General features: G+C 36.8%; 11 protein-coding genes across 14 annotated transcripts; 7 read left to right on the forward strand and 4 right to left on the reverse strand.

The window, feature by feature from the left end:
* The first annotated feature begins 1,471 nt into the window (after positions 1-1,471).
* has3 (hyaluronan synthase 3) lies at positions 1,472-10,080 on the forward strand. Its single transcript, XM_084408853.1, has 5 exons — positions 1,472-2,564; positions 3,901-4,361; positions 5,548-6,177; positions 6,691-6,792; positions 6,924-10,080. The coding sequence occupies exons 2-5, from the start codon at positions 4,353-4,355 to the stop codon at positions 7,851-7,853; spliced, it is 1,671 nt and encodes a 556-aa protein (XP_084264979.1). The 5' UTR covers positions 1,472-2,564; positions 3,901-4,352; the 3' UTR covers positions 7,854-10,080.
* Positions 10,081-10,228: 148 nt separating this feature from the next.
* chtf8 (CTF8, chromosome transmission fidelity factor 8 homolog) lies at positions 10,229-11,380 on the reverse strand. Its single transcript, XM_084408854.1, has 3 exons — positions 11,135-11,380; positions 10,936-11,053; positions 10,229-10,632 (listed from the first exon to the last, which is right to left on the reverse strand). Exons 1-3 carry the CDS (start codon positions 11,155-11,157, stop codon positions 10,399-10,401), a joined length of 375 nt encoding a protein of 124 aa, XP_084264980.1. The 5' UTR covers positions 11,158-11,380; the 3' UTR covers positions 10,229-10,398.
* Positions 11,381-12,087: 707 nt separating this feature from the next.
* Positions 12,088-25,224, forward strand: tbc1d15 (TBC1 domain family, member 15). Its single transcript, XM_084408838.1, has 17 exons — positions 12,088-12,160; positions 13,138-13,233; positions 13,884-13,955; positions 16,420-16,561; positions 16,769-16,973; positions 18,855-18,957; positions 19,084-19,281; positions 19,417-19,545; positions 20,434-20,537; positions 20,631-20,725; positions 20,850-20,966; positions 21,212-21,312; positions 23,552-23,651; positions 23,752-23,849; positions 23,990-24,106; positions 24,439-24,525; positions 24,653-25,224. Exons 1-17 carry the CDS (start codon positions 12,137-12,139, stop codon positions 24,857-24,859), a joined length of 1,995 nt encoding a protein of 664 aa, XP_084264964.1. The 5' UTR covers positions 12,088-12,136; the 3' UTR covers positions 24,860-25,224.
* Positions 25,225-26,317: 1,093 nt separating this feature from the next.
* tph2 (tryptophan hydroxylase 2 (tryptophan 5-monooxygenase)) lies at positions 26,318-31,701 on the forward strand. Its single transcript, XM_084409201.1, has 12 exons — positions 26,318-26,682; positions 27,102-27,245; positions 27,394-27,577; positions 27,662-27,801; positions 28,301-28,368; positions 29,059-29,255; positions 29,345-29,480; positions 29,562-29,688; positions 30,037-30,132; positions 30,228-30,361; positions 30,498-31,255; positions 31,423-31,701. The coding sequence occupies exons 1-11, from the start codon at positions 26,446-26,448 to the stop codon at positions 30,670-30,672; spliced, it is 1,638 nt and encodes a 545-aa protein (XP_084265327.1). The 5' UTR covers positions 26,318-26,445; the 3' UTR covers positions 30,673-31,255; positions 31,423-31,701.
* Positions 31,573-33,403, reverse strand: LOC311290609 (apoptosis facilitator Bcl-2-like protein 14). Its single transcript, XM_084409202.1, has 6 exons — positions 33,310-33,403; positions 32,857-33,011; positions 32,667-32,756; positions 32,471-32,538; positions 32,110-32,373; positions 31,573-31,942 (listed from the first exon to the last, which is right to left on the reverse strand). The coding sequence occupies exons 2-6, from the start codon at positions 32,987-32,989 to the stop codon at positions 31,907-31,909; spliced, it is 591 nt and encodes a 196-aa protein (XP_084265328.1). The 5' UTR covers positions 32,990-33,011; positions 33,310-33,403; the 3' UTR covers positions 31,573-31,906.
* A 5,401-nt stretch (positions 33,404-38,804) lies between these two features.
* Positions 38,805-45,103, reverse strand: LOC311290783 (uncharacterized protein). The gene is made up of 7 exons (XM_084409485.1): positions 44,507-45,103; positions 44,202-44,312; positions 43,461-43,568; positions 41,626-41,817; positions 41,235-41,391; positions 39,686-39,874; positions 38,805-39,442 (listed from the first exon to the last, which is right to left on the reverse strand). The coding sequence occupies exons 1-7, from the start codon at positions 44,685-44,687 to the stop codon at positions 39,241-39,243; spliced, it is 1,140 nt and encodes a 379-aa protein (XP_084265611.1). The 5' UTR covers positions 44,688-45,103; the 3' UTR covers positions 38,805-39,240.
* A 3,599-nt stretch (positions 45,104-48,702) lies between these two features.
* Positions 48,703-50,191, forward strand: akip1 (A kinase (PRKA) interacting protein 1). The gene is made up of 5 exons (XM_084410045.1): positions 48,703-48,857; positions 49,126-49,296; positions 49,375-49,455; positions 49,538-49,666; positions 49,819-50,191. The coding sequence occupies exons 2-5, from the start codon at positions 49,144-49,146 to the stop codon at positions 49,960-49,962; spliced, it is 507 nt and encodes a 168-aa protein (XP_084266171.1). The 5' UTR covers positions 48,703-48,857; positions 49,126-49,143; the 3' UTR covers positions 49,963-50,191.
* Positions 50,192-50,346: 155 nt separating this feature from the next.
* Positions 50,347-54,653, reverse strand: cUnh11orf16 (chromosome Un C11orf16 homolog; the record flags this gene model as incomplete). Its single annotated transcript, XM_084410037.1, has 8 exons — positions 54,535-54,653; positions 54,162-54,379; positions 52,988-53,344; positions 52,759-52,889; positions 52,534-52,675; positions 51,910-52,120; positions 51,196-51,774; positions 50,347-50,579 (listed from the first exon to the last, which is right to left on the reverse strand). The coding sequence occupies exons 2-8, from the start codon at positions 54,369-54,371 to the stop codon at positions 50,347-50,349; spliced, it is 1,863 nt and encodes a 620-aa protein (XP_084266163.1). The 5' UTR covers positions 54,372-54,379; positions 54,535-54,653.
* Positions 54,654-56,634: 1,981 nt separating this feature from the next.
* znf143b (zinc finger protein 143b) lies at positions 56,635-65,209 on the forward strand. 4 transcript variants are annotated; one of them, XM_084410035.1, is made up of 16 exons: positions 56,635-56,876; positions 58,424-58,539; positions 58,631-58,720; positions 58,904-58,999; positions 59,142-59,222; positions 59,500-59,684; positions 59,911-59,979; positions 60,073-60,189; positions 60,280-60,355; positions 60,440-60,565; positions 60,675-60,854; positions 61,008-61,235; positions 61,842-61,975; positions 62,359-62,514; positions 62,615-62,758; positions 64,564-65,209. In XM_084410035.1, exons 2-16 carry the CDS (start codon positions 58,431-58,433, stop codon positions 64,645-64,647), a joined length of 1,875 nt encoding a protein of 624 aa, XP_084266161.1. In that variant the 5' UTR covers positions 56,635-56,876; positions 58,424-58,430; the 3' UTR covers positions 64,648-65,209. The 4 variants fall into 4 exon arrangements, with proteins under 4 accessions (XP_084266161.1, XP_084266162.1, XP_084266160.1 ...); XM_084410036.1 differs by having other exon boundaries at positions 56,796-56,876; positions 58,916-58,999; XM_084410034.1 differs by lacking the exon at positions 56,635-56,876 and adding an exon at positions 57,171-57,345 and having other exon boundaries at positions 58,916-58,999.
* Positions 65,210-65,466: 257 nt separating this feature from the next.
* Positions 65,467-71,044, forward strand: wee1 (WEE1 G2 checkpoint kinase). Its single transcript, XM_084410038.1, has 10 exons — positions 65,467-66,556; positions 66,955-67,160; positions 67,478-67,544; positions 68,245-68,417; positions 68,518-68,786; positions 68,888-68,980; positions 69,073-69,158; positions 69,248-69,418; positions 69,549-69,694; positions 69,840-71,044. Exons 1-10 carry the CDS (start codon positions 66,086-66,088, stop codon positions 69,994-69,996), a joined length of 1,839 nt encoding a protein of 612 aa, XP_084266164.1. The 5' UTR covers positions 65,467-66,085; the 3' UTR covers positions 69,997-71,044.
* A 373-nt stretch (positions 71,045-71,417) lies between these two features.
* On the forward strand, positions 71,418-89,274 carry swap70b (switching B cell complex subunit SWAP70b). The gene is made up of 12 exons (XM_084408543.1): positions 71,418-71,571; positions 72,231-72,371; positions 77,856-78,029; positions 78,795-79,022; positions 81,096-81,242; positions 81,381-81,489; positions 82,480-82,661; positions 84,782-84,889; positions 85,433-85,599; positions 87,432-87,630; positions 87,803-87,899; positions 88,390-89,274. Exons 1-12 carry the CDS (start codon positions 71,476-71,478, stop codon positions 88,506-88,508), a joined length of 1,767 nt encoding a protein of 588 aa, XP_084264669.1. The 5' UTR covers positions 71,418-71,475; the 3' UTR covers positions 88,509-89,274.
* The last annotated feature ends 36,273 nt before the right edge of the window (positions 89,275-125,547 follow it).

Raw genomic sequence — 125,547 nt, forward strand, 5'->3', positions numbered from 1 at the left:
AGACCTAATCTCTAAGTCTCTAAGCCCTGTCTGTGAAACCGGGCCTTTGATTTAAAATTACAAAGGTTTTACTTTGGAATAACATACACAGATGAAACATTCACAATAAGACCAGTAATGTTCATTTAGAAAATAAGTAAATCTGAACTATTTAAATTTCATATTGACCACATTTACACGTCAACAATACATTTACTGTGTTCAGAAAAAAAGAGAAACCAGGATAAATATAATTTTGAAACATTTGAAAAACAAAAAAGACAAAAAAAATCAGAAATAGTTTGTTTTTTAACTGTTTAGCACCAACAACTTTTTTACATTTTAGTGTGGATTATTTTGTGATCCTTGCATCAAAACCTCAATGGTGATTCACACTTAAAAATCAGTTCTTTCACTGTTTTTATTGATCACAAAAGTGAAAAAGACAAGCATTTAACCTCTCAGTCCTTCTCCAGTGTGTTTTAGTAAACTACTGTGTTTAATTCCATTATTTTGTGATAATGTCTAAGACTTTGCAAAGAGATTATTATTTATGGATGGAACAGTTACTCTATATATTAGTAAGATTACATTTTTTACAAATTGCGGCCACGTGGAAAGTGTAGCAAAGCAGTGACTATATATACACTGCCAGGCCAAAAAAGAAAAAGTCACTGCTTGGATTTAAATAGGCAAATGCTATGATTATGATAGACTAAATAAGTCTATGATTGGATCATTATTGCAGTTATTATTATATTTCTAGCATGTTTGGCAACAGTTTTTCTAACCCTAATTGATGAAGTGTGTAGCTATTCATTTCTTAAACAATGAAACACATCATGGCCATAATCCGGGATAACAATATCAAGATCCATCAGGCTTAAAATGTAATGTAATTTTAAATTCATTGAAAGTCTTTTGGATGTGCTGGAGGAGACTTTACAGAGTGCTTGACTCTTGCATTGTCAATATAAGATCTTGACCAAAAATGTATGCACCTCTTGATGAAGAAACATCACAACATTTCCATTAAGAGGTGCATACATTTTTGGTCAAGATCTTTGTCTGGACCAATTCATGTGTGAAAATGATTCCTCATGCTCCTCCTAACCATTCTTTCACATTTTGAGCCTGATGAATCTTGACATTGTCATCCTGGAATATGGCCATGATGTGTCTTGTTGCCAAACATATAACGTGCTAGAAACGTAATGACTGCAATATTGATCCAATCATAGACTCTTAAGCATTTGCCTATTTAAATCCAAACAGCAACTTTTTGTTTGTATTTTTGTGCCGGGCAGTGTATGACGCTTATATAGTCTTAAAGGCACAATAGCAAAAATAAACAGCCTGTTTAATTCTAAGAGTCAGAGAGAGAGTGAATGGATTTTGATATCCATGTTTTGACAAGTCATAATGTTCATTTCACATGTATTTAAACCCATATTCAGGTGTTGGCTAAAACAACTGCTGTGTAGTGGCCTGCTGCCCAGTTGGAAGTCATAAACTTTGTCTCTGTGTTTCTGCAAAGGAACCTCACAAGTCTCTTGTGGTGTCTCTGATAATTGCTTCTCTGGTTAAGATCCAAGGACGTTCCCACAGCAAGGGGTAAATCAGTGACGCCACGATGGAGTTATCTAGTGGAGATTCACACTTTCACCTTCCTTCCCCGCAAACCCTATAATAACCTTCTCACGACTGCTATTCAGCCATGAAAGAGCCATTACGCTAATTACTCTTCCTGCCATGCAGCAGTCTCGGAAAGAGAAAGGGCATGAGCGTGTTTTACCTGGCTGGGTCGTTCCGAAAACAGAGCAAGTTTTCATTGGGTGGCCGGAAGAAGACACAACTGCGATAGGAATGTTTGGAGACTCCGTGGATATTGATTATGTCCGAGCCTGCTGCGGTCTATCTTTCTCTTCCTTCTCTCGCAGATCTCTTCATCAGCCGGTGTTGGACCTGAAGGATGCCAGCAGGAGGGGTGCAGGGAGGGGTGATAGATAAATAAATAACCCAATAAAGGATGCATTGAGAGGGTGTGTGTGTAACCAAGAGAAGAGTGTGCCTGCTCAAACAGTCCAGAGTCTTGTTGGAGGCTGGCTGCACTGCAGAGCAGGAGGGGGAAAGCACAGAGAAAGGGACCTTGAAGGATTTTCGGCTGCACTGCAGAACGATGCCACTGCAGTGAAGCACTGAAACAGAGGCATGAGGTCCACCGGCGGACCCCCGTCCTCCTCGCGCCAGGTGAGAACTTAGTTCAGAGCTGATATCAGAGGTCTTCATGCCTCGGGACTCTCCGGGAGGAGAGTGAGGGAGAGAGACAAAAAGAAAGGGAGGGAAGCAGAGGAGGAGGAGGGTGATGGTGCTGTATTTTTGGATAAGGGATCTCCTGAATTAAGTGTGGCTGGAATAAAGATGTAGTGTGAGCAGGAGGCTGAACAAGGACGGTGCTGTGCTCCACTGTGGTGGAGAGGAGCGGAGCAGACGCCTGGCAGACACACACTCGCACACACACCGACTCCACCAGAGGAGAGAGAGAGAGAGAGAGAGACCACCGTCACAGCTGCGGGGCTGGGAAGGTAAGAGACATTTCATTCAACTTGAGTTTTGTTTTGTGTCTGTGTTTATTGTGGGAGTGGATGAAATATGAAAGCATGCTGCACAAGAGCTCTGTCAAATGTTCATTGTGTGGTTGTGTGTGTGTGTATAATACAAAATTGAGAGAGTCAAAGCATGGAATTTTAGGTTAGGTAGGTGTGTTTTTTGCACAAATAGGCTACTGTAAGCTTGTGTTTGTGCAAGGCACTAAATAATACTGCACTAAGCAACTTTAAATAAATGGTTATGTGTAGAGCTTGAGAGAATCTGTGAAATTATGAGATTTTTTTTTAAGATCCTCATGTGTGTTTTTAGTAATTACAATATTAGTCCTAGTGGACTAAGATTGGCCCTTGGTTTCTTGGCACCCTCGCTAGTGCCCTGAGGCTGAGTAACTAAGTCGGCAGCAGGACGGAATAAAACAGGAAAGCTTCAGAATGGCTCGATTAAGGAAAATGACGTCTGTTTAGCTTTCCATTTCATCATACTTTGACAACACAAGGGTCTAGTGAGAGTTTCAAAAGTGTTTGAACTATTTGCTAGAGACCAAAATAGGATTCACCCCAACGCAGGCTCTAGCCTGCTGGAAGAACTTGACAAAAGATTTGTTCAATATTACATGGAAGTTCAATGTGTGTGTGTGTTTTTTTTTTCTGCAAATCTAATGCTCTTTTTTTTTTTTAAGCTTCTTTAACAGGATTAAGATTTAAGGTTACTATTTTGAATATAATCCTAGTGACTTTACTATTGTTAAATCAGTTCTATATAATTGAATGTGAGCATTTAATAAAAAAATAAAAAATATTTTGGTACTTTTGGATATTGGATGTGAAAGGATGAAGTCTCAGTAGGTGCCCCCTTGTGTTTTTTTTATTTACAAGTTCACAAAAAACAGATAACATTTTAAACATCAATTTTATATCAAATATTTTTACATTTTAATAATATTTTAAAATAAAATCATAAATAAGACTTTTAAAAAGATTTAAGATTTTTAGATTAGATTCCCCCAAGGAACCCCCCCCCTACTTTGACATTTTTTACTTTCAAAAAGAATTACATTTTTAATGTATTTATAAAAAACTTAAGAGATCCAGACAAATTTGCCCATTAATAATGCAAATAAATTGAGTCTATAACAAACCAGGACTTTGGAGTGGAGACTGTGGAGAATGCAGTTTATAAAGTTTAAAAGTGGTTTATATCTGAATCCCGATTGATCATTACTTCAGTTGATCATTATAATTATAATGCATATTAGTATAGTGCACTGGTACAATCTTAATTTACCCAAACACATCATGCTCTGCCTTCCAGCCATTCATCTCACATCCTCTCACCTGCTGCCCTCCCTCATCGGTCCTGGTGATTCCCAGCCCCCCTTCATTCCTCTCCCACCTCCTCCCTTTGTCAGTGTCCTGTCTTGCATCCAAAGTCCTCATTCTATCTGGTTCACACCTGAGAAAACACGGGGCAAGAGGCTTTAGCTGGTCTCCCCCCACCAACCCGCAATGCACCTGTGACTTCATACAGATCTTTTGGATCCTGTCCACTTCTGTTTCATCTGAGACCACCTGCTTCTGTCTAGGCTGAGAATGCATGATTACCCATGATCATCCTTACCATCACTCACAAGAGAAACAACATCCTGCATCTTCTCTGTTAATCACTGGGATGAGTATGGAATAGAATTATTAAAAGCAAACTAAGGATCTGAGATTATCGAGCTCTCATGGATTGATCTCCACCCGGGCTGTGAATATCTCATCATGACAACAGTGAGTAACCATTGACCTCTGACCTCTTTATTTGGTGGAAAGTTGAAATATTACTCAACTTCCGTCATTGGGTTAGATACTGACATCCAGGGGTTTACGTAGAATGCAATGCAGCATGCAGATATTAACATTGTGATGTTTTATTGTCCTAAATGGTTAATTTAAAGGTTAAATGTGTTATAGATCACCTTGTGTGATGACTCAATCTCCACTATTCTTGGATGTGCATCTTGAGTTGACTTAATCCTACCAAGAGATCAAAGGCCATGTGAACACCTTTACACCTTTCATCACACATATGGTAGTGGGTTTGTTTGCTGTGTTTGGGGACTGAGTGATGGTTGGTGTCTTGTTGAGTATGACATGGGGCCCTTCTTCATACCCGTCCCTTTGAGCTAACAAGCCTCCGGAGGAAGATTCCCTCTAATTAGGGTCAAACATAACACTCAGTATCTGCCTGCTGTCTCTATCTCACCCTCAGGGTCTATGTCGTCTTTGTTCACATCACAAGAAGGTGTGTAGGATAACGCAAGAAAGGGAGAAACCCATTATATAGTTCATAAACAATATTTAGGTTTTATGGCAGTTCTCACTTCAGATACATTGCTAATCTCATGTAACGTTAAACCAAAATTGCTAATATGAAAGGAACAGTTATGTATTTCTTGGAATTATATGATGTAAAGCGGTTAAGTACTGGTCTGGCGCAGCTAAATAACTGTGGGAACAGTCAGTTACTGTGATAGAAAAATCAACAACCACTTCAGTGGAAGTCAGCGTTATTTCTGCCACTCTTCTCCATTGCGTTGGCCGTTATGATATAAGGGCACTGAGTGAAGCAGCTCTTTCTTTCATGAGAGGGGGAGCAGGAGGCAAGTGAATGAATGAAAGGGGGGGATTGTTCCTTAGTCTGGGTGCCTCTGATTACCTGCCAGACTCGGCCTAGCCTTTAATTAAAGTCATTAACCTGAGAGAATGAGAAAAAAAGTGAGAAAGACAAAGAGAGAGTTTCACATGAGGTTGATAGTGTTCTAAAATTGTCACAATGTCAGTTGTTGCCATGTGTTTGGAATAAATCCAAAATGGTTGACCCTTCTGTTCATGTGGTAATCTCACAAATTCTAATTGTACCTCATATCAAGAAAATGAAGCCCAAGTTATAATATCCCTTTTTCTCCCTCTTCAGATGCCCTCTCGATTTGGCACTGCGGTGCGGATCTTCATCACCACCCTATTCGCAGCAGTGGTGCTTTTTGCTATCCTACTAGCCTATGTGACAGGCTACCAGTTCATCCACACCGAGCAGCACCACCTGTCTTTTGGCCTGTACGGTGCCTTTCTGTCCCTCCACCTCCTCCTGCAGAGCCTCTTCGCCTATCTGGAGCACCGACAGATGCGTGGCCCCTCCAGACCTCAGCACCTCCGTCACACCGTGGCCCTCTGCATCGCGGCCTATCAGGAAGATCCGGACTACCTTCGCAAGTGTCTGCGGAGCATTCGCCGCATTTCTTTTCCCGGGCTTAAAGTGGTGCTGGTGGTGGATGGGAATCGGCAGGAGGATTCCTACATGATGGACATCTTCCAGGAGGTGATGGGGGGAGTGGAGCAGACGGGCTGTGTGGTGTGGAAGGGGAATTACCACAGCGACGGGGATGGGGGAGGAGGGAAAGGCTCATTGCATGCCGAGGAAGCTGCACATGTGGCCAGGGTGGTGCGGAGCTGCCATTACTCCTGCATCATGCAGGAGTGGGGTGGCAAGAGAGAGGTGATGTATACAGCCTTCAAAGCACTGGGAGAGACTGTGGATTACATACAAGTAAGTCTAGACACCATTTACAACCTAAAAATTCAATAAAACGGAAAAAGTACTGGCTTTTATAGGAGTAAACAGCATTCATTCCAGACTTGCTTACTTGTTGCTCTTGGATGGCCTAATTACTATTTTGAAAAACATTGGATTTCATATTATTGAGCCTACAATATACTGTCACTCTTCATAGTCTGCCATCACCCCAGAGTTCCCTCAATGTCACTGTAATATAAATCCATGCAGCATTGAGGTCAAAGGTCAGACTTATTACTTACCTTCCCCTGTAGTCCCGAGCACACCTGTGCGCTGTCATCAACATTTCATTGTTTCGGCATGTGATTGATATCTTCAGAAACCAAGATGACCTTGAAACATCTGTGAGCCAATGTCTATGGTTGCAACAGTCCTTGCATTGTTCACACAGTCATTGTCAACATCAGCCTCAATAACGGAAAAGAGTTGCATGAGTTAAAGTTGCAGAGGAGCGTTCTAAATCATATACATCTCTTGGTTTTGCAGGTATGTGATTCTGACACTGTACTTGATCCAGCATGCACCATTGAGATGCTGAAGGTTCTAGAGGAGGATCCAGAAGTGGGTGGGGTGGGAGGAGATGTTCAGGTGAGAAATGTGCCTATTTTAGTTTTAAATATGCAGAGAGACATTTTTATGTTTCTTTCAACAAACAAGTTTTCCAGTACCTTTCTTCTTTAAAGATTACCCACGGAGAGTTCTTTCATTGTCTCTTTCAGATTCTGAACAAGTATGACTCCTGGATCTCCTTTCTGAGCAGTGTCCGGTATTGGATGGCGTTCAACATAGAGCGGGCCTGCCAGTCTTACTTTGGATGTGTGCAGTGCATCAGTGGACCTCTGGGAATGTACCGCAACTCTCTCCTCCAACAGTTCCTGGAGCCCTGGTACCACCAGACCTTCCTAGGAAGCAAGTGCAGCTTCGGTGATGACCGGCACCTCACCAACCGCGTCCTCAGCTTCGGCTACAAAACCAAGTTCACGGCACGCTCACAATGCCAGACCGAGACCCCCACGCAATACCTGCGCTGGCTCAACCAGCAGACCCGCTGGAGCAAGTCTTACTTTCGAGAGTGGCTCTACAATGCGCTTTGGTTCCACAAGCACAGCCTCTGGATGACCTACGAATCTGTGGTCACTGGGTTCTTCCCCTTCTTTCTGGTGGCTACAGTCATCCATCTGTTCTACCGAGGTCGGTTGTGGAACATCTTGCTTTTCTTGCTGACGGTCCAGCTGGTGGGCATGGTGAAGGCCACCTATGCCTGCTTCCTGCGGGGCAGCCTTGTCATGATCTTCATGTCACTGTATTCACTACTCTACATGTCAAGTTTGCTACCTGCCAAGATCTTTGCCCTGTTGACTATTAACAAAGCAGGTTGGGGCACATCAGGCAGGAAAAAGATAGTGGTAAACCTTATTGGAGCTGTGCCTGTGACCATGTGGGCGGCCATACTGCTCGGTGGCGTGGTTTATACCATTTACTGCGAGGTGCAAGAACCCTTCAGTGAGACTGAGAAGGCTCTTCTCATTGCGGGCACCATCCTCTATGCCTGTTACTGGCTCATACTTCTGGTGCTCTACCTGGCCATAGTGGCCAAGCGCTGTAACAAAAGAGAGGAACAGTACCACCTATCCTATGCCGAAGCATAGTCTTTCTAAAAGATCAATACATGCTGTCAGGGCTCATTTTAAATGGACCCTTCTTTACCTGGTGCTGCAATCCTGGTTATAGTTATGGATCATGTGCAGGTCCAAGACTGTTGGTTGTTAGTTATTTTAACTATGTTAGCTATGGCTACATTAGAGCTTTTGGACATAATCAAGAGCTTTTGAGAAAGCTATGATTTACATGAGTTAAAATCAGAAATTGTGCTTCTCGTGATTATAAAGCACGCATTGAGGAGGCGCCAGCCAAGGCGGGCACAAAAAGTAGAGCCAAAGGTTAGTGTAAGAGTTAATGTAGTTAAGCTGAAAGGGTTATATTGGTGCTTGAACTTATAATTATATAGAATGTGTGCTGTCAAGGTTAGAGATGTGTGTGCCAAAACTTAAAGAAACCTGCATAAGACACTAACCTGGTTTTACTTGCCAAATCCAGTCAGTATTTTAATTGTCTTTAATCTGACAATCCAGCATAATTCTATATTTCATCATTAGAAATTGTGGTGCTTCTGATACTTTTGTGGTGTAACATGATAGAACATTGAAGAAAGAGCAAACAGCATTTAAATGAGAGATTTATGATAACTCCACAATGATTTATACACTGTAGGCTACATGTTTACAGTTCGAGATTTTTAAAGTTACATCCAGCACCAGTGAATAAATAGTGTCAGGCAGCCAAAAAGGATTTTCTCTAGCATCTAGAATGTTCTGTTGCTGCATATTTGGGTAGAAAAATGAGCAAAGTTTTACCTGGATTCATATTCTTACCCTATTCTCCTTTTTACCTAAGAAAAACTTTGGTAGAAGTATATAATAAAAAATGTCATGTTTTATTTTTTATTATAGATGGAACAAGAGTCATATTGACATATGTCAATATTTTTTATACCCCGATTATTTATGAAAAATACATAAGTATCGGAATCCGGTCACCCTGACAAGAACCTTTTCTGTAACTTATAAACTTATGGTTTCTATTGGTTTAAATAAAATGATCGGTTAGCAAAATAAATAAGAATCACATGAACTGAAGTAGCTTATTTATGGTATGCAAATTTAGATGTTTAAAGATTACCTTATATGGAGCAAAGGTATACAGTGGATTTTCATTCCATCTTTTTTTTCCCCCAGCCTCAGCCATCCTAAGGCAACAATAAGCAAATTTAGCAGTTCTCCATGAATGCTAACGCTAACTTTTTCTGCTCCCTGCCTGCCCCCCAAAACACACATTAAACTCTGGCAGAGATATAAACACTGTGGCTAGTGTGCAAATGTGTGCATGGACAAGTTTAGAGAGGAGCTTTAAGTTTATGAAATATTTACCCACTTGACTTGTGCACTACATGTGCAATAACTGTCTTTACAGTGAACTGCTGTGGACTGCAGCATCCTATAAGGCTGCAACATTACGATGATGAGACTGACAACACAATGCAATTATGAAACTTATCATTTGTTTACAATCAAACTTGCAATCTCATTGCTCACATTTGTGTGTTTTAAGATTTTATGCTATTCATTTGTAGACTGGGTGCCAAACTTTTGATCTTTGATATGCTCCGTCTTCAGGAACAGAAATCCCTATGATTGCGGGGCTTAAAAATGTATGTATAAAAAAAAAAAAAAGAAATTTCAAATTGGGTTTAAGCAAAATACAGTGAAAAAAGTTCTTGCTCTGCTGTCTGCCAGACACAGTACCAGTACATTTTTAGATGGTGAAGCTTAACCAGTGAAAACTAGGATTATATCAGTCATTTCAAGTATATTGTAAAGTAATATATATTTTTGTAAAGTAAAATTCAAAGATATTTTAAACATGCAAGAATTCTCATTCTCTGATACTCACACACATCAGTGTATCTGCATTTTCCTAGGAAACTTTATTTTATGGAAAATGTTATTTTAATAACACTGTACAGATTAGGGATTTATAAATTACAGTATTCATAATCCATAATGGTAGAGGTTACATGTTTTTAACCAACATGCAGTTGTTTTACAGATTGCCACTGGCAGCTTTTGTCTTCTACTCAGAATTAAAATCATGTGTTGATGAAACAGCACCATTTAGTCTGAGTGTCACAGCTAACCTGTACTTCTACAGTGAAATGTAAAAACCTTCTACCAGGTCACCTGGTCTTTTAACCTCACATGAATTTTACATATTTGTTTTATGTATTATGTACATTGTCCTGTATGTAAAAAGGGATTCTTTAAATTTTGACATTTCCCTCATAATTATTTTTGCAAACACTTGTAACTGATGTTTTGATACAATAAACTTCAATTCAAAAGTGAGCATTTTTCTTCTTTTTTTTTCTTTTTTAAATTCACTTGAGACCTATTACTTGCATTTCATACTTACAATATTTATATTTGTTTATCATTATGGTCAATAAACACACAAAAATACAACAATGTATGTAAACAATAAATGCACTAAGATACTAAAACACCATTCCAAACAACATACGGTTTCAAATCTAGAATATTGTGCTGATCAGTTAAGTCTCTGATATCTGGACATAAGTTATACTTTCTTCGGCACATTAGTGATGATAGGTTTGGGTCGAGTTTTAAAGATGAGCTTCTTTTTGATGAGGGCGGAGACGGTGTAAGATGTTGGTGTCTCTTGGTTGGTTTCCATAGTTTCCTCTGTATTCTGAGGAAGTCCAGAGTGTTTCATCAGAACAGCAAAGGGCTTCTCCAGTTTGACCTGTTTTCCATAGAGGATGTGATGTCCGACTATAAGGACTGGTAATCCCTTGAAGAGTGGACAAATCAAGAATTGACCATAGGTAAAAAGTAGTTTTATCATTTTGTATGTATAATATATATATATATATATATATATATATATATATATATATATATATATATATATATATATATATATATAAAATTGGGCACATTTCAGACCAAAATCAAAAGAAAAAAATAATATAGATACATATATTATACATATGTAAGTATATAAGTGTATGTATATATATATATATATATATATATATTGTTATTTTCTTTTGATTTGGTCTGAAATGTGCCCAATTATTAGAGAAAGACAAACCTCTTTAGTGTAGTGCAGGTCCCCCATCAGATTTCCTGCTAGTCCAGTATTTTGTCTGGACATAATTTCTCCCTGCAGCTCCACCAGCATCCACTCGGCTGGACCTTCAGCAGCATTACTGCAGAACACATCGAAAAGCCTTTTCAACGAGCACTTTCAGATCATTCATGGTCTGTAAAAACTTGTATTTCACACCAACCTTGAAATGACTATTTGAACCATTCTTTATCTGATTCCTCGGTGTAAGAATTCACACAATCACACAATTCTTCCTGTTTTATAGACTTTCTCGTCTGAAAACGTTGTCAAATATTACATCCACAAATTACTGTCATGAATGTACAAATATATACTACACATGTAAGTACGCTCACTTGCCAGGTCTGTAGTTGTGCATAATCTACTAACACAGAAGTTTCCCGCCAGTTGGAAGACATTTCATTTCAAAATAAAAGTCCCATTGTAGTGTGAACCGCTAGAGGGCAATCGAGCTCGAGCCTCTCTTGGCTAAGGTCTGACTTTCTTCAGTTGAATTTTTTCTTCAGTTGTATTTTTTAAATACATTTTATTCATTTATTCGAACTCACATTTAATTGTACCAACAAGTATACAACAACAACAACAACAACAACAACAATAAATATGAATAATAATAATAATGATGATGATGATGACAATAATAATAATAATATAAAAAAAAGTCAGAATAAAAACCGTAAATCTTTGAGAGTATTTTTGACAATCAAATACTTTTTGTTAATTTTTTCATAGATTGTTCATGAATCGTTACAATATTTGTTTTTAAAGAACATTAAAAATGATTACTCTATTTGGAAAACATCACCTACATACAGTAAAATATGTCAAGCGCACCAAATATTGGATTGTTTTCCACCGACTTCAGAATTTTTTTAATTCCTTATTTTCTTTAAAGATGAACAAAAAAAAGAAAAGCTGTTGTTGAAAAAGATAATTGATGTAAAAGTTATATGACTGTTTTTTTTTTTTGTAAGATGTAAGCGATATATCTATTCGAATAGTATGCATACATGGATTTATACGTTTTATAACTTGAAAATGTAATTAAAAATATGTCAGTGCGCATGCGTGGCGTTGGCCATGCGGAAAATGACTCGTCAGTGTTGTTGTGGATCGCTGACAGGCACGTGAGCGATGCTACGTCGTCGATTTAGCAGTCGACATGGCGGCCACAACTCCTCCCAAGGTACTGAGCATGCTGCTTTATAAGTCAATACACGGTCAAAACGACAAATAGCTCCATTTTACCGATCTTTTTCCGTGGGTTGTGGTGTAGATATTCTGTTTGACCTGCTTTTTGAACTGTCGGTGCTGGGAAATAGATGATACACTGGTCTGGGAAACTGCTGTGTTTAGCAACAGTTAGCTTGGCTGCTAGCTGCCAAACCCACTGACATACAGCTGATCAAACTGCAAAAAACACGGACGTTAGAAGTAGCTTTTCCGTTGCCAATAGCAGCACAACTGCAATATCGAACGTATTCGGGGCGTCTGGACTCTAAAACAAATAATCAGAGTTGTGTTTGTACTTTATAGTGTTGACTGAGTCATGAGCTGTCTGGCAGATTTATGTAGATGTTTTGAGCTTGATGACTGATTGTTTATCAGCTGATTCCGGTAAATTCAAGCCATAAGGAAACTAGCTTTACATATGAATGTTTTTTTCTATTTATTAACTATTTATTGGCACTACATAATCTCATTTTCGTGTGTGTCGTTTTCTCGTGTCTGTTACACATGCATTAGTAAGTACCTTGGCCACCATTATGTTTTGGTGGTTGAGTGGCAATATATATACACTTACAGGTACCTACCACTACCACACAAATTCAGTATGAGAATATAGGAAACATTGAACATTGCACATAGTTCCAGGTTATTCCATGGTTGTTTTCCCAGTGTAATTTCTATTTTTACATTGACCAATGCCATTTATTGTTGGGGAGTCTTCAAGAACATTGTTTATGTCAGTATGACAGGAGCGGTCCTTCCTTCAGTTCAGGCCTCAGGCTAAGACATTTAAAGACACAGGGAGCGGAGTACTGAAACAGGATCTTAAAATGTTTATTTTGAACAGCCTTTTTTTTAGAGAGAATAATGTGTTTGGCTTATAATAATGAAACTGTAATGTTTTATCAATACATGTTCTTTTTGTGTTTGTAGGTGGTGTTTGAACATGAGGGAGTCTTCATTCACTCATCTCCAGATGAATCTGAGGATCAGGATTTAATATCAGGGTTCCTCAGGATTGTTGATAAGGTATGGTGATTGTCATTGATAATATTATTTATATTAAACGAGTGTGTTTTTCAGGATTGCTATGATTCCTCTAAGTTTTACCTGAACTGGGTCCACGTGACATACGTAAGATGTTATACCACATTCTTGTGTCACTGTTAGTACAGTTCAAAAAAGCTTGGGGATAATTTGTTTTTAATATATGTGTATTTTTGAAAGATACTTATGCTTACCAAGGCTGCATTTATTTGATCAAAAATACAGTAAAACAGTAATATTGTGAAATATAATTTAAAAAAAATTGTCTTCAGGGTCACATGATCCTTCAGAAATCATTCTAATATGCTGATTTGGTGCTCAGGAAACATTTCTTCTTATCATCAATGTTGAAAACAGTTTTGAAAAACAAAAACGTGATACAGGATTTTTTTGATATCCGAAGTTCAAAAGAACCGCATTTGTTTAAAAATAGAAATATTTTATAACATTATACATATCTTTACTGTCACTTTTGTTTAATTTAGTGAATCCTTGCAAGAATAAAAATATTAATTTCTTTCGAACAACATATATATCTGAGAAGTCTGAACTACCTGCTTTTGAAATGTCTGTGAAAATCACAGCCATCTAACGATCTCTCCCAATATCTATTTTTTCTTCTTTAACTGTAGGATGGTGAAACCCTTGTGGAATATAAACCCCTGGAGGATACAGATCCCTCAAACATACTGTGTGCCTGCAAGGTTTGTTACCCGTTTCATCTGTGAGAGTTTGCATATATATGTTAAAGGGGTCATATAATGGTACATGCACTTTTACAAGTTGATTGTACTGAAATGTGTGTTGGCAGTGCCTGTATACAACCATCATGAAATGATAAAAATCCATCCAGTGTTTTGTTTTTTTATCTTCTTATATGTTTTTCCCCGTCTCAAATCAAGCCGTTCAACCGTGTGACGCCACACGGTCGGACGCCCCTCCCACGATTGTTGATTGACAGCAGCGTTTCAACACAGACCCGCCCTCGCTCGTGAGCGAGCTGTCAATCATAGTCCGCGTGGACCGGCGCGGTCATTGTTGATACGCTGGAGCACTGTCTATGAGCAGAATGACGTCTAAGCGATTGTGGTGTTCTGTTCTTGGGTGTAATAAGGAACACAGCAGTCATTTTGATGTTCCTAAATCCGAACCGCTGAAGACGCAGTGGCTGAGTTTGTTTTCGAAGGGAATATTCCCCACGATCAACGTCAATGCTTTCATGTTTGCGAGAATCATTTCACACACCAGACTAGGGCTGCACGATATTGGAAAAAAATTACATTGCGATATTTTTTTTCCCAACGATATATATCGCGATATTGCGAGCCATCAATCCAGGCTAAAGTCAATAATTACCATTCCATGTTATTAATAATTTCTCTAATAAGCAAGCTTCATTACAAGTAAGAAAAAGGCCACTTAATATTTTATTCCAGAAACATATTTCTCTCCGAATTCGGTGAACGTTCTTCACAGGACCTAACGTTCTTCAGGTTCTAGGACCCGAAAAATTATGTTTTCTGTGCTGATTCAGTGACGCGTTCATGTAAACGGCACCTATAACCAGCAAAAGTAATGATTAATAATATGTAAAATATTGCGATGTGACATTTTAATTGTTTATTAATAAACAAGTGTTTTCTGTAAAGATTAAGTTGACAATACTGACTCGCGATCTTCGCAGCAGTGATCGGGAGAAATGCACTTTTCATACAGATTAGGCTATTATTATTATTTTTTTAATGGTTCTGTTTAAAAGTAGAGATTTCTGTAGATAATAGTAATATTTCTATTTTATTATTATTATTATTATTATTATTATTATTAGGTGTGTGAGGCGAGTAGGCTACCTTTTATGCTGAGTTGCGGTTCATGGATGATAGCTTATAATCTCCAGTTCAGGCGCTGGCTGCTATAGGCTATTTAATATTTATTTATTAAATCCAGGAAATTGGATAATGAAATACTGATTAAAATTAAGATACAATTAATACGAAACGAAATTCGTTTTAAAGAAAGGCTTTGTGCTTTCTGTTTGAGGTATCTGTGAAAGTTTTAAAGCAGTCTTTTACTGCCGCTTTCATAACGGTCGCGTCCTTAATAACATTGTTTTTTCCTCATAAATGCGAACACGAAAAATAAGCGACTTTAAAAAAAAAAAACATCCACAACTTTATAACACTCCAGCAAAGTAGCCTACCTCTTTTTGGTCAACATCCTCCTTTTTGTAGACGAAATAGGCTAGTCCCAAATAGCTGATTTTTACTTTTTTGCGGCGGATCCTCTTCGTAGCGCATTTTTAGCTATAGGATTGCCAGTGAATGTTGGCTGTGAGCGGTGAGCTGCGGCACAGCGAACCAATCACTGTGCAGGCACGCGGAACGCGTATGTACCCAGCAAAAAGCCATACAACAATCTCGTGTTTACTGTGTGCTACTAACGTTACCCTTCACATCGCATGTTCCGGCGATGTGACTATCGCTCATTCGCACATCGCGATATCGATGTTAAAACAGAATATCGTTCAGCCCTACACCAGACTGCTTTACAAACGAGGTCAGTATAAAGCTGGTTTTGCTAAGAAGGTGCTCCTGAAAAAAGGATCGGTACCAACTATTCGTGTTCCTGCTGCACCTCCAGAAGAAGAAGTGAGTGTAAGGTTTTATTAACCTTTATATTAATCTTTGCAAATCGCTTGCTGCACGCTTCACGATGAATGCGGCTAAGGTTTACACTCAGGGTACATTATGGCATGTTTTCTATATACGACGTTCTCAATATAATTCATAATCCCACGTTTATAATGAACAACGCGTTATGGCTATTGTGTTATTGTGTTACGGTGTACGCACAGAACAGAGGGGCGGGGTGAGCAAAGCTCATTATCATTTAAAGACACGTGCACTTAAACGGCGTGCTGAAAACAAGAGCTGTTTTTGACCAGGTAAAATGAGTGTTTTCTTACAATACTAATGAGAATTTTTAATTAATATATATTACAAACTTTTAATTTAGACCCTAAAGAATCATATTAGCTTGTACAAAAATGGCATTATATGACCCCTTTAAAATGCCTCAGACAATTCTTATGTGCTCTATTAGTATATTCAGGATTCTGAATAGTTTTCTGAATTAGGAAGGATAACTTGATTGTGTGATTGTGTGAAGGACTCCAGCTCAGTGGTGGAATGGACTCAGAGTTCAGAAGACAACCCTCATCGTCCTGTCGACCATCAGCTGAGCTATGAAACCGAGTGGGATATGATCAATGCTGTCTCATTCCGGAGAAAAGCCCACACACATGGAGATGGTAAAACAATTAAGTCAAATGTGGCTGAAAAACCTCTTTTGTATCAAATTGCTTTCACCATTCATTTTACCCAGTACCTAACAGAAAATGTCAGCAAGATAACTTATGCATCAGCCAGTGAATTTTGCCTATGGCCCTTTCTTTCCATAACCAGATTGAAATCTGTAACGGTAACCAAGCGTATTATTTATTGTCACATTGTCACAGGTGGATCAAACCACGCAAATGACCGGAACAAGTGGGCCTTCTTTTTTAATGTGTGTGACCTCAGGTCTATCACAGTCAAATGTGAGGGCTGGTCATACATCATTTTCCGGTTGAAGGATGGCACAGCACTGCCAGCTATTCATTTCCACCAGGGAGGGAGCACAGCGTTCCTGGATAGCCTGAGGCAATCAGTTCAGATCAACGAGTGAGTGCAGTATGGGTTGATTTTATTTCAATGGATCAAGCCTGATCTTTGGCTCAGGTGTAAGCAAATGTTGTGCAATATCTTATTGCAATATCATTGTGTTTGCGCAAGATCTAAATGATTTTGCATGCTTTTTTAATTACAGCATTAGACCAGTAGAGTGTAGTCATGAGTTACAGATTTTTTTTATAAATAGTTTGGAATACATTATATAAGCAGTGCTTATATAATGTATAAGAACCTGCACTCTTATTTAATAATTTCTCTGCATGTAGTTTCTTGTGGGGTAAGATCCATGGAATGATTTTAACTATGGTAAAATCCGATAAACAGATAATACTACGCTATTATTATAGCTGAAAATGTGATCAAATATATTAGATATGTTATATTTTAATAAATATAATATAAATTTGATTAATTAAAAATATTTTATGTATAATATATAATTATATTATATATATTTATTATATATTAATTATATATTTTTAATAAATTGAAATCAGTTCAAACTAGTGCTGTCAAATCGATTAATTGCATCTAACATAAAAGTTGGGTTACATAATATATATGTATATTTATGTATATTAAATTAATATATATTGCATGTGTGTGTGTATACTGTAGGTCGATGCTAGGTATATACCCATATATTTGTACACAAAAAAAATGTGTGTGTGTGTACATATACACGCACACAGACATATATATGATAAATAAAAATAATTATAATATGTATACACACATTTATTAATCGCGATTAATCGATTTGACAGCACTAGTTAAAACGTGCATGTGTTTTTGAACTTTGCTAATTTAACATGATCAAAACACTAATCCTTTTTAATGACTAAATTTCAGATTAGAGAGCAAGTGACAAATATCGGTATCGGAATCGGCCAATAGCTGTTTGTTAAAATAGGTATTGGCGCATCCCTAATTTATACAAAAAATGGCATAGAATAGTGCACAATTACGCAAATTGGGCTGCAGCTTATGTCTTCCTTTGTTTCTGAGAGCATAAATTAGCATGTCGGCTTTTACATAACTGTGTAGCGTCAGATGTCTTCCTCTGAATGAATATGGCTTAATATTTTCATTCTTCTTTTTCTTATCTTAAAAGTGACCCCTGACCTTTTAATTCACTAAATACCACGGCCATTTCACAATCGGAATGATTCGTCCAAACACTTCCTCCTTTAAAACTGAAGTCATCAAAATGTAACCCAATCTGCATGCAAACGAGATGGAATATCTCCGCACCTTTGAGGAAGTCTTGCATGTGTTCTGTGGCAAGAGGCCGTGAGCGTGATTCATGTAAGGTCGAACAGCAGCTGTTCGTTTAGAGTTAAGGCTTTATGAAAGGGACAGGAAGACACTCCTCTCCCCTGCGTTAAATATCACACCAGATTAAATCCGCCCGTAAGCATGCTGAATTCAGCCCTGCTGAGGAAAAGATAGCTGTTATTAAAGTTCTTATCTTAGACTCCATAATGAAACATAGGCTGGGCTTTGTTGGCTCAGCTTCTGTCGTCATTCAAACCACAGAGCGATATGGCCAGTGATGTCATATGTTTACAAGTCGAATACCTATGTGTACTTTTAAAATTATTATTTGTTTGTACTATTATGTCTGTTATACATTTCTAGATGTTCCTTCGTTTATATGTTTCCACACACACACACACATACAGGAGTTAGCAGAATAGACTGTTAATAAATAGGCTGTCTTGTATGTTTATTTGCTTTGATTATTTTGTATTTGTCATGTCAATAGTGTCACAATCTTTGTTTGCACAATAAAAAAAAGAAATTATATATGGTATTACTTTATTAAGACTATACAATGAATCGTATTGTCGTTGTCTCTGTCTTTCAAAGGTGTCCCGATGATGAAAGTATCTTGATTGTCAGCTCTTATAACAAAGCCTTCTCGCAGTCCTTTGAGAATCTTCTGGATGATACAAACTATAACTTTGTTCAGGTATGTGGTTTATACTGTGAGTCGTACTAGTAGTCGTCCATGAATTGATCTTTGATTAAAAAAAATATTCATGTATGTGATAGATTAATTAAAAGTTGTCTTCACAATATTTTCACTATCAAACAGAAATTCAAGAAAGATCCTTATACAACAACGCTGGGTGGCTTCTCCAAAGTCACTAACTACCTCTTTGACGCATTTCGGGCACCTGAATTAGAGTGTCAGCAGCGGCCTGCTGAGGAGGTGGCGGATCTGTTGGGAGAACTCATTCCCGGACTAGAGATTAACCAGCAGGAAGAGCCTGGATTTGAAGTCATCACCAGAGTGAGTGCAGATCTAATTCCAGCCTTAACTTTGACTTAGTTGAGTCTGGACACAGACAGCCGACGTGAGGCATCCTGCGCAAAAGTATTGTTATGAAAAATGTATTTGATGTGAGTGTGTGTGTGTTCGTTTCAGCTTGATCTGGGGCCGAGGCCAGAGGTGCAAAGGAAGGGGCCGGTAACAATGGAAGAATGGGAAAAGTATCAGGACTCAGAGGGAAGAATGACCAATGTACCTCACATAAAGGATGTCATATTTAAAGGGGTAAGATATTGCTTTGAATATCTGACTGTAACTCATTAATGTACCTACATTTCTGATCCACAGGATATCCTATGTCTGTCGATTATGTCTTCGGTCGTTTCTTTGCTTGTGGTTTTATCACCATGGCCTCTCTGTTACCTTTGTGGTGGATTGCAAACATTTAGGTCATGAGTTACCGAAGTTTTACCCATTTGGTTTTGTTCTGCATCATAAAGGAAGTCACGTACACTTCTGTTTAAAAGTTTTGGGTCTGTTTGATTTTTAAAATGTTTTCTGCATTTATTTGATAGAAAATACAGTAAAAACAGTAATTTTGTGAAACTTTGTTACAATTTAAAATAAATGGGGTTTTTTTCCCGTGATGGCGAAGCCAAATATACCCCAGTCTTCAGCATCAAGTGATCTTTCAGAAATCATTCTAAACTGCTGATTTGGTGGTCAAGAAATAGTTCTTATATTATCAATGTCGAAAACAGTACACATAAACAGTATGTAAATATGTAATTCTTTCACTTTTGATCATTTTAATGCTGCCTTGCTAAAGAAAAGTATGCATTTCTTTCAAAAAGATCTTACCATTTATATTTATATTCTACCTTCCAAACCAGCATTCCAACATCTCAGTCTGATCTGTTTGGGTGGATTTTCTTTTGGCATACCCTCCACATTAGCTAAATGCAAAGTTAAACACAAAATGTTTTTGTTTTTTTTCAGTTTCAACAACTTGATTGAAAATGAGTTGAGTCTGAGATGAGCTGTTGAAGTGTCTCATTTTTCCTGTGACCTCTTGTCCAACTCTTTTCTCTTAGACCAGACCCGTTTAGACATGTTTATAAATGTTTCAGAAGATGTAAGTCATCAAGGCTGCTGTTGTTTTGATCTCAACAGGGCCTTTGTCACGCAGTGAGAAAAGAGGCTTGGAAGTTTTTGCTTGGCTATTTTCCCTGGAACAGCACTCACGAAGAAAGGAAGCTCCTGCAAAAGAGTAAAACGTACGCATGTTTCCCTCAGAGAACCGACAGCATGTGTTTAAAGCTCTCTTTCGTTAGATTAAACATACATAAGATCATGTGTTCTCTCAACAGTGATGAATACTTCAGAATGAAGCTCCAGTGGAAGTCAGTAAGTGAGGAGCAGGAAAGAAGAAACTCAAGGTTACGAGATTACAGGAGCCTGATTGGTATGTCTTTAATTACATTGCAAGTTTTATTCTTTAGTTGTTTTAAAAATGTTTTCGAAATATATTCCCATGCACCTTTTCTCTACCTGGGTGAAGCTCAGTTTGTGGTTGTTACATCTTTTAGAAAAAGATGTGAACCGAACCGACCGCAACAACAAGTTTTACGAAGGCCTGGACAACCCTGGCTTGATTTTACTACATGACATCCTGATGACATACTGCATGTACGACTTTGATTTAGGTAAGTGATTACATGTGTTTGAATCATTGTTCAGAGCAACTTCTCTGAATTAAAATATCAACAACTGTTATGTATATACTACTGACTCCCATGCTGATCCCTTGTTTTCACAAATCAGTGAAAATCCTTCAGTTTATGTCAATGTGATTTAATTGCACATTCATTTATTTAGATTATGGATAATGTTAAGTGCTTTATGATTGCTTACGTTACTTGTATTTACCCAGTTTCCTGTTCCTGTGCAGGGTACGTGCAGGGTATGAGTGACCTGCTCTCTCCCGTCCTTTTTGTAATGGAGAGTGAAGTAGATGCCTTCTGGTGCTTTGTTTCCTTCATGGATGAAATGGTAATGCAATATGTTTGTTACAGCACGTCTCTCTTTAGCACTCTTGGGTTTGCTGTGTGTGAGAAGATTTGGCTGCATCAATAAACCATGATTCTGTCCTCACGCTATCACTGTTGTGGGCAAGCACTTTAAATGGACTAAATTAGTCAACCAACAAATGGTTTACTTCTAGTTGTCTCTGCATATTAAGCCATTATAGGATCATTTCTTTTAGAGGGGTCCTATTATGCCCTTTTTTTAAATCTTGATTTTGTTTTGGGGGTTTACTAGAATAGATTTTCATGCTTGAATGTTCGAAAAATACATTGTTTTCCCACATATTTTACATTGTTGCAGCACCTCTCTTCCCAGTCTGTCAGTAACGCTCTGGGGTGTGTTTCCCGTACGACGCTGAATAACTACCACAGTATGACGCACCGTCTGAGAAACTAACCAATCAGTCACCATTGTTTCCCGAAACCGTAGTAACACGGTCGCACCTCTGTCATTTAAACCACATTAGTTTCAACAATATAGGACTGTCGTTAATGACGTCACACGCAGATGGAGGAGTAATAACTTCTGCTGATCAATCTATTCGAGATCTCCGAGATGCTGCTGGATCGAACATGGGACCTAATGACTAAGTCATTTTCATTTTAATTTGATGTTTGATTCATCGACTTTGATTGTTAACACGTCAAAATATATAGAATAAAATGTAGTATATACACTACTGGTCAGAAGTTTTAGATCGGTACTATTTTGTATGTTTTTAAAAGACGTCTCTTCTGCTCACCAAGACTGCATTTATTTGATATAAAAACAAAACAAAAAAAACAGTAATATTGTGAAATATTATGACAATTTAAAATGACTGTTTTCTATTTTAATATATTTTAAAATGTAATTTATTCCTCTGATGAAAGCTGAATTTTCAGCATCATTACTCCAGTCTTCAGTATCACATGACCCTTCAGAAATCATTCTAATATGATGATTTTATGCTCCAAAAACATTCATTCCAATGTTGAAAACAGTTGTGTAAAATTTTTTTGTCACAATTCTTTGATGAATAGAAAGTTCAAAAGAACAGCATTTATTTAAAATAGAATATTTTCTAACATTATAAATGTCTTTAATGTTACCTTTGATCAATTTAACTCATCCTTAATGAATAAAAGTATTGATTTATTTTATTTCTTTCCCCAAAAAATAAAAATAAAATTCTTACTGACCCCAAACTTTTGAAGGGTAGTGTTTAATGTTACAAAAGCTTTCCGTTTCAGATAAATGCTGTTCTTTTGAACTTTCTATTCATCAAAGAATCCTGAAATAAAAATGTAAAAAAAACTGTTTTCAACATTGATAATAATCATAAATGTTTCTTGAGCATGAAATCAGCATATTAGAATGATTTCTGAAGGATCATGTGACACTGAAGACTGGAGTAATGATGCTGAAAATTCAACTTTGATCACAGGAATAAATTACACTTTACTGTATATTCACATAGAAAACAGCTGTTTTAAATTGTAGTAATATTTCACAATATGACTTTTTGTTTGTATTTTTAATCAAATAAATGCAGCCTTGGTGAGCAGACGATACTTCTTTTAAAATTATTAAAAATCTTACCGATCCAAAACTTTTGACTGGTTGTGTATATTTAAATAGAATGATAGATATAGAATGCACTGGATGTTAACTTGCTTATTGTGCCCAAAGTCCACGTCATTTAACAAGAAACTGATTCTAATCGCAGCTCAAGAGCTGCAGTTCCAACCACGAAAGTTTGCGATGCTGTTTGCGTTTCGAGAAACGGCAAATCGTTGAACTATGTTGGTAATGAATGTACTTGCGACCATAATTGGCTAGCGATGCTTTCGGGAAATGCACCCCTGTTTAGTTCTGGTCTCTATGAAGTCCCTCCTTTTGAAAAACTCAGTGTGCTTTGATTGGTCGGCTGCACCAGTGTGTTGTGATTGGTCAACCGATTTGAACGTGTTGCGGAAATGTCACGCCCCTTTCCATAACCGCAAGTTTCTTAGTTATTTAAATGAGGAAAATTGTGACCTCTGCATTCCTGGAAGAAAACTCAAGACTACAATTGGCGTTTCAGGGAGTTCAGAAACACACTTTTGGTGTGGACTTTGTAACTTTGCAGACCTTATTCGTCCTCAAACAGCAACATTACACACTAAAGGAAGTTGAAAATGTTAAAAAGCATCCCTTTAATTATCACTAATGTTTGTGGCAGCATGAAAACTTTGAAGAGCAGATGCAAGGGATGAAGACCCAACTAATTCAGCTCAGCACTTTGCTTCGTCTGCTAGATCTGGCCTTCTGGAACTACCTAGGTAAGATACCCAGAGGAAGACTTATTAGAAATAGTCTTTTTTATTAATGTTGACCATCAGTAGGCATTGTGTTTACTTCTGTATTTATGTGTTTTCACAGAGGCACAGGATTCTGGGTACTTGTATTTCTGTTTTCGCTGGTTATTGATCCGATTCAAGAGAGAGCTACATTTTCAGGACGTCCTTCGCCTTTGGGAGGTGTGTAATAACTATCCTTTTTTTCCAATTTCTTTGTTTCTCAGTACACTGCAGCTACTGTCTGTTATAATTTTGATTATACTATGTGTTATATTGGCATTTGGTTTAATATTTTCTTCAATTCACATTTTCCCATTCAGGTTATGTGGACCAGACTGCCTTGCCAAAACTTTCACCTTCTGGTGTGCTGTGCCATTTTAGACTCTGAGAAACAAAAAATAATGGACAGAAAATATGGATTCAATGAAATCCTGAAGGTTAGCCTTAACTATATCTTATACCATTCTGAAGATTTATCTCTTTGAAGATTAATACTTTAATTCAGCAAGGATGCATTCAATTGATCAAAAGTGACAATACAGAAATTTGTTTCAAAAAATAGTTTTTAATAAATGCTGTAAATGTAAAAAAAATCCTGAATATATCATGGTTTCCACAAAAAAATGTAAGCAGAACAACGGTTTTCAACACTGATAATAATTAGAGCACCTTTAACTTTTGAATAGTAGTATATGTACCTACATCTTGCAACATACATAAATTAGATTTTGAGAAAAATTATTCACCAATTGATATGCTTTCTTTACAGCATATAAATGAACTCTCCATGAAACTGGACATTGAAGAAATCCTTAGCAAATCTGAATCTATCTGTATGCAGATAAAGAATTGTAAGGTATGTCATATGCATGATTGCAGATAGCGCGGGGTATTTGATGTAAAAAGAAAAAAAGAAAATCTCTCTAAAATGATTATTTTGTTCCGGTAATACAAGTTTTGAATCTCTTCTTTCTCCCTCTAAGGACTTGCCCCATTCAGTGAGTGAGATTCTGGGCCTCAACACAGTCACTAAACCCTCTGCAGCATTAGAAACCAGTGAATATGGAATACTTGAGTCACCTCAAACCTCACCAAGATCCTCACACAGACAAGATCACGTCGTCTCCAACGGCCACAGCCATCTAAAAGAAACAACACACAACGGCTGCAAAGTAGCCTTCATTTCCTAGTGTACAACGCTACATGATGTATAGTACAGATTTTATATCCCCTGTATTCCAGCAAGATGAACAGTGTTGGGTGTCATGTAGATATTTGCTACCAAATGCCACATTGTAAAAGAAAAACAAATCGCAGAGAAAATATATGAATGTAAAACTAGGATCCAAAAGGATCCTAAAGCATTATTTTTGTAATATCTTGTACCATAATGTCTTTCATTGAAATAATCATTCCTTCTCACTGTATAGAGAGAGTTTTCACAATGTTTCAGAGGTTGGGTATCCATTGTTGAATATTATATATATTTTTTGTTCTTATCAGTTTGCCCTTTTCCTAAATAATTCAGATTCAAATTAAAATCTGTCTTCCATTAGTTTGTGAGTTATATTTCAGCTGTTGTAGACTGGATCGTTTTTGTTTTTTCTCTCTCTCTATCTTTTAGCAGTATTGGAACTCAATCTTTTTAAATAACACTCAACCCAAAATTGAACATGCATGTCTATTGCACCTGCTTTGTCCAATGAAGAGAGCCATTTTGGGTTATGTAATATTACATTAGTTAATGTGTTACATAACTTGAGATTTAATCAGGTAAGAGTACTTTGTAATTAGGTAGTCACCTTAGATACAATTTGCAAAGGCACACAAAAACAAAATGATTTAGCTGTCTTAGTGAAAGTAAGTGAGGCAAATTTGCTTGGCTAAACTAAAGGCAATAGTTCCAACTGCAAAACTGTGGCTTGAGATTATTCAAAGTCGGTAGCCTTGGTTCAGTCGGCCTGCTATGACATTTGCAGATGAGATGGAGAGTCGGTGAAAATATTGATTGATGATGAAATGTATTTTATCCACTCATAACCACAGCCCACAACAAAGACACACGGAATCAACTTCCATCTCTTTCATTTCCTGTTCCACAGGAAATTGCCTCAGAGGAAGCTGATAGCTCACTGCTCACCGCAGTAATGTTATCTCTCTTCTAGCTCCCTTTCATTAAAAAAAAAAATGAAAATGCACTTATTTGCCAAAACCATGAACAATATGCATCTGACCTCAAAGGAGGTGACGTTTACATAAAGCTGACATTTAAGTTCATACTTCATGGAAATGAATGCTCTAATCTCAGCTTTCTATGTTGAACATGTTTCTAAATCCTGCCTCTGAAGGACACACTGTACAAAGGCATTACATCTTACAAAAATGATGGGTGATGTCCTCCCCCTCTTCTCCTTCACATCTGTAAAACGAAGCCACATTTACGTGGATCTTGAAATCTTGATGACTTTGCTCTAGATTCATTTCTCCTAGAGGGTGAGATGAGCTTATCCACTTCAATCAGGTCTTGGGACGAGCCGACATTTCCTAATGGAAGAGCCATCCCCTCAAAAGCCAATATGAGTGATAGCCTACCCTGTGCGAGAGTCAACAGGCTGTGCAATGACTCAACGTCATTCGTCACAGTATATAATCCCAGCTCTGATACTGACAGGGGAGGAGTGTCAGGTACTGTGGCACATGCAAAGTGCTCCCTGTGATCTCCAAGGGACAGCTTAAAGAAAAATCGCCTGAGACAATAGTACCTCCGCCATAGGAAATGCAGGGAAAGAAGACATCTCAAGAGACAGTAACTATGTCCTCTGAACTACAAGCCAATGCGAAGGGGCCGCAGACAGCCCCTAAATCACCTATTGGGCTACTTAGGAAGAGGGGTCAAGATGTAGTTCCGAAGATGCAACCTGCTATGATGATGTTCTCCAGCAAATACTGGGCTCGGCGAGGACTATCTTTGGATTCAGCAATGTATGACCAGCAACACCTTGCAGCCTCAATGGTGGGTACTGAACAGTTTGATAGACCCTATTTTGGGCGCCACATTTTATATAGTCAAATTGCCATACTATTTGTTTATAATGAACCGTGATTTCAAAATAAATTTTAAATGTTTTTTTTTTTTCTTCAAATAAATATTAAATTGCTGTAGTCTTTTTTACTAGTTACTTGCATAAATTTACACTGGAAAACTTAGTGTCTGTTGGTTATTCTGGATGTAGAGGCAAATCCAATTTAATGTTTTCTTGACAAAAAAATAGAAGTCGCTCAAATTGTCTTCTTTTGAGTTTGTTAATTACCACTCTTAATTACCACTCTAGTTCATTTAAACTACTTAAATTACTTATAAAAAAAGCTTTTATCTTAACCCATTTCTGCATCTTAAGAGTTTTATATTCACTAAACAACACCTCCAAGCAGCTCCGCAGGACATCCTTTAATCGGATAGATGAAAGACCTGACAAAGAGGAACAGAAATCCACCTATGACCTTGGGAAATTAGCAGTGATTTTCTCTCTGAAGAATGAAGTGGGCTGTCTGGTGAAAGCGCTAAGACTCTTTCAGGTTAGTAAACACCTCATCCTTTGGTGGGGTAGATTAATAGTACACTTTAATATGCATAGTACTTGTGTAATAATAATACGTTTTGATTAAGACAGTGAAAATGAAACCAAAGTGACATCCTGCTGTTCTGTTTGCTGTATGTTTAAAGGAGAAACATGTGAATTTGGCCCACATTGAGTCTCGCAGATCCAAGAGAGTCACCAATGAGGTGGAGATATATGCAGAGTGCAACTGCACAAAAAAAGAGTTCAATGAGCTGGTGCAGCACCTGAAAGACCACGTCAACATTGTCTCATATAACACACCTCAACAAGTGTGGTCTGCAGAGACCGGTAAGTTCTCTGTGAAAGAATTGCCAGTGTAATTGGGATTTTGACTGTGATATTGCTACTGATTCACCTGACTCTTTATTCCAGACTGTTTGGACTGTGTGTGTGTTTTGGGAGGATTGGCAGATGGGGAAGGAATACCATGGTTTCCCCAAAAGATCTCAGAGCTGGACCAGTGTTCGCATAGAGTGCTAATGTACGGCTCAGAACTGGATGCTGACCATCCGGTAAGTAAATCTGTTAAATGTTTTGTAGCCCAATGGTGGAGTGAACAATACTTTTACAGCATTAATTAATCATGGTTAATGTGAATTTCTAGATAGACTAATACATTAATATTTAAAGTTGATTAAAATGGGTTAACAATGAATAATAGTATATTTATAATTTTTTATTGAATATTGCAGTGTTTATTATAAATTATTTATCTGTGCACATCTTTTTTTTTTTCTTAATCATGTGCCCTCAAACGACAGCTCTTCGCTGATGACACGTTTTTCGGCGTGAGGGCGGGACAATCTGTCACTCCCATGATCCAATCAAAGTCCGATGGACAAAATCAAGTCCCGCCCTAATTTTTTTTTGTTTTGTTTAAGAAGCAGTTTCACTTGGATATACATAATAATAGGGAAGAAAAGACTATCGCAACTTCCGTTTCATGCCGACTTTAACTAATGTTAACAAATTGAACCTTATAGTAAAGTTATTCTCTGTTCTCTATTGCAGGGATTCAAAGACAAGGTGTATCGGCAGAGGAGGAAGTACTTTGTGGAGGTTGCAATGAACTATAAATTGTTAGTATAGATTATAATAGTTTATATTCTTTTGTAGTTGATTTTGCTATTGGGTTCTTGAAGCTCAATTATTAGAGCATGGCACTAACAACACTAAAAATAGATGCATAGGCTAATACACTGCCCGGACAAAAAAAAAAAAAAGTTGCTGTTTGGATTTAAATAGGCAAAGCTTAAGAATCAATGATTGGATCATTATTGCAGCGATTATTATATTTCTAGCATGTCATTTGTTTGGCAACAATTCTAGTGTGTAGCTTTTCATTTCTTAGGAAGACACACCATGGCCATATTCCAGGATTACAAAACCAAGATTCATCAGGCTCAAATTGTGAAAGAATGGTTGGGAGGGAGCATGAAGAATCATTTTCACTCATGAATTGGACCTCCAGAATTGGAGTCCAGACCTTAAATTAATTGAAAGTTTTTTGGATGTGCTGTAGTCGACTTTACAGAGTGCTTGATTCTTGCATTGTCAATATAAGATCTTGACCAATAACATCACAACATTTATTTCCATCAAGAGGTGCATACATTTTTGGTCAAGATCTTGGTCTGGATCTTGGTAAATCCAAACAGCCGGGCAGTGTACAATTACATAAATGGAGTAGTAGTTGACTAACTGAAATTACAGTCCATTTGTTTCCCTTTTCTTGCTTAAAATGAATCCGAATGTCTTTTGTGTAACAGTGGGCAGCCCATCCCACGAATAGAGTACACACCAGAGGAAGTGAAGACATGGGGAGTCGTTTTCAGAGAACTTACAAAACTCTATCCAACTCATGCCTGCCGCGAGTACTTGAAAAACCTCCCTCTTCTCACAAAGCATTGTGGGTACAGAGAGGACAACATCCCACAGCTGGAAGACGTGTCTCTGTTCTTACGAGGTAAAAGAGAAAAAAAACTGCTTTCTTCTTGCATTATTAATTCCACTCATTCTATGACAAAGAAAGTCATTGGGTTGTGGCCTTTGCAGAGAGGTCAGGGTTTACCGTACGACCTGTGGCTGGATATCTGTCACCACGAGACTTCCTGGCCGGCCTGGCTTATCGAGTGTTTAATTGCACTCAGTATATACGTCACAGCACAGACCCTCTCTACACACCAGAACCGTGAGCAAAAGCCCCACACTTTTATTTTGTGTTTTGTATTTTGCATCACTTCTACCCTGTTAACTGTTTTCATGTCCTCAGAGACACCTGTCATGAACTTCTGGGTCATGTACCACTCCTGGCCGATCCCAAGTTTGCTCAGTTTTCTCAGGAGATTGGCCTTGCATCTCTAGGCTCTTCAGATGAGGACGTGCAGAAGCTGGCAACAGTAAGTGTGACAGCAGCTTATTGAATTCTTAAATGTCATACGGAACTTGACTGGCAGGTTCCTAACTAGATATGGAAATAAAAAGGTCACTGAAGTTTTTTCGTGGCGTAAAGTTTGATCTATGGTGTTGAGTCGCATGCATTTGCATTGAAATCCTATCAGTGGCTCTGTATGGCAGACTTTGAGACACAATCAGATCTGGGTATAAAGTTTTTGGAAGTCTCAATATGAGTGTGTACATCTCATAAGGGTCTGAAGGAACTTGTAGATAATCTTGCTTCCACACCTTTGAAATGTACAAGACAACATGTTTATTATGAAATAAACCACTGTGCTTTTTTCTTCCAGTGCTATTTCTTCACAATTGAGTTTGGGCTGTGCAAACAGGATGGTCAGTTAAGGGCATATGGAGCAGGTCTACTGTCTTCTATTGGAGAGTTGAGGGTAAGAAGCCCTTCGTTAACCATACATAAACACGTCAAGTATTCAAATGTCAAGTTAATAGTTAACTAAATGTATAATCCTCTTTGATTATGCAGCATGCGCTTTCTGAAAAAGCAAAAGTGAAGATGTTTGATCCCAAAACCACATGCTACCAGGAGTGCCTCATTACAACATTTCAAGATGTTTATTTTGTCTCTGAGAGTTTTGAAGAGGCAAAAGAGAAAATGAGGTAGAATATATATCCACTCAGTCATGACAACAATCTAAAACTATATGTATAAAAGAGACACATTTGCTCTGTCAATTTAATCACATAAATGGATGTCATACATATATCAATTTAATACATTTTTCCTTCTAAACAGGGAATTTGCTAAAACAATAAAGAGGCCTTTTTCGGTCTACTACAACCCATACACCCAGAGCATTGATTTATTGAAGGACACCAGGAGCATCGAGAACGTGGTTCAAGATCTACGCAGCGACCTGACCACCGTCTGTGATGCCTTGGGGAAAATGAACACATACCTTGGTATCTAGACAAACAGTGTCACCAGTGCTTCGTTGTAGACTACAAATACAACTGATTTACATGGTTAAATTCAATTTACATTAATACTGTAACATTTGCAGTGATGTTGATTTATCTGGGCTAAACATTCATTAGTCTTGCCTTGTCATAAGGATATATGTCACATAAATTAAAGGAATAGTTAACTTAAAAATGAAAATTCTGTCATAATTTACTCACCCTCAAGTTATTTCAAACCTGTATGAATTTCTTTCTTCTGCTGAACACAAAAGAAGATATTTTAAAGAATGTCTGTAACCAAACAGTTAATGGACCCCATTGACTTCCATAGTATTTTTTTTCCCCCCTACTATGAAAGTCAATGGGGTCCATCAACTGTCTGGTTACTGACATTCTTCAAAATATCTTTCCTTGTGTTCATCAGAAGAAAGAAATTCATACAGGTTTGAAACAACTTGAGGGTGAGTAAATTATGACATAATTTTCATTTTCAAGTTAACTATTCCAAAGGTGTGAAATATTGTATGCATAATCATCATATAGCAATCAAAACTGATCATCGCTACAATGTATTAAGACACTAAAGCAGGGGTGTCCAAACTCAGTCCTGGAGGGCCACTGTCCTGCAGAGTTTAGCTCCAACCCCAATTAAACACACCTGAACCAGATAAACAAGGTCTGATTATCTGGTTCAGGTGTGTTTAATTGGACAGGACAGTGGCCCTCCAGGACTGAGTTTGGACACCCCTGCACTAAAGGAACGACAAAGAAAATGAACAGATTTAGTATTCATCTCGTCTTTGCCTCTTTGTGCCTAATGCTGTGCTTAAGACAGAATTATAACAGATTTGCATTTCATTTAAACTTCATATTGCTGTATGCAGCAAGTGAATGAAGTTGATACGTACATATAATAAAAATAACTAAGCACTGTTCTGATTCCAATGCCATACTGTATTTGTATGTTTGTGGTGCTTGCTTTATTTGTTGCCAACAAAGCAAACTTCTCAATCAATAAAGCATTATATTTTAGCATTATATTTTGGTTTGCATTTTAAAAGTGTGCAGCAATGTGGTAAGGACACATTTAATTCACTAACACAATGTTATTTTACAATAAATGTATATTAATTTGCAAGTACATAGTCAATACCGAGAATATACACATTTAAATATAAAAAGTAAACAAAAAATCATTCATATTTTATTATATAATAACAATCCATTTCACAGTCGAACTTGTCAATGGACCTCGTCATTGTCATCAAAGGCTTTCTCCTGTAGTGAATAAGATGTGACGTATTTAGTATATTGCACGTTATTGTAATTATTTGATTTAGTAAGCTGCATTCATTTCTAGTAAACATGTTTACTTGTAACAATACTTTTCAACAATAGGCTTTGTGGAAATTGTAATTAAATGTAAATGGTGCATAAACTCTCACCCAACCACCGTGCTGTTTAACCCAGGGAGTGAAGTTATTTTGCAGGTACTGAGCTCCGAATCCCATGACCCTGTTCATGGGGTGAAGGTCCAGGGCTCCGAGTCTGCTGGTGACCTCAAAGGTCAGGGCGATCTGCTCATGTTTGTTTCTGCTCTGAGGAAATACTGGTACCACACTTTTGATGAAGGCTGAGGTCAGTTTTTCAAAAAAGTCGTAAGAGAAACTACTCTGCAGGTATCCTAAAAGCACATGGTTCTTCTCAATCTGAGAAGGCAAATGGGACATTTAAGAACGTAACAAGACTTTATAACTACAAACTGAACAGTTAGACTACAGATTATAAAGAGATAATGATGATTACCTTCTCATTTAAGTCATCCCCTGATTTCTTCAGTAATTCGACAATCTGCTCTATAACATCTGTGTTCTCTTTTATAAAAACAAGGACATAGCACAATTACAGTTTAGATAATTAATAGTGTTATGCAAGATTCTATTTCGATGACTTGTATGGCGATGTAAGAAGTGAATGTGTATAATAGTAGCCTACACTTTACCAGAATCTGCCTCAAATCCATCGTCATCAAGAAGTCCGCTGTCTACAATCCGGGTCAGTTTTTCAGCCACATTTCCATATTTCTCACCACCTGTTTTTACAGACAATGTCATTCAAATGACAATACATGTTATAAGAATCTCTGAAAGAGAAACAAAGTTATCAAGTACGGTATCTCTCTCTGGTCTGACCTGTTTGTGCCCCCAGACTGCACACACGGACACGTTGTCCCAGGCTGGTGCTTGGCTTTCTCTTCTGGCAGTATGTTTCAAGCAGTAGATATTCATCGCTACGTGTTATTGAAGGTGAATCACCTTCCATCATGTAAAACAACCACTGACTTTTGCTGTTTGGATAAAGAGATTTTGTAAATCTAAATTAGTGCAATTATGTAAAACACTTAATCAAACCAAAACAAATAATGTGAATTTAACAAGACTTTTAACTGCACTGTTCCAGCTTGTAAACTGAAGCTACAGCTGAAACTTTACACGACGTCAGTGATCATAGTTACTCTAACATTAAATCTGAATGCAAAATGCACATAACTTTGATATGATTCTGTTATCGGACAGCATATAATCTGCCGAATGAATGTCAAAGCAATGTGGTCGCAATCATATCTTAACAGAAAAAAAACTGACCGGGAAACTTCTGTCCTCCGGAGTGTGTTGGAGTTGTACGTCGTACGCACGTCACGAACAGCAGTTTCCTTGTGACGTACACGGACGTTTTGCTGCTTTCATTTTTATGAAGTTGTCCTCAGATTTATTATTAGGGATCATATGCACAGCTTTCAACTGTTCTGAAAATATTTTTGTTCGATTTTAATTACATGTCTTGAATATTATAAATTCGAGCTAAATTTAGCATAAATGTATCCTCTTTTATTTAACATTTAAACCATATTGAACCTTTACAACAGTGGTTCTCAACTCCAGTCCTCGTGACTCACTGCTCTGCACATTTTGTATGTCTCTCTTATCTGACACACTCAGTTCAGTTCATGGAGTCTCTCCTAATGAGCTGATGATCTGGTTCAGGTTTGTTAAATAAGGGAGACATACAAAATGTGCAGAGCAGTGGGTCACGAGGACTGGAGTTGGTGGTGGTAAAACTAACGAAAATAATAAAGAGGTGACTGCACGAATGATTTTAGAGCATGTAGGTCTATGTCCTCCATGGTTCCTGTTCTTTCTGACAACAAGCTCGGAATCACGACTTCACAAGGAAATGTCCAATAGCACGTGAAGGCAGCCCATAGAAACAAACAAGGCATTTTGGTACTGTCAGTGTGTCAGTAAATTATGCTGCCTTCACGTGCTATCAGAAATTTCCCACTTCCCACTTCTTAAATTGAGATTATCTTGTTGCATTCAAATGCTTTGTTGTCAGAAAAAAACAGGAACCATGGAGGACACCAGGTTTATTCTTCCCTATTAATTGGGAAAATCTTATTAAAGCCAAAATTATATTAAGCGTCCCATATTCATTGACAACCATTTAAACATTCACCACACTATCCAAAGTTTGGTCAAGTACAGGTTATTTTCACTGTGTATAATATACAAATATGCTTCAAATGAGGCTAATACAGGCCCACAATAAATGAACATTTATAAATATTATACATCATACTAAATATTACATATATCAGGGGCATCTGCACATTTGCTGAGGGGCATGCAAGATCATTGTTGATGCAAATTACATGCAATAACACAAATAAATACAATATACAAAGATGAAACAAATGAAATAAACAGGGCTTTAAGATTTTCAGGTATAGGTCTAACATAGGGTTCCCACGGGTCCTTGAAATCCTTGAAAGTTTGTGAATCTGAGAAAAAAAATGCAAGGCCCTGGAAAGTTTTTGAAAATAAACATAAATAGATACAGGTCCTTGAAAGTGCTTGAATTTATTTTGTGCAAAACATTTTCTGGAAAAAAATCCATATTATTCCCTGCTAATGTGATTTCGCCAACACTTCGTGGCCTATGCATTCTCGATTTACGTTAGTTACGCGCATTTAGGCGTTATGTTGTGTTTCCTGCGTGAGGTACTTTGTGTTGTAGGTTGCCATGACATTCACGCGTGCAACTACTATGCTAACGTTTGTTGTTGGACACAACAAATGTGTCCCCACATTAAGTCCTTGAATTTGAGGGTATTGGACCTGGAAAGTCCTTGAAAGGTCCTTGAATTTGAAGTTAACCAAGGTGTGGGAACCCTGCTAACAGTTCAGTTCAATATTAGGCTATTCATGTAGTAGTATAATCAAATGTAAAGTAACACTACATAGTCTTCACCGAATATCTAATTATAGATTAATCCTTGCTTAAAGCTATAGTTATTAGGTCAAGATCAGTAAGTGATTTTGTCTTTTGTTGTTTGATTAACATTAATGACAGACAGCAGCAGGAATATTAGGCTGCTGTCACTTTAAGACCTAATGCGCGGATCTAATGCTGCCTTCATGTGCTTTCGGGAATTATCGTAAATACGAGTTTCCTAGTTAAAAATTGGACATGAAAGCCCTCTCAAGTCATATTTACCACTGGGAAGTTCGGGGATAATTTTGATACCCAAGTTCCCAAGATGGGCGGGCCACAAACTTTAAACATGGTGGAGGGGAGAACGATTGCTGCTGTGACTGGTATTCTTTATTCGTTTATTTCCCACAAACGCTACATTGCCTTGTCGTTAAAGTAGTGCATATGATTATTATAAATTAAAATAAAATTGCATACTAACAAACTTACTACTAATACAAAGGAAAAAGTAGCCTAGACTAATTCATTGCAAAAAGGTTTCTATGAGTTTTGTCTGAAAAAACAAAAGGACAGTAAGATTTTTATTGTCACCAAGTAACAATATTCTGAATATTATCGACTATAATGATCATTTTACGTAATCATGTTTATACATTTTTATATCAGTAATAACTAAAAGCCACAAGCAATTTACAGTATTTAAAGATTAAATAATTTAGTTAATCATTTTATAAGACTTTTTTTTTATGTCTCCATGTCATATATCAGATGAATAAGTCATAAAGGAAACTTCACTTGGGATGCTGTTGCTCTTGAGTAGTTGTTTGTTCTTTTTCAGCAATCTTCTTCCAGCAGGGTAGCTGTTTTGCACGGGACATGTAAAACACAGGCCCGATACAGGCCCCAAGACCGGGAAAGGCATTCATCAGATTCAAGAGCAAACAGTCTGAGTCACCTACTTCTTTATTCTTAAGTGTGAGCAGGTAAGGGGCTATAGCCAGGAGAGGTGCGTAGATTACAGCCGTTGGGATTAGAATCAATAAGGTGTTCTTAAGTGCTCTGTTTTTTATGGATGAGCCACCACTTCCACCAGTTTGCCATTCACCTGGACCTTTTTTGGAGAGTGCACACACAATGCCCATTAGACATGCAAGCATTATCAGTAAGGAAACATCAAGGATGATTGACAAGTACAGAGCTATTTTAGGAAGCCTTTCTTGGTAGGCAATCAGTGCAATGCCTAAAGTTAAGATCCAGATTACAGCCGAGCAGAAAACACGATGCTCCCATTTACTCCCTAGTTTCATGTAGAGGACTGCATGTGCTGCGGCAAAGTAGCGCTCCACACACATACTGGTCAAGAAGAGAGGACAGCCGGTTATGTTGAGGATAGAGATGGCCTCAGAAACCATGAGAAGCGTTCCAGTGGGTTGATTCAGAGAATTGTACATAAAAAGAGGAAGACTGACACAGTAGAGTATGTTCAGCACGGCAAGATTGAGCCCCGAAACTTCAGAAGGTGACAAAGCTTTCTCACCCCTCACCAGCAGCCATAGTAGAGCCAAATTAGTTGGGAGACCCACCACGAGAGTTAGGATTTCCAGTGGCAAGCGAACACAGGAATAATCGTTTTCATTGCACTTATCCACAATGGTAACAAACAACAACAGAATATTGCTTGTATTACTGTAGATTGCGTGTGTATTGGTTTCATTTGATATGTTGTTTGTTATGGGGCGCCGTTTGTAAAGCGGCTCACACTGAAAATAACAGCAACATTTTGTCACATTTAGCTTCAAACAATGTTTAAAAAACTGGTATGAATTTTTGACGGTCACTTTTTATACCACATTTACAACAATATTTGTCAACTTAGAAATATTTTAAATAGTTAAATTTAAATATTAAATGTTACACCTAAATATTAAATGTTACACCTAAATGTTAAATGTTAAATGTTAAATCTAAATGTTAAATCTAAATCTAAATGTTAAATCTAAATCTAAATGTTAAATCTAAATGATAAATCTAAATCTAAATGTTAAATCTAAATGTTAAATCTAAATCTAAATCTTAATGTTAAATCTAAATATTAAATCTAAATCTTAATCTAAATGTTAAATCTAAATATTAAATCTAAATCTAAATGTTAAATCTAAATATTAAATCTAAATCTAAATGTTAAATCTAAATATTAAATCTAAATGTTAAATCTAAATCTTAATGTTAAATCTAAATATTAAATCTAAATATTAAATCTAAATGTTAAATCTAAATGTTAAATCTAAATCTAAATCTAAATGCTAAATTTAAATCTAAATCTTAATGTTAAATCTAAATATTAAATCTAAATCTTAATCTAAATGTTAAATCTAAATATTAAATCTAAATCTAAATCTAAATGTTAAATCTAAATGTTAAATCTAAATCTAAATGTTAAATCTAAATGTTAAATCTAAATCTAAATGTTAAATCTAAATCTAAATCTAAATGTTGAATCTAAATGTTTCAGGTGAAACTAAATATTTAACAAATATGCAAATTCAAAATGGCGGTAATCGGATTTAGATTCAACATTTAGATTTAGATTTAACATTTAGATTTAGATTTAACATTTAGATTTAACATTTAGATTTAGATTTAACATTTAGATTTAGATTTAACATTTAGATTTAACATTTAGATTTAGATTTAACATTTAGATTTAACATTTAGATTTAGATTTAACATTTAGATTTAGATTTAACATTTAGATTTAACATTTAGATTTAGATTTAATATTTAGATTTAACATTTAGATTTAGATTTAACATTTAGATTTAGATTTAACATTTAGATTTAGATTTAATATTTAGATTTAGATTTAACATTTAGATTTAACATTTAGATTTAACATTTAGATTTAACATTTAGATTTAATATTTAGATTTAGATTTAATATTTAGATTTAACATTTATATTTAACATTTAGATTTAACATTTAGTTTTAGATTTAGATTTAGCATTTAGATTTAACATTTAGGTGTAACATTTAATATTAAGATTTAACTATTTAAAATATCTCTACGTTGACAAATATTGTTGTAAATGTGCTATAAGTGACCGTCAAAAATTCATACCAGTTTTTTAAACATTGTTTGAAGCTAAATGTGACAAAATGTTGCTGTTATTTTCAGCGTGAGCCGCTTTACAAACGGCACCCCATAGTTTGTCATGTTGATTGAGCACTATAGAGAAACACAAAAAATTGCTTGAATTACAAAAACAAGGCAAATATATTGCAAAAATGCAATTAAACTCAGTAATATTGTGAAATATTGTTACAATTTAAAATAACTGTTTTCAATTTTTATATATTTTAAAATGAACTCAAGTCTTCAGTATCACATGATCCTTCAGAAATCATTCTAAACAAGATCAATTTAAGGCGTCCTTCCTGAATAAAAGTAATGATTTCTTTCATAAAAACTCTTACCGAACCCAAATTTTTTAATGTCTATAGACACACACACAAATAATAAATATATATTTAAATGTATAAACAAGATCAAATAAAATAAGTTGTGAAAGTGTTACTGAAAAATGCTGAGATATATAAACTGACCTTTTCAGGCTATGAGCTCAATTTTATCGTTCGCTGTCCTTCTCTCTTCTTGACAGATCTTAAATATATCAGTTCTTGTTCTGTTTTGTCAATGCAATTTAAATACAATTATTTGAATTTCTGTGCTGGTACATTAAGCGCATTTTGTCCACAACCCAATGAAAATGAGAGATTTTCCATTTCTGGTTTCGGAAAAAACACATTTAGCAAATTTTACCCAAATCGACGAGGGCATCTGGACTCAATTAAAGGCAAAAGGAAAACAGATCGACCCAACAGTTTATTACAAATGAATCAGTGCATTTAAAGTGCAAATTTTACAGATAGATTTTAAGTTAACAGATTTATAAACTCTAATCAAGAGTACATACCGCTTCTTTACGACACATCATGAATATAATATTATGAAAATGGGTGGTATAAGCCACCACAAGCAAACTACTATGTGCAAAACAAAAAGATTTTGCTCTTATTTTCTATTTTCTTATTAGGTATGGTGCTATCAGTTGTCAGATTTGACAAGAATAACCAGGTCAAGATATATTTACAATATAGCAGATATTAAAAGATATCATCAACATTAAAAAGATCAAAGTGCTTCTGGTTACGCTGACCAGTTATATCTGTGCAGTGTTGTTTGTATTGTCTTGGCCACATTCAGTGCTGCTGATGAGAAAGTCGACTAATGGTTGCATGTCTATGGGTGGGTGGCGGAAGGAGCGTGTGGGGTCTTGTTTTTGGGAGGTGTAGAAATCTGTACGTAAACTGGGGTGGTTGAAGAAGTGGAGGGGTTTGGCTCGTTTTGAACCCTCTGGAACACAAGGGCTGGGTAGATTTGGCTGTTGGCGTGGTATGTAGGGTATGTGGCATTGGGGCTTCTCAGCAGACTCTCTTGACTCCTGTGTAGAAAGAAAGTACAAAATCATAGAAACTGAAGCACTTCTTATAGGTCTTATGGCTTTTCACATCCTCCCAAATATTACATAATAGTAGAAAATGCGGTGTGGTTGTAGCGAGTGGGCAAGGGTTGTGGGTTTCAATACACGTAAGAGGCCTATTCATTTACAGGCACGACAAGAAGGGAGGCTATTCCTGTTGTAAGTGTACTGTGAGTCTATGTGGGGAGAAATGATTTTCCTTACCTCTCATACCCTCTGTTCTCATAGGCTCTGATGACCTCGGAATAAACAGGACTTCCAGGAGGCAGCGGTCGGTCAAGACGCTGGGACAGGCTGAAAAGTTTAGGCGGAGGGAATGCCTCCCAGTCTAGCTGCTCTCTCTCCAACCAGGACGGGCTCCTCCGTGTCCTAGAGCTCCGTGTTTCTCTTCTCCTAAAGGTGAACAAAGACAGTACCAACAAATTTAGTATTATGATTGTAAAAAAAATTGCATCATTATAACTTTAAAACACAGTATCCCCCGGTTTTACAGATAACGCTTCCCAGACAGCAACATAGTGTCAGCCCAGATCCGGCCCACATCTAGACATCCATGTGTACCAGATGTGGGCCGGATCTGGGCCGACACTATGTTCCTGTCTGGGTTAAGGCTAAAGACTAAAATGGTTTTAACTGAAAGCAACTTGCACTGAGAAATGTGACCCTGGATCACAAAACCCGTCACAAGTAGCACAGGTATATTTGTGGCAATAGCCAAGAATACATTGTATGGGTCAAAATTATCCATTTTTATTTTATGCCAAAAAACATTAGGATATACTAAATAAGTAAAGATCATGTTCTATGAAGATATTTTGTACATTTCTTATCTTAAATATATAAAATTTTCTTTTTGTGAGTGAATGCAGCACAATTGCAAACATAAATGGACAACTTTAAAGGCGATTTTCTCAATGTTTCGATTTTTTTACACCCTCAGATTCCAGATTTTCAAATAGTTGTATCTCAGCCAAATATTGTCCTATCCTAACAAACCGTATATCAATGGAAAGCTTATTTATTCAAGTTTTGTGACTGGTTTTGTCGTCCAGGGCCACATATCTTAAAATATGTCAATGCCATTGTTTTGTCTCAAGATGCACCGCAGTAATGTTTTTTTTATAAGGCAAGGCATGTTTATAAAAGCTAATTAATGATGGTAGTAATGTTTGACAACCAGAAAGTGTCCAGAAATTGAGTCTTAACTTTGCCTTTATTTAAACGCTTTTAAAAGATTTAAAGATCTTTTTCTATATTTAAAATAAATGCCACTTGATTTGATATGTAATGCAATTATACATTCATCTTTAAGTGTAGCCAAAGTGTCCATGCACTTACTTTCTGGAGCTAATATATATTTGTTTTGTTTATCAGATGATGCAAACTCTGAATCAACATGTACCAATGCTATATTTTCTAAATGTCATAATCATTTGTTAACAAACAAGTATTCATTACTTCAATGAGCTCATTGTATCTGCATTAAATTATTACATTGTTTAAATGAATACATTTTTAGCTAACTGTGATTTTTTTTATATGTACATTTCTGAAATACATAAATTAGACTGTTACCTCTGATAACAGATCACTCTAAATTGTAATATGGACTCATGCACTTTCTGTAAAGCTGCTTTGAAATGATATGTATTGTGAAAAGCGCTGTAAACACACCACTCTTTTTGAATGATTTTGATGAATTTTAATTTAAAAAATGATCTTTAAGGTTATTTTAATTATTAAAGTGACTGACCTGCTTCTGCCCATCCGATGCTTTTCCTTCTTTTTGCTCATGCGCTCTTGACAACAGCAGACGATGAAGCACACAGTCATGACGAAGATGACGACCCCGCTCACTACAGACACCAGTAAAGCAACGCGAAGTCCCTGGTCATTTGGCCGAGGGATACCTGAAAAAAAAAATAGTGTTGGTTTCAACAGATATGATGGCCAGTTATATTAAAACTGAGAGAAACTGTAAATATTCTTTAGAAAGAAATGTTCTTACAGATTTTAAATTCAGATATTTGCTTACATTTGGGGGAAATAAGCAAAGTTGGCAATGAAAATAATAATTATGCTTTTTTATTAGTATTATTAGGATACATTTCTTTCCATAAAGGGTCATTGAATGGCTGCCCTACTCTCACAGACTGGCAGGTAGCTGCTCCATCGTGGGACGCCTGCATGCAGGATGCATGTGATTTTCTCATGGCCAACCAGCTGGTAGCCCTCCTTACACCAGAACACAAGCATAGAGCCCACAGACACCCCTGTGCCGTGCTCCACGTAGTAGGATCCCCGTCGTGGGGGAAGCACAGAAATACACACAAGCCCTGTAGGAACACAGACAGACAAATAGACATGTAGATAGATGAGATGAGAGCAAAGACTTTGAATATTCTGTGATGTGTTAAACTGTGTAAATTGACTCTTAACCACTGATCTATATAATGTCATTCTATATAGATCAGTGCTCTTAACACATGAAACGGCTCATAATGAAACCTTCTGTGGAGAATGAATGTATCATTCCAGTTGTTTTGCATATGTTATAGATTTTTTTTTTCTGCCTCATGCATCTTGCTTGCATGTTTCCTTTGCAGTGAGACATCTCACCCATCTTTGTATCCTGTGGTAAACCACAGCGAATTTTCATTAATGTGTAAATGTCTGTCTTGTATTTGCATGGTGTTCTGTGAGTATATGTTGCTTTGAATCAGTGCCGGCATATCAGTGACTGTCTTCTCTATCCAGCTTCTTGTCCCATGATCCCAGCTCACTATCAAATACTCCTCCCTCCAGTTTCTCCATGTTTCTGGAGAAGCAACTGATTAAATAAAGATAAGGCCCTTTATCAAATATTGATTAATTCCACAGTTTTCCTAATATTAAAAACCTTTGAAAGTGCACTTAGGCCATCCACTGACATGTCAGAGTTTTTTGAGCACAGGTCAGGAGAAATTATATATTAAGTGCTAAAAGTCTTATCTACCCAATTGTATCTGTCTATCCATATATCTGTCTGTCTATCCATTCGTATCTGTTTATCCATCTATTAATATCTGTCTCTATTTATATTCATCCTTCTGTATCTGTCTGTCTACCCTTATGAAAAAGACGTTTATTCAAGTGTGCTATTAGTATACTCCTTTTAAGATAAAAAAATAATGTATACTTTCAGTCTACTTTGTATGTACTTCTCAGAAATATACTTAAAATTGCATTTTTAAGTATAATTAAATTTATTTATAATTAAGTATATTTGGCCTATAGTTGAATCTATTGATCGAGATATTCTTAAAAGTATAATTAATTAATATATTCAAAGTTAACTTGGCTTGTAGTTGAGTCGGTTATTAAACACTTTTTTCACGCATCTTTTGAAAGAGTAGGCTACAGAATTTTCGGATCAAAACACAGGTGTAGAAGAAGAAACAAGTGATAGAAGATTGCTTAACGTTACGCACATGTAAAATAACGCGATAATCAAACATTAAACAGCGTATATGTTCAAAAATGCCTAACGTGACCGAATGAAGTGTCGACCAAGGAAGGGTTACCGACTGTGAAGCTTTGGGGTGTTGATGGACTCTATCTACTCCGTCTATGTTTTGATCATCGTTCTGATTCCCATCCAGACGTAGTCTCTGACAAAAATGAGATTTTCTCCACTTTTAGAAACACAGTAGTATACTTAGTGCAAAAACAATATATAAATAGTAAACTATATACAATATCTATACTGTAAAAAAAGTTATTGCTGGTTTAACTTAAAAAAAAATTGGTTTAATAAATAGAAACTCAAAATATGTTATCTGAACCCCATTAATTAATATTAATATCTATCTATCTATCTATCTATCTATCTATCTATCTATCTATCTATCTATCTATCTATCTATCTATCTATCTATCTATCCAGTCAGTCAGTCAGTCAGTCAGTCAGTCTGTCTGTCTGTCTGTCAGTTGTTCTTACCTGTGTTGTTTCTTGGATCTGTAGGTTCAGTCTGATGTTCTGGATTGACTGATTGCTCATCAGTGGTTGGATCAGAGGTGGTCATGAGTAGATTGGGTCTCACTGAGGCTGCGTGAATAACACAATCAGTCCACACACAACCCACAAGTTTTTGTAGCTCCACACACCATGTACTGTATCAGAACAATTTATATTGGTCACATAAATCAAGTGTTGTGTCAGTTCTGGCAGGTCACCTTAGCCAAGCTCGCATCAGCTGACTCACATCTATATAGGAATACGACGCTTATCACAGCATTCATATATTATAATCTCCTTCAGTATTATCACCAGCTATCGCGTTTCTCAGGAGCTAATTACCCTCCTCCATCCCCAGCTCCTCCTCTTGTCAGTCAGGATTTGGCATTCTGATTCCCCTTTGAATCAGACTAAATTATGTTATACATTCAAATTTTTGAATGAATGGAATCTGCAATATATTCATGTTGGTTCTGTTCTGTTTCCCCTAAGGGGGGTTATTGCTGCTCTCCCTGCTCTTATCTATGCTAGGCTGCATGGATGCGCAGGGAGTTCTTGCCCAGAACAGAACCATACCGCCAATCCAAACTGTATGCTATTGTCAATCGTTTTTGACAATAGTAGTCCTGACAGAATGTCTGTCTGTCTGTCTGTCTGTCTGTCTATCTATCTGTCTATCTATCTATCTGTCTATCTGTCTGTCTGTCTGTCAATTGTTCTTACCTGTGTTGTTGCTGGGTGGATCTGTAGGTTCAGTCTGATGTTCTGGATTGATTGATTGCTCATCAGTGGTTGGATCAGAGGTGGTCATGAGCAGATTGGGTCTCACTGAGGCTGCGTGAATAACACAATCAGTCTTTGTAGCTCCACACACCATGTACTGTTGCAGAACAATTTATATTGGTCACATAATGTATGTCTGTCTGTCTGTCTATCCATCCGTCCGTCCATCCATCCATCCATCCATCCATCCATCCATCCATCCATCCATCCATCCATCTATCTGTCTGTCTGTCAATTGTTCTTACCTGTGTTGTTGCTGGGTGGATCTGTAGGTTCAGTCTGATGTTCTGGATTGACTGATTGCTCATCAGTGGTTGGATCAGAGGTGGTCATGAGCAGATTGGGTCTCACTGAGGTTGCGTGAGTGTGGGGAAACCACACCGTCAATCCACACACAACCCACAACAAAGACCACACTGAAGTCATGATCAAAGGCCCCCAGGGGCCGCAGCACAAAGAGTAGATATGTCCTGAGGTGATCACAATACTCCGTGTAGCACGCTAACCATCACTGATTATAATCCATTCATAGTGCCAGGTGAAGGAATATCACAAATAGCTTCTTTTCCTAAAGGTGTCTGTGAATATCCAAGCTCATCCAACCTTAGTTCATCCAAGCTTATGCCCATAGCTCCTAAAAATGGCAGCTCCTTCTCTGTTTCTCCTGCTGTATTAAGCATAGGCTTCCTTGTGTGTGTACACAGCATCTGCTCTGCCTGTCCGCTCACTGCTGCTGTTATCCTACAGCATACAGTGAGGCAGTCAAGGGTCTTACATAACATGAAGTGCACGTGTGGATGTAATTTTGTGCACTCTTAAATCCCCGATCTCATCTCTCCAGTAACTCGTGCACGCTCTCTCACTCTATTTCACTCTCTCGGGACACTCGAGGGTGAATCAGGGCATGACTATGTGCATGTGAGCCTCTGTCCCATATCTGCTGAGAGAATGAAAAGAGAGCCACAATCTGCAGGCGCACGGCACATTATATATTTATATACTCAAATCAACATGCTGACTTATAATGCCTCACAATTTCTCGAGCACCCCAAAGCAGAATAAACGTGTGTGTGTAAACAGAGCGTGATGCAGCAGATGGTGTTTATAGATTGCACGTGGACCCAACACCAGTACGGTTGAATGCATTCTGTTCACTTGGATGAGCACAGTGGGTTTCAATCTCAGTGCAGAAAGCCTGTTAGACTGCGTGGGAAGTGTTAGAAGGATGCTATAGGGAGGTTTCCTCATTGCATAACACTGAAACCGTGGTAACAGTGTCACGATTTATATATATCAGTATTTACGGATATGCATTCAATCCAGCTCCTTTTTCTTTTTCCCCCATCTATGGTCTGTCTTCCTGTAGAATGCCTTATTAATGTTTGATAAATCACAGGGAAGCCACAGGATGTGTAGAGACACAATCAAATAACAGCTTCCAATGTTTTCAGCTGCATTCAGTGAGTTTGTTGCATCTTTTACATTTTTTAAGTATTGGAACACTAATTTTGTACTTGTTTGTTGATGAATGCTGTGTTTCTCACATGTCACATGTCCTGATGGCACACTAGTTAATCTATGACTGACCATGGATGTCAAATAATTACTAACCATCTGCCCTAGTAATCCTTTAAGCTTTAAGATGCTTCATTGCATTTTTTGGTGAAATAGGATTCAAATCTTGTAAAGATGCTTCTCTGGCTTTTAAGAGATACTTTGATATTTTTCTGATATCCAGACTTTATGAAAAGAAGGAACTAAAAGTCATAGTCATAGGCCTATATCAAGGATGATTTGTTTAAAACAATCCATACTTAAGTCACTTTTTCTACTCTTCACACTTCTCCTTACCTACTTTCAAGTTCATTTTTACATTTAAAATGCTCTAAAAGTACTAAATCACTGACAGGACTCCAGACTAACATTTGACAACAGTGGCACCCAGAGGTGGACAGTAACAAAGTACATTTACTTGAGTACTGTACTTAAGTACACTTTTTGAGTGTTTTTTTTCTGGAAACTTTTTACTTTACCTTCATACATTTGAAAGACAAATATTGTACTTTTTACTCCACTACATTTCTGTCAAGGTCCTTGATTAGAAAGTAGTAACGTCAGTCATGATTTTGGCTGCAGTCAGAGCCCCGGCGACGTCAGATTGACGTCACCATCCGACGTCGGACAGACGTTGGATTTTGGTTGGAAATAAAATGTTGGTTTCTGACGTCAACCCGATTTTCATTTTCAACCACAATACAATGTCTGTCCAACGTTGGAGATTGACGTCAATTTGACGTTGGATTCTGACATGATTTTCATTTTCAATGTTCTAAATGTGAATTTTGTCATTGCTTTGGAGCACACTATAGCTTATAGGCTAACATTTTCATACTAAAAGCCCAAAAACTTTTCATAGAGACTTTAAATAGGGCACTATTTGAGGGAACAGCCATTTGGGTGTCCAAAACCATTGTAGACATTATGTGCACTTATTCATATATCCCACTACTGGGTATTGATATTGATTTGAGGGTATAGGGGCGATTTCGGACACAACCAATATCTGATTAACGTGGATATTATTACTAGTCTTCTCGACTAGATATCATCCTTTTATTTTTATCCTTGTAAAAAGTGAACAGTTGGATCAACTTAAAAAAATTACTTCAATTGGTAACACCTAAAGAAATTAAGTTTTCTCAACTTAAATTATCACGTTTTATTGTGAAAAATGTGATAATTTAAGTTGAGAAAACTTAATTTCTTTAGGTGTTACCATTTGAAGTAATTTTTTTAAGTTGATCCAACTGTTCACTTTTTACAGGATTACAACGGGCTCCCGGCACCTGATTTGGTAAGAACAGTGATCCTATAGGCTTAAATGCTTCCCGACTAGAATATCATGCACTGATATACAAATATACTCACTCTAACTCTATAAAACCTGACCAGTTTGTTCACTTTCTCCAGCTCATGTTTTTCACTGGTGGTTGAAATTTCATTGCATTATTTATAATATAGCCTACCTATTTATTTATACAGAACATTTTCTACCGGTCTGAATCAAAATGCGCAAGGTTAATCTCTTCAGTGTTGCTGTTAATGTTGTGGTTATTTTAGCAAATAGTTTGCTTCGTACTTTCAGTTTTTTTTTTTTTTCAAGAATTTAAAGAGTATCCTATTAATGAGTTGTTCTCCCCCTCCTTCTCACAACCCCTTTCATCACATGAAACTGTTGATGCTGTTTTTACTCATTGAGCTACAAGATTCTGGAAACTGACAATCACAATAAAAAAATAAAAAAAGTGATTACAATCTTCCACAATTCTGAATAAACAACTAAAAAACTATAACAAGTAATTTAGCCGATAGAGGTTCTGGCATAATGTTAGTTGCTGCAGTCTTGACAAAAACATTTATAATTAATTTGAATGATTTTTTATTTATTTAGGCCTATTTTTAATCGGTTTGAATAAATGATTCAAGAACTCAATTATATAGATGCCACTTGTTTAATTACTGGATGAATAGCGTTTTTGAACAAATCTTTTGAATTAATGATTCAATGACAAGTACATTTTTTAACAGTCACTTGTCTCCACCTACTGGTGTCACAATGTAATCGATACAAACTTTTTTTGAAGCATTAAGTTACTTTCAAAAGGTGATATTCTCTATTTTGTTCACTTCTGTTTGAGATGGGGTGAAGGCTGTGGGCTGAAGGCTCCCTCGGTTGCAAGTCTGTAGTTTGGGTTTGAAAATTGGGGGGTTAAAGTGTGAACCGTTTAACGGGGTACCAGGAAATGCTCCCTCGTGAGGTTTATTTATTTGGTTTTGGTTTATTTTTGCAAAATGGCTCACACATGCAAAGTTGGTTCATAATAATCACTTGTTTACAAAGTGCCATTGGAAGTCATTGCTTAAAATGTTCTAATACTGAACATGTTACTTTCCTGTCATTAATTGGATTATCTTTTATTTTCCCAATAGGCATATATTATAGCAGAACACATTTTACACATGAGGAAAACCAATTGTTTTGTCATTTCAAGAAGGTCCATACTTTAAAGCTCTTGATTCTAACTTGTACTTGGCCTTATGAAAAAGTAGTTCTTGTAATTGTTTAATATACACTGTAAAAAAAAAAAAAGTTGAGAAAACTTAAAAGTTTAAGGCAACCAGCTGCAGGACATTTTTTAGTTTTCTCAACTTACGTGTTTGAGTTATCTCAACTTTTCTCATGTTAAATAGTTGAATAAACTTTAAAAACTGAATTTGTCATACAAAACGCAAGTTTTCGAAAATGTATTTATTTATTTATTATTATTATAAAATGTAGATTTGTAGGTTTAAAAAAAGTAGGAAATTGATGTAATATTGTTATTCTTGTTAGTGTCGCGTTTAAACCACGGAAATAAGACTCCATTTCCCAGCAACACGTGGGAGAGAAGGAAATGCATTCGAACTTTCACTTTAGCGACACACACCCATCACCAACATACAGCGGCAACAGTTTGAGAACTATTGGACTAAATGCGGCGATCATTTTATACAGTTAAACGAACAAACAGCTGACAATTTGGGCGTCATTTAATCGTAAGTATCGCGTTTAAAATGCAGACATATTTTCTAAGTGTTCAAATGTTTGCCATGCGCTTAAAACATTCTAAATCGTAGCATGGTTTTCATGAATGCAAATACGTTCAAAATCAGAATCTGCAAATAGTTCGTGTTATGACGTAATTCTTGTGAGTCACAACAATTACGTCATAATACGAACTATTTGCAGCCGCGAGCTATTGTGAGAATCATTTTGTTTAGGCTATATGAGTTGCAGCCTAATATTGGTCATATGCAATTCCAGTGCACTCCACTTGTTTACATGGCCAGTGAATCCTGGCTGGAGTCTTCCCTGCGCCGTTCATCTAAACTCGGGCAGGAAGTGTTGGAAAAGGCAAAAAGACGGTCTGTTAGCTGCTCAAGTGCAAGACCAAGACCATCACCCATGTTCAATCACTATGAGAGGGGCTCAGAAGTGAGTAGACTCAATTCACATTTGTTAGGTCAACTAAATGAATAACGTCTGACTAATTCTTTTTGTCCTGTGTTACAGAGAGACATTTCCCATTCAAACTTGGACCATGCTTTTGCTACAATAGTGGAGTACATGTCTGAAACTACGAGACAGTGCCAGGTGGAAAAATGCTTTATTCATTAATTTACTTGAACTCTGTTGAGATATGAATGAGAAGAACCAGCCTGTGTTTCTTTAATAGAAGTTTTATAAGACTGTTCACCTGGCTCAGCCCAGTGAGCGAGAACACATCTGTCGCTACCATTCACAGCAGATGTTGAGGACTGCAGACCGGAAACAGAATGCTGCTGCAGCCATCAAACCAGACATTGTAAGTACTGACCTTAGCAAAAAAAGAAAAATATGTACATTTTTCTTGTCATGTTGTGTGTGAACTTGAACTGTGAAGGCATTGTACAAAAGTTGATTTTGAGCAGATAGGGATCATATTTTAACCAGGTTCATCTACATATTTTATTGAAGGGTTCATCAGAACCAGAGGATTTTCTTATTGAAGTGCCTCCAGGAACCTATTCCATCACGGCAGCGATGCAGGACTCAAGGCCAGAGACGAAAACTGTCCACATCAACGCAGGAGAAAGCATGAGCCTTACATTCAACCTCTGAACTATGGGTGAAAATGAATGCCTTAATTGAGGACTTGCACTAAAATTTTAAAATGCACTGACTTTTCTTGATTTCTGCTTGAGTGTTCATAAGTGTTATTGCTAATACTCAGGAATATTTATTTATTATTTTTTTAAAGTAATCATGAGTTTATATTGAGGCACAGAAGCCATAATGAAATTATACAGCAAGACAAAAAAACTTTATACCTCTTACAGATGTTGCATTTTAATAAACTTTTGCATGATTTTACACAATAGTATTTTCTATTCAATTACTACACAGCCATCAGATGTTTGAATAAACAACAAATATCATCCCTGAAGAAAATAAATCAGCAAAAGCTGACTGGCAATTCTCATAATACTTTGAACTTTGGCTGTGTTATATCAGTTTATTTGGCCTTGTGCTGATTGCTACAGATAGTGGTGATGGTGATGACTTCGATTCAGTTGATGCAAATATGTCCCTCATATTGACTCCTTGTTTAGGTGATTCACGAACCAGTTTAAATAAAGAGCTGTGATTGGTCATCATAGAGTTATCTGTAGAGCTCCCAGAATTCCCAGTGTCTCTTGGCCAAGAATGGGTTACATTTGAACACCTGACTGCTCTTCCTGAAATACCAAGAACACCCAGGCAGTACAAATTAAATTTATTTTGAAAGACAATAAAAAAAAAAAAATTTCTGGCACTTGTATTTAGACCAAATGGTTCTAAATTGTATGTCTGCCATACCATTAAAATGTTTGGGTTCTTAAGATTTTTCAAATGTTTTTGAAGGCTGCATTTATTTGGTCAAAAATACAGCTAAAACAGTAATATTGTGAAATATTATTACAATTTAAAATAACTGTTTTCTATTTTAATGCCTTTTAAAATGTAATTCCTGTGATGGCAAAGCTGGATTGGTGCTCAAGAAACATTTCTTATTATTATTATCAATGTTGAAAAATGTGTTAAGATAAATGTCAGGGCTTAATAGAAAGAATTCAAAAGAACTGCATTTATTTGAAATGTAAATATTTTGTAAGATTATAAATGTCTTTACTGTAAATGTTTGATCAATTTAATGCATCATTTCTGAAAAAAAAAAAAAAAAAAAAAACATACTGACCCCAAATTTTTTAATGGTAGTGTGTATGCTTAAATATACTATATGTCAGATCATGATCAGTATTTTTAATGTATTTGTCCATTTTGATAGCTATATTGTAAATATTTTGTCATTACCTGGTTGCTTGTGCTGTGGTTCTGCAGAACCGCTTTTCCAGTATCTCCAGGTTGGTCTGGACTCAGTTTGACTGTATGGCTTTCTCAGGCAGGAAATATCTGTGTTTATTGAGCGGCTCACCAGTCCTGACCCCAGAGGCCTGTGTTTTTCAGCTGCAGTATCCTCCTCATTCACATCTGAGTCAGAGGTTGATGATGAGGAAGATGAAGACACTTGTGTCTGTTGAGAGCTCCGTAGTTCTTTCAGTTGGAGATCAACTTTCCTTTCCAGCTCATCTCTCCTCTGGTTGTTCAGTAGTGGAGGTGACATGAACATTGGCCAGCATCTCTTGACAGGACAGTGGAGCAGTGGAATGGAGGACAGACTGTGGTGGTTGCATTGGTGACATCTCAACTCAAAACAGTTCATGGTGCTGCAGTGGGAAGCCCTGTAGCAACATGGCCTAGATGAATAATGCTGGAGGTCTTTGATAATTTGCTCATGGTGAGAGGTTGGAATCCGTACTGCAAGCTCTTTGGGGACATGAATTGTCATCCCGTTCCAGAAGAGAACCTGAAGTCCCAAAAGACCTTCATCACCTTTAATGAGACAACAGATCTGAGCAAATTCCCCTGGGTTTATTCAGTTATGCAGATCACTCTTATGATGTAGTATTGATTTAAAAATTGTAACTAAAAAAATCGTACTTTTTAGTGGATATCTTAACTCCATACCGGAGATGACTCTTCCAGGCCCATATCTTCTCAGATCTTGCTCCCATGGTGCTAAAACGGTGTCCCCTGGTACTATACTGTGCCCATGTGCACTGGCAAGATTAACTATATCAGGCTGGCAGGTTGGTTGAACTGTATTTAATGTTTCCATAAATGTATTTCTTTTAGGTCCAAATTTATCAAACTCCACCATATAAAGATTTCCTCTGCCCTATAGAGACCGAAAGAAATGTTTAAAAAATGTTTAACAAACTATGATTGAACTTCCTATTCATCAAAATTCTGAATAAAAAGTATAACATTTTTCACTAAAATATTAACTAGCACAACAGTTTTCAACACTGATAATACGAAATATTTCTTGAGCAAATCAGCATATTAGAATGATTTCTGAAAGATCAAGTGACACTGAAGACTGGAGTATTGATGGTAAAAAAATGAATTAAATTTGAAATATATTGACATAGAAATTAGTTATTTTAAATAGATTTTAATTGATTAAATTCTACTGTTTTTTGTGTTTTAAATGCAGCCTTGTTAAACATAAAATAAAACATAAAATCGTACAGACCCCAAAACTATTGACTGGTAGAGCATGTTCATAATACAAAAAATTCTCAGTACCTGATGTATGATTGTCCCCAGGTAATAAAAACCGTCTATCTCTTTCCTGGCTAAAACACGGCAGCCGGAAAACAGTTCAACACCTCGCATTACCCTTCCAGATACACATGATACTGAACTAAAAGGATTCATAGGGGAACACCTGCAAAGATATATATTTCCCACAATATAATTATGTATTGTTTTTATTTCTTTCTCTCTTTTTAGTTAAATTAGAAAGCATACCAGTATGGTGCAGAACAGACACAGCTTGCGCAGTTGTGGTGTGGGACCTGATAGAAGTCCACTGAATGCCTGGGATCCTCTGAGTATGATGGATTTTGAATCAAGTCATCGGTTGAATGCAACAGACTGAGCTGATATATTATAAAACATTAAATGGAGACAAATATCCGATTAACTAATAAACGATGGCTAGTATAAGTGGTGGCCAGTCACCATACAAACATCTTACCTGGTCCACATTGCCAGCAGAGTTGAGAGACATCACATAACAGCTTCCTCTAGTGGTGGAGGTGATGCACTGCAAGAAGTCTGATATGTCAGTGTTCATGGGAGTCTTGTCAGATATGTAAAATGTATGGACAGGGCGTGTCACCAGGGTTGATAATGAACCCAAGCATTGTGTGGGGTTGTCTGGGAGACCGCTGGTCACCAAATGGACAGACTGACAGGCGGGGTCAGAGAATGCTAAGGCCAGTGCTGTGTGGAGGTCTCTCCCAGGACTCGTCTGTAATGTGTGGATCCAGCTCAAGGCTTCATAGACTACATCAGGAGTGCAGGGCATCATGTGAGAAGACCATGGTGTTGCCTAGTGAAATATATATTAGTTTTTATGGAATATTGCAGTATTATAAATGATTTATCTGTGCACATCAATATATTTTTTTTATTTGTGTGCCCTTGTAATCTTTAATCAAAATAACTTCCCTCTTGAAGTGACATCTCTTCTCTCTGATTACGTGTTTACTGGTGCGAGGGCGGGACAAATTGTCACTTACATGAGATCGAACAATATCAAACCACAACAATCTAATCATCCAATCAATTCCTGATGGATAGAATTACTGAGTCCCTAAAGGGAGATAATATGAGATGGCGGAAAAATGTCACCACTTTTGCGTTCTCTTGCAAATGTTTGGCGTTCCCCTGAGAAACTTTGCATTTCCTCGCAAAAAAGTTTCTCGGGGGAACGCAAAGGTTTTGTGAGTGAACGCAAAGTCTCTCAGTGGAACGCAAAACATTTGTGAGAGCACGCAAAAGCATTGCTTATTACTATTTTTTTTTCACCACCATGTCCCTTTAGGGGCTCCGTACAAAATCAAGTCCAGCCCTAAAATTCTTCTTGTTCGAGAAGCCGTTTCTCTTGGATAAACGTCACAAAAGGGAAGAAAAGACATTTGCTGCTTCCGTTTCATGCTGACTTTAATAAACTCAACCGTTTAAGATTAAAATAATGATTAAATTGCATTTAAAACTGTTACCAACTAAACTTGCAGCATCATCAATATGGAGACAGTAGCTTCATGGGCAATTATCATACACTTTAAAAACTCTTTTTATTTATTTATTTAGAATATATAAGTAACCTTTTGCGACGTGTTCATTGTGACTCATTGTAAATTTACCTTGTATGAAAAGCTGATAATGTTGAAGAGCGAGTCTCTGAGTGAAGCTTTAGTAATTAAGGTTTGGATGATAAGATTCTTCACTGATCCCAAAAAGCCATTCATTCCCACAGATGAGTCCAGAATAAAGGTGATATTTCTGCTTTTACCCATAAACAAGGGAAGGACACTTTGGCTGTGAGATACCTGAGATGACATTGTTTCTCGCATCAAATGATCTGCAACACAATTGAATTTGCTGTTAGTTGACTTAAAGACCCATCTGACTAGCTTCTGTCAACACAAACAACTCTTTTTCATATTTTTGTTTTAAGCAAAAGTAAAGATTTTTAGGATGGAAATACATATAAAAACAATCAAAAAGTATTCATACCTTTCCTGACTCCAAGAATACACTTGCAAACTGTAGCAAGTTTTGTTCGAATAATCCACTGAAAAAGGATCTCTGTCTCTACTGTGTACTGATGTTGCCATAGTGAGCCACTGACCAGCCTTAAACTATTAGAATGTCATTACATCCATCTAGTGGTGACAGAGAGCATCTGATGTGCAATTGGTCTATTTATGTCTGAAGGGAATAGGATCATTCTGGAGACTGGTGTTTCTCTAATCACCTAAGTCACATAAAATAATAGAAAAAAAAGAAGATTAAAACATGCAAGTTGTTGGTATACAGACTACAGCCAATGCTTCTGAAATAAATGTAGTCAAACTTTACTAATTGTGGGTCACAGAGATTGAAAATGACGCTTAAAAGTGTTGATTGGCTCTAGTTTTCAAGATATGCTATTTGGGTCAGTAGCTATATATGACGTATACGACAGTATAAACAGTTTTAAAGCTGTTTTGCTACATAATGGCAATGATTTGCCATCATTTCCAGTTGGTCATATGAAGGAAACGTATGACAACATGAAACAACTTTTGAGGTGCATAAACTATGGCCAACATCAATGGCAAATTTGTGGCGATTTGAAGGTTGTTGCTCTTTTGCTTTCAGATTGGATAAACAAAGTTATACCACCCTTACACATGAAGCTGGGTCTTTTGGTCCTCAGATTCATGAACATCTTCGAGATGATGCATTTGACCAAACAATGTGTGGCAAGTAAAAGACAATAGATTAGTGGAAAACCTCAATTCATACAAAAGCCTTGGTTGGAACATGTCCCTAAAGTAAAATTTTTATCTAGATTTTTTCCCCATCGGACTGCGGAGCAGTGAGCGACGAGCACGGCATGCGATTTCACTAGGACATTGCAACAATAGAGAAACGCTATCAGGGCAAATGGAGCCCATCAATGCTTGCAGACTATTGCTGGACAGTGACAAGAGATGCTCCATTTAATGAATACAAGAGATGAGCCAAGAAGCACCGAGTAGACACTGACTAGGACTAAACTATGTACGTTTTTTTTGTGTGCCTTTTGTTACATAGTAAATTTGATTTATATAACCCCTTTGTTGATTTTTAAAGTGTTATATTCTACACAATATAGCTACATGGAAGTAAAATGTAAAACTTAAATATCTTGGAAACAGTAGAAAAACACATTTAATGAAGCTGCAGTAGTAAAGATGAAACTGTTAAAAATGTGTTTGATGGCTTTGAGAGAAATGCCATTTGAGATCCTGCACCAGAAGGGGTCACCTGAAACTGATTTCAGAGCTATGACGCCCATCCCAATGAGAGACTCCAAAAATAGATTATATGCTGTCATCCTCTCTCCCACAGAGGCTGAAATGTGAAAAGGACACTGAGGTGAGAAAAGCTAATGAAAAATACATGTTTTAGAAAAAGGACCCAACTTTGACAGACTAAAATAGAAATGTTGAAAATGTAAAAAAGTAGCCCTTCGGACAGCACCGAGAAAACACTAGATTGATTTCTGAAGGATCATGTGACGAAGACTGGAGTAACCTGCTGAAAATTCAACTTTAACATCACACTAATAACTAATAAATAGCATTTTAAAAGGTATTCTAATAGTTTAAAACAGTTATTTTAAATTGTAGTACCTCAAAATATTACTGTGTTTACTGTATTTTTCATCAAACAAATGCAGATATATATATATATATATAAAAAACATTATTGTGAATGCATTGAAAAGGCATTCAAAATGTTGCATAAAGATAAGCATGGTACGTCATGCTGATACAAAACTTCAAACTGGGAACTCCACGTTCTCCTTCAGACAAACTGATAAAAAGTGAAGCCTTTCTACTGCACTGCATTGCCCATGCATCCTCACTCCAGCCATGACATAATACAATTCAAAATGGCTACCAAGCATTCTGTGTCACACTTTAAAAATGTGCTGTTATAAAACCAATAAAACCACTGGTCAAGTTATGGCGTTCGAAGAAATGTACACAAAACCCGCGGCATCTATCCGCCCAATGAACATATCATGCCCAGACGCTGCTGTGCTAGATTTGCTTATTCACGCTTGAACAATAAACCCAACAGACCCGAATGGCGTCCCTAAGGTGCCCCTGAACATGAATTTCTGGCAGCACGAGTTCGCATGGACTGGCGTTCAGCCAATGGGAGCGCGTCAACAGCCTCCTTCAGCCAATCGCATATACGTATTACGGATCAGTTGGAGGAATTCTGCCGTTATTCAGGTTCTGGGGTTGGATTTTCTGCATAGCGTTTCCTGCCCTGGTGCATGGTGGTCGAACGAAGGGATTGTTGGAAAATTTTCGGAGGTTAGTATATAAATGTGTTTTTACCCAGTGTGCCTTATTTCCTCAGACGCCGCTTAGCCGGAAAGTGCGGCGGTGGAAGTGTGGTGGAAGTCAAAGTGGGATGCAAAACGAAATAAAATAGTGAAAATGCATCGGAAGCGGTGTTTTATTTATTAAAGGCAGTTGGACGCAGGGTTGTAATCGGTTGCAACATTGTAACGTTCCGATTGTGATTGTCAAGTTACCTCAGCAACGAACTCAATATGGGCTAACGGCTGTCTGTTTAAGTTGTAACACCTTTATAAAGGACAGTATTGCTTTGCGTTAGTTTGGGAAATGGTATAGTTATATGAATCTCAACGGCGATTAGGTTATGTAAACGTTAGGAAACGACCAAACTAAACCGCGAGCTTTATTGTAGCATATTTGCTAACATGTGAGGATGAGTTAGCATGACAGATGTCCTGTCAACTAATAAAACTAAAAACTTGTGAGTAACTTTACCCGGGCTGCCTTTGCATTCCCGCCATTTTACGTAATTTACTAATTATTTTTGTACTCTTACGTGTTATTTACAAAGATATGTACGTAGCTATTTGGCTAAAATGGGCATTAGCAATGAAATGCCCGCGTTAGCACATACTTCATTTCGATACACGTGCATTAAACAACATTTTCATTATGCACCATTTGAGAAATATACTCTTTTTGCAGAATACTAAGTAATATATTCTGCGCCAAGCCGTTTTACTATTCCATACAATAACTATTATCTATTATTTATGTTACTAGTACTTTTGTCAAATTATACTTTTTTAAATATTACTCGGAAATAGTGTCAAGTAATGTTCCATTGTTACTGATGTAGTGACAAATTACACATTTTTGCCATTGAATCTTTTGGGGATCTGTCGATCACCTCTGACTAGTATGTATACTAACGTTAGTTGTTGCTGGAATCTATTCCAAATTTCCCAGCACTAATTGAATTAGACTTATTGAAGAGACACTAAAATCGAACTATAAATTACTAGGGGAATAGTTGATATCTGAATAACAGATCCACTGTCACTACTTGATTAGTTGCTAGTATTTATAATACCTTTATGTAATGACTAAATTAAGTATATTTAAGAAGTACTAGGACAAAAATAGATGCTGGTTTGCATAGTAAATGGAAATGCATAGTAAAATGATTTCTATAGAATGCAACATGAGCAAGTACAATTCTGAACAATATAGTATGGTTGGGGTCATGTTCACTAACTTAATTTTATTTAAATATGTAGAAATCTTAAAAAATTTGGTTATACAGAAAGGGTACACAAGCACAAAACCATGATATATAAAACATGTAATATCCTTTAATTTTTTTCAATGTGTTTTTGGAGTTTGTAAACTGAATATTGCTAAATTATAATACATTTAGGGACAAAAAAAATCTGTCTAAATTTTGTAAAATGACAGGAGTACTTCAAAATCCACCATGAAAATAAATCATCACAGGCCTTTGATTGCCTCTGGGTTTTAACACAAAATCATTGATGGTTGTTGGTTGGTTTGTACAGACTGATCATGCTCTTAGCCCAGGTGAATCGAGACACCCAGGGCATGGAGTTTCATAGCGTGGACGGGGACCCGCAGCAGGTCACCCTTTGTCTGACGGAGGCAGTAACAGTTGGAGGTGAGATAGATATGTATAAAATCAATGCAACCGTATTATAATTTGTGGATCGTGCAATGTAGATCCATAATGGTCAACTGTTACCACACAGATGACAACATGGAGGGAATGGACACAGTGAGCTTGCAGGCGGTGACTTTGGTCGATGGCTCCACAGCATACATCCAACATAGCCCTAAAGGTACTGTAACTAAACATGAATGTGTATTTTTTGGCATGCATTAGCTAATTCAGTTCTTCTGATTGACCATTTCTATACAAAATGTCCAGTATTTCATTCAGCTTACAACAAACATTGTGTAGTTACAAAGCATGCACAAATTTTCTTGCTCAGTCACCATTCAAATCTTACAGCATATAATAGTTTCTTTCACAGAAAACAAATTAATGGAAGGACAGGTGATCCAACTGGAGGATGGATCTGCTGCTTATGTCCAGCACCTACCAATGTCTAAAACAGGTATTTCATATGGATTTCATTCTAATGGATGCAGCCCTATGATCAGTGACTGTCTAATTGCACTGTTTTGATAAAACGCAGACTACTTCTGTTATTTTAAAGACCATACATTTGCCTTTATGCTTTAAAATTGATTTTTCAGGTGGAGAAGGATTGAGACTAGAAGATGGGCAAGCTGTGCAACTGGAGGATGGAACGACTGCTTACATTCATGCACCCAAAGGTCTGTCTCTGAAAAACTATCTACTACTGTGTATTGTGATTATGACATGTCACTTCTCAGACATTCTAAATCCACATGTTGAAAACAAGCTCCGACAGACGCCAATAGACTCCGACAAGGGTAACACACCAACAAAACCCCGCCGAAGTGTCTGTTGCCGTCTGTCGGTGAGGTGTGAATTGGCCTTTACAGACACTAGAAAAAAAATTCAGTTTAAATGTTTGATTTGGTATGATGAAATCAAGTAAGAAAATCTCCACATGTTCAATCTTTTTAGAAACATATGATCAGGGCGGTTTACAGGCTGTTCAGCTGGAGGATGGCACCACTGCATATATTCAGCATATGCCTCCATCCAACACCATCTTGGCCATCCAGGCAGATGGTACTGTTGCAGACTTACAGACGGATGGGACAATTGATGCTGAGACCATTAGTGTGCTGGAGCAATACTCTACTAAGGTTAAGATCATTGCCCTGTCACTTATTCTGCATTCTTTTTATTTATTCTGTTTATATGGTTTAATTCACCAACTCTAACAGAAACAAACATGTATTGGAATGCTAAACCGATTTACATTTGTATATGTATACTTTGTATGTGATGTGCCTTGTTACTCTTAAATTGTTTGTTAATTTAAAGAAAGCGTTTTATGCTTATGTAATGTAACCACAAATCTTTTTGTAGATGGAGCCCACAGAATGTAGTACTGGGTTACTTGGTCGAGGGGACTCTGATGGCAGTGTGCATATGCAGGTACCGTCTCTATTTATCTATTTATTAAATGAGTAACTAATCAAATGAATGCTTTGCATGTTAATGAAGCTGTGCCCCACTTTGTGCACTCAGATTGTACTGCAGGGTCAAGACAGCCGGTCACCTAGAATCCAGCATGTTGGGGAAAAGGCCTTCCGATGTGAACATGAGGGATGTGGAAAACTCTATACTACTGCTCACCATCTGAAGGTGAAATTGTGCAAGAGAGAAGTTTTCTTAGTCTCTGCTGTACTTTTTTAAATTCACTTCTTGACCATGTTGTTTTCTAAATACTTTTAGGTGCATGAAAGATCGCATACTGGGGATAAACCATACATTTGTGAACATATAGGTTGTGGCAAAAAATTTGCAACAGGTAAAGATTGTTTCCACAAGCATGTTTCTATTGTGCTCCAATTTTTTTGTATAAGCATTTTATTTTTCTTTCCGCTTTCTTCAGGGTATGGTCTCAAGAGTCACGTCAGAACACACACTGGAGAGAAACCGTATCGCTGTCAGGAACTTAACTGCCTCAAGTCTTTCAAAACCTCTGGAGACTTACAAAAACACACAAGAACACATACAGGTGGTTTTCATATTTACTTATAAAATTGTTTTGTCATAAAAATGTTGATAAATTGTAATTTTTGCTCTGTTTTTTCGTTGTTTAAATTGCATAACATTTCATTTTGTAGGAGAAAAACCTTTTAAATGTCCATTTGAAGGCTGTGGGAGATCTTTCACCACTTCCAACATTCGTAAAGTCCACATCCGTACTCACACAGGTGAGAGGCCTTACTACTGCTCCGAACCCAGCTGTGGACGAGCCTTCGCAAGTGCCACCAATTACAAAAATCACATGAGGATCCACACAGGTACTTGTCTTGTCTGCTCTTAACTGCTTCCAACATATAAAAGTATCATTATAATGAAACCTGAAGATGCTTTGAGTTTGCATGGATTTATTTGTATAGAAATAAGGTATAATTTCAGACCATAAGCTCAAAAGTGTGTCTCATCATCTTCAGGTGAGAAGCCTTACGTCTGCACTGTTCCTGGCTGTGACAAGCGTTTCACTGAGTACTCCAGCCTGTACAAGCACCATGTGGTTCATACGCCTTGCAAACCCTACAACTGTAACCACTGCGGAAAGACGTATAAGCAGATTTCTACATTAGCCATGCATAAACGCACAGCGCACAATGACACAGAGCCAATAGAAGAGGAACAAGAAGCTTATTTTGAGCCCCCTGCAGGTCTGTTTACTTAAATCTCCAGTCACAAACAATGACTATATTTACATGTGCACCAATAATGTGATTATTTCCAATAATCAGGATTTTTACTTACTTAATGCGGTAAGATGTGTACATGACATTAGCAAACCGCTTTACTCCTGATTGTTCGCTAAGAATTGGGGTCATTTTAACCGCCATTATTTACATACCCCAACAAACTGTTACTGGCCACTGTTTTAATCTACTTACGTCAAATGTAAAATATTTCTATGGATATATTGTATTTTTTCTGTGACGGGCCTAAAAATGTCTTAATTTTTATGTTTTCAACCATCAGTATACTGCATTATATTCATGTTGCGCAACATCATCATCATCCATATACGTGACAAGCACATGCGCACTTAGGTCAGAGTGGAATAGATGCGATTAAAGTGTTGTTTACATGCCTTTTTATTGTGATTAAAATATTAATAATATTGTGTTTACATTAATGTTTTCACGTTTAATCGCAGTATTGCCTAAATCTCATTAGAATCGCATAACGAAGGTGCATGTAAATGTTAGTCAATGACCATATGATATTGATTAATAATCTGAATTTTGAAATTGCACCTTTTTCAGAGGCCATTGACGAGCCTGGGTTAATGTACACTCCAACAGTAGTGGAAGATGACTCTGGGTCTGAGCAGGTGTCAGGATCAGAGGTCATGGGACAACATCATGTGGCTCTCATATCTCAGGATGGCACACAACAGGTCAGTGATGACTTGCACTTTGTCTGCACCAGACGAGATCGTTGTTGTCGTGTCGCACCACAATAGCTAGAAGCTGTCCGCAATGGACGCGACTAAGTGAACGTTGCAAATCCATTTGTTCTTTATGTCAGAAATAGCGTAGGTGCTTGGAGTATGTAAGAAATAGAACGGGACATCAGTTTACTGTCAGGAATTTGTTGTCACATCATACTGTGCCACTGGATATAATAGGTCCTATTTGCTTTTGTCGTGTCACGCCACTCGTGTCCGGTGTAAACAGTTGAAAAATGGAAAAGTAAAACATTTGTTGGTGTCGTAAAATCAATGTCAGGGCGGTGGATATGCAGTTATCTTCCAGGTAATTATTGTATTTTCCCTCTCAGGTTCTGTCTCAAGCAGATATGCAAGCTATGGGAGGCACGATTACGATGGTAACACAAGAGGGAACCACCATAACCATCCCAGCACATGAAGCAATGCTTTCCTCAGGGGGAGCACATTCTGTCACTATGGTGTCTGCAGACGATACAGAGGGACAGGTAGGTGATGTTACTAGCTGGTTTCCTACCTAGGGACTCCATTACTTTGCTAAATACACAAATAAGTTGAGCTAATTTGTAAACTTTATTTGCTATTTAGGTGGCTATTGTGACGCCAGATCTATCTGCATACCAGACAGAAGAAGGAGAGCTTGTGCAGGATCACGAACAGCATGTGATTTCCTCAAGACCTCACCCAGTCACGCTGCTGGCTACCTCTAACGGCACACACATAGCTGTGCAGGTATAGAACATATACACACGCGTTATGGAATCTTACTCTCACAGACAGTGTTACATCAACAGACAAAGTTAGGAAGCGGTCACAAATCTTAAATCATGTGTTTACTTTGCCTGTTAGTAAATAATAAAATCTGCAGTTAATGCTGTAAACCTTTAAGCCACTTTTAGGGTGGAAACATGCACTTATTTCCAAAAGACTGGTGGTTGTAACCTTTGAGGTTTGTAACCATCCTCCATTGAGAGTGTTTTTAGGATGTGTGTTAAAGATGTAGGTCACTCAACTGAATTAGTGTTGTGGACTGTTCTGTAAGTCTAACGTTTGGAAGCATTTTAAATGAAATGCACAACGCCTCTCAGCATGATATAAGTAATTTTAAGCTAAGCCAGATCAAATATATTTGATACAATGCATGCATTTCTTTAAAAAAAAAAAAATCTTTACACCAAAGTTAGAGTATTTATGTGCATAAATGTGATTAAAAATACATATTTTGTGGATCCCTGAAAGAAAATTAGTGCAAAATTATGATTTTTTGTGATTTTTAAACTCTTACCCCTTTTTCCTCAGGCAAGGCTTAAGCCTAGTCCTAGGCCACATTTACACATAGCCGGGTATTTAGAGAAACTAATATTTCTCCCCCTCCGTTTTCAAAAATAACATCGTGCACACAACATCGTTTTCAAAAAAGTTGTCGTTTACATCAACCCGCATAAATACGCGGTCGAGCAACATCATAACTATGCCAAACCTATGGGCGGCAGTGTAGGGAGAAGGATAAAGCCATGCAAGCCAATCAGAATCCTCAAAATCGACAACAACGAATAGCACGAGCGACTTCCAGTTCCTTTCAAAACAACAGACATGGCGCGAGGTTCGTTTGTGTGGACAGACAGCGAAGCAAATGCAAACAGGCCAAAAACGTTTGCACAAAAGTAAAAATGAGTACCACCTTAACAGCATCCATGATCAAATAGTAGCCAAACAAACTCTAAACATAGGGCGCTCACATGACGTAAGCATTTTCTGGCGCATAATGTGACGTTTGAGAACCTAAAACCCCGTTTCTCCCAGTTGACACGGCAACACATACCCGGCGTTTTCAGAAATCTCCACTTTGGCCGGAGTTTTTAGAAATAATCGGTTTCTGGGATAAAAACGGCGTTTTCGTGTAAATGACAGGCCAAAACGCAGGGAAATATCTGCGTTTTCCCATCGTGTAAACGGTGCCCTAGACTACAATGCATGTTTGAGCGGTTTTAACTGAACTGAATATATCTAAAAATATGTCAGTGCCTTTTTTTGTCTCAAGATGCACACCAGTAACGTTTTTTTTTTAAGGCATATTTCTAAAAGCTACTTAAATGTCCTAATTGAACTAAGGCCTAATCCTGGCTTAATCTAAATCCTGTTTGTGAAACCAGGCCATAATCTTTTTTTTTTTTTTATCCTGGCTTCCAAATAATACTATTTAATGAAGCACTGATTCCAGCTCTTAGTGTGTAATAATAGCTGAAATCAGTAGCAGATAATGATCTAATAATTATGATTAGTGATTGTATCACTTTTTTTGCTTTAATGGAGAACTAAATGAGCAACCTAGTCTAACATTCACTCCTGATTAATGAGCCTTTATTGCCAACAAGGGGGCAATGTGTCACTCTCTAGAAGAGGGGAGGGTCACTCTATGTTTGGTGGGTGGTGCCATTGTGCATTGCAAGATGGACAATTTTGAAATGATTTGTTGTACTGCAATTGCAAACAGTTTTATTGTATTAAATTGAATTTCAACTTTTCCCCCCTCTCAGCTCAGTGATCAGCCCTCTCTAGAAGAAGCCATCAGAATAGCATCAAGAATACAGCAAGGAGAAACTCCCGGCATGGACGATTAACTCACATTGTATAACACGATGAACTAAACATCTCAAGGGTGTGTGTGTGTGTGTGTGTCTGTCTGTCTGTCTGCGTGTATGTAAGTCTTGGTATTGAAAACCTGTCAAGCATCATTGTTTTTTCTAATGGAGACATCATGAATGCAATATATCAAGAAGATATTTTTGTGTGGATATGTACATAACTGTTTTAAAAGTAGAGTTTTTCTGTATATATTTGATTATGCTATTTTTTGCAAACTTAAGAAAAGGTCTACAAATATATTGAAGAAAAAAAAAATTCATTGTAATGTATTCTTTGACATCATACAGTAAAATGTTTACAGACTTGTCTTTCAGCTTAAAAAGGAAACAACTAGTGGAACAAAAGTTGTCATGAACAATACTGGAAATTCCCATTAATATGGTGTGCAAAACATCATTTGCCTAACAGGCTATTTAAGTGATTGCCAGTGAATTCCACTGTATTCCACGAAACAAAACCATGTGGCTAATTCACACCACCATAAAAACACAATGATGATTAATTGTGTTAATAATAAACACAATGATTAATTTAATCAAATATAATGTCATGCAATTAATGTAACATGTTCCTGTGTGTCACCTAGAACGGAAAACAATGTGCCATAGTGAAAGCTCACTAAAACATTCGTCTGATCAACTCCATGATCAAACGAGACCATTTTCGTAGATGAAAGAAGAGCATTCGCGCCAAATTGAGGTCACAGTCAGTGGGCATTTCAGGGGAGGGGCTTACCGACGTAGCACTTACAGAACCGCCTATCTTTTAAACTTTGGAAGTCGGCGCTCATTGGTGTGTATCACGTCACATGACCAACGGTCGCGGGAAGGCTTTGACCACGCGTGTTGGTGGGAGGAGTAGCTCACCATTCAAACTAGTTTTGTAAACATTATTGTGTTAAACGATACTATTTTGGGTGTTTTGACATGTTTTGAGAAGTTTACCTTTCAATTCGGCGTCTTAAATATCGCGTAATTACTTTTAGGAATTATTTTTTTCTAGTTCGTTCTAAATCAGTTGGAAGTTTGTGGAGCAGCCATTTTTTCAGTCGAAACTCCGCCGTGGACGCTTGTTTTATACGATTTCAACGTCGTTATCAGCTTCCATATGCGTCTAAACTGAACTTGTTTGGACTTGTCACGGAGATATCAGTCGTCAAAAGGAGATATTTACTCGGACAATCTGTAGCAGTTTTCCACCTGGAACATCGCATCGCCGTTTTTGGGACTGGTCATCAGCGCTTCGGTTGTTGCATTGCACGAGCAGTAACGTTATTAGATATGTTTATCTAAATTACATAATCTCTGCCTGATTTTCCAGCCGTTTGGGCTGGTTTTTATACTCTAACACAACTTGCGTTGTGTGTTTTTTAAGTTTGATCTTTTTACATAAACTGAACATTTGCCTGGAAAGATGAGTTTCGGCCCACGGAGGCACGGCAAGTCTCCAAATATTAAACCCGTGCGCCAAAAGTTGCAGTTTTCGGCAAGTGATGGTGAAGAGGACAGTATCGAAGATGCAAACAACAGCACCGGGGCCGAGTCGGGCTTCACGGAGCTGGACTCCCCGCTATCCGTGCGGCGCAGCGGCGATAAGAGGCCGGAGGACCTGGGCAGCAGCAGCCCGCTTAGCCGAACCAGAGACGACGACGAGTCCTGGGATGAGGAGGGATTTGGCTCACCGTCTCGCGCGAAACAAACTTTTTACATGAAAGGCTCTCCATCGCCAAGGAAAAGTCCCCAGGCTTACGACAGTTCACCTGAGAGGAGTTACATTCATGATGACATGGAAGGATCCAGCTCCCCTGTCCCGGACTGTCCTGATACACCACCCCATAAAACCTTCAGAAAACTCCGTCTGTTTGATACCCCTCACACCCCAAAGGTTTGTTTTCATGTTAACTTAATCACGAATTTTTTTTTGTTTTTTTTTAAACATCGGTTCTATTCAAATGCTTAACGCGAGAGAACATTTTGTTGTTTGCATTTGTATAATAATTTTTCCTCTGTCATTGTTAATATTCAAAAAGCAAATTAATCAACGTTAGTTATGATTTGAAAAAAAAAAAAAAAAAAAAAAAAACAGTCCTGCCTTTACTAGGTGGATGAGTTCACCTAGTGACACAGATATTGGACTTGCTGTACAAAGTTGCGTAACCGCTTGAGTGAATCAGTCTATTGATACTAGCACATCATTACATCATTTTAAAAATGTGCAGTGTTCCCCCCTCACCCTAATTCTTTAGGAATGTGGTTTAATGAGTAGTATGTATGCATCTACAGAGCTTGTTGTCGAGGGCCAGGACGATGGGATCGACGAACCGGAGAGTCGCCCTGTTTAAGAATGTGGATTCCACGAGCAAAGCCTGTCTGGACGGAAGACGAAACCAGACACCTCAAGTAAACATCAACCCCTTCACCCCGGACTCCATTCTGGTGCAGTCCTCGACACTACAAAGAAACAACAGGAAACGATCACACTGGAATGAGTATGTTGATCATAATTAACTTTAAATGTCTCTTCTAGCTTTTCCTCGTGTTTTTATTTTTTTATTAGTTAACCTCCAGGTGGTTACTGACTGCTGTGAAGTAACGTTAGTTTGAATAGAATGATAGACTATGCCCATACTGGACAGGTGTGGCACAGGTTGCAGGGCCGTTCGTTAAATCCGTTTACTAATTCTGTTACAAGACAAAAAGTTGGCGAGGACCCAGCTCCTCGTGTTCGCCCCATCTACACGCCATGTGCTTAGTCAGGCCTCTCTGCTGCCTCCTAGCGTTCTAATAATGTCTTTTCATTCTGTAGCTCCTGTGGAGAGGACATGGAGGCAAGTGACGCTGAAATAGAAGAGGAGCTGATTCCGCCCCCAAAGGTAATTTTTTATTAATTATAGCTGTGAGTTATACTCTTAAATACTTGCTTTTTATCCAAATGAAGCACAAAAATACATTTAGGCAGTAACTGAAATGAACTGAAACTGATTTTAAAATGAAAAGTCCCTGTGAACTGGTAGTTGCAACCGACTTTACTTCAGTGTTGTGATGTATTTCCAAGTGAACTGGAATATTGAATAGAAGGTGGGGTTTTACTTTAGCGCACCTCCTCTCCATCCCTCGCTCATAGCAGACTGACGGTTGGAGGGGAGTGGTTAAGGATATTTGACCCACTGACATCATCTGAGAAGGAACGATTTTTTTTTTTCTTCAGATTTTGAATATAGATTACCGTGACAGTTTTTTCTGTGTATTAATGTCACGGATTAATTGTTCACCACAAGACTAGAAATGTAATGTCTGCTAACAAAGTAAATGGGGTCAGTTCTGATTTCAGGATGACTTTAAACTTAGGACATTTTCTCTTTGTTAAAGATCCTCTTGCTGGATTTTAAACTAACAGTTTCAGTCTGGATTTCAATAATTTCAACAATAACACTTTTGGCCGAGAACAGGGAAATGGCAATCTTTTTTTAATTCTTTTTTTTGGTGCATCCCTACTTTAATCCATTAATATCTAGTTAGTTAAGTACTGCTGTATTTTTTTTCCTGCCCTAATAAAAACTGTTTTTCCCACAGAGGATCACAATGATGGAGAATAACATGATGTCCAGATATGCTTCTGAATTTCATGAGCTGGAGAAGATTGGCTCTGGAGAGTTTGGTTCTGTTTTCAAATGCGTCAAGAGGTTGGACGGGTGTATCTACGCAATCAAACGTTCTAAAAAACCCCTGGCAGGCTCTGTGGATGAGTAAGTGGTCCTTTTGTGAATGCGTTTTCAACAACACTGACTATATTGAATGGAGGTTCTTATTGTTTTCTAATTATTTCTTTGAATTCTCTCCCAATAGGCAAAATGCACTTCGTGAGGTATATGCACATGCAGTTCTTGGACAGCACCCCCATGTTGTGAGGTATTACTCTGCTTGGGCAGAAGATGACCACATGCTGATTCAGAATGAGTACTGCAATGGTGGAACCCTGTCTGATGTCATCGCTGAGAACAACCGACGCATACACTTCCTTTCTGAGCTGGAGTTGAAGGATCTGCTACTGCAAGTCTCTCGTGGACTCAAGTACATTCACTCTACAGCACTTGTTCACATGGATATCAAGCCAAGTATGTGTTTGATCATTACAGCCTTAAATATCTTGTTGATGCATTGTTAAATTGTCATTTAATTATAAGGCTTTAATTTTGGATTTTTTTTTTTTTTTCAGGCAATATATTCATTTCACGCAAACTTGTTCCAAGTGTAGAGGAATTTGAAGATGAAGAAGATGGTCCCACCACAAGTGTGGTGTACAAAATAGGTAAGATGCTGAAATTACATGCCCAGATGATTGTTTAATACAGACATGGCTTAATGAAGTGGACAGGATTTTGACAATCTCTTCTGTATCAGGTGATCTAGGTCATGTTACAACGGTTACCAATCCACAAGTTGAAGAAGGTGACAGCAGATACCTGGCAAATGAAGTTCTCCAGGAGGTAAGCACTTTTCTTTTTCTTAAGAATTCCTGGCAGGTCACAATCTTCTGTGAAATGTCATGTACTAATTTAGCTGTTCTTACCCACAGGACTACAGTAACCTGAAAAAGGCAGACATATTTGCCCTTGCTCTGACTGTAGTCAGTGCCTCTGGAGCAGAGCCCCTTCCCACCAATGGAGAAAAGTGGCACAAAATCCGACAAGGCATTCTGCCCCATATTCCACAAGTGCTTTCTCAGGAATTTATAAGCTTGTTGAAGGTAAGGTTTCTTCTATAAATTAATAAGTAATTCTAAAAAACTAAATCTGTAGTGCTTTTTTTTTTTTTTTGGCAGAACTGTTGAATGGGGTCTTGAATGTTTGATTAAAATGTATATATCCTCCTGACAGCTTATGATCCATCCTGACCCAACACGGCGACCCTCAACCACTGACCTAGTCAGACATCCTGTTCTTCTGACTGCTTCCAGAATGAGTGCTGACCAGCTGCGTGTAGAGCTCAACGCTGAGAAATTCAAGAACGCACTTTTGCAGAAGTATGTGAGATATTCTTTCATTTAAAAAAATTCCGGCCTACATTAAGAAGTCTTTCACTTGTTATAAACATACTAAATCCTACTGGTGGAAACTGTACTACTTTGGATTGAATTAATTTTGAAATTAATTCCCTAATTTTCTCAGGGAGTTAAAGAAAGCTCAGATGGCAAAGGCTGCAGCAGAGGAGAGGGTTCTGTCCACGGATCGCGTTCTTACACGTTCCACAGTCCAATCCAGCTCGAGAGCTTCTCGACTCATCGGAAAGAAGATGAACCGCTCTGTTAGCCTCACAATTTACTGAACTGAACTCCAGACAAAGGAGATGACCAATCCTGAGGGAGAACTACAGTGGTGCTTATGAAAGATTGTGCACACAGACAGTTTTGTCTGTAGCCAGAAGGATGACACAGACTGTCCTGTGACTTATAGTGCTTACACTGTTTGACACAAGTACCATGGTCTATACTGAAGCTTGGGTCCTTCTGCATTGTTTTGGCAATAGCCTTTGAATATGTAAGGCAGATCTGCCTTACCAATTAGGTTTGCCATTTCAAAATCTCTTGACAGAATTGCCTTATAATGGACACATTTTTAGTATAGATCTGTCTTCCTAATCCTTGCTTTAAGTTCCATAGGTAAGAGTCAAAATGGTCTCCCTGCACTTGCTTTCTCAAAGCTGCAGTGTTGCTCTTTACCAAATTGGAGATGTGTGCCCCTATTGAGCCCTGATATGTGAATGTACCAGATCGAAGATTTGTGCACCTTACTGCCTGTGAAAAATGCCTGTTTGGCCACAGAACTTGGGGGTTGAGTTAGATTGCCATTAAAATGAGCACTTTGGAGGCAATGGTGAGCTTGCCACAGAAAGCCTGCTGCTATTCATGTTCGTCTGTATCCTGTTAGGGTTGGAAGATTTTTTTTCTTTCTTTTCTTCTTTAAATAACTTTTAAATCATTTTATCCTTTCAAACAAGCAATATTTCATAATATCATCATCATTAAAGTGTTTGTTCTCCAGTGACCTTTTTTTTTGCAGATTACATTCATCCATTTCTTTGCTTTGTTCAATCTAGTCAAATCTTGAATTTAACCATGTGACAAATGTATGCTTAAAACTGGAAGCAAATGATTTAAATGTACATATGCCATTCAAATCTCCAACCCTATTTTTGTAGCATTAAAACAATCTGTCCAGTTCATCTTATGTCTTTAGTTAATAATGTATAGTTTTGACTTATGTGCTACATAAACTACATTGATAGGGTACTGTTTAGATACTTTGGTCTTGTTAATCCTCAAAACTTCATTTTGCCTGTAAATATGTTCATTTTAATAAACTGTTTTCACCTAAATGCGACTAGTTTGCTTTATTTGAACTTTAACAGTTAAATAACATTTGAAACAATGTTTGTAATTAAACCTTCACATTCTGAAGGCGCTAGAACAGGCAGCTTACTGTTTCTATAGTTACGTTCCTGCGAACCCAACTGCCTTTCGTGAGTCTCGCATTTTGCAGGTACTAAAATGTTTGGAAATGTCGTCGAAACATATTATGTAAAAAAAAGGTTCATAATTATCACTCTGGCTAATGACTATTGATGTCATAAATTCCTGGCAAGTCTTTCAGCAGCATGCGCTCATCGCTGAGTGGTGCTCTCTAACTACGAGTTGTGTAGTTCTAGTTCTAAGGTCATGTGACCGCTCTATTGTAAAACCTCATGAGAAAACAGTTCACATCAAGAGCGACGCCAGACAGTAGTCGGGAAACACTACCTCTGAAAATGGGACTAAGGGACGAACTTCTCAAGTCAATATGGCATGCATTCACAGCCCTGGATGTGGATAAAAGTGGGAAAGTGTCTAAGTCACAGTTAAAGGTTTGTTTTTGCCTTTGAATTTACGGTCTTGTTCTTTTAAGTTTGGGCACTGGAGTGTAACAGTTATTTCGATGGTTCAGTGCGGGAGATTCTTGGTGTTTAAGGACGCGTGAATCATAGGCGCACATCCTGTAAATGTAACAATGTTTCATGTGACGTTTTCTTTAGAATTATTTCAAACTCTAGTTTGTTTCAAAACTTCACAACGTTATAAAGTAGCCTACTCTTGGACAGAGAGTGCTGTTTCAGAGGTCTGTCTTTATTGCTGTGTGTTACAGATGAGGTATTAGATAATATACAAATGCAGCCTGACTACTTAAACACTTTTAGTTATTTTCTAATCGCTCCCAAAACGTTGACTTTGTTACAGACCTCTAAAACTGTACCCAATATTTAAAAACATTCAGATGAAATGGAAGCGTTATGAAAATTAATTAAGGTAATTATATCAACATTTTGTCCAACACATTAATAGGCTCTCCCAAAAATACACAACATGAGTGCTACTATGAATTCGGCAAAAAAAACAAAACACTATGCCTACTCTAAAATGCCTAAGTCTTTAAGCACTGATTTAGATAACTATTATTGAATATGAATTTCCATTATTGAATTCTTATTGGATATGTTTTGGTGTTAATCTCAGTGGTGCCTTGCAGGTGCTTTCCCATAACCTCTGCACAGTGATGAAGATCCCTCATGATCCTGTAGCTCTAGAGGAACACTTTAGAGATGATGATGAAGGTCCTGTTTCCAATCAGGGATACATGCCCTACCTGAACAGATTCATTCTGGACAAGGTAAGCACTTCTGAGTGGAAAAAATGTCTGGATTTCCCACATGTGGACATTTTAGATCTTAGTTTTTCTCTGGATAAAATATATGTTGACTGTACTGACAAATAATGCTTTTGAGGGCCATTCTTATTCCAAACAGTATGTGGTTTTTCATGCTGAGCCATGCACTTTATCACAAATGCTGTAATTCTTTTATGGATGTTCATTTTCTTATGTGAAAAGTGTTTCATGAAGATGACAAATTACCTAAATTTGACTAAAACAACTAGTGCATTTACATCTCTTTAAAGTAAATGTTAGATTAAGTAATGAAAGGCATCCAAGCATGATAATTTGTGTTGCATTTTGCAAGAGAAATGATGTTGAAAGTAACATGGAAGAATTGCTGTCTTTGTAATTTCTCATTTTCTTGTGTAAAAGGAAACAGAAGGAGGGAAGAGATTACTCAATGCACCACAAAGCAGTTTAATTCTGGTGTTTAGGCAAGATTTGTTGTTGAAAAAGGTATCATAAGCAACATTGAAGTTTAATGCCTAAAATTCCTACAGTGGAAAAGCAAATTATACCCTTTGCCTGTTTTATGTTTGTCTGAGGTCTCATGTTTAACAAACTTTGGGGCATTTACATCACTAGCCACGTATTGTCAGCTTTTTCTGGTCACACTTCTGCCTCTAATTGTATAGTTGTATGACTGACCAAATACTCACTCCACCCTGCTGCAAAGAGACCCGCCTTTCCCCTTTCCCCCGCGTTCCATTCTGATTCTCAGCCAAGTAATTTAACCTGTGGTCAGTGGGAGAAAACAAGTTACAGTGCTTCACTTTTACACTCATACATTCACATACTACACACACAGTCATGGCCTTCTGTCAGTACACAAACAGCTTAGTCACACATCTTAATTCTCATTGCAAGACTATGTATGATTGTGTGATTTTGTTTGTTTGTGTACAGTGTGTGGGTAAATTATGCCCCACATCTTTCATAGCCTTTCAGCTCTTTTGATTCCAAGAAATGCATTGTCTGTAAAATGCTCTGATGTCAAATGAGGAACAAAAGAGCGCAAACCAACACAAGACCAAAATAGATTGACGCTATATCAAAATGGTCTAGTGCTGTGTGACCCACTTCTTCTAATACGTAGTGTGGTTGTGCTCCTCTATGACATGCTGTGGCCACAATATCAAAATATTTTTGTTGCTCAGCTATGTTTTACTTGAGATGATAGTTAGATGATGCTCAAAAACTTGTCAAAATGACAGGAAACATATGCTACCTTTCAAAAGTTTGGGATTTAGTAATATTAATTAATAAAAAGTAATACTATTTTCAGTAATAATAATTTAAATTGATTTTTAAAAAGTGACAGTCAAGATTGTTACAAATAAATGCTTTTGAACTTTCTTATTCACAAAAAATATTAAGCAGAACAACTGTTAATATTAAAATAGACCACAGCCATTTTAAATCCTTATGTTTTACAATATAATGTTTTATTATTATTATTATTACTGTAATTATAAAATGCAGCCTTGGAGATCCACTAAAGTGTATACTTGACCATTGTCCCAGGCAATTGATTTTCTACATGTGCTAGTTTAATGTATTTTAGATGACTCTGTCTTTCACCTCACATAATAAAATACTTTGTAAAGTAAAAATTTATACTTTATGCCCATTCCAGTAGCTGTTATAGTGAGATAATGTACGTGCAATTGGTTTTTATTCCTTACTTCTTTGTTATATTAAAGTTGTTGAAGTTAGTTGACACTGTTTTGTGAACTTCTAGCTCACAATATTCAGTTTGTGACATTATTACAGGTCAAATATACATGTAAATCTTCTATAGTTAGAAATATTCACTCAAAGAACTGATTGCAGTGACTAGGTTTCAGCTGTAGCTGTCTTGCTCATCCCAAACACTTTATACAGTCAGAGAAACCATAAAGCAGTTATTCACAGGCGTGATCAAGTCTATTTATGAATGTGATGGAGCCCAAGCTCCACTGAATACAAATGAACAGCTTCATCTGGAGAAGAACAGAGGCTCCACTGGCCTCTCAGGTCTCCACAAGGCCCCTATTGTGAGGCTCCCGGAGAAAGCAGGGGCGCGATGGGAGGTGTGCGTGTAAGCGAGGGATCAAATCTGGCACATATATTAGTAAAGAGGAGCTGCCATTTCAAAACAAACAGACTTACACAACTGCAACTGAGACGGCGCTTGAGTTTACAGTGGATTACAGTGACACAGTGTTTAAAGGGTTAGTTCACCCAAAAATGAAAATTCTGTCAGTAATTACTCACCCTCATGTTGTTCCAACCCCGTAACTTGACTTTCGTTCATCTTCAGAACACAAATTAAGATATTTTTGATGAAATCTGAGAGCTGGATCACTCCTCCACAGGCTTATGGACACTATAACTTGCTGGCCCAGAAAATGTATTAAAGAGATCGTTAATATAGTCCAAGTGACTCCAGTGGCTCAATCTTAAGTTTATAAAGCGTCGAGAATACTTTTTGTGCGCAAAAACAAACAAAAATAACGACTTTATTCCACTTTTCATTTCCTTCTCTCTGGTCCTCGAGTCTTTTCACGTAGTGTTTAAGCGTAGCGCGTCTGTGTTGCACGTCACCACGTATCACACACATGACCAGCATCGCCCAATAGTGAGCCTACGTGGTGACGTGCAACACAGAACAACATGAACAACATTGGAACAACATGAGGGTGAGTGATTACTGACAGAATTTTCATTTTTGGGTGAACTAACCCTTTAATGGGAGTTGTCTGGTCTCTTTTGTTGCAAACATTACTCCACAAGGACTCGAGTCTAAATACTGTAGGGCTATAACTGTCAACTGTAGTTTCAAGTTGTGTAATTTGTATATTTGCTGGGCTTATTTTTTTATCCATTCTACTGGAGGGATTGAAATTAGATTTTTTTTTTCTTCCTTTGGAGCTGAAAAGATAATCAATTTAAAAACAAAACATGCAACATTTGCGAACAACAGCTGTTAAAATGTTGTAGATATTTGTTGAGCTGTTATTGTGCTGCTGACCTGGGGTTTCCCAAAGTCAACTGTGGTCTCAAGTTACGTCGTTACCAATAGAGTTCAATGGAACCTGCAACCAAAGTTGGCTAACGCACCCCAGGTTATTTCTTTTCATTTGTATTTTATCTTTTCTTATTATTTGTCAATAATGTATATGGGTCTTATTTATATGTGGTAGGTTTATATTGAATAATGACTGTAATATGTTCCAGAATAGACTAGCTTTCATTAGCTTTTGTCAGACTTGTGTTCAATACACATTCAGTAGGCTACTTTATAATTAGAATTTTGCCCTATCATTTAAAGGCATAACTACTTTTGTTTAATTAGGTTTGTCAGTTTTTTTTTTTTTAGGACATGACGTCACCGGTTTTACAAATTCGCGTTTTTGTAGTTTACATGTCACGGAGACAATAGAGTGGTGCAGGTATGACGTGAGAACTTGGTGATCTAATTCGCCGCTGGTTCCTTCGAGGTTTTCCTCTGGGTTTTTTTTTTGTGTGTGTAAAATAAAGCCGTGTTGTAAACATAACTTGACCATACTTTGACATTGTGTTCTACAGCATAAATTACACACACACACATAGCAAAAACACGCATTTTGAAGCAGTTATGTTCATTTTTGAAAACATACGTTTTTAATAAGTAAGTAACTGAGAGTAACTGACAGCTTGGGGTGTGAGTGTGTGCAGTGTGCATTGTAGGATAAAACTTCAAGTCAAGTCAAGTCACCTTTAATGATATAGCACTTTATACAATACAGACTGTTTCAAAGCAGCTTAACCGTGATAACAGGAAAATTATTAATGTCTGTGCGAGGACCTGTCTGGTTCTTGTGGCCTCTGCTGAGGATCTGTGCCGATGGCTGTCATTTCGACGAGGCCTTCGCAGGGGATTTTCTTGTAGACCCGGTCTCTGCTATAGACATTCAGGGGTGCGTTTTGGTTGTGTCTAATTGCAGGTCCACCATCTGATCTGGATTTCAACCGGATCAGACCGACTACGGTAACTTTGGGATAAGGATGAGACATACAGACTAATATTAGCGTAGGTGCCATTCTTCTTACGATGTAACAAGTACATCGGGTGTAATAGGAAGTGTTCCCTGTTCCGGTTGACCTAATTTATGCAGCCTAACAATAATTTAACTGATTTGAATCATATAATTTGATCATGTGTTGTATGCCATGGTAAAGAGATGTGTTTTTAGTTTAGATTTACACTGACAGAGTGTGTCTGCTTCCTGAACAAGACTAGGACCAATTCCAGAGTTTGGGTGCTAAATAGGAAAAGGATCTTCCAGTTTATTTTGATATTCTAGGTATTATCAACTTGCCAGAATTTTTAGATCGCAGTGGATGTGAAGGACTATAATGCATTAAGAGCTTGCTCAAGTACTGAGCTAAACCATTTAGTGCTTTGTAAGTAATTAGCAATGATTTTAAAATGTATGAGATGTGTTATAGGGAGCCAATGATGTGTTGACACAACTTGGGTAGTGTGGTCATACTTCCTGGGTCTAGTAAGAACTCTAGCTTTTTTTAAGCGTGCAGTGCAACCACCCAGTAGAGCATTACAATAAATCTAGCCTTGAGGCCATGAACGCATGAACTAACTGTTCCGCATTTGTTATTGAGAGAATTTGCCTTTGGCTTGCTCAGTTGGGGATACTTAATTTAATTAATCAATCAACAATACTATTGATCAGCTTTACCAAACGTGGACGTTTTACACTAGAAACTAACACTGATGTACTATTTTATTTAATACTGTGAAGCTGCTTTGCTACAATCTGTATTGTGAAAAGCGCTATATAAATAAAGTTGACTTGACTTGACTTGAATTTGTCTTTATTTAGATATGAAGGAACCAGCGGCGAATTAGAATGAATCGTTCTGACATCATACCTTCACCACTCTATAACAGCATTGTTTTCAAAATCTTGCACTTTGTAACACATTTTCCAAAGTTTGTGTTCTCAGGCCCCCAAAATGCTGTCGTCATGTAAATGAATGGCCAAAACGCATACAATAGTTTTTAGTTTTTAGTTGAAAACGCTGTCGTGTTAACGGCTCAAAGCTTGCTTTGCTAAAATGTTTTGCAGTTTTCCCAACTGAATGTTTTAGATGCACTATTCAGATGGGCACTGGTTGCAAACTGTGCCCAGAATTCTCCAAAAGTATCCATGGGAACTCTAGTTAAGTACTGAGGGGAAAACATGTCTTATTTGCAGTGTTGTGTGTGCTTTGAATAGGTTTCAGGCCTTCTTTGCACTTGTAAACCAGAATCAGGACATTTTGTTCATTCTGATCTGTACATCAAATCTGCTTAGAGTTGAACCTATCTAACACTTTATTCTGGCCATTTTTTTTTTTTTTTTTTTTGCATTTTCAGTTCCATAAGGTCTCATGAGGACTTTTTTCCCCCTGCAGGTCCAGGACAACTTTGACCGAATGGATTTTAACAGGATGTGTTGGACACTGTGTGCCAGAAAAAATCTAAACAGAAACCACCTTCTTATCTCAGATGATGATGCATTTAAGATCTGGTGCATTTTCAACTTCCTGTCTGAGGATAAATATCCGTTGGTCATGGTCGCTGATGAGGTGAGAATGATAAATTCTGAAACAAAATTGTCTAAAACAGGGCTTCCACACCTTTTGACCAATTATTTTCATGATTTTTTTACGTCGTTTGTGAAATATTTTTATAAATAATAATTTAATTTCACACAAAGAGCAGTTGCGTTCTGACAAAATATTTTAGAGCTTAATAACAATTTGTATTCAACAATTGTAACAATTCAAATATTTTATCAATTTTCCTGACTTTTCTAGGCATTCAAATCATAATTCCCCAGTATTCCCGAATGTTTTTTTTTTTTTATATTATATTTTTATTTTTATTTTGACCAACACAGAACAATACAAAAAAGCAACAACAACTTATAAGGACAAAAAAAAAAAAAAAAAAAAAGGAACAAAATTCCCGAATGTTTTTGGGAAAATACAGTATACAGTTTATTCTCTGGTACTTCTGTTTTATGAACTTCTGTTCTCCCATTCTAGTTATGATTGTGATCAGTCTGTAAGAAGGAAGTTGTCAGCTTGCTGTTATTTTATGTCACTGTGATATCTGTGATATTTTAATAGAGAGGGAACTATATCAGTATCATTATCCCTTTCTTAGTCATATAAATACAATTACTGAATGTGCCAAAGAAAACTCAAACTTCATCATCTTAGTCACACATCTTAGTCACACATCTTACTCATCACGTTTCTAAAGAACGTGCTTTTGTTCTTTCCGTTTCGACATATTTCATTGAAGTATTAAAAAAAAAGTATTGATATAATTATGTTTGTTCTCAGATAGAGTACTTCCTTCGTAAGCTAACGGATACCATGGGTGGCAGCTGGATCGAAGAAAAATTTGAAGAGTACAAGCTCCAGCTGAGCAGCAAGAACCAGTGTCTGATCGTGTGGGAGATTATCGAGTTGGTGGGTATGGGTCACTTCAGTAAGGGCATGGACCGCCAGACCCTCTCCATGGGCATTAATGAAGTGTTCCAGGAACTTATTCTGGATGTGCTCAAACAGGTAAGAAGGAGTATGGCTCCAGTATAATATAAACTGTATACAGTATACACATACATACAGGGTCCAAAATGTACCTTTTGCCATAACTTCCATTGGCCTTAGAATTGAGAAAATCTGCTGGCCATAAATATTTCTATTTGGCTATCAAACTTTGAAAATGGTATTATTTGGCAATTTTTTCCTTTCATATTTTTGACAAAAGTGTTGCGTCACCCACAGCAAATGAGATGAGCTAGGGTTCAAAAACATTTTAAATAAAATTTTCACTGAGGTAAAAGTAGTTAGGAGACAAGTTTCTTTAGGATTTCTGAAGGATCATAAGACACCAAAGACTGGAGTACTTGCTGATGAAAATTCAGCTTTGCATCACAAAAATAAATTACATTTTAAAGTATATTAAAAAAAGAGAACCATTATTTTAAATTGTAATAATATTTCATAATATTACTGTTTTTTTTCATGCAGGCTTGATGAGCATAAGAGACTTCTTTCAAAAACATTAAAAATAGTAATGTTTCCAAACTTTTGACTGGTACTGTATATATATATATATAATATCTGTGGTTAGTCATGGATCATGTATGGCATTAAAAATAAAAAATAAATGGCATTTAAAAAAGGCATTAAAAAGCATTAGATTTAATTTGAAGATACCAGAAACCCTGGTTATCATTGTTGAAAACAGTAGCGCTGCTTAATATTTTTGTGGAAACCATGATATATTTTTCTAGGATTGTTATTTCTATTTATTTGTTTTTTCTTTTTTAATCTTGTGTCTTTACTGTCACTTTTGATCAATTTAATGCATCATTTTGAATAATAGTGTATAGCCATTAGTCAAAATCTTGCTCAGAAAGTAAACTATGTGCAGTAAGTATGTTAATTTGCTATGCAAAAATGGAAAATCTGGTTTGATTTAATGTTTCACTGTGGCAGCTGTTGCCAAACCTGTTACAATTCAATTTCCTCATGGTTAATGTAAGTCATACCTGGAATGTTAATGTCTTAAAGGGGAACTCCGGTCAATTTTAACATTGAGCTAATTTTTTTGTACATTTGGAGTGCTGTCAGTACAGAGAACAACGACAAAAATCGGTGTTGCCTACACCGTGTTATCCTCTTTTTAAAATTTGCACCCTGTTGACTTCAATGGGGCAAGTTTTAAACCTGCTTAGCCTCTTAACATGTTCACGCGCATAGACGCGTCAATCGACAATCGACTACTGTGGACTTCGACCGAAAACAGGATGTAAACACAGGTATGTGCGCTGGCTGAATAAACATCATTTTTTATATATTTCTTTCACATCTACTGCAGTCAGATTAACCCGCGTTCACCCCGAAGGAATCACTCACATGACCTGTGCACTTGTAATGACACATCAAGGATGTTAAGAGCCTAAAAGCAGGTTTAAAACTTGCCCCATTGAAGTCAACAGGGTGCAAATTTTAAAAAGAGGATAACACAGTGTAGGCAACACCGATTTTTGTCGTTGTTCTCTGTACTGACAGCACTCCAAATGTACAAAAAAATTTGCTCAATGTTAAAATTGACCGGAGTTCTCCTTTAACAGAGTGTAGCCTGCAATATGACTGTTAATAATGACTGTTATTGGCATCTGGCTATCAGCCATTAAATCAGTTGCCTGTGTTTTGATGTCTGTATGTTTTGTAGATCTGAGGCCAGTGTGAACAAAGCACACTTGCATCAGTGTTGTTTTCTGTTTTGACTGTGAATGAGAGAGAGATTGGTGCCAAGGCCAGCTGTGCAGTCACAGTCAGGAAAAGATACAGATTAACTAAGTCTTAGGAAACTGATTCTTAAACAGGATGCAATACTTACATGGCTTGAAATGTGCATTCAGTGTTAAAGACGCCTTAGAAAAAAAAAGAGCATGTGAGTCAGCATGGGTATCCAGACTTTTTGGTCCATTTAGCACTTGTAGCAGTGATACAGAGTGACTCATAGATAATTTGAGGAGCAGGACTCACTGTTGTTTCCAGTGGTTGGCTCCACCAGCAGGGAACAGTCAACTGAACTGCAATGTGACATGTTCCTTTGACCTGTTACAGGGTTACATGATGAAAAAGGGCCACAAAAGGAAGAACTGGACCGAGCGGTGGTTCCTGTTGAAACCCAATGTAATTTCATACTATGCCAGTGAAGATCTTACAGAGAAGAAAGGAGACATACTACTAGATGGAAACTGTTGTGTTGAGGCAAGAATGTTTTTTGTAAACATCTCAGCTTGGCTTTTACTATAAGTGAAATGTGTCTGCAGTTGTTATGGTGACATCATTCTCATAGCTGCATTTCCTTTTCCTCTTCTTGTGATGACCTCATGCATTCCTCTGCAGTCCTTACCCGATAAGGAGGGCAAAAAGTGCCTTTTCTACGTTAAGTGCTCTGACAAAAGCTTTGAAATCAGCGCCTCTGATAAGAAGAAAAAACAAGAGTGGATTCAAGGTGAGATATGAAACATCCAATCAAAAATTTGGTTTTTCTCATTCACTAATAATTTGCGTGGATTATTTCGTATTTGTGCGCACAGGAGAACGTCTCACTGCCTAATTCACAACACGTTCGTAATTCACACTGTTCTTAACATCGTTCTGATGTTATTGAATTTGGAGTATTCTAAATGAGCAACAGTGTGCCCGGGGTTAGTCATTTACATAAAACAGGAACAAACCATCTCCATATAAGGGCTTTCCGCACACCCTTTCCTTACAGCTTCTCGTCACTCTCGTCAAACTTGCCGCTGTTTGCAGACGCGCTATTGTCTGTTTCTCAAGCAATGCCAAGTGTGCCATTCTCACCAGTTCTCACAATAAACACCTTTTAGACCCAGATTACAAACCTCTCATGGGCCAGCTGTACATACGCTTATCTGCGTTATTCAGAGAAACCTCGCAGCTGAAGCTACAACGCAGCTTTTCTTACCCTTTAACTGCATATGATGGGAATGTATTTAAAATGAAATGAAATTGTATTATTATATAATTTTATAAATGGATTTTATAATACAATTAATGCAACATACTTCAATATAATTATAGTTGTGTTACGATGAAATATAACTTATAGGCTGATTTGGTGCTCAAAAAACATTTGTTATCATTATCAATGTTGAAAATAGTTGTGCTGCTTAATAGTTTTGTGAAAACGTTTCGCGATTCTTTGAATAGGAAGTTTAAAAGAACAGCATTTATTTGAAACCGAAATCTTGTGTAGTGGTACAGTAGTTTTGAATACTTTACTATTATTATAAAATGTGGTAAATACTCTAATAAAGAATGAGTAGGTCTGAGAAAAGTGTACTGGAGCGCATACTGTTTATATTGTTTCATTATCCTTTATTGTTATTCATTGTCAGGTTAGTATATTACATTTTTGTGAGAGTTAACTTGTTAATATAGAAATATTGAATAATTTCTGTCATTTATGCCCACTCAGCTATTCAGACTTGTGTCACACTCCTGAAGATCGGACGTCCGGCTCCACACCACGAGGCACGGCAGAAACGGCGAGAGTTACGACAGAAACAACAGGCTGAGCAGGAAGAACTGGAGCTGAGGATGAGAGAGCTGCAGACGGCCAATGAGAACAAACAGAGAGAGCTGGAGGCCATGAGGAAGGTCTGTAATGTTCTACAACAGCTGCTGAGTTTCTAGCAACTCAACAAACAAATGTCTCTCAGACCTTTTTCTGAAAATTGCATGTTTTGTTCCTTCTACATTTTCAGTTTCATTTATATTTGATTTTGTTACTTTGTGATTAAAAAAAGCAATCCTTGCAAAAAGTCACCATCTCTGGAAAATTTGACTGCAACTTTGGGACTTGTAGAAAAACCTGTATTTAGTCATGCATGGAATGGCAAAAACAATTAGCATTTGAAATGAAAAGATAAGGTATTGTGAACAAAACTACAAACATAATGCACAGCAGTTTAGTGTGTGAAACAGGAACTTTGTCTTTTTCCACACTGACCATTCATGTTTCCCCAGTTCTTTGTAAATTCTCTCTCTGCTGTTCATGAATTTTGATTTTGACACTTTGATTTCAAGTACCACCTTCCCTATTCAGGCCCTCTACACAAACTTTCAGCAGAAGTTGTTTCATCCTAAACAGCCTGTACTGAAAGCTGAAATCAGATTAGCTCGAGTGTGTGGTTTCACACCCTATAGAGAGATGTGGATTGAGCAAAGAAGTGAGTTTAGTATGTATGTGTGAGAGTCGGGGGTTTGGAGTTTGGAGAAATAGTGTTTTCTCATTTAACCCCTCTTAACCTTCTTTCATCTCAATTCTCGTTATCCTAATTATATTTTCTGGTTGAGTGATTTAATATTGTTAAATCAGGGTTTAGCCAGACTTATCCCCAATGGGTTTTGTCATCAGCAAGTGGATTTAAATCTGTAAGATAAGCATGACCGTGAACAGATTTAGCACATCGACTAATCAACCAAGACTGAGATTTTAATGTTGAGTAATGTGCAGTAAAGGAATCTGTCTTTCGTTTGTCTGCGTTTATAGACTTTAAGCAATACTAAATTAACCTTTTGGCATACAAATATAAATCAATAATTAAGACTTGATTCTTTGACTAGCTATACACAAGAACCACTATAAACATTCAAACATTTAAAACTATAATAAATATTCTATATTAATTATTGGTTTACTTAGTCTATAAACACAGACAAATAAAAATTTAAACAGTGTTTTATGTATTTATTCATTTGCCTGCATGCTTTCAGTTTAAGCATTTAATGTAGAAAAATGAAAATTCATTTACTCACCCTCAAGCTGTTCCAAACCTGTATGAATTTTTATTCTTCTGCTGAACACAAAAGAAGATATTTTGAAGAATATGGGTTTCCTAACAGTTGATATAGACCCCATTGACTTCCATAGTATGTAAAAAAAAAAAAAAGTCAATTGGGTCCATCAACTATTATTACCGGCATTCTTCCAAATACTTTCTTTTGTGTTCAGCAGAAGAAAAAACTAACAGCTGATTACAGTATATTACACGCAACACAATATTCTCTGATAGAAAACCAGTGGCACAGTAAATACAGTGTTAACTGGGAACAATCATTTAATTTACGGTGATGACAAGTTCTCATTGTCTGGTCCAGTTGTGTCTGAACTGTTGTCTGAATGGAGAACAGTCCAGCATTGATGTGTCAGTGCCTCTCCCCCTGTCCTCTAATACATGGCAGGACAATAGGGGCCTGGGGAGAGAGCTAGAGAGGGCCGTTCCAAACCCTGAGGAGTTCATACTGGAACAATACCTGCCCTGTCACTCAGCACGGCCACCTGGGATCTCACACTGACCTGCCATCTGACCACAACCATATAGACAGTGATTGAGGAGTGAGACTGTGGTCAGCTGTGTAAATGGAGGATATTGTTGCTGTTTATATTTAACTAGAAATAAAAAATTCTATTCTGGCCTTTACAACATTGTGCATGTTATGGGCTTGGATGTGTCAGTTTTAGTGGTTCTGTGGTTTATTTGTGTTTGGTTTGCTGAAAGATCCTGCTATGCTAAAGTTTGCATATGATACACTTTTACTGGCCCTAATCCAGATGGTACTGCCCATCTCTGACCACTTGCATTCTGGGTAGTGGTATTATGATCCAGTGAAGAGAAGTTGCTTGTTTCCTCCTTTAATAGCCAACTCGTAAAATCCAGTTCAACACGTGTATCTGTTTTTTTTTGTTTTACAAATTAAGTCTTTGTGTTGCACAGAAACTGGAGGAGGCCGCAGCCGACGCAACAGAAGAGGAACGCAGACGTCTGCAGACCCAGAACGAGCTGCAGGATCTCTACCGGGAGGAAATGGAGAAAGAAAAAATGGTACTTGTTTTCTCTGTATACCTTATTGGTGACTGTTTGACTAGCTTTCTATTGACATAGCACTCACTCTTCTATGGTTTTGATGTCATGCACCTAGAGATGTTAATCTGACCAATTGATTACTTTAGCTCCATGGGTGATTATTACAGGAAGTACACTACAGCATATGTTCTGCTTTCTACTATTTTAACTGGAAATGTGGAAGCACAAATTTGCACACAGTCACACATAAAAAAATAAATAAAAAACAAGTCTCATTTTCTCTGCACTGGTACTTTAGATTTTATGGCATTTTTTAAAGGGAGAGTTCACCTAAAAATGAAGTTTGTCATCATTTGGTCATCATCATGTGGTTCCAAACCTGAATGACTTTACTTTCTTCTGTGGAAGTGGAACACAAAAGATATTTAGAAAAAAAAATGTTGTCCAATGAAAGTCAATGGGGTCCGGTGTTGTTTCGACAATTAAAACATTCTTTGAAATATCTTCTTATGTGTTCTGAAGAAAAAAGGATTTTTTTATTTATAATTTTGTGTGTTTTAGGTGCGGCAGCAAATGGAGGAACAGGTGGCTCAAAAGTCCAGTGAGTTAGAGCAGTATCTGCAGCGCGTACGTGAGCTGGAGAGCATGTACCACCGCTTAGAAGAAGCACTAGAGGACGAAAGACAGGCCAGACAGGATGAGGAAACTGTCAGAAAGCTACAGGCCAGGTGAATATGTAAAAAGTCAAGGCCGTTTCTGACCATTTTGGTGCCCTATTTCAGCAATATAGTTGAAGAAATACAGACAAAATAACATAAAATGAATTAGCCTATTCAAAATATTTGATAGGAGACTGATTTTCACATATGAACAGAATACTTTGTTACTGTACTTCAGTAAAGAGAGTCTGTCTCTTCCAAGCCTATTTATTTAGTTCCTCACTGTAGTTTATGTGAGAATAAGATCACAGTTGAGACATGAAGGTCATGTGGCACCTGGAATGGGGCAAGCTAAAGGCCGTCCATTTCCTTGTAAGGTGGGAAGCTGCAGTGCGCGTCACAAACACATGATGTCTGTTCAAGTCTGCAGTTCCTGTTCCCTGTCTCACCCCGCTAAAGCCATCTCTCTTCCTGTGTTTGTGCTGACCCATCGCAAGCTCATCACTTTACCCAAACTGACACAATCTGCACTATTAACCGTGTGTGAATTCCCCTCATTTACATGGCCGCACATCTTGGCTCACAAAGTCCATTCTGTTTAAAATATATACAATTCAATGTGTACACGCTTGCTTTATACAGTCTATTTTAGGTCACATGAGTTTATATACAGTAAAAATGTATCTTAAATTTACTTTACTTCACATTTGTAACCGTATGTCAGTACTTTGCAGGGTTGTTATGTAACGTTATGTGCGTTATATTCTGCAACATCAATGTGGACTTTTATAAACATCCATTTGGCCAAAATTTTAAATGCATTGTAAAGCAAACACACGAGGAGAGTTCTCCACATGAAAGATACACAACTGGCAGATCAATGTGCGACTTCTTTTCTCTCTAATACAGTAGGAAATGAAATGAAATGAAATGAAATGTGTAGGATTTTAACTGTTGATTGACAGGCCAGTTTAGTGACAGGATGTGTGCGACAGAGAGTCTGTTAAAAGACGCAATTCAATGACATGATAGTATGTCCCAAAGCTTGTCCACTCTTTGCTACACACTCAAAAGTATGTACTTTTTCTTCACAAAAAGAGTACACTTTTAGGGCGTAAGTAGGCAAATTGGGACATAGCACAACAACAACACTCTTACTTCAGCGATTAAAAAAAATAAAAATAATTAAACACAAATGTGATGTTTCTCTAAAGTCATTTTGCTCATGGTTGAATTGGATCATCAAAGATCAGCAGCAAAAGCATATTAGTATATTTGTGTCATTTAACATTTAATTATTGTAGGTATTCGGAGTTTGCATTTCACTGTTTTTGTTCATTTTAAGGAATACTGAATCCGTTTTTGTGCAAGTCAGATGAGTAAATGCGTGCTCACATTTATTCTAGAACTTCATTAGCCATCATGTTTAAACACAACGCCTCTGCACTTACTCCCGATTTCTCTCAACATTTGGGACAGAAGAAGAGGTGTCAGTCTATAAATGGGAAGGCACAGTAACTTAAATTACTTTTTTGAAAAATGAACTCAGATTTTTGTGTAAATTTAAAAGTGACAGTGTATGCGTTACTTTACTGGTTATTTGATAAAAATATTCTGATTATGTAACTTGTAATGTGTTACCCCAACACTGCCAGTACCAGTTTAAGAGTGAATTTGAACAGTGTTATTTCATTAACACACTATGAAAAATTGTTCATAATATATACTTTTTTTGTGGCACAGCAGTAACGCAAGAGCTTGCGACAAGGATTTACCACTTCCTCCCGACACTTTTATCATAAAGATCTAAATAGCTTGTAAATATAGTATAATATCGTAGCATTTGAAAATGATTTTTTTTTTTTTTTAAATGTAAGCATGTGCATCTCTGTCTGCTGCAGTCTGTTGGAGGAGGAGGCATCCAAGCGTGCAGAGCTGGAGCAGATACACCTGTTTCAACAGCAGACCATTTCTCAGACACAAGCAGAGAAGCAGGAGCTGGAACGAGAACGGCTGGCAAAGGAAAGCGCTTTGGAGTCCGCCATGCAGCAGCTGCAGCAGCTCGAGGCGGACAGACAGGGGGCTCTGGAGCAATATGAGGTAAGACACTAGAATAACATAGCTGCAGGCTAATTATACTCAAGTTGTGATCGTTCTTGCTCTCAAAAATGTTCCTGTGTAGATTGCCATCTAGTGGCTGGATTGGTTCAATGTAACCACTCTTTTATATTGCTACTTCTCATGGTGGGTTTGTATGTTTTTGTCTGAGCAGGAGGTGATGAAGAAACTAGCAGATGCTGCTAATAATACAAAAAGCTGGAAAGACAAGGTGACCCACCATGAGGGACTCATACGGCTCATTCAGCCAGGTGACCTATTTTTTAATTTAAGCACTTTTATTTAACATTTATTTACCAGCACCTGATCTTTTCACATACGACTATCATTTTTAGGTTAAGCCTTATTCACATCGAGACCGCACACATTTTTGACAACAAAAGATAATAATGCACAATGCATCTATATTAACCCCTTCACACCAATTATGTAATATACTGCGATGGACCATAATTTTTTGATTTATAACATTTCTATTATTATTATTATTACTAATTACAACAAATTCGCTATTATTATCGATGTAATTATTGTCTGTATTAATAATAATAAACAACAATGATAACCGTGTATTTTTTTAAATAATATTAACGGTTTATTATTATTATTTACTGATCAAATAGTGCCATAAAAATGCATTTGACTGTTAATGTTCATATTAATCTAATTTGTGAGTACATTTAGATTAGTGTCTGCTGAATTCATTCATTTTCATATCTTATTTATCACATTTTTTTTCAGGTCCTAAGCACCCTCAGAAAATCACAAACTGGGGACCTGCGGCATTCACAGAGGCAGAACTGAGTCTGAGAGAAAAGGACTGGCAGGTCAAGAAAAACAGGCCCGCTACACCACAGTAGTGCTGTTGAAGTTTTGTTAGTTATACTGTGCTGTTAATACACCGTTACTGTAGATAAAGTCACTAGTGAAGTATGTATGCTGCCTCTGTGGGGTTAGTCTGACCACACTAAACCTGTAGGCCACTTGACTTTACATAGGGTCAAGTTTAGCCTGGCTTCATCTGAAGAATCGTGTCTCACCATTGAAATCTATACTGTAACATTCCAGTGTCATTTGGCCCTCTGCTTTGAAGTGATTTTATACATTTTTGTATGATGTTCTACATCTTGTGAATGTGTTCATTTTGGTGCATTTCCACCAAAGTAATGGCAGATGTTTCTTCCCCGTAGTTCATGGATTTTAAACCCTATTTTTATTTTTATAAAAGTAAAAAAAAAAAAATGAAGTGAAAAACCTTACTGACCAAGTAACTTTTTACAAAGTGCACTTATGCATACATTGCAGTCATCTCTAATTTAGTTTTTAGTTTCTTTAAATGTATTAAAAATGTTTATCATCTATCATGTAAAATGGACTAATGAAAAACATTCTGATAATTTATAGTACTTTTGCAAGAACAGTTCACATAGCAGTTGTACCCATTCTCATTCAAGGAGACATGATTGCAGATAATTGTTAACAAAACTCATTTCCACATCTGTGTTTTTGGGGATTATTCAGTCAGTTACAATACAGTACCAAACTTATGTGTTTGCCACAAACTAATGCCCAGAATTAAGTCCTGATACTGTATTGTTTATCATTCAATAAAAAGGCATTATTTAATAGTTGTAAATTATTTATTTTCTGTGTTATAGAACCTACTGCCTTGATACCGGAGTTCAGTGCATGAAAGGTGAAAGGTTTTAATGGTAACCCTCCACGAGGGGTCGCTAGATTACTGTATTTACAGCCCTGCTTGTAGAAATGGTTGGATATTGGATGTGAAGGAAACTTGGGCTGAAAAGGGACCTGACTAATTGCTGAAATGTTTAAATACATATTGGACAAATTTGTTGGAGGATTTAAATTTGAGAACTCAAAAAAGCTTTTATGTCGGTATGTCACGAGTAATCATCTGTTTCAGTAGTTGCTCCTGCCTGGCCGTAAATGTAGGTAAGGCAGATTCTGGGCCTTAGCGCTAGTTTATGATAGACCTTTTGTTTTATCTATATCTATATCTATATTTAGTTAAATCACGCTTTATATTGTAATCGCTGAACACATCAGACAGACTTTTGGCAGAATTCCAACGTCCTTGCGTTATTCAGCCTGAGGGTGGCGCTCTAATGATGATTGACAGACTTCAGTAGGCTACACACGTACGAATGTCATCTTAGAATTGCCTTAATGTAGTATAAACTGCCTCCGAATGTTGTTTTAGAATGTTGCAAGTTGTGTAGGAATTCCAGTGAGGAAAACAAAGTCATATGTCTATTATCAGAACAAACACAACAGAACTACTGTATAGATCGGCTATTCGCATGAGCATGAAACTTTCATTAATTTGATATGTTACTCCACATAGGAAGAACAGACATGCCAACTAGTTACTGACCTGATGCTAGAGACACATTTCTGAAGCGGACTGGAGCGAGGTTTACGTGAGGTAATGTAAAAGTAAAGCGGGGCAGTCTGAAATCTGCCCAATGCACGCTGCAGTTCCATATTTCACCACAGATTTAACCACAGATTTACATTGGAAATGTGTGGGGCGCTGTAGAGCTTGGGAGGGCTCAGAGACCACTGCCCCGCTAAGTACCGAATCCATGCGGAAAATCTTAATATATCCTGCTCACTTTACGACTTAAAATAGTCTAGAAAATCTGAAAAATATTTGTTGCAGACTGCTTAACACGTTTACATTTTTTTTTGTAATTCAGTGTATATAGCCTAGAGGTCTATGTTTGGATGAATATTTTGGTGTGGCACTTACTGCCACACCTGCCCTTATACAGACAAGCCGCGGCTGATTTGTTTTAAATATTACTAAATTCTATTCAAGATGTATTACAAGGGCCAAACAATGAAAATAGGACGGATTGAAAGGAAAATTGTGAATGGGAGGGCAGGAGACTGCTACAATGTGGTCGCCGTGTGCATAAATGTGTTCCTGATCAAGCGTTATACAAGGCTATTAAAAAGTTTGGCCACATTTCAGGACACTGTCATCCTCCAATGATATGATAATTGGATTCCTGATAGACTCACAGTTTCCATAAACTATTCCTGTCTATAAGTGATTGAAAATCGCTCATAGCCTAAACAATCAAAGGACAAATTTAGCGTTAACTTGGTGGAGAAAAGATGTATCGTCGGCTTAATTCCTCGATGGGGAACCGTGTATTAAGATAACAGGGAGGAAATTGAATTTCTTATTTAGCATACTTGCTCTCGTACAGCATGGAATGATTAAAATGAGATAAGAATTGAGATTATTTTAAGTTGTAGGATTGACTTTGACCGGAGGTTAATGCTTCTCTTACCCAAGAGGATGACATATCAACACTTGTACACACTAAATTTGTATCGCTTCCATTCTTGTTCGGAAGTGTCAGATTTGTGTTATTAGGCACAAGGGTCCATTTGTTTTCCATGAACTCATCCTGTGAAATATCACAAAAATTCATGCCTTATCTTATCTTGTCAGATATTAATTTCTAGTTAGTTTACATGATGTGCTTCTTTCGAGTGCCGCGTGCCATATATGGAAAATAGGAGAAGCATGATTACATTGTCAATTAAAAAAAGATCAATCGGTGCTTAAAACACACAAAAAAAGAAAAAAAAGAAAAAGTGATTATAATATTTACATATGAAAATGAATAAAACCATATAGGCCAATATAGGCCAATTAAAAAATACTTATTATTATTATTTAATGTAATGGTAACACTTTGCAATAAGGTCACATTTATTAATGCATTAGCTAATATGAACTAACAATGCGCGATACATTTTTTATTGCATTTATTAATCTTGGTTAATGTTTGTGAATAAAAACATAGGCTAGTTGCTCATTATGTTCATGTTAGTTCACAGTGCATTAACTTTTTGATTTAAAAATGTTGATTAATATACATTTATAGTAGGCCTATACTATATTATATTATAAAATTAAGAATGAATTAATGTGAAGGTACTGTTCATTGTTAGTTCATGTTAATGTAGTTAATGTTTCAAAATGAGAGGTAATTCTAAAGTGTTACCAGTATAGTTGCTTAAATACTAAAAGGCTAATTCTTTTTTTTTTTGAACTATTATTTATATAGCGCTTTTTACAATAAAGATTGTTTCAAAGCAAATTATAATATACTTATATTTAAATGTCTTCCATACCTCCCCCATTTGCATTGTGCTTGTTTGTGTAGAGGTTTTAAAGCGGGAAATGTGGCTCAGAAGAATGATATTTACCCTCTTCTGGTTTAGACTGGCATTAGACAAATTATTGTGTCCATGAAGTTTGTGTATGTACTGCAATAGCTATACCACACAAACACAGAGGGCAAAAGGTGGACCACATTAACATCTTATGTAACACGTCCAGCTGTGGTTATAATAAATGGTGTAACTGACAATACCACTTAAAGCTGTATTTACTGCCGAGACCGACCCCGTGACCCCCAGGCCCGTCCAATGATCTGAAAATTTTGCAGTCAATTTATGCTGAAATATTTTGCCTCATTAAAGTAACCCGGTCCTCGCGTGTGTTCTCACATGCAATCAGATATTTGATGATAAAAGCAATATTTATTTCAACTACGTCCCCCTGGCTGATTGATTGGCTCTGGCGAAAGACGTCATTAGTGATGTAAATGGGCGATTCTCTGCATTCCTCCAAATCTATCTGATGTACATCCAGAAAAAAAAGTGCTGCACTTATTAAAAAACGAGCACAACAACAGAATAATTTGCAATATCGCAGCCCATATTTATGCATCCATCATCATTTGTCGTTCCGTCACGGACTTCACGTCTCACCACCACAGTTGATGAAATATCTTTTCAGTGACCTTCAGAATTATTTATATGTTAAAAGAAAAATCTAATGATTGAGCAAATATCTGCATACTACGTGAGTGACGGAGAGCAAGAAACAGGCTGTGGGTAAATGTGCGCTCCAGATGCACGGCGTTCTGGCTGAACTAACTGGCGTCTCTTTACGCGGCGAGATGGAGGGTCATTAATGGTGGACGCCGGATGCGCCCCGCTCCCCAGCAGCGCCTGTATCCCATCATTCCCCTTTCAAACTTCCTTGAATCCATCAGCTCCGGTTTGGGGCCTTCTGCGCTAGCGCAACATTCCAGAGAAATGATGTGAAACAGAAATGCATCAAATTCCTGATCTGGAATACATCGCTGGGTTATGCCTGTCCGTGGCCCCTCAGTAGATACTGTAAAAAAAAGGGGCTCTGGGGGGTCCACGGAAAGGCATTTTTACATCTGTGCTGCGAGGAGCTGCTAGCACCTCTGGGGAGCCATGTGTTCAGTTTAATTCTTTGAGTCTTTGGAATGTGTTAGTGTTGTAAAAGTCGCTATCTATGGAACTGATTAGTGGCTTGTTCTGCATTGATAGTCTGGAGGTGTTTGTACGTTTTTTTTTCTTCAGAGTTCTAAATAAATTACAGAAAAAGGATTCATAAATGTTACAGTTACAATAACTCAGGATTATAGGATAGTAACAATATGAAAACAACACAAGGATCTGAGTATTTTTCGTAATCAAATGATGACATCCAGCACTGCATATATATAAATAGATAGTGCTGCTGACATTTCCAGTATAGATCCAGTCTTAAATGCTGTGATAATAAGGATGGGTCAAGGTTATGAATACTACTATACAGCGTCTATATGTTTGAGGATGAATCTGACCAAATGTTAAGGTCAAATATATTCATAATATGAATCATTGCCATAATACATCCATTTGTTTTTGCCTGTAATTGACATTATTTCCATTAGTGATTCTCCTTATTAAAAAGCAGTAATGAATTTCAATGTGTGAAAAGTAGTGTAATGCATACATAACCATTTTTCCCATTCAACTTAGCATAATTTAAACCATAATAATATATCCATATTTTCCAGTTTTATTTTAGTTGTAAGATTTTTTTAAAGAAGTATTTATTTTACTTTTATTTAGCAAGGAGGATGCATTAAATTGACCAAAAATGACACAGATACATATAATGTAACAAAAGTTTTTAGTATCAGTTTTCACAAAGATATTAAGCAACACAACTGTTTTCAACATTGATCATAATAAAAAAAAAAAACTGAGCACCAAATCAGCATATTATAATGATTTCTGAAGGATCATATGACACTGGAATAATGGCTGCTTTGTCATCACAAGAATGAATTACATTTAAAAAATTGTAATTGATATATTATATTATTATTATATTAAATGTGCTGAGCAATGAATTGATACTGTAATCAAAATCATCTGGTCATTTCCTTTGCTTATTATTTCCCCCAGTTTCTTGACCTCTTCCTGAGGCAGTGGTAAAGAACGAGCCCCAAATAATTTTAATACAAACCTGGATAATTTTCACAGGAAACTCAGTGGGATATTGAACCCTTCCCTTCCAATTGTTCTCTCTGGTTATAAATACGCTCAGTGGCCACTTCGACCTTTGTCAAGCAGTTTATATAGAACGGAGACTCAAACAACCCATAAGACAAGTTTCATAATGACAGACAAAAAGTCTACACCGCAACTCTAATTCATTTCTCTCTCATTTCTCCTTTTCCTATGGGAGCATGGCGTGAGTAGGGCAGAGTGGATTTGTGCATCTGTCTGAAATGGTGGACGTGCCAATAAGTAGGATTTTTTTTATAGGCACAGTCCTTCCTCATCCCTGTTCCTCTTCTTCTAGCACAGAGGAATGTGCGGAAATGAGCAAATATAAAACATCAGTGCCTCCACACAAAAAAATGTGAAGCACCCCCCATGGATCTAACCCCTTTCCCACCAACTCCTCACAATCTGTGTCTCCTTATAATTCCTCTGGCTTAGAGACGTCTGGCCTGGTTCAGGAGTCTGGAGTTCAACCAACATATTGTTTACCAGCATCCTTCTGCAGAAATGTACAGTTAACCTCTAAAAATAGCATGAAAGACAGAAGACCAAAGGAACTAATGTTTGTCATTTGAATTATTGGTACTGTTTTAAAGCATTAGGAGACAATTACGAGTCAACATTAGCCTATTGACGAGTATATATATTTTTTAGGGCTTAATAAAATTATAGTTAAAAGTATGTACACAATTGTTTTACTATTCATAATAATCAAGGAATATGCTTGGTATTCTTTCATAATTCTTTTTATTGACTGAGTGTTTATATATTTATTAGGTACACCTGGCTAGTACCGTGTTGGACCCCTTTTGCCTTCAGCAAATCCTTCATGGCATAGATTCAACAAGATGCTGGAAACATTCCTAGGAGATTTGAGCCCATATTGTCATGATAGCATCACGCAGTTTCTGCAGATTTGTCGGATGCACATCCATGATGCGAATCTCCCGTTCCACCACATCCCAAAGGTGCTCTACTGGATTGAGATCTGGTGACTGTGGAAGCCATTTGTGAACTGATTTTCAAGTCAAGAAACCAGTTTGAGATGATTTGAGCTTTGTGGCGTCATGTTATCCTGTTGGAAGTAACCATCAGATGAAGATCTGATGTGGTCATGAAGGGATGGACATGGATAGCAACAATACTCAGGTAGGCTGTGGCGTTTAAACGATGCTCAATTAGTGTTTTAAGAAAATATCATCCACACCATTACACCACCACCAACAGCCTGAACGGTTGATATGAGGCAGGATGGATCCATGCTTGTATGTTGTTTACGCCAAATTCTGACCTTACCATCTGAATGTTGCAGCAGAAATCGAGACTCATCAGACCAGGCAATGTTTTTTCTAATCTTCTATTGTCCAATTTTGGTGAGCCTGTGAACATTTTAGCCTCAGTTACCTGTTCTTATCTGACAGGAGAGGCACCCGGTGTGGTGTTCTGCTGCTGTAGCCCGTCTGCTTCAAGGTTGGATGTGTTGTGCGTTCAGAGATGCTCTTCTGCGGACCTCGGTTTTAATTAATGGTTTTTGAGCTGTTGCCTTTCTATCATTTCGAACCAGTTTGCCATGTTCAAAGTTACTTAAATCACCTTTCCTCTCCATTCTGATGCTCAGCTTGATCTTCTTGGCCATGTCTACATACCTAACTGCATTAAGATGCTTGATTAGATAATGATTAGGTATTCGTGTTAACGAGCAGTTGAACAGGTGTACCTAATAAAGTGGCTGGTGATATATATTCATTCATAACATATTTAAACAGGTTACTATTGGTTGCACTGATTGCTTTTGGCACTAAAAAGACAAGTCAGGTTTTGATCAGTATAGAAGTACTAAGCCCAGCTTGTTATTTTTGGGTCAGCCTTAATGACCGGTAGCAGACAGATCCATCCGTCTTGGCTGGAGACTGGAGCTCAGTATCATGACCCAATATCTGGGAAATGTCCGACAGGACAAGTTTGGACAGCCTGTCGCCCTTGTAGAGGGACGCAGAGAAATGAGAGAAAAACAAACAAACCCCAAACAAGTAAGGATTCACTCATGGGCCGGTTAAATTAATAAGTGACAGAAACATAAACAATGACATGAGGACGTAGGTGGTGACTGGAATATGGTAATACTTGTTTTGAGTGTTTTGTTTGTGATTGTTTAGCGAATTCCACATTGTGCTCAAAATATACAATTGATTATGGGTTGAACAAAGGTCTTGTAGAAGTATTCTTTCTACCAAGAAGACAAGTTGAACCGGACAGAAGCAATATAATCTATTTTGTGTAGATAAGTGGTTCTCAAACTTTTTGACTTCCATTGTCCACAACAATATTCAAAGGTCCCGTGACTTTTCAGATTTGTAATAAATTTACCTCGACAAGGATTAAGGATAAAAAAAAAAATTCTATTAAAGCTTGACATAACTTGAAAAATGTATAATAATGGAGTTATTAGAATGTATCAAGTTTCAACTTTTTCAGAATTTCTAGACATCAAAATTAGGTTACCTCATATATCTTTTTAAACCTCATACATCCAGGTTTTTAAAGACAGTGGGAACCCTGTTTTTTCAAAGGAAAAAAGTTATTTGGGAGTTAAAATATCTAGATTTTTAGTTGCTTGTTTGAGCTTGTTTTGTCTTCTGAGGCATCTTGGAAGATTTTTAAGTGTCCATTTGTGCAGATGATTACACAACATCCTAAAATGAGTAGTTTAGGGATTTTCTAAATGAATTGAAAATTCCATACAACAACAGCTCATTGTAACCACCCAAAGCTTAAAAAAAAAAAAAAAACATAAAACATAAAATGAGTTGCTTTTAAGCTTGACAGCAATGGCCAATATGAACTGTAATTCTTCAAATTTTCTCCTTTTGTATTCTAAAGACAAAATGACAGTACAAGTTTGGAATGACATGAGGGTGAGTAAATAATGACCCAATAAAATTTTTGGCTGAACTTTTTTTTTCATCACAGTATAGCAAAATTGCTTTATATTAGCGATTATTTTTATTGAGTTAGTGAATACCTGGTCTAAATATCTTGTCCGTATCACAGCGATTCTATTAATAGTAGTATAAACCAAATGTCACACTTTGAACCCACACAATACTACAATTATAGCATATACTGTCTGATGTCATGGTCTCTAGTTGCTTGCGGTTATTGGACAAAGGAAAAGAGACTAATAGAGAAATTCAATAGGGTCACCTCTGACCTCTCTCTGAGTCTGTAGCCAGCTGGCCCAGACAGTCTGCTGCATTTAAGGACTGGATGTGCTTAAAATATCACAGGGAAGATGGCTCTGAAGACCAGTGCATATGAGGGCCAATGCAAAAAATAAATAAATAATTGCAAGCATTTACTCTGGAATAAATCTATAAACAACACCAACGGGAAGTGCTAGAAACACTTTAGCACATGATTAAGTGGGGTGTTTGTGCAAAGAAAATGCATTCAAACAGTCCAACCAGTGTTTCACAACAGAGAAAAGTTTTTGTTTTTGTGTACTGTAGGCAGAATCTGCCGGTTTTGGTTAAATCTGAAGCAATCAGAAACTTGCATATATACAATTATACTACCAATAAAGACCAAAACATTAGCCGATCGAAGGCTGTGAATCAAAAGCGATGTCCAAAAATGTGTGTGTATTTGGTCAGTTTTCTTGTTGGAATCATTGCAATGGCTTTAAACAAGTTTACATTCTTTCAGTGGGGGAAAACCAGAATGCCCTGGATTCCAGTTCATATGCAAGTTATGATAATGTCATGATGGATATCAACAATAAAGGTAGGTTTGCAAAGTCCTTTCCAAGCATATCATCATCCAATAAGTTAAAGAGTGCAAGTGCTGCCAACACTGAGCAGTGGGGTCCCAATCACAAGGCTTATTAAAAAAATAAAATAATAATCAAACAGTAAAGATTCTCTAACATCAAAGTGTTTCATAACCCTGTGTGCTGTTAATTTGACAGAGACTGTGACAGAACACCATGTGATCTCGGAATGTGTCAGACCTGCACTCTCACCCTCAGCAGATCACTCATCTTCTGCATCCTGATCCCCATGGACCACCACTAGAAGTCCTGTCATCACTTGTGTACCACTGATGACTGTGTTAACTGTGAAACCTTAGCAAGTGCTTTTTTACCACAGAACAGCTTGTTACATGTGCTTATGAGAGGTCACACAGGACGAAAGGGATGGGTTCTGCAAAATGGGTGCTAGAAATGACATTAAGCAAACTAAAGGAAAATTTACAGTCAGCCACTATAGCAAAACAAACACACACATACAAAATCAAGGTTTATTCCAGAAAGCAAGGTTAACTTATCACCATCATTGAGCAAGTTCAGTCAACCCGGAGTGTGTAACTAATGGTGACAACACAAAAGCTATGCGAAAAACAGTAGGCGAAAAGTCCCCTGATTACCTTCCAGCGAGATTCTAAAGTGCACATTCGATGGATACTTTACTATCCCATGAAGCCATAGGAGAGGATTCATGATTTATTTAGTGAAGCGTTGTCTGACGTTGGCAGGTCACAAGAAAATGACAACATGGCGGATGTTGTATGTCCGGATTACATTCACACTACACACATTCATAGAACATACTTTTTAATGGTCGTTATTACATACGAAACAATCGGCCAAACAACAAAACGAACACCGCAACAATATTACAGTAATTAATAATGTCATTATCACTACAATCGATAACTGAGACACAAGATGACATGTTTGAATCGAGAGAGTCAATGAATCAAGTCCGCGAGGCGATATGAGAGACGTGAAACTAGCAGTGAGCGTTCTGATATACAGCGTTGACGTGACTAAAGGCGAAACCACTAGATGGAGCGATTGAGTATTCCAGAGAGTTATTTTTAAAAATAGACCAATAGCTAAAGAATCTAATTTTGAACTAATAAGATAATATACTATATATAGCATGTCAAAGTCTTTTGGTCTTCATGATTTTATAATGTTCTGCTTTTCAAATGACATTGGCTCTCATGGAAAACAATAGGCTAGCCGTTGAGTTGAGCATATCAGATATCAGGTGATTCAGCTTCTCATCGTCACCAGCAGTTGCAATGAAGATGGAGATCTGGTACAATGTCTTTAATAATCCACTCAGAAGGCAATACCAAACAAGATAAGCAAGCGAACCCAACTGCTATGCGTAAATGTGACCAGACAAATGAACAATGAAAGGACTGCAACTTAAATACAAAGCAATTGAGGGAAATAATGACAAACACCTGATGATTAATGAATCTCCATAGTAACTAATAAGTGGCGGGAAACTAAAGATAGGAGAACGTGTGATTGAGAAAACAAACTAAAAGTCTATAAAATGAAACTAAGATCAAAATAACTGAATGTTCGTGACACTCACCTTAATTTATGTTGAGGTCAGTGCCTGTGTTATTCTCTGATGTCTATGAAAACATAACTAAAGAGGAATAGCCTACAGCAAATGAGTCATGCAAAATGTTCCTCGATAACCACAGGGTCACAAAGAGAATGTAGAAGAACGAGTAGATCTTAGAAGTTCATAGCACATTCAAGACCACGGTAAAAGGTTGTTTTGGGGTGAAACGTGACCTCAAACCCTGCTTTTCTTGTCTGCATTTGCATTTTACATTAAAATTCCAGTTGTGCCAGCAATCAAAATAGCTTTTTATGTTTGCTTTGGGATTTCCATGTCACTCAAACTGCATTAAAGCACAACTGGGTAAAAAAAACCAGACTGAACTGAACATGGTGACTTCATTTTTTTAGCCAACAAATCTATCAGGGGATATGCATAAGGATTTTTTAAGCATGGTTTTATATATGAAGACTTCAGATGCAAAAGCCTCTAAGTGCCATCTGAAATTTTCTTCTAGAATGATCATTTTTATCAAGCTCGTATATTTAAATTCAGTAATTTCACTTAAATGGCAATGCCATTTAGAAAATTTCAGATGGCACTTAGAGGCTTTTGCATCTGAAGTCTTCATATATATATATATAATTATTATTATTATTTTATTTTTTTTACATATTTGCAGATATGTACATATATGTGTACAATTATAACCATCTAAAATGTTATATAAATATAAAAATAAAAAGTGTTTATCTGTATAAAATAAAGTTGTAGTTTACTATAAAGATAACCTACAGAATTCCCGAACTACAAAATATTGCAATAATATAAAGCATAAAAAACAGCATTACCTGAATGCCATCAAGTAGTTTTCATTATTTGGTCCTTAGTGGAAAAGCAAAAGATGAGTCCCAAGAGCCAAATTAACCCCAGTTGACCTCTGGACTGAAACTCAATCTAAAGTGTTCAGCAGGGACACAGAAGGTGTTGAAAAGACATTCTCCATTTGCACTGCTGTATTTTTGAAACGTCTGAAGTTAGAAATATCTGGCCTATGACAAAAACAGACAGTTCTGAGACGTAAAATCCCAAACCGTGGGTTAGGATAACCTAAATTAATTCAGTGAGCAATTTGATATTACGTTCAAATGGCGTAGGAGGTCACTGAGGATTTTACAGAGAGTAAACAGACAAGCCAACGAACAATGAATGGATCAAGACAGTCCATTGAAGGTTTTCTCTGTGTCTTATGACCTCTCAGTCTGTAGTGCCCTAGGGTCATCTGCGGTACGCCATAACAGCCGTCTTTGTTTGGAAAGAAAACATTATGATCCTTCCCATCGATCAGCACACTCCAAGCACCATATTTCATTTCAGATCTGTATAATCTTTCAAGAAAAACAAGCGTAAATCTAAACAGCATTAATGAACTGTGTCAGTATAGGAAGTCATGTGTAAAGCAGACGATGGACATTTTTCACTCAGTTGATTTTTCTTTATGATTGTTTCCAGTGAGGATTTTCACATTTAACTGTTTTGTTTCAAAACAAATGCTTCTGAAAAGAGGTCAAATGCATATCTAAGATTAGTTTAACCTCTTTGGAAAACGTGACACGGGCTTTACGTCTCACTGAATGAGACTTTTGAAATGCTTTATCTGAGCTTGTACGGTACATTCTGTGATATATCAGGAAATTAATCTAAAATGTGCTTTGTGGTGAAAGCAAATCATTTTAATGAGACAGAAAAATTTCTATTGGTGAATCACACAGACTAAATAAACCAATCATTCACTTCATTTATAGACCTCTATATATATATATATATATATTTTATTTTTTTTACTTCAAAAACAGGTTCAACAGGTGGTTCTAAGAACAGCGCTTATTTGAAATAGAAGTCTTTTGTAACATTACAAATTACTTTATTGTCACTTGATCAGTTTAATGTGTCCTTGTTGAATAATAATTTTTTTAAGTCTTACTGACAGAAACCTTTGAATGGTGTATATATTAAAAAAAAGAACATGTGTGTGTGTGTGTGTGTGTGTGCAACAAATGCCCCAAATCATGTAAAATCCTTAAAAATCATTATTTCATACTAAATAACAGAAATGCAGGTATTGCTCCCTATATACTTCCATAAACAAACATGAATTAATACCAACGTGATTCATATACAGTACATTCAAATTCAAAAATATGAACATGAGTAATGTTTCATAACATATCTTTTTAATAATCCATTAAACATTATCTAATATAATAATGCTAATTGTCATTACTAAATGATGTGCATTATACCAAGGTAAATAATTCGGCAGGATACGCCTCCAGTATAGTTTCATTTGAAATAGTTGGGAAATTGTTCACTTTCGATGGGTTAACACTAAAAGATAAAATAACAGCAATTTGTAGGTTGTGAGTGACATTTGTGGCAATGAGCATCTCAAGGGTGACATGATAAAGATATATTACTTTAACAGGTCGGCATAGAGAACATTCCACGTTTAGAATTTCTAGGAAAATGTTCATCCGAGCCTACGTTTGATTTCAACTGCGTCATTATGTAACAGTAATCGCTTCCTTGCATGTCATCTCTGGGCCTGCACGAATCTGCCGAGGTTTGGCTCTAGTTCCAACTGAGAAAACCTACGTGCTATATCACCATCAACAACATCCCTGCATGCTTTGAAGAATATCACAAACGTGTTTGAAAAAATGGTTGCGTTCTATGGTTGCAGACACCAAACTCCAACTGAACTCTTATTTGTCTAATTTTTGCAGCTTATGAGATTGTGGACTTGGTAATGATTCAAGGGAAACAATGCTGTGGTTTATACAACTATTTCTAATGATGACAGTTGCAATCTAAAAGTTTTAGGTCAAGATTAGCCTAAGTTATTTTTATTTTCACAAAACCGCAAAAAATTGAATAATTTGACAAATATTTCTTAAACCCATAAAATAGCTGCTCCATGTGTCTTTTTGTAATGAAATTGTAAATACTATTTGCAGCTGATTTTTAGAGTGACGGTACATCCCATCCACGGTTGCCATCTTTAACAACTTATAAAGTCTAGAGTTAACACTGGGACATCATAGACCATACTAGAATGTGCAAGAGTGTAATTAAAGCTAGGGTAGGTAATGTTTTTCATAAACACTTTTTGTTATAGAAGTGGTCAAAATGTTAACAAATTTACATATATCTTCTGTGGAAGTCTCATGACTAAAAATTTACACTGACATTGCATTCGGACATGATAGGAAGTTCCGGCGGAAGAGTGACCTCTAACCCGACGCATGATGTAGGATATAGGAGTAGCATATAAGCTAGGTGAGAGTAGAAGCCTATCGCGGTTCAAACAAATAGGGCTGGCCAACAAACTCAAGCTCCTCTTCTCTTATATTGAAATCCTCTGACAATTCTCTTTAAAAATTCTCATTTTAAACTTCGAATTTGTGACCGGTGTTTTGTTTTGCTCTATTCCCAGAGCTTCCGCGTTCGTCAATACGTCATACGTCACTCTTCTGCCAGAACTAGACTCACATACGGTTATAGTTTATAAATTTATAAATAGAATCTAGGGCACCATTCACTCCCATTATAATGCTTGGAAAAGCCAGGATATTTTTTAATATAACTCTGATTTGGCTAAAAGAAGAATACACCTGGGATGGCTTAAGGGTGAGTAAATAATAGGATAATGTTCATTTTTGGGTGAACTAAACCTTGTTTACATTCATTATTATCATTATGTGCTATGAGACAAGAGGTAATTTAACGCCATCTCTCGTGACGCTTTGTAGACGCTCTGAAGGGAGGGTGGGATCTTATACTTTTAAAGCAATCTTGCTATTGCTAGCCTCTCCGAAATTGCCTACCCTACCTTTAAACTGTTGGCGAACATTGCAGTTTATAGACGTCATCACTATATGCTTTCCAAAACAAAAACTGTGATGCAAAAAACTTGCAAAACCCGTGTGAATCAACCACTAATCTGAATAGTGGGATCATAATTTATGCTGGAGATATGATCCTGGTACATGCTAATAAATATATGTGAGTGTGAGTTTACAAAGACTACAAATGACTGTTTTAAATGTCTTATATTAATTTTTTTTATAAATATATTTTGTTTTTAGCAATGTGATGATGGATGTGTCTAAAAAAGTTTCAGAGCAAATGACAAAAAGTGTTAAAGAGGTATAAGTAAATTAAAGTCAACGTGTTACATCCAACAGTGTAAGATAGCAGAGATTTAGTCTCAGATGTGTTTTTTTTTTTTCATGCAATTCACATTTTCCTTTTTCAGTTTATCCACACTTAAAATAATCTTATTTATGATTCTTCTACATGCTATTATAGACTATGTACAGTCCACTAGCGCACATATATTATTTTTACTGTGTTCTCGTTTATACTGCGTGAGGCAAACGTATGTGCATTCCGGTTACATAAATCAATAAAAAACTGAACAGACTATAACAGAGACCAGACAGTCTGCTCTGATTTATCTGCGAACATTTAAATACCTTTTCAACACTAGACACTGAATCTACATCAGTCAGAACCTGCATGCTTCTGAGACACAGAAGGGTTTCGTTTTAAGGATGTTTATCACATCGGCCTGAATATTAATGACCCAAACCTGATGTTCCAGACCCAAAATGCTACGCGTGATGACTGATGACGGGTGCATTCTCAAACCCCTTCCCCAAATCCATCAGGCTTTCGATTGCCCTGTTTGCGCTCTTCTGCTACGGTACACATGTGTTTCGCCTTAAGCGAGGGTATTTTTAGAAAGCGATTTTTAGAAAGAGGTGGCGAACTTTGAATGGTACACATGGGGGCAGAGGGTGATGGCTGGGGGCAATTACTAGAATTGTAATTATATGAGAGTTGGTTGAAGTTCAGCTTGATTTATATAAGGAAAATACGAAACATCCTTACAATGAAATATAATGATGAGGGATGAGCTGATAATTGGTTTAGTCTTTCAAAATCCTGTGTTAGTCTTCCATCTATATCCAGAAAGTGGAGTAAGAGCCTTTGTTACTCACACATACACAAAAATATATTGGAAACACATGGCCAAGTCCCTGTTTCTGTGTGAAGTGGATAAACATTTCAACGTGCAATGCCGAAAACAACAATGTAAACCAAACGAAAACTCTGCATTCCTGACTAACATTTACTTATTTACTTTAAATTTTGGTAATTTGGATGCTTGTAAAAGAGAGATGGGATTCTCTGTTGTGGTTTGGTTTGCTGGGGGCATAAAACAGAGTCTATGAGGATAAATACTATGAATTTTGACATGGACAAAAAGGGGGGAGAGAGTCAGCATTTAGTCTTTAAGGGGTCATTACATACATTTCACTGCATGGGGCATGTTGTCTCTCAGAAACCTAGCTTGCACGTCAAAACACCTGTTCCGGTTCTACACAGGAGGTCAAATCAGATCACAGTTTATAATCAAAGAGAACAACAAATCTGGAAGATTTTCTCAGAAATGAAAGCTTTAGCGTAAGTTCTGCCGGGAAGACTCAATTGTTACACCACTTATTACCTTCTCATCTATCCTATCGTGTTCTAAGATCGGTACTTATACATGTCTGAGTTTGCAGATATCACATCAGAACTTTGCTTGCTGGGCTGTTAATAAATGCATAGGCCTACTTGTTACGTTATTTTGCCTCCCGAGTCTTTCTGGTAGAACTGTTCTGTTTTTCTTTCTAGCCTGAAACGTTTTAGTTGGACAGTTAGGCCAAAAGTTTCCAAAAGTAAAGTTTCCATAATGTTTGGGGGGAAAAAAAGACAAATGGACGTTTTGAACGCAAGTTTTTATAACATAATGGGAACATTATGTTCTTAGAACTTGTAACCTATTTGTTAGCTGGTTATACAGAGCAAAAACAGAGTTTGCGAGTATGATAATGCTTTTCATACCATTGTCCAGTAAACAAGTCGTCAAAAGTGAGTTAGGCTACTTACTTTTTAGATACAATATTGCCAGCAGCCTACTTTATTCATTTTGTTTAGCCAACGTTGTTTAGGTTCAAAACGAAGCCAGAGCAGAATTAGCCGTCTTGCTGTTTACTTCCTCAGTGAATCTTTGTTTTTTTTTTGTTGAAATAATGATTCAATGACTCACTTGTTTCTGAATGAATCGGTGTTTGTGAACGCACTTTCTGAGTAAATTATTCAATAATTTATAAAAACTAGTCGATAGTCGCCACCTATTGGCATAACAATGTAACCTGCAGAAGGAGTGACTAAAAATGTTATCCTAGTTAATAAACATGTAGGCCTATATAGTAGCCTACCATTTAAAAGTTTGCGGTCAGTAATATCTAAAAAATATTTTTTATTCAGCAAAGACAAAGACAGTTTGACAAAGACAACTTTCTATTTATCAAACTTCCCGAAAAAAGTATCACTGTGTTTCCAAAAAATATTCAACATTGATAATAACAGGAAATGTTTATTGAGCACCATAATTCGTTAGAATGATATCTAAAAGATCAGAATGATATCTAAAAGATCACGTGACACTAGCTAATGCTGAAAATCCAGCTTTGATCACAGGAATAAATTAGGCTACATTTTTAAAATATATTGCTTTAATATTTTAATATATTATTTAACATTTTAATATATATTGCAATTCCTTTAAATTGTTTCTTAATTACTGTTAATCTTAATGTTTTACTGTATTTTGATCAAATAAATGCAGTTTTGGGGAACATCTTACCGAACCCAAAATTTTTAACAGTCTATACTAGATTATCATTATCCTAATAATATAACGAATGCTTCCAACTGACTGAAAAATGTGTGTGAGAAATTATTTTTGGTTTGTCTCAATAAAAATAGACAGAGGGAAATTGAAGGCTATTCTCGTAATCAGGTGAAGGGACACCTCTTTCTTCTGAACTTCACCTTGACCCTGTCAGCTGTTCACCGCAGTGATCGCCACCCACATGCAGGTGCTTCCTCTTCTCCTCCCCGAGCCGGTTCACACTCTGCTCATCTCTTATCTCCAAATTAACCTGCCCTCTCCCCCTCTTTGTTCATGTTTTGCCCCTGAGCGGCGGCGTTTTCCATGAAACTTGGCTGAAGAACATGCTTTCAGTCGCCTCTAATAAACAGTGAAAAGATTCAGCCCTGCGGCGACAAACGGCACCGGTTAAACACATGACACGATGTGCTACCTTACAAAATGTCGGGAGCCAATCCAGCAGAGATCTTAGAGGAAAAAAACAAACAAAAACAGGAACGAATCTTGGTGCAGACAAGTGGTCTACAGGCAGAGACAAAGTTCGTTCACCTTAATTTTTTAGGGCATTTAGAAACTTGAAATACAGAACAATGCCTTTGGGTAGGTTCAAACACAGATGTGTTTTTTTTAAATGCTCTTGAGTGTGAACTTTCAGTTTGACTTTTTGTGTCATCACCACCTTGCACACACACTTTCAAAATAGCATTCAGCTGGACATGATCAAACATATCCTTACAACCTCAACCTTAATGTTGTCTTTCAGAACAGCCCAGTGTACGTGCCATCTTCAACGAGTCCTTCAGAACCTGAGTTCAATTATGAGGGCATGTTTGTACAGTATCTCAGTCAAAACACCACTTAACTTTAGTGAATGCCTCGACTTATCTATAATGCAACACAAATGGAGTTTTTATCCAGATTATTTAGGGCAAAAGTAAGCTTTTTATATAATTTATTTCAAATGAATATAAGGCCAAGGCCAAAGAAATATAAAATCAAGTGACATATAATGAACGTAATCAAGCAATTTTACAAATCTTTAATAATACTTCTAATAGCAATAGTATTTGCAAATATATATTTCATGATCACTATTAGTTGAGCTACTGGCACAGCTTACACTAAAACATATAAGATACTTTCATGGAAGTAAAATAATGACAAATGTCTGAAACAAAAAAAAGGTAGCCGTATGATGGACATTTTCTAGCACACATAACAATATTGTCCACAGAAATGTAATGATCAAGGAGGCGAAACTGACATCTTTCCTATATCCCACAGACATGGCTTGATTTTCTTGATGTGGAGAACTTACACAAATCTTTAACATAAACACCTTTAACATTCTGATGTAATTCTGGATCACCATACTCTCAGTATAATCATAAACAGACAGTATTATACATTCAACAATATTCAGATAACTTATACAATACATCCTTCCTTGTTGCTATACATTCCAGTATGTGCTCAATTCCTATTCTATTCTATTCTATTCTATTCTATTCTATTCTATCCCATATCATCCTGGGGTGTCAAACAATAATTCAACAACATATGAAACATCTCCCCTGATACAAAGCGACTTTCTACGGTGCATTCCACAGCGCACATAATCTTTTCCATTGCTTGCTCTTTACTCTATGTTTATAGCATGTCCTTGTGCCCCATAAACAGTCTGAGCAAACAAGCTGCAACGGTTTAAGATGCTTAACATTTTTTGCCTGGTTCTCTGGTCTATGGGGGGTCATTAACTCAGCATTAATCAAATGAGGGAAAAAAAGCCTGTGGTCTGATGGGAGGAAATAGCAAGGAACACAACAGTCAACACGCAACACTGCCGCGTGCACACTCTTGGAATGGATGCTGTGCCGTGGATGCAGAGAGACTTCGAGAGAGGCTCTAAATAGGAAAAATGTGTCTGCGGCCTCACAGGTTCAAAGAGTTTGGCAATGTGATTTATTCTTTTATTTTCCATGTTGCAATGAAGCTTGGACTGATTTTGGGAAATATTTGCAGGGGTCAGAGGCAAAGCAAGTGGATGGCCTATATGAACTTTTGGATGAAAAAAAACAACAACCTAAAATGCATCCAAATGAATCTGTATGTCCTGTTTACTACCTCCAAGATTTTAGTCATAGACATGCTAAAAGATTTGGCACACATAGTTCATTCACACCCCACTCAGCATCGTTGAATCATCAGCACTGACATCATTGCAATTCGTGCTGAAACCTGTTTGAGTCTGACAGGTCTCAAGGCAACTCTTCTTTTTTTTGTAATTATGGTAATCTCATGGCAACTTGCAGAAATGTTGTAAAGCAAAGGAACTTAGGTAGCACTACGCTTAAAACCTTCATGTACAATGCATGGTATTCATAATACGTTATAATCAGTGTTGGGCGTAACGAATTACAAGTAACATGACTTATGTAATCAAATGACTTTTTTTCAATTAACTAGTACAGTAACGCATTACTTTTAAATTTACAACAAAATATTACTTTTTCAAATGAGACTCATTTATTGACTGACACCCCTCCTGTCCCAATGTTGAAAGAAATCGGGAGTAAACGCAGTGGCGTTGTGTGTAGATATGATGGCTATTTTCTAGACTAAATGTGAGCATGCATTTACTCATCTGACTTTCACAAAAACAGATTCAGTATTCCTCAGAATGAATAAAAAAAAGTGATATGCAATCTCAGAATATTACACAAACCTGCAATAATTAAATATGTTAAATAATGTCTTTGCTGCTGACCTTCGATGATCCAATTCAAAGCCCAGATGAGAATAAGTAGCGCAACACATTACTTACCTTAAAAAGTAACTTAGACAAATAGTTACTTTTTAGGGTGTAACGCAATATTGTAATGCATTACTTTTAAAAGTAACTTTCCCCAACACATAGTGATAGTGCGTTATATCTTATAAATAATTGCACACAAAGTTAAAATGCATTATCATTTTTGCAGATTCCTTGGTTGTTATGTTTTAATGCATTATACTTTCTAAAGGTGTAACAATGATCAGATATAATGAATTGTTACTGTGGTTACAATTATTCATGGGACCATACAATTCATTATAAGGTTCATTCCAAGGCAAAATTAATGCATTAAAAATGCTTTTATAATACTTTATATTTATAAAGGCTTTAAGTAAAGTGTTAATGGAATGTTTGATTCATTGATTCATCTGATCTTTTGAACAAATTCACATCATCAATGTCACGAATCTGACCTAAAATAGTGCAAAATCTTGACTACTTTATGTCTCAACATCGCTTTGTTTAAAATTGGTTGACTTTCTATTTATTTCCCTCTCTCATTATTTTTTGACCCCACTGAGTTAGAGATAATATGCAAGAAGAAGAAAAAGACGGAGAAATTGCTCATCTGTTGTCCCCATATTGGCCCCTGTTCTATCAAACATTTACATTCCAACTGAAATACACAAACACAAAACATACAGGCACAGCGGTTGTTCTTAGATTCCAGTTTTGTTTTTCATATTCCATTTTAAATGAACGTAAATCAAATGCAATTATCTTGTGGGCCGTGGGGGGTGAAGTAATTATTTTTGAGATTACAGAAGACTGTTGTGAATTAAATTAGCTGGCTCAGAGAATGTTTAACAAACATTAGAAGGATGACAACCGCTCCATCTTACTAAACATGGCACATGATTGGCATCCGTACTAACATAACATTTATCTTTTTCCACTGATAACTCTGTGTGTTGCGGTTTCCTCTTAGTGTTTAATGTATCGTCATGAACCTGCTGCTTTTATACGGACAGCTAAAAACTAGTCCTTCATGTGCTCTAAAGAATCTTGTTATGTGACTGAAACTCTTTTGCAATATTTGAATGGCTTTTCATTCAAATGCCAAATGGGAACAGTCAACACATATACCGTACATAATGTGCAGGATTTATCACTTTAACTCACATGACTCTTGACTTATTAACAGTTCAAAATACACCAGAGGTCTCAGGAAAAATCATCTACCTGTTGAAAAACAAATCTTGCTTACTCAAAATCCAGCCACATAACTGTAAAAGAGCAAAATTGAATATGACAGTGCGTTTAATCATTACTACAATATGACGCATCCAGAGACAGCTCAACAGACAGATAACATCCTTCGTACTATTGCTGGCAAAATAGAAATTGTCTTTACGATACCCTTTGGACCCGCTGGAATGAAGGTCTAATTCAAACCAGAGGGTCTCCTATTGGGGTGTCAGATGTTCCAACTGTCCCACGTCTGTCTGTTGTCGTCCACAGCTGTACCCCAATTTATTAGTCGGACCCTATAAAATATGGAATGATTACAGCTGTTATAGGCTATATTTATCACAATTCATTATATTATTGTGATTCATCAGCAGATGAGCCAGTTTTTAGTGCTGACAGTATTTGTCAGGATGTTTTTATTGTTACTGTTGCTAACATTGAGAACACACAGATATTTGTGTTTTGTTGCAGCTTAGATCTAGAAATCTCGGGTAATATGATACACACTAGGGATGCACCAATACCACTTATTTTCACATATTTTCAGACCAAGTACGAGTAGCCTACAAGTAAATACATTTGGGTACTTTCCGATACCAAGTAGCCTACTAAAATGAGTAGGCTACTTAATAATACCATTAAAGTTCTTCAAACAATGTTATTTTTTTTTCATCAGATGGTTTTCACTTTCTGACTGTAACAAAGTAAATAGGCCTATAGAACTTGTATAATCAAACTGATTGTGTTAAAGGAGCTATTTCTCACCCCTCCTCTTGACAATTTAGCAGAGCATAGTTTGCAGTCTGCACTACTTCATCGCTTATCTTAAAATATCTCCAAAACGGCTGACATAGACATTACTCCTCCTCCAACTACCTGCTTAACTGACGAGAGGTTAGGCTGATGTGAGGTTGCCATAAGGGGCCGTTGCCGTATGGCAAGCCAAGTGGTTCAGAATTACGCTATAGATCAATCGCGTTTACAGCCAAACGCCGTCAAATACGACGTTTTAAACAGCATTTGACGGCGCAAAATACGCCGCGGCCGTTGTAATTACAAACGCCGTAAAAAACGCGCGAAATACGTCAATGACGCCGTATTCGACGGCGTTTTAGTGTGCATGGAAGGCGCCGCTTTTTACGCCGTTTACGGCGTTTTGCTTATAGTATAATGAGACACGCCCACTGATTTCCACAGCCAGTAAGTTTGAACTGTTCTCTCCCAATCAATGATGAACTGAGTCAGACCAGACGAATTCAGCACGGATCATTTAATCCAATTCTTATGCTCATAAGGAGTTATTAAACAAGGAAAAGAATCCAGGTCGTATTGGCTTAACTCGGCACATTTCCATCTAAGTGCTGAATAACACAAAATATCGATATAACCGATAGAATGCCCTATGAATTTGTGTGTTTTAAATATTTGAAAAATATAAGACGAATGTATTTTTTGCCATTTAAAAAAAAAAATCTCCTTCCAGAAAAAAAATGATCCTTCCAGATATAAATAGTGTTCCGAACTTCCGATAGTAGTGTTTTAGGCCTATACTTAAATTCGTGTTTTATTCATATTGATTATATATTCATTAAATAACATTATTACATTCCGTTATCCAATATATTTTTGTAAAATGAAGATTAAAATATTTTGCCCTTTCGATCGTCCAGTTCATATTGAAATAAACGACTTGGGGAAAAAAGTCAAGTAGCCTACAAAGTCAAGTCGTTTGTGGGTATAGAAGTTCAGTCTGAGTACAAAGCCGTTTTTTAAATCCGAATTTTGAAATAATTTCCATAATTTTTAAAGATAAAACATAAGGGAGCAAACTCAACAAAGAACAATAAATATTTTCTTATTTGAGTCATTAGGCTATTCTTAAAAGAAATGTAAATTATGCTTGCAACAATAGCTGTAGGTTAATTGGCCTGGATGAGTGTGATTGGCCTAATATTGTGTCCCAGACCAGCATTAAATAATTTGTGAATATTTGTAAATATTCGTGGCTTGAAAGAGTTGGAAAATTGACAGTTCTGTCGATGTTTTGCCCAGGCAGGGTTAGTTAAGTAAAAATAAAACTATTAAAAACATGTATGCTCATCGAAATAAACCTGAAATAAAGGAAAATATAACTATTAGTTGAAAAACTTAAACTAAACGGAAATTAGAAATGTTTTCTTTTATCAACAAACTGGATTCATTTCGGTTTTTTTTTCCCTGCGACCTTCAACTGACGCGATCATTCTCCATTCATTAACCGACAAGATTATGTTAAATTAAAATTAAATTAAATTAGAATGAACAAGTGTCTGTGACCCATTAAAAATACCCAAAATTTTTTTTCCAGGGGTTTAGTTTTAGCCTGCATGTAAAATAGCAGCAACAGAATAGGGGGATTCATCATCGTAGTCACCTGTAGAGCTTCTGTGAATGGAGAAAAAAAAAATTATGGATACATAACTCTATCCATAATTCTGATACAGTGTTTCTCAACTGGTTTTGCTTCAAGATCTTTTCTCCCCCCATTTAAAATGTGAAAATCCTATTAATTTTGCTTTATTGATTTGAATGTTCTTAATAATTTCTTTAATTTCAGTTTATTATTTAGCTTGGATTATTTTAATCCATAACTTTCTTTAATTTCAGTTTATAATTTAGCTCGGTGTTTTTTACAGCGTCATATGACGAGATGAACAGCGTAAAAAGCGGCGCTTTCCATGCACACTAAAACGCTATCGAATACGGCGTCATTGACGTATTTCGCACGTTTTTTACGCATTTGTAATTACAACGGCGTATTTTGCGGCGTCAAATGCTGTTTAAAACGCTGTATTTGACTGCGTTTGGCTGTAAACGCGATTAATCCATAGCGTAATTCTGACCACTTGGCTTGCCATAGTTGCCGTTCACATATCGCGTTTTTTTCAGGCACGCCTATGTTCATGGTTGCATAGCAACGGCAGACGCCACGGGAGCGCAAGCGCTTGTGAAAAGAAGGAGAAACATTTTACGGCAACGGTGCGGCTGCGCTCTCCACGCATTTTTAGACGCGATATGTGAACGGCCCCTTAAAGTAGTATCGGGTGCGGTTGCATCGGGGCAGTTTTACGAGTACATGAGCACAGTATCGGACCAACACCCGAGTACTGGTATCGGTGCATCCCTAATACACACAAATACAGATTTGTTTTGGGATTAGGGTGGGCAGGTGTTTCAGTTACAGCTTGTTTTCCAGTCACTGTTTGTCTGTGCATGTGTTAATGTGTAACCATGGAAACATATGGGAGCCTGTAACAGAGACAGGGGTGTGTCAACTGCAACAAAAGGGCCCCAAAGGTGTTTTGAACAGTATCAGCACCACTGTTCTGCAAGTACCGGCAGATTGAGGTGTAAAAACGAAGTGACATGATAATAAAGTCAAAAGTTCAGTGTTTATTCCAAGAAAGGCAAAAATAAAGATTTTCCAAAGGAGTACAAATGGCATTTACAGTGAAAAGCCAAAAAAGCCAAGAAATAAATAAACTGTTCAAAAGTTATATGCAAACAACCTTTTGGCTATGCCAATAAATTGACCCAAAACACAGCAACAACTAGCTTCCAACCAACTCTGAGAGGCCATCTTAAAAAGGTCAAGCCCCTCCTACTTGGACTAAACCATTTAGAAATTAAAGGTAATAAAGAAATTCAAGAAAGACAAATAAATGTGATATAACAGTAACAAAGAGGTAAACTTGTTATAATACTAGAAAAATACATTTTATGACTCATTAAACGTTAAACTGAAGAAAAAATGGCATGGTGAGGACAAAAACAACAGTAAACAATACACAATCAGTGACACGAACATATCTGTGTTAAATGGTGTTCAAATTTGAGCAAAAAAGAGAATGTCTGTTATTATGTAACAGTGATAAGTGTATTTATGCATGTATGTTCTCAGTTTAGTGTCAGAATAAAAGTCCTTTTCAATAATAAGAGTCTCTGTGCTAAGTCTACTGTGACGGAGCCCATGCAAATTATGTGCGGTGATCACAACCCTGTTTGCTCAAGTTATTAAAATCCAAATAAACACCAACAACAACAAAAAAGGTTTGATTTGATTCTCAGTTCTGTTCAGTTTAAATAAGTGAGTTTAAACAAACACACTCTGATTTAATTAATTGATGCTGATTAACTTTTTTTTTTATAGTCATAATTCTTTTTAAATATTATGTGAACCCACAATGACATAATTTCTTTATTTGTATTAGAAATAATACAGCGGTTACTTACAATACATTCTTATTTTATTTGACCCAACTTAGGTATTTTATTATAATTTAATAATATTTAATAATATTATTACAATTTTAATAATAATTATATAATGGATAATTTAACTCAACTGTTGGGTTATTTTAACCCAACTAAAGTTTAACCCAATGCACTGGGTTAAAATAACCCACAGTTGGGAAGGTGCTATACCAGCCCATAGTTGGGTTATTCGTTGGGTTATTTTTAACCCAACATTTTTAAGTGAGTAATACTTTACATTAAGGCTTCATTTGTTAACATTAATTAACATTAGTAATTAGTTACATGAACTAACAATAAACAATACTTCTTCGGCATGTATTAACCCTTAAATGCATTAATGTTTTGCCAGTTATTATTTATATCTAACACGGATGAATATCTACCTGTCTCAAATAAAACTTTCCTGATATTAGAGTAACAATTACAGAAGCATATTTTATTACCTTCTGGAGCTTGAAAGAGTTCAGTTTGAGCAGATGTTTTATACCATCATAACTGTCCTCATCAGTGCTCATTTCATTCAGCATCTGGCTCATATTCACGATCTCAAACATATTCTCAAAACTATAATTTTCAACATCTTCAAAATCAATGTTTTGATCGCTGACAGCTTCTTCACCAGATCCACCATCAAGTGACGGTCACACTAATATTTGATTGCATTCGGTACTTGCTCTGCAGTAAATCGCTGAGCCATTTCAAGTTTTGCTGATGATACTTCCTATTCTTTTGTTTTCTGCCTGTGGGAACTATGAGTGAACGTCATCATTGTGTATCAGAATAAAGGTGAATTGCACTTATTCAGTCATTAAAAATGTAATTATTGTTGTGCAGAAAAAATATATTTACAGTTACACACCTCGAGTAATTAGCGACCATATACAATTTTCACAAAACATTAATGGGAAAACAGGCAGTCTTTTATAATTTTTTTCTTGTTATATTGTTTGTAATGAATCGATTGAGGAATACTAAGAAGGTTGATACCTAACTTTAAAAAAATGAATGAAGAGGAGGGTAGTGAATGATGTCCCAGGTCACTAAAGACCCGAGGTATGCATTTAAGGGTTAATCTTAGTTATAATGTAAATTTTTGCATTCCCTAATAAATCAAAAGTTGTAACTGTTAACATTAGTTAATACATTGTGAACTAACATGAACAATTGCATTTTTATTAACTAAGGTTAATAAATGCTGTAAAAATATATTGCTCACATGTTAACTAATGCATTACCTAATGTTAACAAATGAGACCTTGTTGTAAAGTGTTACCAGTATATTTTACCCAAAAAGTGAAAATTCAAAACTTTCTTCTGTTGAGCAAAAAAAAAAAGGAAATTTCGAAAAATGTTTCAGTGTTTTTTATACATACATTGAAAGTCAATGCGGTCCAATGTTGTTTGGACCCAACTGACTATCAAAAATATCTTCTTTTGTGTTACATAAATTATGTAAATAATGACAGAACAGCCATTCACAGACAGTATTATATGGCAGGGAATAAGTACTGTCCCTTGCAAACATATACTTGCAAACTCAGAAAGTTCGGCATATCAAAATAATAATCTGTTCTCTATTTTTATAGCTCCATATACCCCCAAAAGGGGACAGATGCTTCAGAGATGATGTAGTGACATTGCAGTCACAGTTTGTGTGGCTGGAGACATCAGGAATGAAGCAGTTAAGAGGTCCCCCGTCTCCTCGCACTAACTCCAATAAAGCAGTGCTTATCTCTGGCACGGTGTCAGAAAATGGCACGAGCCTACAGACCCCCCCTTCATCCACGAGGAGCTCATAAGGAAACAGTCTCAGTGCTGCAGGCAATAGGCTGCTCCCACTTATGCTCTGCAGATCTACTGACAAACACACTGATGGATGTCTTGTATTCACAGCAACAAAACAGTACAAAATGTTGAGTCAACACACAAAGATTTTTTCCACACCGAAAGAGATCATGGTCAGTACTTTATATTTAAAATAAAAAGTAAAGTATAAAACAAGCAAGCATTTGCTAGCAGTTGCAGTGCACTTTCAGAAACCCTCCCCCTTCCCCAGCTCCACCTATAGTTTACTATGGGTAATTCATGTACACTATATTGTACACAGCAGCATGTCTTATTTGCTCACAGAAGCGTTGTGTGTGTATTGGCAGTAGCAAGTCCTGAGTGTAGCAGATCTTTTCCGCCAAGACCAAACATATCAACATTGCCATACACCCATTACCATGCCAAACACTCTGAGAGTTGTCTTGACAGAAAAGCTATTACATAAATTAATTTGTTAAAACTCAAGCGGTAAAGCTCATACATGTGGAAACTAAGTTATATAATTGGAAACCTAAACCTTACAGAAGAGGCTAGAAAGGTACTTCTAGCCTCTGACCCAACACATGACATAGGATACACGCTAAATTTATATGGATATTTTTCTTACAAAAACCCATCACTTTGCTTCAATTGTGTTTGGCTGAAAGAAGAAAGAATGGATTATGAGATCATTTTTGGGTGAACTAACTTTTTAACACATTATTTACATCTTGTGGAAATACTTTTGAAACAGTATTTTAAAGTTTATGGATTGGTCACACTCACTTCCCTTGTAAGTGCCTCACTGTAACCCAGATTTTTTTAAATCAAATGTTTGTGGTAATCAACATTATTCCACAAGTTATTGCACTGAACAGAAAATATTCCTCTAAGAGTGAAGCAGAAAATGACTGCTGTAAAAACAACTGTTCGCACATTATGCATCTGAAAGAGTTCTTTAAGAGTTAAATACATTCTGGGCTGCAGCTTGCCATTCATTTGACTTCTGACACCAGAGTCACTATAAATGCCACACATTCCACACACACGAGGTAATTCTGATTGGACACACATGTTCTAACAGTATCTGCTGTATCATTTCAGCCAAATCATATCTGGGAGATAAACAAGATGCATCTACAGCTACGTAGCATTTCAAAGCAATCATAGCATATTAGAGTAATGACTGAAAAATAGCCACTAAGCACATGTTTTGCATTTCAAACGTACATGTGCAATGCAGCTTTTTAATTACAAGATGACCCCATCTGACTCTATAAACTCAAAAGTTTCAAAGTGTCAGGGTTTCAAAGCCTGTCGGATTTGACGATGGATGAAGGGAGAACCACAAATGTTTTCCAATTAAATGTCCATATTTTATTAAAATTAACAACGAGTGCAAATTCATATGCAGTCTCAAAAACACATTTTATGCTTTCTCATTGGATGCTTTTTTAAGGGCAATCACTTAAAGAGAACATTCTGTCATCATTCACCATTGTCATTCACCCTTATGTCATTCCAAACCAGTTTGACTTTCTTTCTCTGTGGAACACAAAAGATTATTATAATTTTTTTTGATTTTTTTTTTTTACAATAAAAGTATAAATAAAAGGTCCAGTGTTGTTTATATTCATATTAAATACTTTCATTTGTGTATACGGTGAGGCTTTCCAACACTAAAACATGATCTAATGTTTGCACAACATCAAGCTTAATTTGGCTATTCTTTCATTGTTACATCAAAAAAATCAGCATCAGGTTTAAAAATCAGGATGTGATTTAAAAAAACCTGTTTTGAATAATTCTTATTTTGCAGACACGTAAACCGCCTGACCTTTTGACGCTAAAAAACAAACATAATCCCAGAGTGACCGTGGTTTACGTGTGCTAAATAAACAGGCAGAAATTCTGAAGTGCTGAGTCAAAATTCATCTGGAGGAGCAAATTCAGTCACGGATCATAAATAAAGGGAAGAATTGGATTAAATCAAGATGTGAACAGGGAATGCGGTCACAGATTAAGAATGAGGAATAGTAAAGGGACAGTTAACAAAAAGCAGATTATGAAGTGCTAAAAATAAAGTCTCATCTTCACGGAGCAAGTGTGTTTTAAACTACCCCCTGGTGTCAAACACGGGCCAAGCCAAACATCAATCATTTATGTTTTCAACAAACAAGAATCTATGGCAACGGCCCATACACATTTTAATCCAACATTTTATAGACAAATGAACCATAGCGGGGGTACTCGTAAATTCAAGATGAGAGGTAAACAGACCAGGTATTATCTGATCATCTAATGTGGGGCAGTAGATCAACAAGTACAACCAACTTGGATATTTAAGTCATTTCAACTTAAATCTTACTAAAAACTTACAATTAGTTGAATCTTGTATAAGTTAACACAGTTCCAAGTTAAAGCAATGTAAAAACATATGTTGTCATTTATTGATCATATACATTTTTACAGTGTACCATACAGTGAAAAGTGTCAGACATTTCGAAACTTAACTCAGCAGATCTCCATCTGTTTTGATGAGAAGCTCTGATGAAGCTGTCCCTGGACCGTGCGGCACGTCCAGCGTGACCCCTTTGCAGATGGACAGTCAGGTGTTCTCTGTGGGGCCTAATTCATATTTCATAGTCAGAAGTTAGGAATGTATGAACACAGATTTCTATGGCCGATCATTAATGGTGACATTTTTGTTGTTGTTGCAGTTAGAACTGTGCTAACTAATCAAGCACATACAGCTTTACATTTTAAACATGTTGCTGAAATCCTTAAAGATCCAACACACATCATGTAATGCAGTGTCATAGAACGCCTGACAAAGTTTTTGTAGCTCCAGGGTACATGTGACACTTGTTTAAACATTATACATGTGTGTGTACAGTGCTTATATGTTCTCAGGAAGTTTATTTTAAACTTCAAGGAAAAAACACAGATAACTGGAATCCCATCTAGTATAACATCAGCAAATCCATTCAGACTTTTGTGCTCAAAACATAATTATGCTGCCCTTTTTATGGATGAGGTGTCATTCACAAGGCGCAATACAATCTTGTCCATAACAGTTACCAACAGTGCACTGTAAAAAATTAGCTGTAGTTATGCAGCTGTTTGCCAGTAACTTACTGTAGATTTAAATTTATGTTATTTACTGGCAACAGTTTGTTCAAAGTTAAATGAACATTAACAAGTCTTTGTCTTTACAGAATAAAACTATAAAATAACAATCTAATGCAAAGCATTCTGGGAACCAGAAATCTTCATCAACCTTTTTCTGTTTTTTTTCCTTCAGATTTTGGTTCCCAGAATGCTTTGCATGAGGCTGTTATTTTAGTTTTATTATGTAAAGATTAAGACTTGTTATTAATGTTTAATGTTCATTTAATTTTGAACAAATTGTTGCCAGTAAATAACATAAATTTAAATCTACAGTAAGTTACTGGCAAGTAGCTGCCAGTAATACTGTAATTTCTACAGATTTTTCTAACAGTGTGCTTTTACTGGAAATATTAAAGGCATAAGTCCTGCTGGTATTAATTGGATATTGAATAAAAACTCTTGATGATTTATAATATTAAATTGTACAATTGTACTTTTGGTATACTAAATTGTTATTCTTAAAGTCTGCTAAATTGGAACAGCTAATTTTGAACTAAATGTACTTTAGATATACAGTAGTAGTGCTGAGGTCCAACTAAAAATATACTTAAGTGTATTTGATTGAAGTATATTTTAGGAACACTTTAAATATCTTGCATTTAAAGACTGATATTATACAGAGATTTTTTCACTAGAGTTAGTAAATGTTGAAATTAAAATGAACTAAGATTAATATGCTCTAGACGTATTTGTTAGTTCATGTTAACTAATGTAGTTAACAAATGGAACCTTTTTGTAAAGTGTTGCCATCATTATTAAGATTGGAATACGTACAGTAACACGTAACCCCTAAATAACCCTAAATGTTAGGGATGCTGTCTCAGATTACGTCTTGAACACTCACTGTTACAGGATTGAACAATTTATCTTAAAAATATTTTAAGTTAATTAATTGAAAGGAAAAACTACATATCTGATATTGATAGAATCGTGTTGTAACTTCCTCTTGAATGTACTGATGGTAATAAGATACAAACAGCATGTGTGGTAAACCTTAAAATGGATCTCCGAGAAAGCAGCCAGAAAATGAAGTGATTCCTGAGCAGTTTCATTTTGTCCAAAGATTCTTTAGTATAAAGATTACATAAGCAATATTAAAGGTATTGCGATTCACACTGGGCAAACTTAGACATCTACTAATACCACAAAGCAGGTAACAAGCCAAGAATCAAAGTTCTAAACTCCACATATCTAACAAGACATTGCCCCAAAAACAAAATTAGATGGTGTGCTCTGGTAAAAATATCTGGATAATGTGTCCTGATTACCAACACAAAGTCTGGCTACAATGTTAAGATTACATAAAGAGGAGCATGTGGCATCACTCACACAATCATTCACTCAGTTTTCAAAAATGCAATGGAAAAAAATGTATGGTACTTTGAAAGCAGGTCACATGACAGGCTGGTATCGACAAGCGTTCTAATGAATGCACACTGAGCTGGTTGATATGATCTCGTAAGACTTCACAGTACACTGTAAACTCTAACAAGGCGCATGTGCATTTGAGTAAATTCATTGCCTCACAAAAATGTCACATCTTAAAACTAGCAAGTTTACTAAATGGTCTTCAATGAATTAACTTTTTAACTATCAAGTAGACTTAACTCAGTTTGTTTTTACTTAATAATTTGTATTTAATTGGCTAAAAACAATAAAAGACACTATAACAGCTGTAATGAGGATGGACATGATTTGGTAATAATTGATTTGAACTAAGTTCACCAACAGATACACTCAACCATAATGTTGACTTCAAAGGCAAAAATTATTTACAACAAAACAATATCTACATCACTAAACAGACCTGTCCAGTAAGCCATAACCAATAAGAAATCACAAAAATAATACTGTTCAAAAGTTTGTGTGTGTGTGCATAAGTGCTCACTGAAGCTAAATTTATTTAATCAGTTTTAAATAGCTTTTTTTAGCTATATTTTAAAATATAATTTGCTCCTGTGATGGCAAAGCTGAATTTTCAGCATCATTACTCCAGTCTTTGGTGTTCAGAAAGCATTCAGAAATCATTTTAATATGCCGATTTGGTGCTTTTTTAATTTTTTTATCATTGTTCCAACAATTGTGCTCAAAAGAACAGCATTTATTTGAAATAGCAATCTTATGTAACTTTATAAACGTCTTTACAGTTGTTTTTGTTTATTTAACAAAAAATTACTGACCTCAAACTTTTGAATGGTAGTGTACATGTGTATTTTCAAACCACAAAATCTAAGTAAATATTCATTCTGAAGAAAATGTGGGTGGTGCTTGGCAGTGCCTATGTTTGAGTGGCCACTAGACATTTCTAAAGGGGTTCTATAGTGTTTTTGGTGGGTGCTAGGGCATTGCTATGGTGTTACTCAATGGTTTCTTACTGCACAAAGCCAAAAGAGCCCAGAATCCATATGGATATGAAAAGTGTAGGCCCCCTTTTCAATGTCTGGTCTTTGCAAGCATCTCTACTAACTACATTATTTAAGGACACAGCACATTGGTTTACAGTGGAGTTTTCCATGCTGGTATCTCCGCTCCACAACTCTACTGGCAGACATTATACAGGCATTTCTCTGGCACTTATTAATCCACTGAGCACTAAAAGGTGGACCTCTGGACCAAGAGAATGCTGGTAAACAAAAACAATGAAAACATTTACTTGCTTCAAAACAATGAACAATTCAAGCAAAAAAAAAGTTCCTTGTACTATTAAGGGCATGATACCTATGGTTATTTTATGATGTCAGACATCTTAGCCCTATAAATGTGTACAAAACGTGTTTTGAATTGATAATCATATTGATATAGCCATCATAATCTAACACATTTGCCCACCCTTGTAAGTCCTTTGGTAAATTAATAAAAACTGCATGACAATGATATAATGTCACAGATGCCAACAAATGAGCACTAAAACAGCTATGCATGAAAGAACACGAGCAAGACTGCACAGCAGAAAATGGCTGTGACAAGAACGGATGGATGACCACCTGGGGATCATGTTTACATTGCCAAGAATCATTACTTCAGGTATTTGTTCCAAAGCCCAATACTTCAATTCACATTCTGCTAGACACATAAGTGATCCACAGCGTCTTTAAAATCAGATTAGGCACAATGACTGACCAATCAAAACTGTGCAATACCAGCAACTGTGAGTAATAAAAATCCAGACAATAATAGCTAAAGATATGCCACGGAAGATTAGATGTAAGTGGTTCCAGAGCGCAAAAATGCCTTCGAATTGAAGTGATGATGTGACTCAAACACAAAACAGAGAATATGTAAGCATTATTAACTGCACGAACAGCTAAACTTAAATAATGACTGTAAGATGTATAGACTTTATAGTTCACCAAACAGCTTGTGTTAAGAAATGAATTCCTCTGAAAGTCATTTACCTATTTCAGGTGATAGAAAGCTAACTGTTTAATTATCTGAAATGCCCTTTGCTGTTTTTAACTGAAATAAAAGGGTTGAATCATCCACAGTTCCTGTTATCCTGTTGCCTTCAAGACATTTCTTAGCTATGAGTATACGCTTTGGAAAGCTTGTTTTCCCAAGAAAGCTTGGGACCCTTAGGTGCCGTGAAGAATGTGTTTATTAGGGCATGCTTGGATCTTCAACACGTGAAAATATTTAGGTTTTGGTTAAGTATGCTATACTTCCATGAAAATTTGTCTGTGAGGTCTATAACCTTCAAATACCAGTTAAGAACTGAGCACTTCACTGTTTCGCCTATGATGCAATTCAGATGCAGTTCCAAATATTACACTTTATGTGTAATTGCAGAAAAAAGTGGACTACAGATACTACCGACAGTCTATGTGGCATTCCGTCATCAAAGTGTAAACATGAAGAAGGATGAGAAGAGTTTAGGGCGGCATTTGGGACAGCCCTTACGAAAAAGAAGTTTATTCAATTGTTCTATTAGTATACTTCTTTTAAACTAAAAATAAGAGTCTTTCAGTCTACATTTTAATTACACTTAAGTGTCAAGTACTTATACTGAGAGAAAAGTCCAAGTATATTTGGCCTGTACTTGTACTCAATATTTTACTTAAAAGTAGGCTATAATTAAGTATTCAAAGTATACTTGGCTTGTAGTTGTGTTAACTCTTTTGATCGAGTAGCCTATTAAATATACTTTTTTCATATACAGTCTTATGAAACTTACATTGTTTGAAAATATTGATTAGAATATTGGGTACTGCGTATCTGAATTTTTGTGTAGGCTAGTCCACTGGTAGTGTATAGAAATTTACTCTAATTCTACTTTCCCCCTAGCCTGGAAATCCAGACCTAAATCTAAAAGATTAATGGTCTGGCGTCAACTAATGAAAATCGCCCAGCTCGAGGGGCGGCACCAAGCATGCATTTGAAAATCTCACTGCACGCAATTGGATAACACTACGACCAATCACAACAAGCCCCTACCAGCGGAGCTAACTGTCTGGTAGATTATACTCTTACCGTATCCAGTCGGCAAAACAGCAAAAATGTCCTTCTTGCAAAGGAACGATTCGAGCGGCGTCTTCTGTTCCTGTTTTAGATAAAAAGCCAAGTCATTGTAGCGGCCAAAGCCGTTTCAAACAACTGGTGTTCATCCATAGCCATCTTGCAATGTTTACTAATGACTTCGACGTCACAACGCTGTCGTCATCTGTTTAGCTCGCCTCTGGCCCGCCTTTATCAGATAACCCGATGTGATTGATGCAGCTCATTTAGAGGGGCATATTTAATGAGCATCATTACTCGACACCAGAGTAACTCGCTGAGCAAATTCAACTTGTGCTCTCGCGAGAACTCTGGATTACCAGGGTACTTTCCCCCACCATTGACTGAATTTTCCAGCTATCCATGTTTTCACTGTTATACGGTAGGGGGCGCTATGACACATCTTCTAGTACAGAATATCCGGATCAAAACACAGGAGAAGAAGAAGAAGCTGAAACAAGTGATAGAAGATTGCTCACACAAATGCAAAATAACGTGATCATCAAACATTAAACAGCATGTAAATCAAAACTGCTTAATGTTACCAAATGAAATGTCGAACCCGAGAAGAGAAAACGACTGTAAAGCTTTGGGGGTATTGGACTCGATCTACTCCATCTGTGTTTTGATCATCGTTCTGAATCTGATCAAGGCGCAGTCTTTGACAAAAATGTGATTTTCTCAACTTTTTTGTTTAAAATGTTGCCTTTCTTTATGAAACTTACCGACATTAAAGTGCTGATAAAAAAGGATTCATGAAGCTAACAAAATGTTTTTTTATTTTTTATTATTAAAGTACAGTAAGTTGAAGGTATTTTTCAAGTATAAAAAATATCTACATTTGAACATAGTAGTATACTGCAAGTGCAAAAATAATATATAAATAGTAAACTGTAAGTATAATGTTCACTTAAAGAAAACTTACAAGTATACTTGCAGTATAAACTACTAAACTAGTAGTTTACTGAGAGTACACTTCAGTGTGTACTTTCATAAACTAAAAAATGTAGGCCTACTACTTCTATTAAAATAGTAAACTACTAGTATTCTTATAAGTTCACTTGTAGTACAGATGCATTACAAATGAGAAACCTAGTTGTGTACTTAACTGTTACACTACACTAAAAGTGGGCCAATTTAGTCCCAAGCAGTATTGAAATAGTACACTTACAAGTTTACTACAAGTACACATTGATATTAGTATACTTACTACATAAAGTATACTTAAAATATACTTGAACATTACTTAAGTATACTTAATAAAATTACCTTGAACTATACTTCTTTTCGTAAGGGAGGGCCTTCAAGTTGCACAAACCGATAAAGCAGCAGTCTTTATGCTGCACCTTGAGGCATATATGAAGTATTGTGCTAAAGAAAAAACATTACATAAGAGTACTGCAGGGATGATGTATTCTTGTAGGGCAAAAACGTCGATACGAATTAGCATTTTAGCACTTCTGGTTCTGGTAAATGCTTGAAATAAGCTTGATATTTTCACGTTTTATTCTACAATAAACACAGAT

Source organism: Rutilus rutilus, assembly GCF_951802725.1.
Source record: "Rutilus rutilus genome assembly, chromosome: 5".
In the NCBI taxonomy this organism is placed as follows: Eukaryota; Metazoa; Chordata; class Actinopteri; order Cypriniformes; family Leuciscidae; genus Rutilus; species Rutilus rutilus.

Bases quoted from the DNA above. Each gene is read 5' to 3' on its own strand.
- has3 (XM_084408853.1), top strand. The intron at 6,178-6,690 runs GTAAGTCTAGAC...TTGGTTTTGCAG, and splicing joins AGACTGTGGATTACATACAA to GTATGTGATTCTGACACTGT. The intron at 6,793-6,923 runs GTGAGAAATGTG...TGTCTCTTTCAG, and splicing joins GGGTGGGAGGAGATGTTCAG to ATTCTGAACAAGTATGACTC.
- chtf8 (XM_084408854.1), bottom strand. From the start codon at position 11,157: ATGGTTCAAATAGTCATTTCAAG. The intron at 11,054-11,134 runs GTTGGTGTGAAA...TGTGTTCTGCAG, and splicing joins GTTCAAATAGTCATTTCAAG to TAATGCTGCTGAAGGTCCAG. The intron at 10,633-10,935 runs GTTTGTCTTTCT...CCACTCTTCAAG, and splicing joins ACCTGCACTACACTAAAGAG to GGATTACCAGTCCTTATAGT.
- tbc1d15 (XM_084408838.1), top strand. From the start codon at position 12,137: ATGGCGGCCACAACTCCTCCCAAG. The intron at 13,234-13,883 runs GTATGGTGATTG...CTTTAACTGTAG, and splicing joins TCCTCAGGATTGTTGATAAG to GATGGTGAAACCCTTGTGGA. The intron at 24,107-24,438 runs GTTAGCCTTAAC...CTTTCTTTACAG, and splicing joins GATTCAATGAAATCCTGAAG to CATATAAATGAACTCTCCAT.
- tph2 (XM_084409201.1), top strand. From the start codon at position 26,446: ATGCAGGGAAAGAAGACATCTCAAGAGACAGTAACTATGTCCTCTGAA. The intron at 27,246-27,393 runs GTTAGTAAACAC...GTATGTTTAAAG, and splicing joins AAGCGCTAAGACTCTTTCAG to GAGAAACATGTGAATTTGGC. The intron at 29,481-29,561 runs GTGAGCAAAAGC...TCATGTCCTCAG, and splicing joins CCTCTCTACACACCAGAACC to AGACACCTGTCATGAACTTC.
- LOC311290609 (XM_084409202.1), bottom strand. From the start codon at position 32,989: ATGATGGAAGGTGATTCACCTTCAATAACACGTAGCGATGAATATCTA. The intron at 32,757-32,856 runs GTCAGACCAGAG...CTGTAAAAACAG, and splicing joins CAGTCTGGGGGCACAAACAG to GTGGTGAGAAATATGGAAAT. The intron at 32,374-32,470 runs GTAATCATCATT...TTGCCTTCTCAG, and splicing joins GGGATGACTTAAATGAGAAG to ATTGAGAAGAACCATGTGCT.
- LOC311290783 (XM_084409485.1), bottom strand. From the start codon at position 44,687: ATGACTTCAGTGTGGTCTTTGTTGTGGGTTGTGTGTGGATTGACGGTG. The intron at 41,392-41,625 runs GTAGGGCAGCCA...TTTTTTTTTCAG, and splicing joins CTACCTGCCAGTCTGTGAGA to GTATCCCTCGGCCAAATGAC. The intron at 39,443-39,685 runs GTAAGGAAAATC...CTTTCTACACAG, and splicing joins GAGAACAGAGGGTATGAGAG to GAGTCAAGAGAGTCTGCTGA.
- akip1 (XM_084410045.1), top strand. From the start codon at position 49,144: ATGGCCAGTGAATCCTGGCTGGAGTCTTCCCTGCGCCGTTCATCTAAA. The intron at 49,297-49,374 runs GTGAGTAGACTC...CCTGTGTTACAG, and splicing joins ACTATGAGAGGGGCTCAGAA to AGAGACATTTCCCATTCAAA. The intron at 49,456-49,537 runs GTGGAAAAATGC...TTTCTTTAATAG, and splicing joins AAACTACGAGACAGTGCCAG to AAGTTTTATAAGACTGTTCA.
- znf143b (XM_084410033.1), top strand. From the start codon at position 57,308: ATGACAGATGTCCTGTCAACTAATAAAACTAAAAACTT. The intron at 57,346-58,423 runs GTGAGTAACTTT...TGGTTTGTACAG, and splicing joins ACTAATAAAACTAAAAACTT to ACTGATCATGCTCTTAGCCC. The intron at 59,223-59,499 runs GTCTGTCTCTGA...CAATCTTTTTAG, and splicing joins TTACATTCATGCACCCAAAG to AAACATATGATCAGGGCGGT.
- wee1 (XM_084410038.1), top strand. From the start codon at position 66,086: ATGAGTTTCGGCCCACGGAGGCACGGCAAGTCTCCAAATATTAAACCC. The intron at 69,159-69,247 runs GTAAGCACTTTT...TCTTACCCACAG, and splicing joins CAAATGAAGTTCTCCAGGAG to GACTACAGTAACCTGAAAAA. The intron at 69,419-69,548 runs GTAAGGTTTCTT...TCCTCCTGACAG, and splicing joins AATTTATAAGCTTGTTGAAG to CTTATGATCCATCCTGACCC.
- swap70b (XM_084408543.1), top strand. From the start codon at position 71,476: ATGGGACTAAGGGACGAACTTCTCAAGTCAATATGGCATGCATTCACA. The intron at 81,490-82,479 runs GTGAGATATGAA...ATGCCCACTCAG, and splicing joins AAAACAAGAGTGGATTCAAG to CTATTCAGACTTGTGTCACA. The intron at 87,900-88,389 runs GTGACCTATTTT...ATTTTTTTTCAG, and splicing joins CATACGGCTCATTCAGCCAG to GTCCTAAGCACCCTCAGAAA.